Source organism: Tachyglossus aculeatus, unplaced genomic scaffold (assembly GCF_015852505.1).
Source record: "Tachyglossus aculeatus isolate mTacAcu1 unplaced genomic scaffold, mTacAcu1.pri scaffold_12_arrow_ctg1, whole genome shotgun sequence".
Taxonomy (NCBI): domain Eukaryota; kingdom Metazoa; phylum Chordata; class Mammalia; order Monotremata; family Tachyglossidae; genus Tachyglossus; species Tachyglossus aculeatus.
In genome coordinates, this window is record NW_024044858.1 from 689,242 (window position 1) to 812,055 (window position 122,814).

General features: G+C 56.6%; 4 protein-coding genes and 1 long non-coding RNA gene across 12 annotated transcripts; 4 read left to right on the top strand and 1 right to left on the bottom strand.

Annotated features, from left to right (window-relative positions):
• Nucleotides 1–4,286: 4,286 nt before the first annotated feature.
• Nucleotides 4,287–48,520, top strand: TLN1 (talin 1). 4 transcript variants are annotated; one of them, XM_038742540.1, is made up of 58 exons: nt 4,287–4,352; nt 13,494–13,637; nt 13,777–13,874; nt 14,158–14,287; nt 15,324–15,476; nt 15,643–15,785; nt 16,353–16,480; nt 17,218–17,278; nt 17,523–17,627; nt 18,070–18,225; nt 18,638–18,739; nt 18,873–18,949; nt 19,384–19,564; nt 19,800–19,913; nt 20,444–20,552; nt 20,711–20,919; nt 21,171–21,269; nt 21,642–21,692; nt 22,192–22,359; nt 22,478–22,772; nt 22,929–23,095; nt 27,059–27,187; nt 27,450–27,566; nt 27,864–27,977; nt 28,208–28,342; nt 28,779–28,907; nt 29,081–29,183; nt 29,399–29,607; nt 29,978–30,097; nt 30,358–30,561; nt 30,880–31,019; nt 31,264–31,357; nt 31,611–31,700; nt 31,799–31,921; nt 32,426–32,569; nt 33,840–34,001; nt 34,231–34,371; nt 34,518–34,699; nt 34,821–34,953; nt 35,471–35,572; nt 39,890–40,060; nt 40,201–40,350; nt 40,651–40,752; nt 40,911–41,030; nt 41,200–41,346; nt 41,591–41,757; nt 42,241–42,424; nt 42,514–42,639; nt 42,724–42,840; nt 42,971–43,156; nt 43,304–43,411; nt 44,412–44,517; nt 45,053–45,177; nt 45,312–45,437; nt 45,584–45,646; nt 46,037–46,219; nt 47,530–47,658; nt 47,760–48,520. In XM_038742540.1, the coding sequence occupies exons 2-58, from the start codon at nt 13,508–13,510 to the stop codon at nt 47,889–47,891; spliced, it is 7,689 nt and encodes a 2,562-aa protein (XP_038598468.1). In that variant the 5' UTR covers nt 4,287–4,352; nt 13,494–13,507; the 3' UTR covers nt 47,892–48,520. The 4 variants fall into 4 exon arrangements, with proteins under 4 accessions (XP_038598468.1, XP_038598469.1, XP_038598471.1 ...); XM_038742541.1 differs by having other exon boundaries at nt 40,204–40,350; XM_038742543.1 differs by lacking the exon at nt 21,642–21,692 and having other exon boundaries at nt 40,204–40,350.
• A 4,488-nt stretch (nt 48,521–53,008) lies between these two features.
• Nucleotides 53,009–66,221, top strand: TPM2 (tropomyosin 2). 4 transcript variants are annotated; one of them, XM_038742495.1, is made up of 9 exons: nt 53,009–53,621; nt 53,995–54,120; nt 58,653–58,786; nt 58,939–59,056; nt 59,255–59,325; nt 59,534–59,609; nt 60,510–60,572; nt 60,941–61,010; nt 66,101–66,221. In XM_038742495.1, exons 1-9 carry the CDS (start codon nt 53,508–53,510, stop codon nt 66,181–66,183), a joined length of 855 nt encoding a protein of 284 aa, XP_038598423.1. In that variant the 5' UTR covers nt 53,009–53,507; the 3' UTR covers nt 66,184–66,221. The 4 variants fall into 4 exon arrangements, with proteins under 4 accessions (XP_038598423.1, XP_038598424.1, XP_038598426.1 ...); XM_038742496.1 differs by lacking the exon at nt 59,534–59,609 and adding an exon at nt 60,014–60,089; XM_038742498.1 differs by lacking the exon at nt 66,101–66,221 and adding an exon at nt 63,541–64,385.
• Nucleotides 61,946–90,867, bottom strand: LOC119922890. Its single transcript, XR_005448734.1, has 3 exons — nt 90,727–90,867; nt 65,354–65,473; nt 61,946–62,121 (listed from the first exon to the last, which is right to left on the bottom strand). It is a non-coding gene; the product is annotated as an uncharacterized LOC119922890 (long non-coding RNA).
• A 4,580-nt stretch (nt 90,868–95,447) lies between these two features.
• LOC119922879 (protein AMBP-like) lies at nt 95,448–97,828 on the top strand. The gene is made up of 5 exons (XM_038742478.1): nt 95,448–95,625; nt 95,732–95,905; nt 96,121–96,177; nt 96,651–96,729; nt 97,777–97,828. Exons 1-5 carry the CDS (start codon nt 95,526–95,528, stop codon nt 97,826–97,828), a joined length of 462 nt encoding a protein of 153 aa, XP_038598406.1. The 5' UTR covers nt 95,448–95,525.
• A 12,099-nt stretch (nt 97,829–109,927) lies between these two features.
• On the top strand, nt 109,928–120,430 carry ARHGEF39 (Rho guanine nucleotide exchange factor 39). 2 transcript variants are annotated; one of them, XM_038742505.1, is made up of 9 exons: nt 109,928–110,161; nt 115,850–115,944; nt 116,024–116,144; nt 117,654–117,772; nt 118,070–118,140; nt 118,657–118,785; nt 118,993–119,199; nt 119,350–119,438; nt 119,772–120,430. In XM_038742505.1, the coding sequence occupies exons 1-9, from the start codon at nt 110,042–110,044 to the stop codon at nt 119,994–119,996; spliced, it is 1,176 nt and encodes a 391-aa protein (XP_038598433.1). In that variant the 5' UTR covers nt 109,928–110,041; the 3' UTR covers nt 119,997–120,430. The 2 variants fall into 2 exon arrangements, with proteins under 2 accessions (XP_038598433.1, XP_038598434.1); XM_038742506.1 differs by having other exon boundaries at nt 118,973–119,199; nt 119,772–119,864.
• The last annotated feature ends 2,384 nt before the right edge of the window (nt 120,431–122,814 follow it).

Sequence of the window (122,814 nt, forward strand, 5' to 3'; positions counted from 1 at the left end):
ATCGAGTGCTTTAAAGCCAATGGTGAGGAGCTTTAGTTAGCTACAGAGGTGGACGGGCAAACACTGGAGATTTTTGAGGAGGGGGGTGCGATGCCCTGAATGATTTTGTAAAAAGATGATCCGGGCAGTGGCATGAAGTATGGATTGTAGTGGGGAGAGACAGGAGGTAGGGAGGTCAGCAAGCAAGCTCGTGCAGTAATCTAGGCGGGATAGGATGACTGCTTGTATTAAAGTGGTAGCGGTTTTAATGAAGGGGAAAGGATGGATTTTAGCAATGTTGTGAAGGTGGGGCTGACAGGATTTGGTAACGGATTGAATATCTGGGTTGAATGAGAGAGAGGAGTCAAGGATAATGCCAAGGCTCGTGATACGGGAAGGATGGTGGTGCTGTCTACAGTGATGGGAAAGTCAGGGAGAGGACAGAGTTTGGGTGGAAAGATAAGGAGCTCTGTACAGTGCCTGGCACACAGTAAGCTTTTAAGAAATACCAGAGTTATTTATGAGCGACCAAAGGGACAGGAGGAGAACCAGGAGAGGACATTGTCAGTGAAGCCAAGGTTGGATAATGTTTCCAGGAGAAGAGGGTGGTTGACAGTGTCTGAAGGCAGCTGAGAGGTCGAGGAGGATTACGATGCAGTAGAGACCATTGGATACCCCAAGGAGATCATTTGTGACCTTTGAGAGGGCAGTTTCTGTGGAGTGAAGTGGATGGAAGCCAGATTGGAGGGGGTCAAGGAGAGAATTGGGGGAGAGGAACTTGAGACAGAGGGTGTAGACAACTTGCTCAAGGAGTTTGGAGGGGGAGAGGGGGTGATACCTGGAGAGAGCTATGGGGTCAAGGGAGGATTTTTTAGGGTAGGGGAGACTTGGTGATGTTTAATAATAATAATGATGATGATGATGGCATTTGTTGAGCACTGACTACGTGCCAAGCACTGTTCTAAGCGATGGCATAGATATGAGGTAATCAGATTGTCCCACGTGAAGCTCACAAAATCTCCATTTTGCAGACGAGGTAACTGAGGCACAGAGAAGTCAAGTGACTTGCCCAAAGTCACACAGCTGATCAGTGGCAGAGTTGGGATTAGAACCCATGACCTCTGACTCCCAAGCTCGTGCTCTTTCCACTAAGCCACGCTGCTTCTCTTATTTTTGAATGCAGGGGGGAAGAAGCCACTGGAGAGTGAAAGTTGAATGTGGTGGTCAGGGAGGGGAGGAGGGCGAGGACAAGTGTTTTGAAAAGGTGTGAAGGGATGGGGTTGGATGTGCAGGTGGAAGGGATGGATTTTGAGAGAAGGCAGGAGCTCTCCTCTTGAGGTACTGCCGGGGAAAATGGGAGATCGGAAGAAGGGTCAGGAGGAGGGAGGGACTGGAGAAGAGCAAGGGGAGGATTTCAGGGAAATCAAGCCTGATAGTGTCAATTTTCTCAATAAAGTAGGTGGCTGGGTCACTGGGGGCAAGAGACGGGGGAGGTCGGGGGACGGGGGTTTGTGAAAGGAGTGGAATGTCTGGAACAACTGGTGAGGGCGATGGGCATGGGTGTCAATAAGGATGGAGAAATAATTTTGCCGGGCAGAGTATTTAATAATAATTATGGTATTTGTTAAGCACTTACTATGTACTGTACTAAGCGCTGGGGTGATTACAAGCAAATTGGGTTGGACAAAGTCCCTGCCCTACATGGGGCTCACAGTCCCAATCCCCATTTTAAACATGCCCACGTCTCTCCCGTCCTAAAAAAAACCCTCTCTTGACCCCACCTCCCCTTCTAGTTATCGCCCTATCTCCCTCCTACCATTCCTTTCCAAACTCCTTGAACGGGTTGTCTACACGTGCTGCCTAGAATTCCTCAATAACAACTCTCTCCTCGACCCCCTCCAGTCTGGCTTCCGTCCCCTACGTTCCACGGAAACCGCCCTCTCAAAGGTCACCAATGACCTCCTGCTTGCCAAATCCAACGGCTCCTACTCTATCCTAATCCTGCTCGACCTCTCAGCCGCCTTCGACACTGTGGACCACCCCCTTCTCCTCAACACGCTATCTGACCTCGGCTTCACAGACTCCGTCCTCTCCTGGTTCTCCTCTTATCTCTCCGGCCGTTCATTCTCGGTCTCTTTTGCGGGCTCCTCCTCCCCCTCCCATCCCCTTACTGTAGGGATTAATAATCATATCAATCATTCTCACGTTAATAATATATAAATTATAAATGCCACCATCATTATTATTAATAATCATATTACTATATGATTACAAACGCTGTTATTATTCTTAATCATTCTCACGTTAATAATATATAAATTATAAATGCCGCCATCATTATTATTAATAATCATAGCAACCATTCTCACTTAATAATATATAAATTATAAATGCCACCGTCATCATTATCAATAATCATATTACTATATGATTACAAACGCTGTTATTATTCTTAATCATTCTCACGTTCATAATATATAAATTATAAACGTCACCATCATTATTATTAATAATCATAGCAACCATTCTCACTTAATAATATAAAAATTATAAATGCCGTCGTCATTATTATTAATAATCATATTACTATATGATTACAAACGCTGTTATTATTCTTAATCGTTCTCACGTTAATAATATATAAATTATAAACGCCGCCATCATTCTTATTAATAATCATAGCACCATTCTCACTTAATATATAAATTATAAATGCCACCATCATTATTATTAATAATCATATTACTATATGATTACAAACGCTGTTATTATTCTTAATCGTTCTCACGTTAATAATATATAAATTATAAACGCCGCCATCATTCTTATTAATAATCATATCAATCACCCTCACTTAATAATATATAAATTATAAGTGCCATCATTATTATTAATAATCATATTACTATATGATTACAAACGCTGTTATTATTCTTAATCATTCTCACGTTAATAATATATAAATTATAAACGCCGCCATCATTATTATTAATAATCATATCAAGCATTCTCACTCAATAATATATAAATTATAAACGCCACCATCATTATTATCAATAATCATATCAAGCATTCTCACTTAATAATATATAAATTATAAACGCCACCGTCATTATTATCAATAATCACATTACTATATGATTACAAACGCTGTTATTATTCTTAATCATTCTCACGTTAATAATATATAAATTATAAACGCCGCCATCATTATTATTAATAATCATAGCAATCATTCTCACTCAATAATATATAAATTATAAACGCCACCGTCATTATTATCAATAATCATAGCAATCATTCTCACTTAATAATATATAAATTATAAATGCCACCGTCATTATTATCAATAATCATATTACTATATGATTACAAACGCTGTTATTATTCTTAATCGTTCTCACGTTAATAATATATAAATTATAAACGCCGCCATCATTATTATTAATAATCATAGCAATCATTCTCAATAATATATAAATTATAAATGCCACCGTCATTATTATCAATAATCATATTACTATATGATTACAAACGCTGTTATCATTCTTAATCGTTCTCACGTTAATAATATATAAATTATAAACGCCACCATCATTATTATTAATAATCATACCAAACATTCTCACTCAATGATATATAAATTATAAACGCTGCCATCATTATTATCAATAATCATAGCAATCATTCTCACTTAATAACATATAAATTATAAATGCCACCGTCATTATTATCAATAATCATATTACTATATGATTACAAACGCTGTTATTATTCTTAATCGTTCTCACGTTAATAATATATAAATTATAAACGCCACCATCATTATTATTAATAATCATACCAAACATTCTCACTCAATTATATATAAATTATAAACGCCACCATCATTATTATCAATAATCATAGCAATCATTCTCACTTAATAACATATAAATTATAAATGCCACCGTCATTATTATCAATAATCATATTACTATATGATTACAAACGCTGTTATTATTATTATTCATCATATCGATCACCCTCACGTTTTTATTTTTCATAATAATTATTATAATGATCACTTTATTATTAATAATAATAAACACGTGAGAATGAGAAGCGAAGGTGGCCTCGGCCCCGCCCTGGAGCGGCCGTTAGCCCCACGAACGATAGAGCGGGGGGGGGGCGCGCGGGCTAGAGCGTCTCCCGGAGGCTACCGAGACGAGGGAAGCCTCCCCCCGCACGGCGGACGCGGGGTGGGGGCCAGAGCGCCGCCCCCGTCGGGGGAGGGCGCGCGGGGAGACGGGAAGTCAGTCGGCGGGAGGGCGAGGCCGCAGCGGCGGACACCGAGAGACAGAGAGAGAGAGACGCCCCCGGGAGCCGCGGAGGTACCGGGGCAGGCGGGGGGGGGCATCGTCGTGGGGGGGGGGGGAGACCCGCATTTCCGGCCCACACCCTGAGGAGAATTCATTCAGTCATCCGGCCAGTCATTCATTCATTCATTCATTCGGTCCCGTCGACTGCGTGGCCGGGCTGGGCCGCCCCGGGTGGCGGGTTCGAATCCCGCCGCCGAGGCCCGGCGACCCCGTCTGGGAAACGGGGATGGGGATAGGGGGCGTTTATCGGGTGACGGGGCCGTCAGGTTGGCTCACGGCCTTAATAATCATCATAAGGATGGCATTTATGAAGCGCTTACTACGTGCCGGGCACTGTTCTAAGCGCTGGGGAGGTGACAAGGCCATCAGGTGGTCCCATGGAAGGCTCCCAGTCTTCACCCCCGTTTTACAGATGAGGGAACTGAGGCCCAGAGAAGGGAAGTGACTTGCCCAAAGTCACCCAGCTGACAAGTGGCAGAGCCGGGATTTGAACCCATGACCTCCGACTCCCAAGCCCGGGCTCTTTCCACTGAGCCACGCTGCTTTTCCTATGTCGGGGAGGTGACAAGGCCATCAGGTTGTCCCACGGGGGGGGCTCACAGCCTTAATAATAATAATAATAATGGCATTTATTTAGCGCTTACTATGTGCAAAGCACTGTTCTAAGCGCTGGGGAGGTTACAAGGTGATCAGGTTGTCCCATGGAGGGCTCACAGTCTTCACCCCCATTTTACAGATGAGGGAACTGAGGCCCAGAGAAGTGAAGTGGCTTGCCCAGAGTCACACAGCTGACAACTGGCGGAGCCGGGATTTGAACCCCTGACCTCTGACTCCAAAGCCCGGGCTCTTTCCACCGAGCCGCGCTGCTTCTTCTGTGTGCCAAGCGCCGTTCTAAGCGCTGGGGAGGTGACAAGGCCATCAGGTTGTCCCACGGGGGGGCTCACAGCCTTAATAATAATAATGATGGCGTTTATTAATAATAATAATGGCATTTATTAAGCGCTTACTATGTGCAAAGCACTGTTCTAAGCGCTGGGGAGGTTACAAGGTGATCAGGTTGTCCCATGGAGGGCTCACAGTCTTCACCCCCATTTTACAGATGAGGGAACTGAGGCCCAGAGAAGTGAAGTGGCTTGCCCAGAGTCACACAGCTGACAACTGGTGGAGCCGGGATTTGAACCCCTGACCTCTGACTCCAAAGCCCGGGCTTTTTCCACTGAGCCACGCTGCTTCTAAGCGCTTACTATGTGCAAAGCGCCGTTCTAAGTGCTGGGGAGGTGACAAGGCCATCAGGTTGTCCCACGGGGGACTCACAGCCTTACTACTAATAATAATGATGGCATTTATTAAGCGCTTACTATGTGCCAAGCACCGTTCTAAGCGCCGGGGAGGTGACAAGGCCATCAGGTTGTCCCACGGGGGGCCCACAGCCTTACTAATAGTAATAATGATGGCATTTATTAAGCGCTTACTATGTGCAAAGCGCCATTCTAAGCGCCGGGGAGGTGACAAGGCCATCAGGTTGTCCCACGGGGGGCTCACAGCCTTCATCCCCATTTTACAGATGAGGGAACTGAGGCCCAGAGAAGTGAAGCGACTTGCCCAGAGTCACACAGTTGGTGGAGCCGGGACTTGAACCCGTGACCTCTGACCCCAAAGCCCGGGCTCTTTCCACTGAGCCACGCTTTTAGACTGTGAGCCCACTGGTGGGTAGGGACTGTCTCTACATGTTGCCAACTTGTACCTCCCAAGCGCTTAGTACAGTGCTCTACACACAGTAAGCGCTCAATAAATACGATTGATTGATTGATTGATGAAGACTGGGAGCCCCACGTGGGGCAGCCTCCTTACCTTGTCTCCTCCCCAGCGCTTACAACAGTGCTTCGCGCCTAGCAAGCGCTTAGCAAATGCCAGAGAGAAGCAGCGTGGCTCAGTGGAAAGAGCCCGGGCTGTGGAGTCCGAGGTCATGGGTTCAAATTCCGGCGCCGCCAGCTGTCAGCTGGGTGACTGGGGGCAAGTCACTTCCCTTCTGTGGGCCTCAGTGGCCTCATCTGGAAATGGGGATGAAGACTGTGAGCCCCACGTGGGACAACCCGATCGCCTCCCCAGCCCTCAGAACAGTGCTTCGCACCTAGTAAGCGCTTAACAGATGCCATTATTATTATCGAGCGCTTACTGGGTGCAGAGCACTGGACTGAGCGCTTGGGAAGTCCACAATCACCATCATGATCGTGATGGCGTTTGTTAAGCGCTCACCAGGTGCCCAGCGCTGGGGGAGATACAGGGTCATTAGGTTGCCCCACTCGGGGCTCCCAGTCTTCATCCCCGTTTTCCAGATGATGAGGAAACTGAGGCCCAGAGAAGCGACTCGCCCCAAGTCACCCGGGTGACAAGGGATTAGAACCCGCGACCTCCGACTCCCAAGCCCGGGCTCCCGCCACTGAGCCACGCTGCTTCTCCCCAATACCACCGTTATTATCGTTATTCCGATCCCGAGCCACCGAAAAGTCCGGAACCCGTTTCCCGGCCCTCGTCAGCATCGGGGGAGCCTCCGTTTGGCCGGAGCAGGAGGCATTTGGAGTCCGGGTGCGGGGGGCAACGTTAGGAGGGTCAGGGTGGTCCAACCCTCGCCCAAGATGATGATGGGGCGGGGGTTCAGGATCCAGCCCCCTTCCTGTCACAGGCAGAGCCCTGGGCACTATCCAGCCACCGTTTTGGAGACCCATTTGATCAATCCAGTCGTATTTATTGAGCGCTTACTGTGTGCAGAGCACTGTACTGAGCCCAAGTAGCAATAACAACAGTGACGGTCTTCGTTAAAAGCTCACTGTGTGCCAAGCACTGTTCTAGAGCCTACACGGCTGTCGCGAGCCCCAGGGCGGACACCCCTACCCCAACCCCCTGTTGTTGTAGTGTACCCTCCGACACTACAACAGTAGTAAAGCGCCCGATAAACACGACCGGGGGAATAATAACGGTGGCGTTTGCTAAGGTGCTGGGCCGGAGGAGTCGCTTCCATGTGGCATGTGGGGGTGGGGTCCGCATCCTGCGGAACCGACTCAATAATGTTGGGGCCCGGTCCGGTGTGATGGGGTCCAGAGATCAGATTTGCCTGCGGACTGGAGGAGGGGAGGGGAGGCCGCTCTGGACAAGGGCCCAGTTGAGGACGAGAAGGTGAGGAGCCTGGGGAAGATGGCTGAGACCTCTCCCCCAGCCTGAAGCTTTTGTGCTGAGGAGGGGAAGAAGTTGCTGACCAAGTGAAGGATGGGATTTTTGCCCTGCCCCCAAGACACACACACATAGACACACACGCCTCCCCCCAGGCTCAACTCCCCTCTAAGGATTGTTATTTTTCTTTCAATTTCTGGATGTCTCTCGGTCCCTCCGCCCGGGACCTCTGACTTCCTGCTGCCTCACATCCTCCCTTGCGCTTAAACTGCAAGGCCCCAGTGACCACCCTGCCGGTCCCGCGACCCCTTCCCCGGCAACATCCCCCCGCCTAACTGTCCGTATTTCCTCCGTCTCCACTCGCACTCCCCACCCCGCCGCCCCAAAACGGTTAGAACCGGGAAGTTGAACAGTTCCTTCCCCTCGCGTAGTCCAAGTCAGGGTGGGCCTCTTCTCTGGGACTGGAGTAGAGAGCCATGTGAGGGAAGCGGGAAGGGAAAAGGTGTCTTTGGGTGGGGGTGGGAGCCGTGGGGGAAGAACAGAGGTTTTAACCTTCCCAGAAAAGGGGAAGCAGCCCCGGGGTGGACAGAGGAGGAAGTGGTCCTCGCTGACCACACCCCAGCCCCGCTTGCCTCGCCCTGACCTTCGGTGGCCTTCGGTCTGATTCCGCACTCGGATCCGACTTGGCTTTTGTGGCTCCTCTCCCCACTCCCCCATCCCTGGGATTTGACGCCGGCCTCGTCAGATCTCGACCCTCGCGGGTCGGTCCCCCCCGTGAGGCGAAGAGTTGGAGGCCGTTCTGGGGAGGTGGACTCCCCTGGGACCCCCCGGCTCCCCGCTTCTTCCCCAGCTAGGCCCGTGCCCAGCCCCGTCCCTGCCCACACCCGCCTGCGGCAGGATGTGTCAACCCCTCAACCCCTCCCCGCACCCTCAAGCTACAGATTCCGAGACCAAATTTGGTAAAGACTGAGATCGTCACCATCCCCCTGCCTCTCTCCCTTTCACGCTCTCTCTCTCGCTGCATCTCTCTAACTATACATATAGATATAGATATAGCATATACATACATAGACGGACACACAAACACAGGTCTCTGCTTTTCTGTGGGTCTCGCTGTCTCCGCCGGTGGGTTCCGCTAGCGGTGACCCCCATGCATGCATTCCATTCCTTCCCTTGGGGCTGTGACAGCACCCCCCCCCCCCCCCATCTCCTTCATGAGTTGCCCAACTGTTCAGGAATGCAGCTCTGGAATGTCTGGACAGAGTTGGGAGGGGGGTTAGTTTATCCTTGGGATGGAGCTAGGTGGGGGGGGGCAGAGGAGCTATTTCTGGGATCTGAGATCGGGAGCTAGCCCTGGGATGGACTGCCGCCGACTCATACGAGCCCCCTCCCACACTTGCCCCCAAGGCCAGGGAAACTGGTCCATCCCCAGGAAAGAGGCTGGAAAGTGAGGCAGAGCCCAGCCTGCATTCATCATTCATTCATTCAGTCATTTATTGAGCGCTTGCTGTGTGCAGAGCGTCGTACTAAGACAAGGCGGCAACATATACATATTTATTACTCTATTTATTTATTTATTTATTTCACTTGTACATTTCTATCCTATTTATTTTATTTTGTTGGTATGTTTGGTTCTGTTCTCTGTGTCCCCCTTTTAGACTGTGAGCCCACTGTTGGGTAGGGACTGTCTCTATGTGTTGCCAATTTGTACTTCCCAAGCGCTTAGTACAGTGCTCTGCACATAGTAAGCGCTCAATAAATACGATTGATATAGAGACGGTCCCTACTCAGAATGGGCTCACGTTCATTCAATCAGTCAATCAATCGTATTTATTGAGCGCTTACTGTGTGCAGAGCACTGTCGTAAGCGCTTGGGAAGTACAAGTTGGCAACACATAGAGACGGTCCCTACCCAACAGTGGGCTCACAGTCTAGAATCATTCATTCAGTCGTATTTATTGAATGCTTACTGTGTGCAGAACACTGTACTAAGCGCTTGGGAAGTACAGATTGGCAACACATAGAGACGGTCCCTACCCAACAGTGGGCTCACAGTCTAGAATCATTCATTCAGTCGTATTTATTGAATGCTTACTGTGTGCAGAGCACTGTACTAAGCGCTTGGGAAGTACAAGTTGGCAACATATAGAGACGGTCCCTACCCAACAGTGGGCTCACAGTCTAGAATCATTCATTCAGTCATATTTATTGAATGCTTACTGTGTGCAGAACACTGTACTAAGTGCTTGGGAGGTACAGATTGGCAACACATAGAGATGGTCCCTACCCAGCAGTGGGCTCACAGTCTAGAAGGGGGAGACAGGCAACAAGACAAAACATATTAATAAAATAAATAGAATAAATATGTACAAATAAAATCAATAAATAGAGTGATAAATATGTACAAGCATATATACTTATATACAGATGGTGTGGGGAGGGGAAGGAGGTAAGGCGGGGGGATGGGGAGGGGGAGGAGGGGGAGAGGAAGAAGGGGGACTTCTCACAGTCTAGAAGGGGGAGACAGACAACAGAACAAAACATGGAGACAGGTGTCAAAGTCGTCAGAACAAATAGAATTAAAACTAATTGCACATCAACCCCTAGCCCATGAGTGGCCAAAAGAGTGGAACCTGGATGTTCCAAGTAATCTGACACCCCTCGTTTCTTACTTATTGATTCAGTCATATTTATTGAGTGTTTACTGTGTGCGAAGCACTGTACTAAGTGCTACTTTCCCAATGTGTTCTCCACCCTGTCCCCAATCCTGAGAAATAAATTCCCCCCTTCCCCAAGTAGGGTTCTCCCCTGCCCTTGAACTCAACTGTAAAAACTGACCTGGGCAGTGGAAGAGAAGCCTTGGCCTCGAGGTCAGAGGAACTGAGTTCTAATCCCAGCTCTGCCCTTGCCTGCTGTGTGACCTCGGTCAAGTTACTTAGCTTCTCTGTGCCTCAGTTTCTTCATCTGGTAAAATGGGGATCAACCGTGAACCGTTAACCCCATATGGGACAGGGACCGTGTCCAACCTGATTGTCTTGTATCTCTCTCAGGACTTAGAATAGTGCGTGGCACAATAGGAAGTGGTGAACGAAATACTATCATTTGTAATTATTTTTTCCCCGGCTCCTAGAATGCTGATGATGGTGGTGGTTGTATTAAACGCTTACTGTGAACAGGGGTGCTATAATTTGTAATTATTTTTTCCCTGGCTCCTGTAATGATGATGATGGTGGTGTCTGCATTAAGCGCTTACTGTGAACAGAGACCAAATAATCAGATGGGGCACGGTCCTTATCCCACAAGGGACTCCTGCCGGATGGGTCAGGGCCAATCGTGACTTGGCATTCTTTGCTCTTATCTGGGACATCCCAGAGGTTTCCTTGGCCGCAACATGCCCAGATGATGGACAGGGATGTAGGGGGGGGGGATCCTCTGGGCTCCCTCCTGCCCTTGGACTTAGCCTCCCCCACAGTCACTCCCCCTTGCCGTCCTTGGCCGCTTCGTCCTTCTCCCCGATGGGCTCGGCGCTCCTGTCCTAGGATCAGGTCTGTCTGGCCGGGAGGCTGTCGGGGAGGGCGAAGGAGGTGGAGGCGCTCCGGTGATCAGAAGTGAATGCATCAGCAGAGCCCAGGCCCCTTCTGCTTTTCTTAGGGGAGGAGTGCCTTCTGCATCCCAGAACACAGGGAACTGGCCTCCCGAGAATGATTGAGGGGTCTAGAGATCAGGGTGCTGAATGGGGAAAGGAGCTTCAGTCAGATGGCATGCAAATTCGTGACGCGGTCCATATTTTTGTGGTTGGCTAATTTATGGTCTGTCTCCCCCTCTAGACTGTAAGCTTGTTGTGGGCGGGGAATGTCTGTTTATTGTTCTATTGTACTCTCCCAAGCGCTCTGCCCACAGTAAGCGCTCAATAAATACAGTTGACTGACTGAGGACTGGAAGGGTGACGTGGGGCTGGGGCGAGAGAGGGAAAGACTGACATCGATGTGGGGGAAGGGGCAGCAGGTGGGGAGGTAGGGGCTGAAAGGCCTGGGAAAGTGGCTGCGGAGAGGAAAGATGAGGGACTGGGGCAGTGAGTGGACATGAGGTGAGGAGCAGTGGTAGAGAGAAGTGGAGAGAAGTGTGAGGGCCAGGGGAGCGTGCGGACAGGGTCAGAAGTCTGGGGCAGCAGGTAGGCAAGAAGGAGAGGGGCTGGGGAATCAAGCTTTGCGGGGAGCAAGGGGTTGGAAGACCTGGGGGAAGGGGCCGGGGGCAGCAGGGGGAAAATGTTGAGGGACTAGGGGTTGGAGGGACGACAAAAGGCTGGGGGACGGGGAGGGAGGGATAACAAGAGGGTAGGTAGGGGAATCAGCAAGCCGCGAAAAGACCTTCTGCCTTGTTCCCGAGGAATGAGGGAGGAAGGGAACGCCAGGCGGTATTGAGTGTCGGTCCCCAGGTCTTCCCTCTTGCGTGGATTTACAGGGCGTTTGGGATAAAACACCTTAACGGAATCAGGGAGTGCCTCAGGTGACGACCTTCCGTAGGGGTAGAATGCGCCGTGAATTCAGAGGAGAGGGTGGTGTACTTGTGTTAGAAAACAGAGTGTCCCACTACCCTGGATGCCAAGGGAACTCGCAGGACAAGTAGAAGATGAGGCCTGGAAGAGCCAACGGGACTGTTCGGAGAAGTAAAGGGCAGGGGTGTGGAAACGGGGAAAGTACTCATTTATAAAGTGGATGGCACCTTGTGGGTAATAATAATAATAATAATGGCATTTATTAAGCACTTGCTATGTGCAAGGCACTGTTCTAGGCGCTGGGGAGGTTACAAAGTGATCACGTTGTCCCACGGGGCTGGGGGAGGGGACTCACAGTCTTAATCCCCATTTTACAGATGAGGTAACTGAGGCTCAGAGAAGCTAAGTGATTTGCCCAAAGTCACACAGCTGACAGTTGGCGGAGCCGGGATTAGAACCCATGACCTCTGACTCCAAAGCCCACACTCTTTCCACTGAGCCACGCTGCTTCTCACAGTGTGTCTGCCAACTCTATTATATTGCCGTCCCACGAGCGCTTAGTACGGTGCTCTGCGCACAGTGCTCAGTAAATTTCGTCGACTGACGGTAGCAGCAGGACAACAGTTCAGTCAGTCAGGGAAGGCTTCCTGGAGGCGGGGGGAGGGCTTTGAAAGTGATTTGGGGAAAGGAAGAGGTGGGTGACCAGGGGGTAGAGGACCCAGTTGGAAGAGCCTAGTCCATCAGGTGAGATCAGGGTGGCAGGAAGGTGGGGGCAGGGGAGAAAAAGAGGCGTCTCGGTCAGAGGGAGACTAGGGGTCGGGCGCTCCATCCCACCCCCACCCCAGCTGCCATTTTCTTGCCTCTTAAGGCAAGAGGAAGGAGTGACCTTCCGCAGGATTCTCAGAGCAGCCAGTCACTGAATTGAGCTCAGTGACATCACCGGGTGCCAGGCAGACCCCCTTGTGAGTAGCCGCCTGGCAGAACTGGCAGCCCCGCAACAGGGAGTGGTAGAGATGGGAGGTCGGAGGTCGGGTTTGTCCCTGCCGGGATAGTCAAAATGCAAAAGCGGAGGGGACGAGGGCCCAGCAGCCACTGTCCCCTGACCCTCAGGGTCTCCAGCGGCCAACACGATGACGTGGCCTGGATGGGCACGGAGTGGCTGCAGTGCCATCGATCACGGGCTCCTGCCTATCTTGCTCTGTGCTTCCCAGAGCGGCCCCTGGCAGCACCCAAGAATCCCGTTTACCCCTCCGCCGAACGCCCCCGACGCACACCCAGCTGAAAACCGGACCGTCCGGTGCGAAACCGGGGCATGGCCGGCCGACGCGGCGGCGGCGGGCTGGAGGAGGGAGGCCGGGCCAGCAGCCGGGCATCGGGTCCCAGCTTCCGTCAACCTCCGGCTTCCGCCGGAGACCCACTTTTCAGTCCCCTCGCGGGTGAATTGGGACTCCAGTCCCTCCGGTGGTGTACTGATGGTTCTGCCCTGGCAGGTGTAGCCGCCACCATGGTAGCCCTCTCCCTGAAGATCAGCATTGGAAATGTGGTGAAGACGATGCAGTTCGAGCCGTCCACCATGGTGTATGACGCCTGCCGCATCATCCGCGAGCGTGTCCCTGAAGCTCAGACCGGCCCACGTCAGTCGGGGGCACCCCGCGGGGGGCCGGGGGAGGAGCGGGATAGGAGCCCACGAGGGGTTGGAGGTGGGGCTCATCCTGGCGTCAGGGGCCACGGGGGTAATGAGTCCTTGCTGGGACTGACTTGACTCTCTTCCAGCCAACGACTTTGGGCTGTTCCTGTCAGACGAAGACCCCAGAAAGGGCATCTGGCTGGAAGCCGGAAAAGCCCTGGATTACTACATGCTCCGGAATGGGGTGAGTTATCTTTGCATTCATTCATTCATTCAGTCAGTCGTATTTATTGAGCACTTTCTGTGTGCAGAGCACTCTGCTAAGCTTGGGAAGTCCAAGTCGGCAACGTATAGAGAAGGCCCCTACCCAACGACGGGCTCACAGTCTAGAAGGGGGAGTCTCTCACCCACCCCTTCCTTCGCCAGTCTCCACCAAGGCCCTGGGCTTTCATTTTGCGGGAGCCCGGCCGACTCCACCCCACCATTTCCCGAGGGCTCCTCTCACCCCCTCTCCCTCCCGCCCTCAGGACACCATGGAGTATAAGAAGAAGCAGCGGCCCCTGAAGATCCGCATGCTGGATGGTGCCGTGAAGACCATCATGGTGGACGACTCCAAGACTGTCACCGACATGCTCATGACCATCTGTGCCCGCATCGGTGAGTGGGGAGGCTCCAGGATTTTGGAGAGGTTCAAGGGTGACTGCAGTCCCACCCTCTGGCCGGGGTTACTCACTTTAGCCACTTGTAGGATTGGCTGCCCAGGGCCCTAATTCCCTCCAGATTTTGCAGTTGAGGCTGGGATGTTTTTAGGGGCCCACACTGGTGACCGCTTGGTTGTCGACTCGAGTTGCTGCCACCGCCTCATGTCTCTCCAAATCTGCACTTTCCCTCCCTCCCCCAGTTGGCATAGGCAGCATCCGGGTGCCCACCAACCAAGCAGTCAGTCAGTCAGTCAGCATGCTCCTTAAGGGCTGGTCGCTGGGGCTTGGAGGAGTTTCAACTCCTGACTTCCCCCAAAGGATAGCCGGCTCTCAGACGTTCTCATGAGTTCCCCCAACACGGAACGCATGAGCCCCACTCCTAATGAACAGATGACTGGTTTTTTTTCTTATGCAGGGGACGAACAGTAACATTCGTCAGGAAAGAGATCTCAGATCAGATCTGGGATTAATCACCTCTTCCTGATTCTAGTACTCATTCCTCAGATGACCCCGGGGAGGGTGGGGCGGGGGTGGTGGGATCCTCCCTCCGGAGCCACTGCCCTTCCCTGGAAGTAGCTCCTCTGGGAGCAACCGTGCCCGTAGGTCTTCCTGCTGACCACCGACCTCTGGGTGAACCACAGCGGGTCCGCTCATGGAGCCTTTGCTCCCAAGTCCCTTCCATCCTAAAATGGAAGGTGATCTTGGGGTCTCTGGGGAATGCCTGGCCCTGACTGAGCTGAAAATGCCTTTGGAATTTCTTCCCCACCTAGCCAGCCCCTTCCTCCTGTCCTAATTCTTTCTGTCAGTCGGCTCTGGTCTCCTGATGGGAACAGGTGAGAGACTGACATGCTGTGCATGTGAGCTTTCCCTTGGGCCACTGAGGACCGAACAGTTCCCTGCTCTAGAAATTTCTGGGCTTCTCCCCGACTTCTCTAGGTGGGCGGGGAAGGGATGTCCCAGGCTGTGCCAGCCCCTCTGCCACTTCCCTGCAGGCATCACCAACCACGATGAGTATTCTCTGGTGCGTGAGTTGATGGAGGAGAAGAAGGAGGAGGTCACCGGAACCCTGCGCAAGGACAAGACACTTCTGCGGGATGAGAAAAAGATGGAGAAACTCAAGCAGAAACTTCACACAGATGATGAGTGTGAGCGCGGGGTGGGGGCGGGAGGGCAAGGAAGGGGCAGCCTCACCGCTGACTTGTGAGGCTGGGGAGCCGAAGCAGGGGTTTGGGAGCGTGTCTGGGGCAGGGGCTAAGGGGCTTCAGGTCACTTCTGAAGGAGTGCTCAGGGACCCTCGCCCCTACTCCCTAGTGAACTGGCTGGACCATGGACGGACACTGCGAGAGCAGGGGGTGGAGGAGCAGGAGACGTTGCTTCTGCGAAGAAAGTTTTTCTACTCGGACCAAAATGTGGATTCACGGGACCCCGTGCAGTTGAATCTCCTCTACGTGCAGGTGAGGGGGAACCGGCTGGGAAGCGGGGGGCAGGGGAAGGTTGAGATGGGAGCCTGGGGCGGGACTCTGAGCCAAAAAAACCCCAACCAAAAACCTCCTCGTGTGAAGAGGAGGATGTCGGGAGCAGGGAGAGAGTTCGTTGCTTCCTTCCCGCCTGGAGACTTCCCTGGTACAGGGCTCTGTGGCCCAGAGCCTGGCCCAGGACTGACTGGAAGGTGGTCTGGGGTCCCATCGCGTGGATCCATTGGGCGCAGTGTTTACTGGCGTCGCAGGGTCCTACCCTGCCCTGCTGGGGTGACATCAACCATGCAGGCAGGTCCAGAGAGCTACACCTACTCAGTTTCATCTCTGAACGGTGACAGTGCCCTGGCCTGAAGCCTCGGAACTGGGGAACTGGGGAAGCCCGTTGGCTTGATTTGTGTCCGTTCAGCCTGATCTTGCAGGTGCAGGAACTGCAGGCCAGGCCTGGCCACGTAGAAGCTCACCTGTCCTCCTCATACCCACCTCCTCCATTTCCCCCATTCCCTATCCCCTCTTCTCCCCCTCCTCTTCCTTCTCTCCTCTCAGGCAAGAGACGATATCCTGAATGGCTCCCATCCGGTCTCCTTTGACAAGGCCTGTGAGTTTGCGGGCTATCAAAGCCAGATCCAGTTTGGCCCGTACAATGAGCAGAAGCACAAGCCTGGCTTCCTGGAGTGAGTGACTCCCTCTCCCGCCCCAAGCCCCGGAATCCCCCCACCCCACAGGACCTGGGTCCTGGCATTTCGGGGCCCGCCCTGCAGCAAGATAGCTCCGCGCATATGTACAGTTGTCCCTTGGGTTTTTGTGGCCGAAAGCCCCAGAAGTCCATGTGGCTCTCTGTGTGTGTGAAAGCAGCTCACGGGCAGCGGCTCCCTCAGAAGCGACCAGAGCGGACCTGGGCCCAACAGTTTAGGATGTCTTAGAGTGGTTGGGCTGGAGATTTCTAAACCGTACAGAACTCTGCACACTCTCTCTCTCTCTCTCTACTTTGTTCCCTCTCCCCTCTTCCTCTTTCCCCTTTCTTCTCCCCCTTTTCCCCTGCTCTCCACCCTCTGCCCTCCTCTCTCCACGCATCCCCCCTCACCCACTATTTTGTCGTCACCTTTCCTTTCTCTCTCCCCTTCTCTTCTCCTAACGCGACACCCGATTTCCCCTTTAGCACCATCAACTCTTTCACCTCATCTGAGGTTTCCAACCTGAGAGAGACCCGACCGGCCCTGCCCCTTCCCACCTTCTGAAGGCAGTGCCCGGCTCCCAACCTCCTTGCCCCTACCAGCTCTTGGATCCTCCCATCTACCCCCAGTGAGCGAGGGGGGGGGGGGGGGGGAGGTGGCAGGGAAACAGCCGTCCTCCTCTGCCTCTCCTACCCCCGTACCCTCTCTCGGTTTCTGACGCTCGTTTCCTGGTATAGCCTGAAGGACTTCCTGCCCAAGGAATATGTCAAGCAGAAAGGGGAACGCAAAATCTTCCAGGTGAGTGGGGACTGGTTCAGGGACGTGGGAACGGGGGGGGTCCGTCAGTCAGTCGATGGATGGTATTTATTGTACGCAGAGCACTGCATTAAGTGCTAGGGAGGGAACGAGACAGCAGAGTTGGCAGACCCGATCCGTGCCCTCAAGGAGCCTACAGCCCAACTCTGACCCTTCCCGAGCTCTGTTCCCCCTCTGCCTGGGACTCCTTTCCTCCTGTGGCCCCATTAGCCTCTTCCTCCCCCAGGCCCACAAGAACTGTGAGGAGATAAGTGAGATTGAGGCCAAGGTGCGCTATGTGAAGCTGGCCCGTTCCCTCAAGACCTACGGCGTCTCATTCTTCCTGGTCAAGGTGAGCCCTGGACCGTCCCTTGACCCTCCGTCCCACTCCGGCCATCCCTCTGGCCTGTCCTCTGGGCTCCCCCCCTAAACTCTGTGTCCGGCACCCTGCCCACAATTGCACCCTTCCCTGCCTTGTGACCCCACTGGGACCCGTTTCCCAAAGGCCCCCAGCCCGGGTTTCTGTCTCAGGTGTGCCCTCCTCCCCTTGGACGTCCCGCCTCCCCTCCCTCCTCTTCCCTTCCATTCCTCCCTCCCTTCCGTCGCCCCTGCTCCCTTCTCCTCTCCCTCCGCTTCTTCTCTTCCCCTTACTGTTTCTCTTCTCTCTTCTTCCCTTCCCTCTCCCCGCTGGATTGCTCCGTGGTTGAGGAGTAGAGCTGTTCCCAATCCTGGGGACTCCTTTGAAGCTCTGCATCTGTCTGCCCCAACTTTGTCCCCTGCCCTCCCCACTTCAGGAGAAGATGAAGGGGAAGAACAGGCTGGTGCCCCGGCTGCTGGGAATCACCAAGGAATGTGTCATGCGGGTAGACGAGAAGACGAAGGAGGTGATCCAGGAGTGGAATCTTACCAACATCAAGCGCTGGGCGGCCTCCCCCAAGAGCTTCACCCTGGTGAGGAGCGGTCCTGGGGCCGAGGCCACCGAGGGGTCCAGAGGAGCGACAGAAATGCAGAGGATGGGCCGGACCGGACGGGAGAAGGCTGATGGGGAAGAGCCGGCCTGGCTGTCTCTGCAGGGGCTTGTCCGGAGGAAGGAGAGACACCTGAGGGCGGGGCAGAAGAGAACGTGGCTGAGATTTCCGTAGGAGGGGTGGATATTCGGCACCAGGGAGCATTTCTGACCGCTGTGGGAAAGGGGAGGGCTTTCTTTTCTGGACATCTCAATCCAGGGGAGGGAGAGGGGTTGCCCTGCCTTCCCCTAAAGTCCCTTCCCATTCAATCCCAGGATTTCGATCTCTGTCCCTGCCGTTGCTCTCATCAGCCCCAGCTCATACCCAGGTCGCTCTTGTCCCCCTTTGCCCTCAGGACTTTGGGGATTACCAGGATGGTTACTATTCAGTTCAGACCACAGAGGGTGAGCAGATTGCCCAACTCATTGCCGGCTACATCGACATCATCCTCAAGAAGGTGGGGAGTGCGTTCCTCCCCCTGCCCCTCCCCGCCGCGTGACATTCCCTCTATTCAACCCCGATGGCACCACGTTGCCCTCAGAAGAAGGAGCCACCCCCGTCTTTCCCTCTCCTTTTATTTTTTTCTGCAGAAAAAGAGTAAGGACCACTTTGGGCTGGAGGGCGATGAGGAATCCACCATGCTGGAGGACTCGGTCTCTCCCAAGAAGTATGAATTCAAACTGGCTGTCAGGAGTTACTGTCCCTTGAGGGAGGGGGAAATAGAGAAAGACAGACAGGGAGGGAGAGATAGGGATGGAAAGGTGGAGGAAGAGAGCGGGGAGGTGGAGGGAGAATGGTTTAGGGGGTTCAGGTGGGTAAAGGGAGACAGAGAGGGGTGGGGGGTTGAGGGGGAAAGAGAGAGAGCACAGATGTGTGCGCTGTCCCTGCCCAATTGCAGCCATGGTATAACTAGGAATTCATTCCTGCCTCTCTCCCCTCTCCTCTGTCTGCCGTCCCCACTCCTCTGTCTGCCGTCCCCACCCCTCATCCCCGTCGTTTGTTACCGAGGAAGGAGTGGAGCTTCGCCCCGGGAGGGGAAGGGGAGTGACCTTTGGTTCCTGGCTGAGCGGCCACCCCCAACCCTCTCCGCCCCCGCCACAGGTCTACAGTGCTGCAGCAGCAGTATAACCGAGTGGGTAAGGCGGAGCAGAGCTCCTTGGCACTGCCTGCCATCATGCGCACCGGAGCTCCCGGCCCTGAGAACTTCCAGATGGGCAGCATGCCCGCCGCTCAGCAGCAGATCACTAGCGGCCAGATGCACCGGGGGCACATGCCCCCACTGGTAAAGACCTCACCCCCCCTGAGGCCCGGTGGGCTTGCCCTTCCCCCGGCCCACGTCCAGGGGAGGCGGTCCCAGGAATGGGCATGAAGGGCAGGGCCCTGGTCCACGAGGGAGAGCCCGGGGGATTGGTCTTCCCTTCGCTGCTGCCGCCTCTCCCCCTCCATCTTTCCCTTCGTCTCTCTCCCCTTTGTCCCCCCCCCCCCCCCCCCGTATCCTGTCGGACATCACGCCCCAGACCTCAGCTCAACAGGCTCTCACTGGCACCCTGAACTCCAGTATGCAGGCTGTGCAGGCCGCTCAGGCCACTCTGGATGACTTTGACACCCTGCCTCCCCTCGGGCAAGATGCGGTAAGCCCTGGTGTGGGGGGGATGCGTGGAAGTCAGGAAGAGGGAAAGGAATTGAGGGAGGGAGGCGGGGAGCGGCAGCGGAGGAGGAGCTGGCCCAGGAAGGGCAGGGAATCGGGAGGAAAGTCCCTCCTGGGTGGGCCAGGGGTGGTGGGAGTGGGGAAGCTGGGCTCGGGGCAGCCCACCCAACTGTTTCGAGCCTTCGTCGGCCCGAGTGGGAGCAGCTTCAGGAAGGTAGAACTTAGCAGGACTGAGGATCGCAGGAGCGCCCCGGGACTCCTTGTCCTAGCCTCCCTCGGTGACCGTCGCGTTCTAGCCCTCTTCTCACACCACCGTCCCCTCTCTTCTCCCTCCAGTTCCCTCCCCACGGCCTCTCCCTTCCTCTCAGTGTCCATCCACCCTTCTCACCCTTCCCCCAGAGGTGACACCGGACCCCACCCGGCAGGGTCGTGCCCCTAGTTCTGGGATCTGGCCTGTGATTCCCCTCTGAGGAAGGCCAGGGCCTGGGCTGATGCCTTCCGTTGCTTTCGCAGGCCTCCAAGGCTTGGCGTAAGAACAAGATGGATGAGTCGAAGCATGAGATCCACTCCCAGGTGGACGCCATCACTGCGGGCACAGCCTCAGTGGTGAACCTGACAGCAGGTGAAGGGGATGTGTCCTCGTGGGAGGGACTGCGTGAGGGCGTGGCCCGGGCTACCCCCGCCTGCCCCTGCTCTCCAGTCCTCGCGGGGTCATACAGTCCGCTTTCCCGCCCTGCTCCCTCATGCTCCTTCCCTTCCCTCCTCTCCCTCATCACCCAGGGGACCCCGCGGAGACGGATTACACGGCCGTGGGCTGCGCGGTGACCACCATCTCCTCCAACCTGACGGAGATGTCCCGAGGTGTCAAGCTCCTGGCCGCCCTGCTAGAGGATGAGGGCGGGAGCGGGCGGCCCCTGCTGCAGGCAGCGAAAGGCCTGGCGGGGGCCGTGTCCGAGCTGTTGCGGAGTGCCCAGCCAGCCAGCGCCGAGGTCAGAAAATCGGCAGGGAGGAGGGAGGGCAGGATTGGGCAGTTAAGAGGGGCTGCCGGGGTGGGGGAGCTGGGACAGGAGGAAAGGAGGATCGTACCTATCCGTCAGTCACCGTCCTGAGCCTCTCGGGGAGTGCCGCGCAACGGAGTTGGCAGACGCTCCCTCCCCGCAAGGGGTTTACGGTCTACGGGGGGAGGCGGGCGGTGAAACGGATTATGGCCCTCCAGTCAACTGTCTCCCGACTCCCCCAGCCACGTCAGAACCTGCTCCAGGCGGCTGGGAACGTGGGCCAGGCCAGCGGAGAGCTACTCCAGCACATCGGGGAGAGTGACACTGACCCCCATTTCCAGGTAGCTAATCCCGCTCCATTTCCTCTTCCTCCCCTCTTCCCCCCCACCAGCCTCTGCCCCCCCACCAAGCCCTCAGTCCTTGACCCCTGGGAATCATCTGTGATCCACTTCAGGTGGTGCCCTCTGACTCCCAACCCCACCCCCCAGCCAAAAAAAAAAAGGGAATCTACCCTATCAAATGTACCCACCTGTGACCCTCTTCTAAGAGAACTTCTGGTCTCTGTCCAGGTTCGCTTCCTTTCTCCCCCCACCCCTCACTCCCCCAGGAAGCGTGATCCATCTCTCGCTGCCCCTGCCCCATGGCGAGAGGCCTGTTGGCCTCCGGCCCCGTTTTTCCCCCCACTGATGTTTGCTCCTGGATTTCCTATGCAGATGTCTGTACGCAGAGGGTCTGGGGCTCCGTCCCCCCCGACTCCCCCGACGGTAAAGGCCCCTGAGGCTGGGCGCTCTGGGCTCTGGTTGCCCCGAGCCGTATACACTCATTCTGTCCCCCCAAGCCCCAGGGAGGGGTGCGAGGGGTTGGGGAAGGACGGTCGGAGGGTGAGCCAGCCGGTGGTCTCCCCTCCTTCTCCCTGGGGAACTGTCCGCCGGGCTCCTCAGCCCCAGAGCGAAGGACGGTCGGCGGTCAGGAGAATTCACAGATCCCCTCCCGCCAAAGTGAAACTCCCCCTGCCCCTCCGAGTGTATCCGTCTCGTGAGCATTCCTCTCCTTGGTGTGGGGTCTGTCCTGTTGTGGGCTTTTGGGCTTGGGCTGGCGGGGCGGGTCATCGGCCTGGGCTGGGACAGTGAAGCTGGTGGCTCCTCTGCATGCCGCGTCCTCCGATCTGGACGGGAGAACAATCAGCTTCTGCATCGGGGGCCTAGGGGAGATGAGGGGGTAAGGGTGGGGGAGGAGGATCCCGCTGACCATTTTCCCCCGCAGGACATGCTGATGCAGCTGGCCAAGGCGGTAGCCAGTGCTGCGGCGGCGCTGGTGCTCAAAGCCAAGAGCGTGGCCCAACGGACCGAAGACCCTGCGCAGCAGAACCAGGTCATTGCCGCGGCCACACAGTGCGCCCTCTCCACCTCCCAGCTTGTGGCCTGCACCAAAGTGAGTCGTTGCGGTGGTGGTTGCGGGGGGGCTTCCCTCGCCTCTCCCCGGCAACGGGGTCCCGGTCCCAGGCCCTCCGCGCCCTCTCCGCCCTCTGACGCCCACGTTGCGTCCCCAGGTGGTTGCTCCCACGATCAGCTCACCCGTGTGCCAGGAGCAGCTGGTGGAGGCCGGGCGGCTGGTGGCCAAGGCGGTGGAAGGCTGCGTGGCCGCGTCCCAGGCCGCCACGGAGGACGGGACCCTCTTGCGGGGAGTGGGCACGGCAGCCACGGCCGTGACGCAGGCGCTGAACGAGCTGCTGCAGCACGTGCGGGCCCACACCGCCGGGGGGGCCCCGGCCGGCCGCTACGACCAGGCCACGGACACCATCCTCACAGTGACTGAAAACATCTTCAGTTCCATGGGTGATGCCGGTGAGGGTTGCTCGTTTCCCCCGTCCCGCCCACAGGCCCCCGGGATCCCTCGAGGGGTGCGGCATCGCCTCCCAACCCACTGCCCTTGTCTGCCGGGGCTCCGTCCCCCCCCGGCCCCAGCCTCTCACTGTCCCTTCCGCTTCGGTGGCTCTCCAGGGGAGATGGTGCGACAGGCCCGCATACTGGCCCAGGCCACCTCGGACCTGGTCAACGCCATCAAGGCCGATGCCGAGGGGGAGAGCGACCTGGAGAACTCACGTAAACTGCTCAGTGCAGCCAAGATCCTGGCGGATGCCACGGCCAAGATGGTGGAAGCTGCCAAGGTGGGTAGGAGGATGAGGGAGGGAGTGGCTGGAGGGAAGCAGCCCAGCCCTGGGACTCGGAAGACCTGGTGTTCTAACCCCGACTCTACCAAGTGCTTGCCGCATGGGCAAGTCACGTAACTTCCCTGTGCCTCAGTTTCCTCAGCTGTAAGAAGGGGGATTAAATATCTGTTCCCCCTCTTACTTCAGACTGTGAGCCTCATGTGGGGCTGGGACTGTGTCCAACCTGATGAATCTGTATGCACCCCGTTGCTTAGAACAGTGTTTGACACATAGTTAATGCTTAATACCGTATCATCATCATCATCAATCGTATGTATTGAGCGCTTACTATGTGCAGAGCACTGTACTAAGCGCTTGGGAAGTACAAGTTGGCAACATATAGAGACAGTCCCTACCCAACAGTGGGCTCACAGTCTAAAAGGGGGAGACAGAGAACAAAACCAAACATACTAACAAAATAAAATAAATAGAATAGATATGTACAAGTAAAATAAATAAATAAATTAATAGAGTAATAAATATGCACAGACATATATACATATATACATACATATATACATATATATGTATATGTATATATATATATATACACATATATACATACATACATATATATATATATATATGTATATATATATATATATATACCATAAAAAGGGAGACTTGGGAGAGGGAGGGAGCCCTCCCAAACCCCCAATTTTGGAACCACCAAAGTTTAAGGAGGCTCAGCGAGCGCCAGTTGAGCGTGGTCCCTACTCCGCAAATGAGATCAAAATAAGACACCCGTCAGAGTCCGTTTAATTGAAACAGTCAATGACTTGCGGAGCGCTTACTCTGCGCAGAGAATTGTACAAAGCCTTTGGAGTACAATACAGTCAGTAGATATCGTCCCTGCCCTCGGCAAGCATACGCTCTAGCTGGGGTAGACGGACGTTAAAATAAGTTGCAGGGAGGGGGAAGCAGTAGCAAATAAAGATGCCGACGTAAATGGAACGGAGACTGGGGGTAGGGGGGCGGCCGGCCTATGAGTTCTCAAGTGCTTAGGTGATGTAGAAGTGCTGCGGTAGCATTTGGGTGGAAGAGGGTCAGAGGGAGATGGGAGATTAATCAGAGAAGGCCTCTTGGAGGAGAGTTTAGGAGTTTCTACTTACTGCGGAGAGGACCGGGCAACCGTTCGAGGGTTTTGAGGACTGGGGAGACATGTGCAAAGTGGTATTTTAGGAAAATGATCGGGCAGCGGGGTGAAATCTGGACCGGAGAGGGGAAGAGACTGGCGGCAGAGAGGTCCCGCGAGTAGGCTGTGGGAGTAGCCGAGTCAGAATAGGACAAGTGTTTGGGCCAGCTTGGTGGCCGTTTGGATGGCGAAGAAGGGGTGGATTTTGGAGACGTCTGGAGGAAGATCCACCAGGATTTAATGACGCTTCTGTGCCTTGTACTGTGCTACAAGTTCATTCATTCAATCGTATTGAGCGCTTACTGTGTGCAGAGAACAGGGCTCAGCACATGGTAAATGCTCAGTCGATACTGTTGATTGATGGGCAGTCTGAATATGTGGGTTGAAGGAAAGAGGAGTCAAGGGTGATGCCATGATTCCGGGCTTGAGAGGCAGGGAAGAAGATCTCGGTGGTATCAGTTGTGATGGGAAAGGTAGGTGGAGGAGGGAAGCTGAGTTCAGTTTTGGACATACTGAGATGGAAGTGCCAGCGGGACAGGAACGAACAGATGTCCTGGAGGCAGAAGGCGGTGCAGGGTTGCAGAGGAGAGAGGATCATCATCATCATCAATCGTATTTATTGAGCGCTTACTATGTGCAGAGCACTGTACTAAGCGCTGGGAAATACAAATTGGCAACACATAGAGACAGTCCCTACCCAACAGTGGGCTCACAGTCTAAAAGGGGGAGACAGAAAACAAAACCAAACATACCAACAAAGTAAAATAAATAGGATAGATATGTACAAGTAAAATAAATAAATAAATAAATAGAGTAATAAATATGGGGCTAGCAAGGTAGATGTGGGAATCCCCCAGCTAGGCTGAGGGACTCAGGCAGCAGTAGCGCTTAGAACAGTGCTCGGCACATAGTAAGCGCTTAACAAATGCCTTCATCGTTATTATTATTGGAAGAGGAGGAGCCGATCGGGGCGAGCTTAGCCGGGACCCAGTGGTTCAGGTGCCCGGGGACCCTGAGCAGAGTCCAGATTGCCCCGTCAGACTGGGCCGGAGGGCTCCTGCCACTAATAATAATATTAATGATGATGGCATTTATTAAGCACTTACTACGTGCATAGCACTGTTCTAAGCGCTGGGGAGGTTACAAGGTGATCAGGTTGTTCCACGGGGGCTCACGGTTAATCCCCATTTTACAGATGAGGTAACTGAGGCACAGAGAAGTTAAGTGACTTGCCCCAAGCCCCACAGCTGACAAGCGGCGGAGCCGGGATTTGAACCCACGACCTCTGACTCCAAAGCCCCGGGCTCTTTCCACTGAGCCGCGCTGCTTCCAGAGTCCCAGTTGACCCGACCCCACAACCTGTCGACTTAGGTGGCCTCAACCGCCCTCAAAATGGCAGGTGGAGAGGTTGGGGCCTAAAGGGAGAGCAACCCTGAGAGAAGGCATTCATTCAGTCGTATTTATTGAGCGCTTACCATGTGCAGAGCACTGTACTAAGCGCTTGGGAAGTACCAGTTGGCACCATAGAGAGACGGTCCCTACCCAACAGTGGGCTCACAGTCTAGAAGCGGGAGACAAACAAAACAAAACATATTAACAGAATAAAATAAATATAAGGCAGCAGGGACCTCGGAGTGGTTGTACACTGTTCCCTCAGATTACCAGTTCGGTGTGCAACTGTGGCCAAAAAGGCTATCTGAAGGCTGGGCATGCCGAGGAAGAGGGTAGAAAACAAAACACCAGACATACTTTATCCTTAAAGAGAACCATAGCATGCCTCCACCTGGATTACTGGGGAGTGGGTGGGAGGGGCATCCTCGTTGAGCTGGAGAAAGCGGCTAAAACGTTCAATCCTAATAATAGTAATGGTTTTCGTTAAGTGCTTACTGTGGGCCAAGCACTGTTCTAAGCGCTGGGGTAGATACAAGGTAATCAGGTTGTCCCTCGTGGGGCTCACAGTCTTCATCCCCATTTTACAGATGAGGCAACTGAGGTACAGAGAAGCTAAGCGGCTGGCCCAAGGTCACGCAGCAGGTGGCGGAGCGGGATTAGAACCCACGTCCTCCGACTCCCGAGCCCGTGCCCTTTAAGTGCTAGGGAGAATACAGTACAAAAGAGTAGGTGTAGACGATCTCTGCCCACAGGGAGCTTACATACTAGAGGGGGAGACACCGATTAATTGGCATCCATACGAGGGAAGACCGAAAAGGCAGGTGCTCTCAAATCTGGCCGAGAAGGGGATGTGCTTGAAGTGTAGAGGATCATGAAGGAGGTGGATCGGGTAATTGTGGAATCATTATTTGCCAAACTCCACAGCCTACCACAGGAGAAGGGGACACCCACTGAAGCTCGAAGGTGCAAACAAAGGGAAGCATTTTTTTTTCACCCAGAGAGAGGAAAAAAAGAACACTAAAAAAAGGCAGATGGAATCTGTGCCCCCAGGAGATTGGGTAGCCAAAAGTATCCGTAGATTCAGGAAGGGTCTAGCCCAGTCCGAAAGGAGTTGGTGAAGGAAAAGTTAAAGATGTCGGTCCATCCCCGGTCACGAGGCCGCTTGTCCCATGGCTCTGCGTGGGGCCTGACCGTGTTGCCCAGTGGGTGACCTCCCGTTCAGAAGGAGCCGCTCCGCAGCGAATATCTCCCCTCTCCTCCAACTGTACCCCACTTGGTCACCGCCGTTTTGAAGGGCGACTTCAGCTGGGGGGGTTTCCAGGTTATTTCCGCGTGGCCAGGAGCAGATTCCTTGGAGTGTGGGAGTCAGGCCACCCGTCTGTCTGTCCGTCCAGGGGGCGGCCGCTCACCCGGACAGCGAGGAGCAGCAGCAGCGGCTGAGGGAAGCAGCAGAGGGGCTGCGGATGGCGACCAACGCTGCCGCCCAGAACGCCATCAAGAAGAAGCTGGTCCAGCGGCTAGAGGTTGGGCAGGGTGGCCGGGAGGGCGGGGATACAGAATTGGGAGGGGACCCACGGGATTTATTAGGAGAGGAAGCTGGGACTCGTTTCAGTCTTCGAGAAACATCGGGTCCAACACCTAGACTCTTCGGGTTGGCTCGAGGAGAAGAAGACGGGGAGGGGACTGGGACGGCGGGGAGGGTGACTGGCAGTGCTGGGGAGGAAGGAAGGAGGATCGCCTGGGGGGGAAGGGGTCCACCCAGGCCTAACCATCCTCTTCCCGCAGCATGCCGCCAAGCAGGCAGCCGCCTCGGCCACCCAAACCATCGCAGCTGCCCAGCATGCGGCCTCAGCTTCCAAGGTCTCCGCTGGTCCCCAGCCTCAGCTGGTGCAGAGCTGCAAGGTGAGCCCCCGCCCCGGACGGGCGGGATGGCAGGGGGGTTGTGTGGGCACTCAGTGGGGCGCGCTCACCTTGGCTTCTGCCAGGAAGGTGTTGGGGCCATTGGCAGGGAGACCGTGGGGGTCAAGTCAGATCCGGAGCCGGGGCCAGGCTGGAGCCGGCCCCCGCTGGCCTTACCGGCTGTGGCATTCCTGGGATGACCCGCAAGCCGGGTGGGGAGTGGGGTACGTTCTGTCTTGGGGCAGAGAGAGGCACCAGCTGGTGGGGCGTGGGGCGGTGACTTACGGTCCGTTGTTTCAGGCCGTGGCGGAGCAGATCCCGCTGTTGGTGCAAGGCGTCCGGGGGAGCCAGGCCCAACCAGACAGTCCCAGTGCCCAGCTGGCTCTCATTGCCGCCAGCCAGAGCTTCCTGCAGGTCTGAGTACCACCTGGTCTTCTCTCCTGTCCTTTGCTCCCTTGCCCTTCCCCTCCTCCCACCCAGCGTTCCCCATGACACCTCCCAGCACTCTTGAGGAAGCAGACCTGTAGTTCCCAAGATTGTCTCCCTACCTTCCTTCCCCCATCTTTTCTCTTTCTTTTCAGCCCAGGCCTTGCCCATCCGGGCAACTTCATACTTCCTCTCTCTGTCCTCTTCCCTCCCCGCAGCCAGGTGGAAAGATGGTGGCGGCTGCCAAGGCTTCAGTCCCCACGGTGCAGGACCAGGCGTCTGCCATGCAGCTGAGCCAGTGCGCCAAGAACCTGGGCACCGCCCTGGCCGAGCTACGCACCGCTGCCCAGAAGGTTGCGGGCGGCGGGGACTGGGAGTGTTGGGAGATCTCGGGGTGCTGGGGACTTAGAAAGATGGGGGAACGGGGCAGGAGCGTGGGAATCCGGGAGAACTGGGATTAGCGGGGGTTGGGGAAGCTAGGCGCCCAGGAGAATGGAACTGGTGGTGACCAGAGATGCCAAACGCAAGTCTCTGCATGAGGAAACACGCGGCCTCTTCCCCGTCCCATCCTGATTTGACCCTCTTTCAACCTCAGTCACCTTACCCCAGTTCCCGCCAGTACAGTTTTGGGGCCGGAGAAGCCGGGTACACCGGGAGGGCGGGCGGGGAGAGATCGTGTGAGGACGGATGGGAAGAGTGGGATGGGAGGTGCCGGGGTAGGTAGCCCTTGGAGGGGAAGAAGTTTGGAGGCTGTTGCCGTGCTGGCTGACAGGGCTGTGGCCTTTGCAGGCTCAGGAGGCCTGTGGGCCCCTGGAGATGGACTCTGCCCTGAGCCTGGTGCAGAGTTTGGAGCGAGACCTCCAGGAGGTGAAGGCAGCAGCCAGAGATGCCAAACTCAAACCTCTGCCTGGGGAGACGGTGAGCCACTCTCCTTGTCCCCCCTGCCCTTCCACCTTGTGCAGCCTTCCATCACCTCCCGACTCCTGCAGTCCACCAGGAAGTGGAGCCCCCCCCCCCCCCCGTGCCCTAAACCTCTGTCCGAGGAGATGGGGGAACGAGGGAACTAGATCTCGATCTTTCTGTGCCCCCAGATGGAGAAATGTGCCCAGGACCTGGGAAACAGCACCAAAGCCGTGAGCTCTGCCATCGCCCAGCTGCTCGGCGAAGTGGCCCAGGGCAATGAGAACTATGCAGGTAGGGGCGGAGGGGACTGGGCTGGGGAGGGGCATCAGTTGGGGCTGGGATCGGGGCGCGGAACTGGCTGAGGCCAGAGGATCTGGGTGGGGGATCGGCCAGGGTGAAGGGGAAGTCCGGGCCGTCACCGGGGTATACCTTTAGAAGGAAGAGCCAGGCTCGGTAGAGGTGGGGGTGGATCCGGGGGGTGACCCTTGCCTCTCTCCTTTCCTCAGGAATCGCAGCCCGGGATGTGGCAGGAGGCCTGCGGGCACTGGCCCGGGCAGCCCGGGGCGTGGCCGCCTTGACCTCGGACCCCATGGTGCAGGCAGCCGTGCTGGACTGTGCCACTGACGTCCTGGACAAGGCCAGTAGCCTCCTTGAGGAGGCCAAGCGGGCAGCTGGTCGGCCAGGCGACCCTGAGAGCCAACAGCGCCTGGCACAGGTCAGAATTATGGAGCGATTCCAGTGAGCAAGGCCCCCCCACCATAAGGGAGCCTGGCCTTGTCCATCCTCAGCCCGTCGGGCTTGTCCTCCTCCCCTCATCCCTTTCCCTATTTCTCCCCAAGACCAAAGAGGTAGCTGATGTGCCTGAACTGGATTGGGGAGGAGGAAGGAGAGTGGAGGATGGGGTGGGCCGGGGGGAGGGTGTGTGTGTCCCACTCAGAGGGGCCCAGGATCCGTTCGCCCGCCACCAAGCCTCACCCCTACTGCTTCGTCGTCACCCTCTGAAAAGCAGCCGCCGCCACCCGTCCCTCGGCTTTTGGGAGCGGGCCCGGGGTTAGAGTCGCTGCCGTGGTTCTTCCCTGCCACAGGTGGCCAAGGCCGTGACCCAGGCTCTGAGTCGCTGTGTGAGCTGCCTGCCTGGGCAGCGCGATGTGGATGATGCCCTGCGCACCGTTGGGGATGCCAGCAAGCGGCTACTGGGTGACACGGTGAGGGGGGGGGGCGGTGCCAGATGAACCCCCTGACCTGCTCCCCCGGTTCTCCTCCCCCTCTTAGCTCTCCCTGCTCCTCCCGCCCCAGCTTCCCCTTTTTCCTCTCCTTCCTTACCCCCCTCTCTAGCTCTTCCCTACCACCCCCGGGTGCCCCCCTCCGCATCTATTCGCCCCCACCAGCCTCAGCAGGCCTCAGCCGTCCCTGGTGTCTGTCCTTTCTCTTCCTCCCAACACGCATCCCCAACTTGTCTCCGCAGTCTCAGCTTCCCGCCAGCAACAAGACTTTCCAGGAGGCGCAGAGCCAGCTGAACGAGGCAGCCGCGGGACTGAACCAGGCAGCCACGGAGCTGGTGCAGGCTTCGCGGGGCACCCCCCAGGATCTGGCCCGAGCCTCGGGGCGCTTTGGCCACGACTTCAACAACTTCCTAGAGGCCGGCGTGGAGATGGCGAGCCAGGCTCCGGTAAGGGAAGGATGGGTGGAAGTCGGGAGAGCAAGAAGGGAGTGAATCCCGGGGGCGGTCGGGGGGGACGGGTCCAGGTGACGGAGTTCCTAGGGAGACGCGGCCGGGGGGCCAGTTTGGAGGATTCCCCGAGACGGGAGTACCTTGCCTGGCTTCTCTCGCCGTGACGTCCCCCTCTTCAATGCCTTACTTCGGTCCCAGCTGGAGAGAGGACCTCAGGGAAGCTCCCGGGCACCTGGTGGGCTAGCAGGTTGGGCGAGGGCGTGGGGAAGTCCGAAGAGGTGACTTACTCCCCCTTGAGAATCTCCCCTTGGACAGAGCCAAGAGGACCGGGCCCAGGTGGTGTCCAACCTGAAGGGGATCTCCATGTCTTCAAGCAAACTGCTCTTGGCGGCCAAGGCCCTCTCCACGGACCCCGCCGCCCCCAACCTCAAGAGCCAACTGGCTGCCGCGGCCCGGTAAGGAGCCCCACCGCCCCGCCCTGGCCACCGAGGGCTGGGGTGGGGTGCGGGCCGAAAGAGAGCCGAGCCTGGGAATCTTGAGCCTAGGGAGTAGAGTGGGGGGCATAAGAAGAGGAAACCCCAAGCTTGGCCTGGAGGGCTGGTGGAGCAAAGAGAATAAGATCAGGGAATGACCTCTCTTTGCTCTCTTCTCCGTCTTCCTTTCCTTCCTTCCACTTGTCCCCCTCCTGCCTGTCCCCAGAGCCGTCACTGACAGCATCAACCAGCTCATCAGCATGTGCACCCAGCAGGCTCCTGGTCAGAAGGAATGCGACAATGCCCTCCGGGAGCTGGAGGTGACGGGGCCGGGATGGGGATGGGAGAGCTGGAGGGGAATGGGTGGGAGACAGGGGTGCCAGAGGGGAAGGGGAAAGGGAGACCGCGGGGATGGGTGTGGGCCCGGGGGCGGGGGGCAGCTCAGCCGACCCCCCGATGGCCTGCGGTTTGCATTTTGCTGGCTCTCAGGGCGGGCGGGGGGCGGGTAAAGGGGTTCCCTGGGAGCTGGCGAAGAGGAGCCCATCTCCTCCTGTTCCCCCCTGCGTCTCTCAGACAGTGCGGGAGCTGCTGGAGAACCCAGTACAACCCATCAATGACATGTCCTACTTCAACTGCCTGGACAGCGTCATGGAGAACTCCAAGGTGAATGTCGGGGGGAGCCGCGCCCCGGAGGCCAGGGACTCAGAGTTGGCTCCTCGGGGAGGGTCGTCGTCCCCCGCTCAGTTGCTCTGTCCTCCCAGGTGCTGGGTGAGGCCATGACTGGGATCTCCCAAAATGCCAAGAACAGCAACCTGCCTGAGTTCGGAGAAGCCATCAGCACAGCCTCCAAGGCTCTCTGCGGTTTCACCGAGGCCGCCGCCCAGGTGAACTAGCCAAAGTGCCCCTGAGAGAGGCCTCCCCTTACTCCTAAGATAGGCCCCTGGCAGCCCCCAAGGATTTTTCCAAACTCCGCTCCCCAGCCCGATTCCGTCCCCTTCCCCCAGCACCCCCCACAAAGCCCTCTTCGTCTATCACCTACCCCAGCTGACCTGAAGTTGCAAAGCTCTCGGCATCCATCGTCCCCCCCGCCCTTTAAACGCCCCCAGACTCGTGCCCACGGTACAGACACCCTCCTAAATCTGCCCCTAGTCATCAGCAGTAGGATTGCTTGAGATCTACCGTGTGCGGGGGTCGCACTAGGCACGAGGAGGACAGACAGACGGTCGGACCCCACCTCTGCCCCCCGAGCCCACAAGAACCCAACGTAGAAGGGAGGGAAGAGGCTTTTCTTAGACCTAATGCCTGCTATCCTGTAGGCTAGCGAACTCCAACTGAGTAGCGACGCGGTTTTGCTCCCTCTGAACCCACTCTGCCGCCTCTTCCCCCAGGCCGCGTATCTGGTCGGCGTCTCGGACCCCAATAGCCAGGCCGGGCAGCAGGGGCTGGTGGAGCCCACCCAGTTCGCCCGCGCCAACCAGGCGATTCAGATGGCGTGCCAGAGCCTGAGCGAGGCGGGCTGCACTCAGGCCCAGGTAAGCGGCGGGGTTGGGGCGGGGAGGGAGAGCGTGAGCCCACTGGTGGGTAGGGACCGTCTCTATATGTTGCCAACTTGTACTCCCCAAGCGCTTAGTACAGTGCTCTGCACACAGTAAGCGCTTAGTAAATGCGATTGATTGACTGAACTGCTGAAGCCAGGAGCTCCCATAACAAGGAAGTGACCAAGGTGATCTGGAGGAGAGGGAAGCTTCCAAATGAGAAGCCGCGTGGCTCAGGGGCAAATCCCGGCTCCACCAATTGTCAGCTGTGTGACTTTGGGCAAGTCACTTCACTTCTCTGGGCCTCAGTGACCTCATCTGTAAAATGGGGATTAAGACCGTGAGCCCCCCCGTGGGACAACCTGATCGCCTTGTAACCTCCCCAGTGTTTAGAACAGTGCTTTGCACATTGTGAGCGCTTAATAAATGCCATCGTTAAACGAGGACAGATCAAATAGACTGTGAGCCCACTGTTGGGTAAGGGACTGTCTCTATATGTTGCCAATTTGTACTTCCCAAGCGCTTAGTACAGTGCTCTGCACAAAGTAAGCGCTCAATAAATACGATTGATGATGATGATGAAATAGGTTCGGATTCTTCAGTCTGGAAAAAGACACAGGCTGAGAAGGGACAGGAGTGAAATGGACACAGGTTTTGGTTAGGGGGAGTCTGGAATTTTTCCCACCACACGGGAGTGATTGGGCCCCCACTGAAGCTAGAGGTTGGGAGGTTCAGGTAAACGAAAGGAGACAGTTCTCGCCGCGGATGGGAAACACCTAGAATTCAATCCCTCAGGGAGTTTGTGGAGCTGAAAATAGCAGCAGGTTCCAAAGGGACTTGGAATTGATATGTTACCAATTTGTACTTCCCAAGCGCTTAGTACAGTGCTCTGCACATAGTAAGCGCTCAATAAATACGATTGATGATGATGATGATGATAAATTTGTGGACGAATGGACTGAGATGGGTCCCTAGGGGGAAAATTAGGGGTGTTGGATCCCTCGCCCTGCAGACGGATGTCCGGGAGGGCAACCATCACATTGTTCCTCTAAAGCACCTTGGTGCCACCGTCAGACTGGGTCATGGGTCGGATGGGCCACCCGTCTGACACCGCGTGATCTTAGGGTCTAGGATACGGCACCCGAGCTGGAGCCAGGCAGGTGGGTAAGGTCTAGGGGACCCAGGGAGTTCGCAGCCATAGCCCCTCAGCAGTTGTGCCTCCGCTCTGCAGATCTCTGTCTGCCTCAGTCTCTCTCACCCCTTCTAGGTCCTCTCTGCTGCCACCATCGTGGCCAAGCACACCTCAGCCCTGTGTAACAGCTGCCGCCTGGCCTCCGCCCGCACCGCCAACCCAACTGCCAAGCGTCAGTTCGTCCAGTCGGCCAAGGAAGTGGCCAACAGCACTGCCAACCTTGTCAAGACTATCAAGGTCCAGCGTCGTTCAGCCCCTTAGCCCCAATCCTCCTAACCTTTGACTCTCCCAGCCCTCCCCCGATCTTTCTCAAACCACTCCATCTTTCCCATCCTCCCTCCCAGCCATCTGGCTCCTGCTCTCCACCTCTGGTCCAGACCTCATTCCCCTTTTCGTCCTCCAATCCTTAATTCCGTCCTTGACCTCAAAAACCCATCCTCAGTGCCGATCTCTGACCCCGCTCCAGGCCCTGGACGGGGCCTTCACCGAAGAGAACCGAGCTCAGTGCCGAGCAGCTACTGCCCCGCTCCTGGAAGCCGTGGACAATCTGAGCGCCTTTGCTGCCAATCCTGAGTTCTCCAGTGTCCCGGCACAGATCAGCCCCGAGGTAAGAGGTCTTGGACGGCATACGGGATGCGGCGGGCCTGCCCCGAATTTGGGTGGGCCGGGGGGCGGTGGGTAGAAGAGAGGGAGGGCGGTGTTAGCCCTCTGGAAGACTCCCCCTCCCCTGTGTGACTTCACCCACCTCCCCAGGGTCGCGCGGCCATGGAACCCATCGTGGTGTCCGCCAAAACGATGCTGGAGAGTGCAGGGGGACTGATTCAAACGGCCCGGGCGCTGGCAGTCAATCCCCGGGACCCCCCTCGTTGGTCGGTGCTGGCCGGACACTCCCGCACCGTCTCCGACTCCATCAAGAAGCTCATCACCAGCATGAGGTGCGTGTGGGTGGGAGGCAGGCGGACGGCAGAGCCTGGCGTTGGGCCCGAGGGGCTGTGCCCAGGCAGAATTGTGCCCGCAGTGGTGAGCCTTGTAACCTGGGGACTCTGGGGTCCGCAGAGACAAGGCTCCCGGGCAGCGGGAGTGTGAAACGGCCATCGCGGCACTGAACAGCTGCCTGCGCGACCTGGACCAGGCTTCCCTCGCTGCCATCAGCCAGCAACTTGCCCCCCGGGAGGGCATCTCCCAGGAGGTATGGGGGAGAAGAGGGGCCCTGGAGAGGCGGCGGAGGGGGGCACAAGGGTAAACTCCAGACAAATGAGGAGAATGTGTATGTGTGTTAGGGTGCCGGGGGGAGAAGGTAAAACAAGAAGAATGTCCAGAAGGGGAAGCTTCAGAGAGGAGTAGTTGGGGAAGCGGGGTGGGTGGGAGGGGGTTGAAAAAAAGATAGGGGAATTCAGGGGAGGTGGGTGTGATGACAGGAAAGTCCCAGGGCCCGGACTCTTCTAGCCCCAGCATCCAGGAAAGGGAATAGATTGAGGAATGGCAGAAGGAGGGAGGGGGTTGGAGGGAAGCTGTAGGAGAGCGGATGGAGTCCCCACAAGCCTACTTTCTTCTTCTCTAATGCCTAACTCCCCGGAGGAAAGGGCTGTCTATCTGCCTCTCCCCTCCCCTCCCCTCAGGCATCCGCCAGTTCTACCCGCTCCCACCCCGGGGATAGTTGGTCGATATCTTTTCTTCCCCTTCTCTCCCCCGACCCCCTGGGCTAGGCCTTGCATACGCAGATGCTGACCGCCGTGCAGGAAATCTCCCACCTCATCGAACCACTGGCCAGTGCGGCCCGGGCGGAGGCCTCCCAGCTTGGACACAAGGTACTCGACGGGCGCCACTTCCCCTCCAACTTTTTGAGGTAGCTCGTCCCTCAGGCCTCCGACAACGCCGGAAAGCTTTCAGTCAGGGCCCAGTGGACTCCTGGAAATGGCTCGCTGAAGTCCGTCCTTTCCCACTCCCCATCCCTTCTCCAATTCCTGCTCCCTTTTTACCTCTGCACTCGAAACGAAGGGTTGTCGCCTACGACACAGATGCATTTCTGCCCAGGCTAAGGGTAACGTACCGCTCCCCCCAAGCCCAGCAGCCTCCTCGGGCGGGAGGGGTGGCCGGGAGGGAGTGGGAGAGGAAAAAAAGAGGAAGGAAGTGACCCAAGCTGCAGAACTCCGCGGTGCCGTCCGCCTTCAAGAAGGATCCAACTCCGTTGGGGAGCTCATCTGCTCCCAACCACCATCTCTCAAATCTTCCTCTCCAGCCCTGGCCTCTCTTCTTCTCTACAATTTGGCATTTCCTCCTGCCCTCAGGACGTCTGTACTTGAACGTCCTGCCGACACCTCAAACTCAACACGTCCAAAGCGGCACTTGGCTTCCCTCCCAAACTCTCTCCACTCTCCGGCTTTTCCATCACCGTTGACAACGCCACTGTCCTCCCTGCCTCACATGCCCACAACCCTGGCATTACCCTTGACTCATTCATTCCTTAAACTTGTTCTAGTCAGCTCCCAAATCCTTCCAGTCCAGAATCTGCTGCTTCCTCTCCATCCAAACTGTTACCACGCTGGTCCGAGCGTTGTCATATCCCGTCGTCTCTGACCTCCCTGCGTCCACCCACCCCCATGGCCGATCCAGACTTCACTGCGTTGCCTGGATCATTTTTCTGATAGCGCATTCTGTGCACATCTCCCCAACGCCCCAGAAACTTAAAATGGTTGCTGTCCATCTCCACATCAAACAGGAACACCTGACCATCAATCAGTCAGTGGTATTTATTGAGCGCTTACTGTGTGCAGAGCATAGGCTTTAATAGACTCAATCAGCTCTCTGTCCTCTAGCTATCCTCGTTCCTCTCCCACTACATTCATTCATTCATTCAATCGTATTTATTGAGCGCTTACTGTGTGCAGAGCACTGTACTAAGCGCTTGGGAAGTACAAGTTGGCTACATTTCAACCTGCACAGTTTGGTCCCCTAAGAACACCCTACTCATTGTGCCTCGTTCTCATCTCTCTCATTACTTGTTCACACCCTCCCTCCTGCTTACAGCTCCCTCCCCTTTCATGTCTGGCAGATCATCGACAAAGCCCTTTTATTAATTAATCGTATTTATTGCACTCAACTACGTGCAGAGCAATGTACTAAGTGCTTGGGTAAGTACAATACGACAGAATTAGCAGACATGTTCTTTGCCCATAACAATTACAGTCTAGAGGGAAAGACAGACAGTAACACGCCCTTAGAACAGTGTCTGGCCCATAGTAAGTGCTTAACAAGTACCGTCATTATTATTATAGTAAGCGCTTAACAAATACCATCATTAGTTAGTATCAATAACAAGTTGTTGCCAACTTGTACTTCCCAAGCTCTTAGTACAGTGCTCTGCACACAGTAAGCACTCAATAAATATGATTGATTGATTGATCAATAATAATAATGATGGTATTAAGCACTTACTGTGGGCCAGGCACTGTTCTATGGAAGTGTTAATGTTATTATTATCAGTAATAGTAAAGATATTTACACAAGTGCTGTGGGGTTGAGGGTGGGACAAATATCAAATGCCCAAAGGTCACAGATCCAAGCGCACAGATGACTCAGAAAGGAGAGCAAGCTAGGGAAAAGAGGGCTTTAATCGAGGAAGCCCTCTTGGAGGAGATGTGACCTTAACAATGCTTTGAAGGTGGAATGAGTGGTGATCTGGCGTATATGGGCGGGGAAGGATGTGGAAAAGGAGCCGGCAGCGAGATAGACAAGAGCGGGGCACGGTGAGTAAGCTGGAGCTACAGGAGTCGAGTGTGCGGGCCGGGCTGTAGTAGGAGATAAACGAGGGGAGGTAGGATGGGGCAAGCAGATTGAGTGCTTTAAAGCCAATGATAAAGAGTTTCTATTTGATGTGAAGGTGGATGTGCAGTCATTGGAGGTTCTTGAGACATGGGGAGACAGGGACTGAATGTCGTTGATAAATGATTCGTGCAGCAAAGTGAAGAATCGATTTGAGTTGGGAGAGACAGGAGGCCGGGAGGTCAGTGAGGAAGCGGATGCGGTTGTCAAGGTGGAATGGGATAAGTGGTTGGAGCTTGCCAAATCCAACGGCTCCTACTCTATCCTAATCCTCCTCGACCTCTCAGCTGCCTTCGACACTTCTCCCCCGTCTCCTCAACACGCTACCCAACCTCGGCTTCACAGACTCCGTCCTCTCTTGGTTCTCCTCTTATCTCTCCGGCCGTTCATTCTCGGTCTCTTTTGCGGGCTCCTCCTCCCCCTCCCATCCCCTTACTGTAGGGGTTCCTCAAGGTTCAGTGCTTGGTCCCCTTCTGTTCTCGATCTACACTCACTCCCTTGGTGAACTCATTCGCTCCCGCAGCTTCAGCTATCATCTCTACGCTGATGGCACCCAAATCTACATCTCTGCCCCTGCTCTCTCCCCCTCTCTCCAGGCTCGGGTCTCCTCCTGCCTTCAGGACATCTCCATCTGCATGTCTGCCCACCATCTAAAACTCAATATGTCCAAGACTGAACTCCTTATCTTCCCTCCCAAACCCTGCCCTCTCCCTGACTTTCCCGTCACTGTAGACGGCACTACCATCCTTCCCGTCCCACAAGCCCGCAACCTTGGCGTCATCCTTGACTCCGCTCTCTCGTTCACCCCTCAAATCCGATCTGTCACCAAAACCTGCCGGTCTCACCTCCGCAACATCGCCAAGATCCGCCCTTTCCTCTCCATCCATACCGCTACCCTGCTCATTCAAGCTCTCACCCTATCCCGTCTGGACTACTGCATCAGCCTCCTCTCTGATCTCCCATCCTCCTGTCTCTCCCCACTTCAATCCATACTTCACGCTGCTGCCCAGATCATCTTTGTGCAGAAACGCTCTGGGAATGTCACTCCCCTTTTCAAAAATCTCCAGTGGCTACCAGTCAACCTATGCATCAAGCAAAAACTCCTCACTCTCGGCTTCAAGGCTGTCCATCACCTCGCCCCCTCCTACCTCACCTCCCTTCTCTCCTTCTCCAGCCCAGCCTGCACCCTGCGCTCCTCTGCCGCTCACCTCCTCACTGTACCTCGTTCTCACCCGTCCCGCCGTCGATCCCCGGCCCACGTCCTCCCCCTGGCCTGGAATGCCCTCCCTCTGCCCATCCGCCAAACTAGCTCTCTTCCTCCCTTCAAAGCCCTACTGAGAACTCACCTCCTCCAGGAGGCCTTCCCAGACTGAGCCCCCTTTTTCCTCTCCTTCTCCCCATCCCCCCCACCCTACCTCCTTCCCCTCCCCACAGCACCTGTATATATGTTTGTACAAATTACTCTATTTTACTTGTACATATTTACTATTCTATTTATTTTGTTAATGATGTGCATCTAGCTTTACTTCTATTTATTCTGATGACTTGCTTGACACCTGTTCACGTTTTGTTTTGTTGTCTGTCTCCCCCTTCTAGACTGTGAGCCTGTTGTTGGGTAGGGACCGTCTCTATATGTTGCCAACTTGGACTTCCCAAGCGCTTAGTACAGTGCTCTGCACCCAGTAAGCGCTCAATAAATACGATTGAATGAATGAATGGTGGTAGTTTGGATTAGGAGAGGAAGGGCGGATTTTAGCAATGTGGTGAAGGCAGACCCAACAGGATTTGGTGATAGATGGAATATGTGGGTGGAACGAGAGAGATGAGTCGAGGACAAGGCCAAGTTTACAGGCTTGTGAAGTAGGTTGGGTAGTGGTGTTGGGAAAGACACGGGGAGGCCAGGGTTTGGGTGGGAAGATGAGTTTAAAATCACATCTCCAGGAAGCCTTCCCTGACTAATCTCTCATCTTCCCCAGCCTCTTGCCTCATCCACACACTTGGGTCTGTACTCCTAAGTACTTAGGTGTTCGCCCCACCCCACCACCCCGCTGCACTTATGTACGTATCCTTATGCTCTGTAGTTCCCTGTGCCTTGAATTTATTGTTATACCTGCCTCCCCACTAAATTGGAAGCTCCTTGAGGGCAAGAATTGGGTCTGCTTCCTCTGTTGTACTCTCCCGAGCAATCAGTGCGGTGCTTTGTGCAGAATAAGCTCTTAATAAATACCATTGATTGATTGATGCTGTGGGGGCAAACCTCAGTCTGGCCAGGCCGACCTCTGACCCCTGACCTCTTCCTTTAGGTGTCCCAGATGGCTCAGTACTTTGAACCGTTGACCCTGGCAGCTGTGGGGGCGGCCTCCAAGACCCAGAGCCACCCGCAGCAGATGGCATTGCTGGACCAGAGTAAGACCTTGGCCGAGTCTGCCCTGCAGCTGCTCTACACCGCCAAGGAGGCCGGAGGCAACCCCAAGGTGAGGCGAGTTGGGGGCAAGCTAACCAGAGTAAGGGGAGGGGACAGGATGTGGCGGGGAGTTGAGGGAGGGCCGAGGGATTGGGGCAACCCGGAGGCTTCACTCCCTACTCCCTCTCTCTTCGTCTTCCTCCTCGACAGCAGGCCGCCCATACTCAGGAGTCCCTAGAAGAGGCCGTGCAGATGATGACGGACGCCGTGGAGGACCTGACCGCCACACTGAACGAGGCCGCCAGTGCTGCCGGGGTGGTGGGGGGCATGGTGGATTCCATCACCCAGGCCATCAACCAGGTTTGAGGCCAGATACGCGGTGGGGACCCTGACGTGGGGGGAGGTTGGACCCGGAGAAGGAGCGTGGGGGGCCCGAGGGGGCATGGAGTGGACACGAGGCAGGCCCGAACATGGTGGGGCGCCCAGGCTCGATTGGTTCGCGTATTGGAGGAGAGATCTACTGCATCTACCTAATACCCTCCACAGGGTCACGGTGGGAATGGGGTTGGCTTTTGTGTCTCCCTTTCACTGTCACACACACACAAACACACTCATGCACACATGCACGCAACCCACATGCGCATCCCTCTCCCCCTCCAGTTGGACGAAGGGCCAATGGGTGAGCCAGACGGGTGCTTCGTGGACTACCAGACGACGATGGTGCGGACAGCCAAGGCTGTGGCGGTCACTGTGCAGGAGATGGTGAGTGGCGTGAGGACCGCCCTTGGCCCCGGATGCGGTCTCCCGGTGGGGATGTTGGAGAGGGGCGGGGAGCGGTAGGATGGTCGGTGGAAGGGAGAAAGACGTGACCTGTGGCAAGGGATCTCTGACAAGGTCCCTCCCCCCGTCCTCTTCTCCAGGTGACCAAGTCCAGCAGCAATCCTGAGGAGCTGGGCCCTCTGGCCAACCAGCTGACCAGCGACTACGGTTACCTGGCCTCGCAGGCCAAGCCGGCCGCCATGGCCGCCGAGAACGAGGAGGTAACGGTCGCCCAAGGGGCAGCGGTACACGCCGTGGGCTCTCGCCACGTCTTTCGATCCCGTATCCCCCCCCACGTTCCCCTTGTGTGCGGCGTCTTCCCCCGTTTACCTCCCGGAGTCTCCGCTGTTGCCTGCGTGACACTCTTTCCCCCCCTTCCCCTCTGCCCAGATCGGTGCCCACATCAAGCACCGGGTGCAGGAGCTGGGCCACGGCTGCGCTGCTCTGGTCACCAAAGCCGGTGCCCTGCAGTGCAGCCCCAGCGATGCCTACACCAAGAAGGAGCTCATGGAGTGTGCCCGCCGTGTCTCCGAAAAGGTGAGGCCTCCCCGGGGTGCCCTTCGCCCCTCCCTAGGTCACCCGTCCCTCCCGCCCTCTTGCTCGGGGCATTGGTTGCCCAGAAGACCAAGCCCCGGGCCCCCTCTCAGCCCACACACCTCTTCCTGTCGATTCTGCGCTGGGGACCCATCAATTTGTACTTCCCAAGCGCTTAGTCCAGTGCTCTGCGCCCAGTAAGCGCTCAATAAATACGATTGATGATGATGATGATGACACTCCCTAGGTGTCCCACGTCCTGGCGGCGCTCCAGGCCGGGAACCGCGGCACCCAGGCCTGCATCACGGCCGCCAGCGCCGTTTCCGGCATCATCGCCGACCTCGACACCACCATCATGTTCGCCACGGCCGGCACGCTGAATCGCGAAGGCGCGGAAACCTTTGCTGACCACCGGTGCGGGAAGGGCTGGGCGGGGGCGGCTCGGGGAAGGGCTAGGAGAGTGGGGTGCCGTCAGTAGGCCGGTGGCATTTATTGAGCCCTTACGGCGTGCAGAGCGCTTTACCGAGTGCCAGGGAAAGTACGGTATAACCGAGTTGGCGGTCACGGTACCCTGCCCACGGTGGAGTTTACGGTCTAGAGGTGGGGACAGACGTTAAAATAAATCCTGGCCGTGCACCTATGTGCTGTGGGGCGGAGTTGGGGGTGATGAAAGGGTACAAATCCGAAGGGAGGGGAAATCAATCAATCGTATTTATTGAGCGCTTACTGTGTGCAGAGCACTGTACTGAGCGCTTGGGAAGTGCAAGTTGGCAACATATAGAGACGGCCCCTACCCAACAGCGGGCTCACAGTCTAAAAGGGGGAGAAACGGGGGCTTAGTCGGGGAAGGGTACGGGGAGGAAAGGTGCTCTGACCTCCCACCTCCCTCCCTGGCAGGGAAGGTATCCTGAAAACAGCGAAAGCGCTCGTGGAGGACACCAAGGTCCTGGTCCAGAACGCAGCAGCCAGCCAGGAGAAGCTGGCACAGGCTGCCCAGTCGTCAGTGGGGACCATCACCCGCCTGGCTGAGGTTGTCAAGCTGGGTGCCGCCAGCCTGGGGGCTGAGGACCCCGAGACCCAGGTATCCTCTCCCCAGCTGCCCGAGCCCCCGGCGCCAGCCCCGGGAGACCCCAGCCCCGCCCAGACTCTCCTTCCCGCCCCCCCGTCCAGGTTGTCCTGATCAACGCAGTGAAGGATGTGGCCAAAGCGCTCGGCGACCTCATCAGTGCCACCAAAGCCGCAGCCGGGAAAGCGGGGGATGACCCTGCCGTCTGGCAGCTCAAGAACTCCGCCAAGGTAAGGGGGGTGGGGTACGGGGGGAGCGGCGAGAAGGCCAGGCCCCCGCCTTGACTTTCCCGTTCTCCCTCGGCCGCCCTCCAGGTGATGGTGACCAACGTGACGTCGCTCCTGAAGACGGTGAAGGCGGTGGAGGACGAGGCCACCAAGGGCACCCGAGCGCTGGAGGCCACAACGGAGCACATCCGGCAGGAGCTGGCGGTGAGGGAGGGGCTCAGGTTGGCGGGGAAGGGCTCGGGCGTCCGCCGACGGCCCCATGGCCACTGCCCGTCTTAGCCCGTTGATGGCCTAGTGATGGCCCCTTCTTGTCTCGTCACTCCACGGCCCTCAGGTGTTCTGCTCCTCAGAGCCCCCTGCCAAGACCTCCACCCCGGAGGATTTTATTCGCATGACCAAAGGCATCACCATGGCAACGGCCAAGGCCGTCGCTGCCGGTAACTCCTGTCGCCAGGAGGATGTCATCGCCACGGCCAACCTCAGCCGGCGGGCCATCGCGGACATGCTGCGGGCCTGCAAGGTGAGGGCTGGTTTGGGGGGAGTGTGGCGGCGCGGAGGGAGGGGTCCTTTGCTTCAGACGGGGCCCGCAAAAGCGCGGGCGCCCGGGACGGGCAGGGGGGCACGGGCCCCGTGAGACCGGCGGCTAATAATGTGGGGACGGGGACAGGAGGCCGCTTACCATCCTGAGGTGGCTCCTGAGGTGCGACTCCGCGCCCTGCACTACGGTCGGGAGTGCGCCAACGGCTACCTGGAACTGTTGGACCACGTGCTACTGGTGAGTGAAAGGCCCCCCTTCACCCCACTAGGCTCCCCGGCCCCCCCGACCGTCTCCGGCCCAGTCTGCCCCGGGGTCGGTGACCCCAGGCTTTCCCCGGATCCCTCCGACTCGACGGATTCGCTCCCCGACGGTTAGGACCGTTGGCCCCGTAGGCAACCCCTCTCCCCTCCTTGCCGTCTGCCCCTCCCCGGAAAGATCGACTCTGACCCGCCCGAAGTCTTGAGGAGCCATACGTGGTGCTTCTGTGGCCCGGCACCCGACGGGCCCTGGGTAGTTCGAGTCCCCCTTCCCCTCTCCATCGTCATCCTCATTATCGCCAGTCCCTACTGGGAACAGAACAGGAAATGTAGGAAATGTACAGAAGAAGACACGATTCCCCCACCTTCTAGTTCTTGTTACGGCGTTCGTTTCGCGCTCGGTAGGTTCCAAGCATTGTTGCAAGTACTGAGGGGGATACGAGTCAATCAGATCGGACACGGGGCCCGTCCCACGTGGGGGCCCACGGGCTAAATAGGAGGGATACGAAGCCACCGATGCGGGTTGAGATAATATATGTAAAGACGAGGCCCCCGTGAACAAATACGTCGGTAGCAAATCGAAAGATCAGCCGCGAGTGCTGAAGTGGCCGGCGGGCCGGGGAGGTCGGGGGGTAGAGCAAGCAGCGTTTCCTAGAGGGAGGTGGCTCTCCTCCACGCTCCTAGTTTCTCTTTCCCCTTCCCCCTCTCCTCCCTTACTCTTTATCTCCTCTCTTTCCATTTCCCTCGGTCCCCTTCCCTGCCAGCCGGTGAGTGACAGCTCCTGCCCACACGCCGGGGCTGGGTGTGTGGGGGTGTGCGTGTGTGGAGTTTGCGTGTGCGAGCATGCACGTACTTACTTGAGCCGGGAGAGAAGCACGCTGACCGGGTGGAGCTAACCTGGGAAGGGGCCGTCCCGGGGACGGAGCGTCGGGGTGGTTGACCCCGGTCATCCTGAATTCCGGCCCTCTGGACCCCCCCAGACCCTGCAGAAGCCAAGCCCGGAACTGAAGCAGCAGCTGACGGGACACTCAAAGCGTGTAGCGGGCTCCGTCACTGAGCTCATCCAAGCCGCCGAAGCCATGAAGGGTGAGGACGTACGAGGGGAGGCAGAGCGGGACCGAGATGGGCAGGAAGACCCCGGTGGGAAAACGGGACGGTGGGGAAGGAGACGCGGGGGACCCCGGCAGCCTTCGTCACTCACCGTGGTCTCCAACCGAGCGATCCTAGCCGCCTCTGGTTGCCTTCAGTGGCCTCAAGATGGGGGAGACTGTGAGCCCAATGTTGGGTAGGGACTGTCTCTATATGTTGCCAATTTCTACTTCCCAAGCGCTTAGTACAGTGCTCTGCACATAGTAAGCGCTCAATAAATACGATTGATGATGATGATGATGCGGGGGTGGCCGGCTCTGGGTGGCTTGAAGTTTGGCCGGCTCCTCGGCAACTCCATCGGAGCCCGGGCCCGCCCACCCAACCCCATCCGGGTGAAGGAGCTGACCTCCCTCCGGAGGATTCCCTTCAGGTCGCCGACGGGCTCAGCCTCGTGGGCAGACGGGAGCGAGAGGGGGTCTCCGCCCTCGGAGATCCTCCGGGGCGCCTTCACGCGGTCCTGTTCCCGTCCCAGGCACGGAGTGGGTGGACCCCGAGGACCCCACCGTCATCGCCGAGAACGAGCTCCTCGGAGCCGCCGCCGCCATCGAGGCTGCCGCCAAGAAGCTAGAGCAGCTGAAGCCGCGAGCCAAGCCCAAGGTCAGCTCCCGAGGCCCGCCCGCCCGCCGCTCCCGCTTCCCCGGGCCAAGGGCCCGCTCACCCCCGGCCCGGGAGGGCCCTCCTCCCCGTCTCCCCACCGCCCTCAGTCTCCGCCCCCCTTCTTCCCGCCTCAGGAAGCAGACGAGTCCCTGAACTTCGAGGAACAGATCCTGGAGGCGGCCAAGTCCATCGCCGCAGCCACCAGCGCCCTGGTGAAGGCGGCGTCGGCTGCCCAGAGGGAGCTGGTGGCCCAAGGGAAGGTGAGTGAGGGCGCTTAGCTCAGGCCCGCGGGCGTGGGGCCGGGCACCGCGTTCGGGACGGGCCCGCACCCGGGGTTCCCGGATCGGAACCGCGAAGGGGCGGGGACGGGGGCGACCGGCGTCTCAAGCGGCTTCCACCCCAATAGGTCGGCGCCATCCCAGCCAACGCCCTGGATGACGGACAGTGGTCACAAGGCCTCATTTCCGCCGTGCGTATCGGAGCGACTTCTCCCGCCGGGGAGAGGGCTTTGCGTATCGGGGGGCGTCCGTGTGGAAGGGACTGCTCGACTGTCCCTCGGGAAGTATAGAATTCAAAGTCGGGAGCTCAGTCTAATGGGGAAGCCGGGTGCCGGGAAGCGTGAGATGAAAGAATCGACCAAATGAATGCCTCAGAAAATCAACGGACGGTTCCTGGGCACCGACGTGGCCGGTGGGAGGGCGCGATTAGGGGACGGGGATGGCGCTGCCTTTTTGGAAGGGAAGAAGGAGGTGGCTCGGTGCGGCTAAGGATGAGGGTGGTCCTCGGGAGGACCCCGATGGAGTTAGGGCCGGGTCGAATCGAGGGGGTTTGGCCCCCTCAGCCCCCATCTCCCCCCCAGGCCCGGATGGTGGCGGCGGCCACCAACAACCTGTGTGAGGCAGCCAATGCGGCTGTGCAGGGCCACGCCAGCCAGGAGAAGCTCATCTCCTCCGCCAAGCAGGTGGCCGCCTCCACCGCCCAGCTGCTGGTGGCCTGCAAAGTCAAGGCAGACCAGGACTCGGAAGCCATGAAGCGGCTCCAGGTGAGGCCCCGCCCCGTGCCCCCCATCCCCGATAGCCCATCTTCCCCGGCTCCCTCTCCCTCCCGCGCCGTCTCCGCACTCGGATCTGTGACCCTTGGGCGTTCGGTGGTCGCCCCGCCTTCACCCCGCAGCACTTGTGTACCTACTTATAAATCACCGATTATAAATCATCTAGCGTCTCCCCCCCTCCAGACTGTAAGCTCGTGGGTAGAGAACGTGTCTTCAAACTGTTGTACGGGGCTCTCCCAAGCACTTAGTACGGTGCTCTGCACACAGTAATCAATCAATCAATCAATCAGTCGTATTTATTGAGCGCTTACTGTGTGCAGAGCACTGTACTAAGCGCTTGGGGAGTCCAAGTTGGCAACATATAGAGACGGTCCCTACCCAACAGTGGGCTCACAGTCTAGAAGGGGGAGACAGAACAAAACCAAACATGCTAACAAAATAAAATAAATAGAATAGGTAGGTACAAGTAAAATAAATAGAGTAATAAATCTGTACAAACATATATACATATATACAGGTGCTGTGGGGAAGGGAAGGAGGTAAGATGCGGGTGATGGAGAGGGGGACAAAGGGGAGAGGAAGGAAGGGGCTCAGTCTGGGAAGGCCTTCTGGAGGAGGTGAGCTCTCAGTAAGCCCTCAATAAATTCCACTGATTGATTGATTGATTGATTAGCAGTTCCTCTAAGGTGTCTTTCCCCCCCAGAGAAGGACTTGGGAGGCCACCCAGTCCGACTCCCCATCGTCGTCCCCCCGTCCCCTGCAGGGACTCTAGTCGTCAGGCCAGTTCAGCCGGTTCATTCAATCGTATTTACCGAGCGCTTACTGTGCGCAGAGCACCGTGCTAAGCACTTGGGAAGGACAACTCAGCAACGGACGGAGACGGCCCCTACCCAACAGCGGGCTCACGGTCTAGGAGGGGGAGACAGGCAACAAAACACGGAGACGGGTGTCAAAATCGTCAGAACAAATAGAATTAAAGCTGTATCCACATCGTCAACAAAATAAATAGAATAGTAAATATGTACAAATATATACAAGTGCTGTGGGGAGGGGAAGGAGGTAAGGCTGGTGGGGAGGAGAGGAAAAAGGGGGCGCAGTCTGGGAAGGCCTCCTGGAGGAGGTGAGCTCTCAGTAGGGCTTTGAAGGGACGAAGAGGGGTCTCTTCTCCCCAGCCTGCCTCACGTCCCCCCGTCCGCCCCCCAGGAATGATCAGATAAATAGCCTTTCCCCTAAAAGTACCCGCTTTCAGCCCAGCCGTTCCCTCACCCATTCCCGCTTTCTTCGCCCCCCGCCCACCCCAGGTTGCTGGCAACGCGGTGAAGCGAGCCTCGGATAACCTGGTGAAAGCAGCCCAGAAGGCAGCGGCCTTCGAGGACCAGGAGAACGAGACGGTCGTGGTGAAGGAGAAGATGGTTGGGGGCATTGCCCAGGTGAGGACCCCGGGCTAGCCTGGGGGGCTACTCCGCGGGCTTCCTTGCCTCCCTCCCGGGACTGAGCCCGGTTTCCCCCCCCGCAACCCCCGCCCCCCCAGATCATCGCAGCCCAGGAGGAGATGTTGCGGAAGGAGCGGGAGCTGGATGAGGCCCGAAAGAAGCTGGCCCAGATCCGGCAGCAGCAGTACAAGTTCCTACCCTCAGAGCTACGGGATGAGAGTCAGCACTGAGCACAGGCCGCGCTGGGCCACCCCTTCTATTTAATACAGACCCCGATGACGACCAGTGCCCCTCTTGGCTGGCCCCGCTCACCCCCTCCCTCCCGCGCCCTCCCCTCCAAGCGCCCGGAGACATCGACCAAAGCTTTTTGTGCCACAATCTGCTGTTAAGGCCGGGGGACTCGTCCCCCGTATAACCGTGCACAGGCCCCGCGCCTCCCCGAAGTGCCTACCCCCCGGTTTGGGCCCGGCCTCGGCCCCTACTGCACTACTCCCCCCCCCCCCCCCAAGTGCCTTTATGTCCTAGGGCTCAAAGCCCTTTGAGCAAGAGACCCAGTCCCCAAGACCACCCCCCCACCCCAAGTGCCTACCCCCAGAGTATTAACGCGCCCAGAGTATTAACGCTGCTGCAGCTACCTCCGGTTCCTCGGACTCTGGCCAAAGAAGCCTGGAGGCTTTGCTGAAAGGCGAGGAGGGGAGATGGGTGTCCCCCCCTCCCCGCCGCCCCCTTTCCCCCTACTGCCCACCAGCCTTGGCTCTGCTCTGCCCCGTTTTGATACTGTGTTCCCTTGGGATTGTGAATCCACGGGGGATGCTTCTTCTCCCTGAAATCAGTTGTGCCTCATTAAAGGTGTACCCCGACCTGGTTCGTCCTGGTGTCTGCCGCTGTAGCCTTTGCCTCCGGCCGGGCAGGGAATGAGGGAGAAGAGGCGGAACTAGGCTACGGAAGGGACCTGTCTCCGGGCCGTCCCCGTGTCTCCCCACCTCAGGGAGAAGGGGTACAGCAGCCCCCTGAGATCCTGGGCCGGGGGCCGGGCCTGGAGCCTTCCCCTCCCTCCCTCTGACCCGTCGGTCGCCTCCACCGGCTCCAAACAGACCGGGGGGCCGTGGGGCGGGACGGCTGGGTCACTGGGACCCCCTTTGAAACCGCTAAGCAGGCTCACCGTTCCCGCTCCAACCCAGAGCTCCACCAGGAGAAAGGCACTGAGGCATTTCGGAGCCTACGGGTCCCAGGACCAGCTTCCCCTATCCCGCGGGAGGTGTTCCCAGCCCAGGGGACCTCGGCCTCCTCGGGTCCCACGTCCCGTGGCCCGAGACGCTGCTGCCGCCGTTGCCGCTCTCGCATCCCGACCCACCCCAGCCTCACGGCCGCGGCCCCCGGCCCTGCCTGGGCAGCCCTCTCTCGTGCTCCGGATCTGCCCGTTTCTCCCTCCTCGATTATTGCCAAATATGGCCTCTGCGCAGAGCACGGGCTAGACCCCCTCCTGCTAGCTCCAGCTCCATCCCCGCCGGTGGAGATGGCCTTCTGTCCCTCCGGGCCCGTGAGGAAGGACGGGGAGACAGGAGATTGTCCGGGCCGGAGGACGGTCCCCTCCGACAGGCCAGGGAGTTGGATCGCGCTCTAGAGGGATGGGGGAGAGCGCAAGAGGCGAGGGGTTGTAAACTGCAGCCGAGGGACGAGGAACTAGAAAAGCCCGACAAGGGGAAGTGGAAGATGCTGACGAGGAGAAGTGAGAACGGGCCCCGGCGGCAGGAATCTGTGCCCGGGAGCCTAATGGCGATACCTGCCAATGGAAGCGGGCCAGGGCTGGCGAGGCTCCTTATTTTTAGGTAACATCTTTGGCTTGAGGCGGTAGGGCAAGGCAGAGCTTGCAAGAGCGAGCAGGAGGCTGGTGGTTGGGCAGGTCGGCTTAATCCTTTACCCTTCGGTGTCCCCAGCATGGTGGACCCAGAACCCCCACCCCCCCATCCCCTGCCCTGTTCGCGGGTGGGCCTGCGGCCGTGGGGCCGATGACCCACGCCGGGGCTCCTCTTCCTCTCGGCTCTCTCGCCCGCCCCATCCCCTCAAGGCCCGCCTCTCAATCAATCAATCAATCGTATTTATTGAGCGCTTACTGTGTGCGGAGCACTGTACTAAGCGCTTGGGGAGTACAAGTTGGCCTCTCCCAGTCCCAGCTTGTCGGGGTCAGGCAGCCCCCACCTGGGTGGTGAAAGCTCGGCTCCTGGGCAGGGGAGGGGGCTTCCTCGGGGAGGGCCCGGGGTGCTCGTCTGCTGGGCCAGGAACGTCCTCCCAGAATTGCAAGGGAAGAGAGGAAAGGCTTCAGGGGGCAGGTGATTCCAAGGGGAAGGGGGTTCCTAGGGGCAGGGGGCTCCAAGGAGAAGGAAGCTCCAAGGAGAAGGGGGCTTCCAAGGGGCAGAGGGCTCCAAGGAGAAGGGGGCTTCCAAGGGGCAGAGGGCTCCAAGGAGAAGGAGGCTCCAAGGGGAAGAGGGGTCCAGGGGCAGGGGCTCCAAGGGGCAGGGAGCTCCAAGGAGAAGGGGGCTCCTAGGGGAAGAGGGGTCCAAGGGGCAGGGGGCTCAGAGGGGCAGGGGATTCCAAGGGGAAAGGGGTTCCAAGGGGCAGGGGGTTTCAAGGGTCAGGGGGCTCCAAGGAGACGGAGGCTCCAAGGAGAAGGGGGCTTCCAAGGGGCAGAGGGCTCCAAGGAGAAGGGGGCTCCAAGGGGAAGAGGGGTCCAGGGGCAGGGGGCTCCAAGGAGAAGGGGGTTCAAAGGGGCAGGGGGCTCCAAGGAGAAGGGGGCTCAAAGGGGCAGGGGGCTCCAAGGAGAAGAGGGCTCCAAAAGGGGCAGAGGGGTCCAAGGAGAAGGGGGCTCCAAAGGGAAGAGGGGTCCAAGGGGAAAGGGGTTCCAAGGGGCAGGGGGCTCCAAGGAGAAGGAGGCTCCAAGGAGAAGGGGGCTTCCAAGGGGCAGAGGGCTCCAAGGAGAAGGGGGCTCCAAGGAGAAGGGGGCTCAAAGGGGCAGGGGGCTCCAAGGAGAAGAGGGCTCCAAAAGGGGCAGAGGGGTCCAAGGAGAAGGGGCTCCAAAGGGAAGAGGGGTCCAAGGGGAAAGGGGTTCCAAGGGGCAGGGGGCTCCAAGGAGAAGGAGGCTCCAAGGAGAAGGGGGCTTCCAAGGGGCAGAGGGCTCCAAGGAGAAGGGGGCTCCAAGGAGAAGGGGGCTCAAAGGGGCAGGGGGCTCCAAGGAGAAGGGGGCTTCCAAGGGGCAGAGGGGTCCAAGGGGCAGGGGGCTCCAAAGGGAAGAGAGGTCCAAAGGGAAGAGGGGCCCAAGGGGAAGGGGGCTCCAAAGGGAAGGGGGGGTCCAAGGGGAAGGGGGCTCCACGGGGCAGAGGGCTCAGAGGGGCAGGGGGCTCCAAAGGGAAGAGGGGTCCCAGGGGAAGGGGGCTCCCAGGGGCAGGGAGCTCCAAGGAGACGGGAGCTCCAAGGGGAAGCGGGGTCCAAGGGGCAGGGGGCTTCAAAGGGAAGAGGGGTCCAAGGGGCAGGGGGCTCAGAGGGGCAGGGGGCTCCAAAGGGAAGAGGGGTCCAAGGGGAAGGGGGCTCCACGGGGCAGGGGGGTCAGAGGGGCAGGGGGCTCCAAAGGGAAGAGGGGTCCAAGGGGAAGGGGGCTCCACGGGGCAGGGGGGTCAGAGGGGCAGGGGGCTCCAAAGGGAAGAGGGGTCCACGGGGAAGGGGGCTCCAAAGGGGAGAGGGCTCAGAGGGGCAGGGGGCTCCAAAGGGAAGAGGGGTCCAAGGGGCAGGGGGCTCCCGGGGGCAGGGAGTTCTGGGACACACACCGACCTTGGGGGCGGGGGGGGAAGATGGAGGGGGCACCCAGAATCCCAGCCGTTCCCAACTCCGTGAGGCCTCCCTCCCCCACCCCCCACCCCCGGCCCCCCGTGGCGCGGCAGGCCCCTCCTCCATCCCGCCTCCCCGCCAGGAATGCACCCAAAAAAGGGGCGAAAAGACATTTCCGCGCAGACTTGGGTCGGGGCAGGGGCGGGCTGAGAAACGAGGGGCGGGGGGGCGCTGGCCACCGCCCGGGGGAGGACTCCGGGCCTCCTCCTCCTCCTCCGGGAAGGAAGGAGACAGGGAGAGGCCCGGAGGACAGAGCGGTGTCTGATGGCGGGGCCCCCCGAGGAAGGATGATGGATGAAGGAGTTTGTATCGGGGGGAGTGGGGCTGGGGGTCCTCCCTCCGGTTGCGGCCCTGGGGCTTGGGGCTGGGTCCTGGAGGGGGGTGGGAGCACCTGGGGAAACGGAGGCCGGAGAGATGAGCCCCCCGACCCCCGGGGCCCGACCCTCTTTCCCCCTCCCCACCCTGGAGGCGGCCATCCGATCCGCGGAGGGAGGGTTTCACTGGGGAAATCTAAATTAAGGAAGGCGGCTGCCGCTGTCGGGGGGCAGGAAAGGGGGTCTTGCCTCCCAGGGTGCTGGCCCGCCCCCGGCAGCGCCCAGCCAGCTGCTCTGAGCTCACGCCTCGAAAATAACCCCCAGGGCCGGGCCGCAGCTGCCCCCGGTCACTCACCCTGGAGACCCCGGGTCCCGCCCCACGACTAACCCTCCCTCTTGCCCCCAGGGCCTCGACCTCCCCACAGCCCCCTCTGTCCCTCCCTCTTGCCCCCAGGGCCTCGACCTCCCCACAGCCCCCTCTGTCCCTCCCTCTTCCCCCCAGGGCCTCGACCTCCCCACCAAGGCCGGGCCCAACCCCCTCTGCCCCTCCCTCTTTCCCCAAGTGCCTCGACGCCCCCACCGAGGCCGGGCCCAACCCCCTCTGTCCCTCCCTCCCTCTTGCCCCCAGGGCCTCGACCTCCCCACAGCCCCCTCTGTCCCTCCCTCTTCCCCCCAGGGCCTCGACCTCCCCACCGAGGCCGGGCCCAACCCCCTCTGTCCCTCCCTCTTTCCCCCAGTGCCTCGACGCCCCCACCGAGGCCGGGCCCAGCCCTCTCTGTCCCTCCCTCCCTCTTTCCCCCAGGGCCTCGACCTCCCCACCAAGGCCGGGCCCAGCCCCCTCTGTCCCTCCCTCCCTCTTCCCCCCCCATCTGTCCCTCCCTCTTCCCCCCAGTGCCTCGACGTCCCCACCGAGGCCGGGACCAACCCCCTCTGTCCCCTCCCTCTTTCCCCCAGGGCCTCGACGCCCCCACCAAGGCCGGGCCCAACCCCCTCTGTCCCTCCCTCTTTCCCCCAGGGCCTCGACCTCCCCACCAAGGCCGGGCCCAGCCCCCTCTGTCCCTCCCTCCCTCTTCCCCCCCCCCCCCGTCCCTCCCTCTCCCCCCCAGTGCCTCGACGTCCCCACCAAGGCCAGGCCCAACCCCCCCGTCCCTCCCTCTTTCCCCCAGGGCCTCGACGTCCCCACCAAGGCCGGGCCCAACCCCCTCTGTCCCTCCCTCTTTCCCCCAGTGCCTCGACGCCCCCACCAAGGCCGGGCCCAGCCCCCTCTGTCCCTCCCTCCCTGTTCCCCCCAGGGCCTCGACACCCCCACCGAGGCCGGGCCCAGCCCCCTCTGTCCCTCCCTCCCTCCGGGTGGGGGGCCGAGCTGAGATGGGGCAGCAGTTGAGGGTCCGTAAGACGGACCGGGAACCGAGGGGTAGGTAGCCCTGGCTTTGGGCCCCGCAGCCCCTCCCGCCCCCAGCCGTCCCGAGCTTCTGCCCCTACAAGGTTTGGGCCGCGGGCAGGGGAGGGTCCCGGGCCCCCGGCTCCGCCCGCTCCCTCCCGGCCTTTTAGGCCACGGCCCCCGCTGGGACGCCCCAGTCCGTCCCGTCCGTCCCGTCCGGCACCGTCCCGTCCCGTCCCGTCCGGTTGGTCCCTCCACCGCCCGCCGCAGCCATGGACGCCATCAAGAAGAAGATGCAGATGCTGAAGCTGGACAAGGAGAACGCCATCGACCGCGCCGAGCAGGCCGAGGCCGACAAAAAGCAGGCGGAGGACCGCTGCAAGCAGGTGCAACACTCTCTTCGCCCCTCCAGGCCCGGGCCCCGCTCCCACCCACCCTCCCTTATGTCCGGAGTCCGACCCTTAACCTTCCTCCCTCTCGGCCTCGTCTCTTGCGCCGGCACGTCCCCTCCTTCGGCCAACACCCCGCTCTCTCCCAACTTGGGCCTGCCCTGTGGGGAGATCTCCTTCTTCCCTTCCCCTCCACCACCCGTCAGCATCTCCGCCCCAGCTCGCCTGCCTCTCACCTCTAACAGCCCAGGCCTGCACCCCTGCGGACCAGTCGCCACGCTCTCCCTGCCCTTCCCAGAGCCCTCCCCCTGCCCTCCCGGAGCCGCCCGGGTCCCCAGCCCCGGCCTGACGGAGCCCTTGTCTGTCCCAGCTGGAAGAGGAGCAGCAGGGGCTCCAGAAGAAGCTGAAGGGGACGGAGGATGAGGTAGACAAGTACTCCGAGTCGGTGAAGGATGCGCAGGAGAAACTGGAGCAGGCGGAGAAGAAGGCGACAGATGTGAGTATTGCCATGGGGAGCCGTCAGGGAAGAATCGGGGAAGTGGCGGAGTGAGCAAGTAGCAGCTAGGGAGGATGTGGGGGGAGAGGTGGGTGTGAAAGCTAATAATAATAATCGTGGCATTTGTTAAGCGCTTTCTGTGTGCCGAGAACCGTACTAAGCACCGGAGCAGATACAAAATGATCTATGTACGCAAGGAAGTGTGTGTGTGTGTGTGGGGGGAGGCGCTGCCCAAACCCCTCCTGTAGACGGTACCCGGATGGACACAAGGATAACATAGGGGGTGGGGTCACAGAATGGGACGGGAACGGATTTACAGCGGGAGTGGGGCGGGAAAGAGGAGTGTGTGGGAAAGACAAGGGGGTGGAGGAGAGGGGAGGAGGAAAGAAACGAGGGAACACGCGAGGATCGGACCCAAGCTCTGGCGCTTCCGTGATCTCTGGAGGCCGCTGGAAATCCCAGGTCCCGGCCCTTCCAAGGGAGGAGGAGACTGTGAATCTTGGGGCCTGTCTTTCCTTCTGGTCTCAGGCTCGGCAGGGAATTGTTTCAAGCTCTGAGTCCCAGAGCCTCTCCAAAGGCTCCTCCCCCGGTGCCTCCTCCTCGGCGTCAAAGCCCTGAACGTCCCCTTCCCCAGTGACCTGTCCTGATCCCCCCGTTCCCGGCCCCGTCCCAAAGCCCAACCCCACTGTTGTGCCCTGGGCCCCCATTCGACTATCCTCACTCTCCTGCCCTCGGTCTCCTTCCCTCACCCCCTGAGTCCCAACTGGCTTGGGACTCAGGAAGGGGCTGACCTGTAACTGCAAGGCTGGAGGTATGAGGAGGGGAAGAAGCAGCTGTGTCCTCAAGAGGAGTTAACTCCTCAGCCACGCTGAGCATCTGACATCCTATAAATAACCCCGATTCCCTGGGCCGGAATCTCGCCTGGAAACCCAAGGAGACAGGCAGCAGGGGTTGGAGGGGCGGGAGGAGAGAAGGCTGCAGGAGAGGGGTCGGGCAGAAGCCGGAGGCAGAATGCCAGCCCCTCTCCTCACGGAAACCCTCCCCAGATGCGGGCCCGGCACCTGTCTTGCCTCTGCCCCATGCACGGAGTATTCAGGGAAGAGAGAGAGACCCTGGGGAGGAGCCGAACAGAAAATTTCAGGGCCTGATTTGGGCAGAAATCTGACCCTAGGCCGGCAGTCATGGAATGACCTAGGGAATCCTCCCTCCCACCAACGCCCGGCTAGGGGGACACCCATAGATGGATCCCATTAGCCCTCCTTCCCCCTCGGCCCGTCCCCAGTGGCTTTGACAATTAGGGGAAAACAGAGAATGGGTGAGCAGCAGCTAGGGAGGATGTGGGGGGAGAGGTGGGTGCGAAAGCTAATGATAATAATTGCGGCTTTTGTTAAGTGCTTTCTGTGTGCCGAGTAGGAGTAGGTACAAAATGATCAGGTCCCACATGGGGCTCACGTTCTAAGCAGGAGGGAGAACAGATATCGAATCCCCATTCTGCAGATGAGGGAGCTGAGGCACGGAGAAGTGAAGTGACTTGCTCAAAGTCACATAGCAGGTAAGCGGCAGAGCCTGGATTCGAGCTCTCAGGTCTGTGTTCTTTCCACTAGGCTATGCTGCTTCCCTAAGCTATCCCTTATTCCAGCCAAATTTCCAGCTCGGGTTCGGACTGGCTAAGTCTGATGGTTCCCAGTGAGTTTGGCCCTCTTTGGGAGCCGCCCTGGAAGAGTTCAAACTGTCCTGGAGCCAATTTGGTTCTGAAGCTTCAGGAATCCTGGACAGCTCTGACTCTCCCTCCAGGAATCCTGGACAGCCCTGACTCCTCCTGTTCTCCACCCCCTTGGGCAGAGGGAGAGGGCTAGTCATCGCTCGGTGGATCTGGAGGTCCTGGGGCTACTCTGCAGCCCCGGAGAGCCTAGAATTTGTTCTACCTAATCAATCAATCAATCAATCGTATTTATTGAGCGCTTACTGTGTGCAGAGCACTGTACTAAGCGCTTGGGAAGTACAAGTCGGCAACATATAGAGACGGTCCCTACCCAACAGTGGGCTCACAGTCTAGAAGGGGGAGACAGAGAACAAAACAAACATATTACCAAAATAAAATGAATGGAATAGATATGTACCCAAGACCAATCGATCGCTCCATCCGCATTTGGCTCGAGGCCAGCTGGAAAACAGAATGGAGGAGGGAGAGGAAATCGGAGGCAGCGGAGGGGACTGTTCCTCTACGACCTTTTGCCACATGACCAGAGGAAGGGATGTGGGGACAGTCTAGGGTAGAAGTCATCGCTGCTGATGTCAGAGTCACCCTCCTCCTCCTCCTCACTACCATCACCATCAGATAGTGGGATTGAGGCTTGAAGGTAAGGCTCTTGGGCAAAATGCCAGTTGATTAATTTACAGGGGAAAGAAATCTCAACTCCCCAAGTATCTGGACAGTACAGCACCCAAGACGCTGAAATGATCAACCAGTCACAGCAGCCCAAACCCCAACACCTCCACTTAGCATCTTGAAAAAACCCGAAACCCAAATCCGCACCCAATTTCTTTCAAGAATTCTCCTTCCTACTAGGGCCTTACTCTTTTTTGGATGTCGGTCTCTCCGTCTTTCTATTCACTCAGCCTGTTTCGCCACATCCTCATCTTTCGGTCTCTCTAGGCCCTGCCTCCATGTCTCTACCTCCTGGTCTTGTTGGCTTTGTTCCTATTTTTCTCTCAGCATCTCTGTATGCCAGTATCTACGTCTCCTATTTAGTTATCATCATCATCATCAAAAGTATTTATTGAGCGCTTACTATGTGCAGAGCACTGTACTAAGCGCTTGGGAAGTACAAATTGGCAACATAGAGAGACAGTCCCTACCCAACAGTGGGCTCACAGTCTAAAAACAGTGGGCTCACAGTCTAAAAGTATTTAGTTGTACTTTGGGCTCCATCTCTGTCGGCCAGAAGGTGCGTATGGGGACGTGCGTGTGGTACTTGATCTGTTTGCTGGGAAGCTGTTTATGTCGCTGAGGACAAGTGCACCGTTTGGCTGTTCAGTGTCCAAGGGAGGAGAAGAATAATAATGGTATTTGTTAAGTGCTTAACTATGTGCCAGGCACTGTACCAAGTGCTGGTATAATAATAATTCTGGTATTTGAGAAGTGCTTACTATGTGCCAAGCGCTCAGGTAGATACAGGGTAATCAGGTTGTCCCACGTGGGGCTCACAGTCTTAATCCCCGTTTTACAGATGAGGGAACTGAGGCACGGAGAAGTGAAGGGAATTGCCCAAGGTCACACAGCAGACAAGTGGAATGAATCCTCCTGCCCCCGACTCACCCATCTCCGCTCCATCTCCCCCCTCTCCCGCCCCTGCATGGTAGCTCAGATGGAGCTGGGGAGATCTTTACGGGGAGAAGGGTGATGGGAATGGGGTCTTGTCACCTCCCCTAGCTGAAAATGTTCCCCGGGTGGGATCATTCAGGGTCAGTCTCCTATCCCCGACCCGACTCCAGTCCACAGGCTCAACTGCCTTGCGGTATTGGGGCCACTCTAGTTTTATTCCAGACAGTCCAGTTATCAGCTGGTCAGTCCCCTGCCTGATGTGGACACTAGACTGTAAGCTCATTATGGATAGGGACCGTGTCCAATTCTGTTGTTCTGTACTCTCCCGAGCACTTAGTAAAGCAGTCTGCCCGCTCACTAAATACCGTTATTTGAATGACTGATATTAGATCATAAACTGCTTGAGGTGGGATGGCGTCGATCAACTCAAATCTGTTGTGTTCTTCTAACCATACAGTACAGTGCTCTGTTCACAGTAAGCTCTCAAATTCCATTAACTGATTATTTGATTGGTTGATTAGCTCCAGCCCTATCTGGTATTTTCACTTTGAGGACCCAGCCTCTCCTGTCGCTGTTAGAGGCAGTACCTCTGTTCGAAAACACCTGGGAGGGGAATTCATAGGCCCTGGAGCAAGTTGGGTGGGTGGGTTGGGGGGGTGGTCAGGGGCTTCCCCAGAAAAACACCTTAGGTTTGGGCAAACTAATCACACTTCTGCAAAACTGCACATACAGCATCATCCTGTTTCGTTGCATGTACAGCAGGGTGCAAGTGATGTACAGTACGTCGCCGTGTCTGGTGTTTTTGAGGGCAATCAAGTGGCCACTCACTGGTGTGGGGCCCAGCCCTGCAGGAGAACCCGAATGCGTGGCAGGGGGCCAACATGAAGATCTGGATAGAAGTCAGGGCAGGGCTCTTCTCCCCCCCTTCCTGAAAGGGGGCTGGGGGGGCCCCCAAATAGTCCGTCTTATCCCTGAGAAGGGCTGAAGCTCGTGCCGAGGAAGAGGGGTGCCAGAAGCGGTGGCCAGGGTGACTCTGACTCCTCAAGGGGCCATTCTTTTCCCAACGCTGCTGGGTGATGAAGAGACTTTAAGAGAACGCCGCTGTACCGGCCAGGGGGAATGTGGCTTCCCTGGACCCCACCTAACTAGGGCAAGCGTAACTCCCTAACCTTTCATCCCCATCCTCTCCCGTCTCTCCCGCTGGCAGGCAGAAGCAGATGTGGCCTCCCTGAACCGGCGCATCCAGCTAGTAGAGGAAGAGCTGGACAGGGCCCAGGAGCGACTGGCCACGGCGCTGCAGAAGCTGGAGGAGGCAGAGAAGGCAGCTGACGAGAGTGAGAGGTCAGTGGGGGACGAGGTCTCTTCTGGGATGGACGGGGAGCCGGGGGCGGGGAGGTGGTTGGGAGGAGATTGGGGAGGGGTACCTGCTCTAGGGACGTCGGGCTCCGCAGCTCCGAACCTAACGTTGCCCCCCTTCTTCCCCCCACCCTCAGAGGAATGAAGGTGATTGAAAACCGGGCCATGAAAGATGAGGAGAAGATGGAGCTCCAGGAAATGCAGCTCAAGGAGGCCAAGCACATCGCTGAAGAGTCGGACCGCAAATACGAAGAGGTGCTCATCCTTCCGTCACCCTTTCCCCGTCTGGTCGATCCCTCTGGCATCGACGGTCACCCACCTCCACCCCCAGCCGGGCCCTCCCCTTAAGATCCCCTAGGATCCAGCCTGCACCACTGCCCCCGTCGTTGTCTCCTTTCCACCGACCTCCCGCTCCGCCCCACGCCTCCGTGACGGCCCTTCTCCCCGTTCCAGGTGGCCCGGAAACTGGTGATTCTGGAGGGGGAGCTGGAGCGCTCTGAGGAGAGGGCCGAGGTGGCCGAGAGGTGAGGGGGTGACCCGCGGTGACCCGAAGGAGCGTCCGGGTCACGGTACAGGTGGAGGGGAGGGAGGGAGAGATGGAGGTGGCTCCCCAGAGACAGAACGTCTAAGTTCCAGCTGCTGGGTGGGGTGGGCAAGATGACTTCGATTACCACCCCACCCCATACCCCCTGACGAGTCCTATATTCTCTGCCCTCAAACCGGCCCCTCCAGTCGGGCCCGGCAGCTGGAGGAGGAGCTGCGCACCATGGACCAGGCCCTCAAGTCCCTGATGGCCTCCGAGGAAGAGGTAGAGGCCGAGGCCAAGACCCTGGGCTGTCGCTTTCTCTCCTGCCCTCTACATGACTGGCCTCCAGGCTTGCCCATTTTCTGGGTCTCGACCTCTCTACACCTCTCTCTCCTTCCCTCTCCCCCATTTCTTTCCCTCCCTCTGTTTCTTCTCCCCTCTCCTTCTCGCTGGACTCTGGTCTTTGTCTCTCATCTCTGCATCCTGCTCCTGGACTGGGGCGAGGGGCATACGGGAGGGTCGCGGTCGCTTCCGCTTCCCGTTTCACGCTGCTGATACGCTCCCTCATGGCTCTCACTGCACTCTTTCTCTCCCTCCCTCTCCTCTTCTTCCCTCCGCACCTGGATATGCTCACCTCCCCGGCTGCCTCCTCACACCGCTCTGCCCCCCTTTACCGCCGGACACAGTAAATGTGGGGATCTAGAGGAGGAACTGAAAATTGTCACCAACAATCTCAAGTCTCTGGAGGCTCAGGCTGACAAGGTAGAGGGGGAACCAAGTAGGGGCAAGGTCAGAGGAGGAGGTGTGAGGATGGGTGGACAGGTTAAATGGGGCCCTGGGTAATTGAGGGAGTAGGAAGGGGGGATGAAGAGCAGTGTGGGTGGCTGAGGGGGGATAAGTGAAGCGAGGGTAAGGGGGTAGGGAGGGCGGGAGCAGGGGAGAGGTGAATAAAAGCAGGGTGGAGCAGCGGAGAGGGCAGAACGAGGGGTGGGAGGGATTAAGACATGGGGTGGGAGCGGTGAAAGCAGGGTGTCGGGGGTGGACAAGGGACAGGAGAATGATCCTAAGGGAATCCATCCCAGAACCAGGGAGTAGCTGGGGGCCAGCAGGAAGGTGGGAGGGTGGGGAAACAAAGTCTGAGTGTGTCTGAGCTCGTGGGGATCTCTCTTCTCTGCCCCTCAGTACTCCACCAAGGAGGATAAATACGAGGAGGAGATCAAGCTGCTGGGGGACAAGCTGAAGGAGGTGAGAAGATCCCCGCCCTCTCCAAGTCCAGCAGAACCCCCCTTTCCCTTCACATCCAGCTTCCTGTTTCCCACCCCTAACTCCTCCATCCTGAGGGGTTGACTTGGAGAGAGCGTTCTCTTTATGGTGGAGTAGGGAGGGGGTTCATTTTAACGCGCCCCCCGCCACCACCACCTCCCACCATCAACATCATCAATCGTATTTATTGAGCACTTACTGTGTGCAGAGCACTGTACTAAGCACTTGGGAAGTACAAGTTGGCAACATATAGAGACAGTCCCTACCCCACAGTGGGCTCACAGTCTAAAAATATGGCTCACCACCGCATTACTCAACTTTTCTCCTATCACCCTAATCCCCGCCCCTAGGCTGAGACCCGGGCAGAGTTTGCCGAGAGGTCAGTGGCAAAGCTGGAGAAAACCATCGACGACCTGGAAGGTAAAGGTCCCCCAACGCCCTCGGGCGTCCCCGGTTGCTCCCCTCTGCTTTGGTATCTGTCACGATATGTTTCTGTTTGCCTCGCTCTCTCTTCAGGCCTTGGCCTGTTCCGTGTCTGCCTTAGCATGCTCACTGTCCAGACTGAGCCACTGGGGTCTTACCAAGCTTCGAATATAATGGGGGGAATCGGCCAGGCCCAGGTCAGGCAAGAGGATTGTGTTCAGAGATGCCACTGGCACGTCACTACGCAGCAGCAGGAATGGACACGTGAGCTCTGGGTGGGTTGGAGAGGAGGAGCTCTTGGTTACTCTGGCAGGGCTGTCTGGAAGAGGTCTGGGGGCACGAGTGAGGGGCAAAGAGAGCAGAAGGGGTGGTAAAAAAAAAAGGAGAGAGCGAGCAGGAGGAAGAGCTGACACGGTTGGGGGTTCAGCTTGGGACCTGTGTGCAGGACGGGTAGGGCAGGAGCCCTTGAAACATCCTATTGTTGAGGGAAACGCCGAGTGGTTCCCCATACGGCTTGGAGGCTGGGAATACAGCTGGGGAATGGAGGTAGGAAGGAGCAGCGAACGTGGCCATGACCAGGAAATAATAACATTAATAATGATAGCAATAATAATACTATGTTAAGCGCTTACTCTGGGCCAAGCACTGTACAAAGTGCTGGGGTGCACGTAAGACGATCGCGTTGGACCCACTCCCTGTCCCAGCTGCGGCTCACAGCCTAAGCGGGAGGGAGAAGAGGCACTGAATAGCCATTTTGCAGATGAGGAGACTGAGGCACACGGAAGTTGAGTGACTTGCCCAAGGCCACCCAGCAGCAGAATGAGGATTAAAACCCAGGCTCTCCGAATCCCGGGCCTGTGCTCTTTCCACTAGGCCAAGCAGGGAATGAAAGATGATAAAGCACCAGAGATAATAATAATAACGATGGTATTTGTTAATGCTTACTATGTGCCAAGGCTTGGGACCTGGGGCCCTCTTGGGAGGGGGCCGGGGACGAATTTCCAGCTGACCTGATCGGTGCAGTAGACTGGTGGGACTCCGCGGAGAGCTGGAACCGTGGGCACGGGTGATCGGCCAGGGCCCAAGCGGGCAGGAGTGACCAGGGACTCTGAAAGGAAGAGTGAAGATACTGTTCAGGAAGAGGGGAGCCTGAGATGTGAGCACCCCAAAGGGCGTCAGGTTGAAAGGGCCCAGGAAATAAGACAGCTCAGTCCCTCATTCCCCGGTTCTTTAACTCCAGTTGCCTCTCTCTACCTCTGTCTCCAGTCACTCGTGATGGTCTCTGTCTATCCGCCTCCAGCTGACGTTGTTGATCTGTTTCTCTGACTACAGTTGTCACTGTCTCGAGTCTTTGCTAACTTCTGTCTCTGAATCCAGCGGGCGCCGCCTCAATCAATCAGTCGAGTTATTTATTGAGCACTTGCTCTGTGCAGAGCATAGTACTAAGCCCCTGGGGGAGTATAATAAAGTTAGCAGAGGTGATCCCTGCCCTTAGGCAATCCACGAGGGAGACAAACAATAAAATACATTACAGGAAGGAGGAAACAACGGACCGGGGATATGTCCATAGCGCAGGAGGGATGGAGCATTCCCGCCAGGCGGTTAGGTGACACAGAAGTGTTAAAATAGCAGCTACAGGGAGCATGAGGGCCAGCGAGTGAGGATAATAATAATAATGACGGCATTTGTTAAGCGCTTACTATGTGCAAAGCACTGTTCTAACCTGATACACGGTGATCAGGTTGTCCCACGGGGGGTATCACAGTCTTAATCCCCGTTTTACAGATGAGGTAACAGGCTCAGAGAAGTTAAGCCCAAGGTCACACAGCGGGATTCGAACCCGTGGCACCTGACTCCAAAGCCCGTGCTCTTCCCGCTGAGCCACGCTGCAATCGGGGGAGGCCTCCTGAAGGAGATGTGATTTTAGAAGGGTTTTGAAGATGTGGAGATGCCGGATGTGAACTGGGAGGGGACTTCTGGGCCGAAGGGAGGCTGTGAGCAAGGGGTCAGTGGTGAGAGAAGCATGAATGAGACAAGCGAGTAGGCTGGTTTGAGAGGACGGGAGGATGGGAGCTGGAATGGAGTGGGAGAAGAGCGAGGATAAATAGGAGGGAGAGAGCTGATGAAGGGAGCGTCTTAAAGCCGTTTGGGCTTGAGCGGAGGGGAATGGCAACCCCCGGAGGCTTCTGAGCAGCGGGGGGACGTGTTTCTCTAAAACAAACGGGTGAGGCAGCAGGATGAAATGTGGACTGGAGAGGGAAAAGGAAAAGCTGTGAGGAGGCTGATGCCGTCTCCGGTTGCCTCTGGTTTTCATCTCTGGTCACCCGTGACGATGCCTGCAGTCATTTCCGTCTACCGAACCTAGCTGTCGTCGTCTATCTCCGTCTCCCTGCTGCCGGCTCGATCTCGGTCTGTCGGTCTCTCTCACTCTGGTTTTCTCTCTTTCCTCTCCCCACGCTGTCCCTCGCTCCGCCCTTCTTCTCCCTGTCCTCCCTCCCTGTCTCCTCGCGCCTCCCCCTGCCCTCAGACGAGGTCTATGCCCAGAAGATGAAGTACAAGGCGATCAGCGAGGAGCTCGACAACGCGCTCAACGATATCACCTCCCTCTGAGTCTCCTTTCTCCCTTTCTCTGTCCCCCCCCCGCCCCTCCACCTTCCCCCGTACCCTCGGCTCCTGCCTTCTGGACTCTGGGCCCCACTGACTCCTTAGCGCCAGCCTCTCCGGCTCTCGGCACTCTGCCCTCGCTTCCGCCTCCTCGTTTCCGCGGCCGTCGGGCTGGGAGCGGCGCGGGCTGGGAGGGGGAGCCTTCTGGAGATGAAGCTGCTGCCTTTGCACAAGAGGCCGGGCCGGGGTGGGACAGCTCAGCCGGAGCCCCTGGCTCCTCGCTGTCCATCTGTCTGTTGTCCATCTGTCTCTGCTGCTCAATAAACTGTCTCAACTCAACCTGAGGCCAAGTCTCCCTCACCTAAGCATGCCGTAGCACACCCCCCACCCACAGCATCCCCTGCTTTTCCACACCTACCAAGGACCCCCACCTCCAGAACCCATTCTGTCTCCCCACCTAGGACCTCTCCTCGTCTCTTCCGCCCATCGCTTCCTGTCTCCCTCGCCGAACACCACCTGGTTTCCCTTCCCTGAGCATTTTCCTGCCTCCCTCAAACACCCTCTCCCAGTTTCCCCACACAGACATCCCGTTAGCACCTCCCAACACCCCCACTAAACGCCTCCCTCACAGGGTCCGGGCTTGACACCTACGCACCTCCCAAACACCCTGCAAACCTCGTTAATACCTCCACCAGCCCGTCAAAGGAGACGTTAAAGATTTTCCTGCTCTCCCCTCACTTTTTCTTTTCAATGGCCTCTGTTAAGCTGCTATGGGCTCTGGGATAGATACGAGCTGATCGGGTTGGACACATTCCGGGTCCCAAGTGGGGCTTACGGTCTTAATCCCCCTTTTTACAAATGAAGTAACTGAGGCACAGAAAAGTTAAATGACTCGCTCAAGGTCACGCAGCAAACAGACGGCAGAGCCGGAATTAGAACACAGGTAGGCCTCACTGCTTCTTCCTGCCAGAATCGCCACCTTCCATGGCCTTTACCCAGACTTGGCCTCCAAATACCGTCTCTCCGAGAATCCAAGTCACTCCATACCATCTTCTGCTCAGGTTATTACTGCCAGACTTCAGCCAGGCACTTCTTTTTATAGTTCTTCTGAGTGCCAAGCACCTGCTGTCTTCGTCATCCCCCAAAACGCTACAGCTCCCACACTGATCCTGATTCGCTTTCTGACACTGCCCCTCCATGGTCCCACAGTGACTCTCTGCTACTCTTTCCCCTATCACCATGGCCTTCTCTACCTTCTCCAGGGCCCACGTGCCAAGTTCTCCATTGCTTCCACCCAAACTACTCACGGCAGGCTGCATGGCCACGCTCTCTGGATATCTGGGGGCAGTTTTAGCAGTTTTCCTTCAGCTTTCTGCTGCAGGATTGGACTGGGCTAGACTCCACTTTTTCACCAACTCTACCAATGCCTCTGTCTCCCTGTATCACTTTCTCCCTTCAGGGCTTTCTCTTTTCCCCCCCTCCACCAGACTAGGGATCTGAATGACGGTTTTCTCCTCATCAACTCCATACCTCAAGGGCTTGCTGCCCCTTTCGCTACCTCTGACTCTCTCCCATCACACCGTTGGATACATCCTCTTGGGCTGCCCACCTTGTCCAATTCTCGGCCTCTGGCAGTTCTCGCTCCTCCAGTCAGACACCCATGAGCTCATGGTGGGCGAAAGACGAGTATAAAGCCTTCGGCAGCCCTTCCCCTCCATGTGCCCCGCTGTGATTACCTAGTCCGGACGTGTGCCAGGCCCCTCAGCCCCTTTCCTCTCCTTGGCATCCTTGGCATCCTGGGGCCCAGCTGGACAGCAAATTTTTCGGAACAGGCAGAGAGTGGGCCACACTTGGTACTAGAGAGGGGAGAGAGTAGCAGACTAGGAGGGGCACAGGAAATCATACTGTCGCCGCCATCATCTAATTGCTGAGGGATGATCTCCCTCAGTCTTCCAGCACCAATGGGCTCCAGGCTTGGGGAGGGGGAAATGGGATGCCGAGAGTGGGAGAGGTAGATTTTGGAGGGTGCCCCGGCAGGTCGGAGTGGGGAAGGTGTATAGCTGGGCTGGGTTGAGAGGGATTCGGATTGGACTCTTTCCTGACTGAGTTACCTGTGACCCTGGCCCTCATGTCTGATCCCCATGTTGTGTCCCTGTCTTCCCAACGTCCCATGCCTATTTCCCCATGTTCTTCCATATCAACCCTTCCTCTTGGGTCCCTCTTATCTATCCCCTCACTGCCCTATCTCTCCGACATCCCTCCGTCCCCAAACACCTGGCTGCCCTAAAACTCCTCATCTTTCTAATGTCCTCCCTTTTCCCAACCTCCTCTTACCCTGCCAACCTATCTCCCCGCCTCCTGCGGTCCTCACCCCATCTCCTATCTTCACCTATCCCACCCATCTGCTTCCTCCTCCCGCCCTTCCACCGTCCTCCCCCAACCCTTGTCTCTGTACGTTCCCATCCCTCTGGGCCCCATCATAGAAACCCTGGCCACTGCCAAGGAGGAAAACGTGGGGATGCACCAGACTCTGGATCAGACGCTGTTGGAACTCAACAACCTGTGATGGAAGAGGACGTACCCACCCAGGTCCATTAAAGTTATTCTAACTTAGAAGTGTGTTGAGTTTCTCTTTGAAGGGGGAGGGGGCAGGGAGCAGGACCCTGCAGAAAGGTGGGGAGAGAGGTGTGTCCCTCGTTCAGGATTATAAAATGAGCTTTTCACAAGGTAAAGAGGAGGCAGAGTTCAGTCTGAGTCTAGCCTGGCCCAGACCAACTCCTGACTGCCTGCCTAGCCAGGGGAGAGAGAGAGGAGAGGAGAGAGGAAGAGAGCGGAGAGAGACAGGGGTGTGTGTGTGTGTGCCACAGTAATAATAATAATAATAAAAATAATAATAATAATAATAATAAAGTGTTTGTTAAGCTGTGACACGTGCCAAGCACTGTTCTAAGAACTGGGGTAGACACAAGGTTATCAGGCTGGACCCAGTCCCTGTCTCACATGGGGCTCACAGTCTAGGTAGGAGGGAGCTGGATTTAATCCCCATTTTACAGATGAGGGATCTGAAGCACGGAGAAGTTAAGTGACTTCACGAGAAGCAGCGTGGCTCCGTGGAAAGAGCCCGGGCTTTGGAGTCAGAGGTCATGGGTTCAAGTCCCGGCTCTGCCAGTTGTCAGCTGGGTGACTTTGGGCAAGCCACTTCACTTCTCTGGGCCTCGGTGACCTCATCTGTAAAATGGGGATGAAGACTGTGAGCCCCCCGTGGGACCGCCTGATCACCTTGTAACCCCCCCCAGCGCTTAGAACAGTGCTTTGCACATAGTAAGCGGTTAATAAATGCCATCATCTTATTAGTAGTAGTAGTAGTAGTAGTATTCCCCGTGGCCCCGCCCCTCCACCTTTGGCCCCGCCCCCACCTTTGGCCCCGCCCCATCGCGCACGCCATTTTCCCATTGGCCCCGCCCATTCATCCTTGGCCCCGCCCCATCGCGCACGGTGCTCCTTTCCCATTGGGCCAGCCCCGCCGCGCCCCTCCTTTTCCCCCCTTGGCCCCACCCCTCCATCCTTGGCCCCACCCCATCGCGTGCGCTTCTCCTTTCCATTGGCCCCGCCCCATTGCGCGCGCCCCTCCTTTTTCCCTTGGCCCCGCCCCTTCATCCTTGGCCCCGCCCCATCGCGCGCACTGCTCCTTTCCCCTTGGCCCCGCCCCTTCACGCGCGCCTCTCCTTCTCTGTGCCTCAATTCCCTCATCTGTAAAATGGGGATGAAGACTGTGAGCCCCCCGTGGGACCACCTGATCACCTTGTAACCTCCCCAGCGCTTAGAACAGTGCTTTGTACATAGTAAGCGCTTAATAAATGCCATTATTATTATTACTATTCCCCTTGGCCCCGCCCCTTCATCCTTGGCCCCGCCCCATCGCGCGCGCCGCTCCTTTCCATTTGGCCCGGCCCAATCGCGCGCGCCCCGCCTTCCCCCCTTGGCCCCGCCCCTCCACCCTTGGCCCCGCCCCATCGCGCACGTGCTCAATTCCCATTGGCCCCGCCCCACCCCGCCTTCCCCCCTTGGCCCCTCCCCTTCATTCTTGGCCCCGCCCCATCACGCACGCCTCTCCTTTCCCATTGGCCCTGCCATGCTTCCCCCCTTGGCCCCGCCCTTTCATCCTTGGCCCCGCCCCATCGCGCGCGCCTCTCCTTCCCATTGGCCCCACCCCGCCGCGCGCACCTCTCTTTTCCCCGCTTCACGCGCGCCGCTCCTCTGTGCCTCAGTTCCCTCATCTGTGAAATGGAGATTAAGACTGTGAGCCCCCCCCCGTGGGACCACCTGATCACCTTGCAACCTCCCCAGCGCTTAGAACAGTGCTTTTCACATAGTAAGTGCTTAATAAATGCCATCATCATTATAATTATTACTATTCCCCTTGGCCCCGCCCCTCCACCTTTGGCCCCGCCCTATCGCGCGCCTCGCCTTTCCCATTGGCCCCTCCCCTTTATCCTTGGCCCCGCCCCGCCGCGCGCGCCCCTCCTGTCCCCCTTGGCCCCGCCCCTTCATCCTTGGCCCCGCCCCTTCACGCGCAAAGCTCCTTCTCTGTGCCTCAGTTCCCTCCTCTGTAAAATGGGGATTAAGACTGTGAGCCCCCCGTGGGACCACCTGATCACCTTGTAACCTCCCCAGTTCTTAGAACAGTGCTTTGCACATAGTAAGCGCTTAATAAATACCATTATTATTATTATTATTACTATTTCCCTTGGCCCCGCCCCTCCACCTTTGGCCCCGCCCCATCGCGCGCACCTCTGCTTTCCCCCTTGGCCCCGCCCCATCGCGCGCGCCGCTCCTTTCCAATGGCCCCACCCCACCAAGCGCGCCCCTCTTTTCCCCCCCTTGGCCCCGCCCCTCCATCCTTAGCCCCGCCCCATCGCTCGCCCCCCTCTTCCCCCCTTGGCTCCGCCCCTTCACGCGTGCCGCTCCTTCTCTGTGCCTCAGTTCCCTCCTCTGTATAATGGGGATTAAGACTGTGAGCCCCCCGTGGGACCACCTGATCACCTTGTAACCTCCCCAGCGCTTAGAACGGTGCTTTGCACATAGTAAGCGCTTAATAAATGTCATCATTATTATTATAATTTTTACTACTATTCCCCTTGGCCCCGCCCCTCCACTTTTGGCCCCGCCCCATCGCGCGCGCCGCTCCTTTCCCATTGTCCCCGCCCCTCCATCCTTGGCCCCGCCCCCTCGCGCGCGCCGCTCCTTTCCCCTTGGCCCCGCCCCTCCATCCTTGGCCCCGCCCCATCGCGCGCACTGCTCCTTCTCTGTGCCTCAGTTCCCTCATCTGTAAAATGGGGATTAAGACTGTGAGCCCCCCGTGGGACCACCTGATCACCTTGTAACCTCCCCAGCGCTTAGAACAGTGCTTTGCACATAGTAAGCGCTTAATAAATGCCATTATTATTATTATTATTATTATTACTATTCCCCTTGGCCCCGCCCCTTCATCCTTGGCCCCGCCCCGTCACGCACTCCGCTCCTTTCCCATTGGCCCCGCCCCGCCTTTCCCCCTTGGCCCCGCCCCTTCACCCTTGGCCCCGCCCCATCGCGCGCCCCCCTCCTTCCCCCCTTGGCCCCGCCCCTTCACGCGCACCGCTCCTTCTCTGTGCCTCAATTCCCTCCTCTGTAAAATGGGGATTAAGACTGTGAGCCCCCCGTGGGACCACCTGATCACCTTGTAACCTCCCCAGCGCTTAGAACGGTGCTTTGCACATAGTAAGTGCTTAATAAATGTCATCATTATTATTATTATTACTACTATTCCCCTTGGCCCCGCCCCTCCACTTTTGGCCCCGCCCCATCGCGCGCGCCGCTCCTTTCCCATTGTCCCCGCCCCTTCATCCTTGGCCCCGCCCCCTCGCACGCGCCGCTCCTTTCCCCTTGGCCCCGCCCCTCCATCCTTGGCCCCGCCCCATCGCTCGCGCCGCTCCTTCTCTGTGCCTCAATTCCCTCATCTGTAAAATGGGGATTAAGGCTGTGAGCCCCCCGTGGGACCACCTGATCACCTTGTAACCTCCCCAGCGCTTAGAACAGTGCTTTGCACATAGTAAGCGCTTAATAAATGCCATTATCATTATCATTATTATTACTACTACTCCCCTTGGCCCCGCCCCTCCACCTTAGGCCCCGCCCCATCGCGTGCTCCGCTCCTCTCCCCTTGGCCCCGCCCCATCGCGCCCGCCCCTCTTTTCCCCCCTTGGCCCCGCCCCTCTCCCCCTCTTGGCCCCGCCCCTTCATCCTTGGCCCCGCCCCATCACGCACCCCACTCTGTTCCCATTGGCCCCGCCCCGCCGCTCGCGCCCCTCCTTCCCCCTCTTGGCCCCTCCCCTTGTCCTTGCCCCGCCCCACTGCGCACGCCGCTCCTTTCCCATTATCCCCGCCCCGCCCCTCCTTTCCCCTCCTTGGCCCCTCCCCTTCGTCCTTGGCCCCGCCCCATCACGCGTGCCCCTCCTTTCCATTGGCCCCACCCCACCGCGCCCCTCCTTCCCCCCTTGGCCCCGCCCCTTCACGCTCGCCGCTCCTTCTCTGTGCCTCAGTTCCCTCATCTGTAAAATGGGGATTAAGGCTGTGAGCCCCCCGTGGGACCACCTGATCACCTTGTAACCCCCCCAGTGCTTAGAACAGGGCTTTGCACATAGTAAGCGCTTAATAAATGCCATCATCATTATTATTATTATTACTATTCCCCTTGGCCCCGCCCCTCCACCTTTGGCCCCACCCTATCGCGTGCGCCCCTCCTTTCCCTTTGGCCCCGCCCCTCCATCCTTGGCCCCGCCCCATCGCGCGCGCCGCTTCTTTCCCCTTGGCCCCGCCCCTTCACGCACGCCTCTCATCATCATCATCATCATCAATCGTATTTATTGAGCGCTTACTATGTGCAGAGCACTGTACTAAACGCTTGGGAAGTACAAATTGGCAACACATAGAGACAGTCCCTACCCAACAGTGGGCTCACAGTCTAAAAGGGGGAGACAGAGAAAAAAAAACCAAACATACTAACAAAATAAATAGGATAGATATGTACAAAAAATAAATAAATAAATAGAGTAATAAATATGTACAAACATATATACATATATACAGGTGCTGTGGGGAAGGGAAGGAGGTAAGATGGGGGGATGGAGAGGGGGACGAGGGGGAGAGGAAGGAAGGGGCTCAGTCTCTGTGCCTCAGTCCCCTCCTCTGTAAAATGGGGATTAAGACTGTGAGCCCCCCGTGGGACCATCTGATCACCTTGTAACCTCCCCAGTGCTTAGAATGGTGCTTTGCACATAGTAAGCGCTTAATAAATCCCATTATTATTATTACTATGCCCCTTGGCCCCGCCTCTCCACCTTTGGCCCCGCCCCATCGCGCGCGCCCCTCCTTTCCCCTTGGCCCCGCCCTTCCATCCTTGGCCCCGCCCCATCGCGCGCGCCGCTCCTTTCCCCTTGGCCCCGCCTCTTCATCCTTGGCCCCGCCCCACCGCCTGCGCCCCTCCTTCCCCCCCTTGGCCCCTCCCCTCCATCCTTGGCCCCGCCCCATCGCGCGAGCCGCTCCTTTCCCCCCTTGGCACCGCCCCTTCATCCTTGGCCGTGCCCCATTGCGCGAGCGTCGCCTTTCCCCTTGGCCCCGCCCCTCCACCTTTGGCCCCGCCCCATCACACGTGCCTCTCCTTTCAATAGGCCCCGCCCCATCGCGCGCGCCCCTCCCTTCCCCCTTGGCCCCGCCCCTTTATTCTTGGCCCCGCCCCATTGTGCGCGCCTCGCCTTTCCCCTTGGCCCCGCCCCTCCATCTTTGGCCCCGCCCCATCGCACGTGCCGCTCCTTTCAATAGGCCCCGCCCCATCGCGCGAGCCGCTCCTTTACCATTGGCCCCGCCTCTTCATCCTTGGCCCCGCCCCACCGCGCACGCCCCCCTTCCCCCTTGGCCCCGCCCCTTCATTATTGGCCCCGCCCCATCGCACCTGCCGCTCCTTTCAATAGGCCCCGCCCCATCGCGCGCGCCCCTTGGCCCCGCCCCTCCATCCTTGGCCCCGCCCCATCGCGCGCGCCGCTTCTTTCCCCTTGGCCCCGCCCCTTCACGCGTGCCACCCCTTCACGCGTGCCGCTCCTTCTCTGTGCCTCAGTTCCCTCCTCTGTAAAATGGGGATTAAGACTGTGAGCCCCCCGTGGGACCATCTGATCACCTTGTAACCTCCCCAGCGCTTAGAACAGTGCTTTACACATAGTAACCGCTTAATAAATGCCATTATTATTATTACTATTCCCCTTGACCCCCTCCTTTCCATCCTTGGCCCCGCCCCATCGCGCACGCCGCTCCTTTCCCTCTGGGCCCCGCCCCTTCACGCGCACCACTCCGTCTCTGTGCCTCAATTCCCTCATCTGTAAAATGGGAATGAAAATGGACCACCTGATCACCTTGTAACCTCCCCAGCGCTTAGAACAGTGCTTTGCACATAGTAAGCGCTTAATAAAATGCTATTATTATTATTATTACTATTCTCCTTGGCCCCGTCCCTCCACCTTTGGCCCCGCCCCATCGCGCGTGCCCCTCCTTTCCCCCTTGGCCCCGCCCCATCGCGCGCGCCGCTCCTTTCCCCCCTTGGCCCCGCCCCTTCACTACCGCCGCTCCTTCTCTGTGCCTCAATTCCCTCACCTGTAAAATGGGGATTAAGGCTGTGAGCCCCCCGTGGGACCACCTTGTAACCTCCCCAGTGTTTAGAACAGTGCTTTGCACATAGTAAACGCTTAATAAATGTCATTATTATTAGTAGTAGTATTAGTATTACTATTCCCCTTGGCCACGCCCCTCCACCTTTGGCCACGACCCATCGCGCGCGCCGCTCCTTTCCCCTTGGCCCCGCCCCTCCATCCTTGGCCCCGCCCCTTCACGCGCCCCGCTCCTTCTCTGTGCCTCAGTTCCCTCATCTGTAAAATGGGGATTAAGACTGTGAGCCCCCCGTGGGACCACCTGATCACCTTGTAACCTCCCCAGCGCTTAGAACAGTGCTTTGCACATAGTAAGCGCTTTATAAATGCCATCTTCATTATTACTACTATTCCCCTTGGCCCCGCCCCTCCACCTTTGGCCCCGCCCTATCGCGCGCGCCCCTCCTTCCCCATTGGCCCCGCCCCTTCATCCTTGGCCCCGCCCCTACATCCTTAGCCCCGCCCCATCGCACGCGCCGCTCCTTTCCCCTTGGCCCGGCCCAATCGCACGCGCCCCTCCTTTCCCCCCTTGGCCCCGCCCCTACATCCTTGGCCCCGCCCCACCGCGCGCGCCGCTCCTTTCCCATTGGCCCCGCCCCGCCTCCCCCTTTGGCCCCGCCCCTTCATTCTTGGCCCCGCCCCATCGCGCACGTCTCTCCTTTCCCATTTGCCCTGCCATGCCTTCCCCCCCTTGGCCCTGCCCTTTTATCCTTGGCCCCCCCATCGCGCGCCCCTCTCCTTTCCATTGGCCCCACCCCGCCGCGCGCGCCGTTCTTTCCCCCCTTGGCCCCGCCCCTTCGCGCACGCCGCTCCTCTGTGCCTCAGTTCCCTAATCTGTAAAATGGAGATTAAGACTGGGAGCCCCCCCGTGGGACCACCTGATCACCTTGCACCCTCCCCAGCGCTTAGAACAGTGCTTTGCACATAGTAAGCGCTTAATAAATGCCATCATCATTATTATTATTATTACTATTCCCCTTGGCCCCGCCCCTCGATCCTTGGCCCCGCCCCGTCGCGCTTCGCTTCTTTCCCCCTTGGCCCCGCCCCTTCACGCGCGCCGCTCCTTCTCTGTGCCTCAGTTCCCTCCTGTGTAGAATGGGGATGAAGACTGTGAGCCCCCCCGTGGGACCACCTGATCACCTTGTAACCTCCCCAGCGCTTAGAACGGTGCTTTGCACAAAGTAAGCGCTTAATAAATGCCATTATTATTATTACTATTCCCCTTGGCCCCGCCCCTCCACCTTTGGCCCCGCCCAATCGCGCGCGCCGCTCCTTTCCCCTTGGCCCCGCCCCATCGCGCGCGCCGCTCTTTTCCCCCCTTGGCCCCGCCCCATCGCGCGCGCCTCTCCTTCTCTGTGCCTCAGTTCCCTCATCTGTAAAATGGGGTTTAAGACTGTGAGCTACCCCTTGGGAACACCTGATCACCTTGTAACCTCCCCAGCGCTTAGAACAGTGCTTTGCACATAGTAAGCGCTTATAAATGCCATCATTATTATTATGATTATTAGTATTCCCCTTGGTCCCGCCCCCCACCTTTGGCCCCGCCCCATCGCGTGCGCCGCTCTTTTCCCCTTGGCCCCGCCCCTTCACCCTTGGCCCCGCCCCATCTCGCGCCCTGCTCCTTACCCATTGGCCCCGCCCTGCCACGTGCATCCCTCCTTTCCCCCTTGGCCCCGCCCCTTAAACCTTGGCCCCGCCCCATCGCGCGCCGCTCCTCCCCCCTTGGCCCCGCCCCTTCACGCGCGCCGCTCCTTCTCTGTGCTCAGTTCCCTCATCTCTAAAATGGGGATTAAGACTGTGAGCCCCCCGTGGGACCACCTGATCACCTTGTAACCTCCCCAGCGCTTAGAACAGTGCTTTGCACATAGTAAGCGCTTAATAAATGCTATTATCATTATTATTATTATTACTATTCCCCTTGGCCCGCCCCTCCACCTTTGGCCCCGCCCCATCGCGCGCCGCTCCTTTTCCCCTTGGCCCCGCCCCTTCATCCTTGGCCCCGCCCCATCGCGCGCGCCTCTCCTTCCCTGTGCCTCAGTTCCCTCATCTGTAAAATGGGGTTTAAGACTGTGAGCTCCCCGTGGGACCACCTGATCACCTTGTAATCTCTCCAGCGCTTAGAACAGTGCTGTGCACATAGTAAGCAGTTATAAATGCCATTATTATTATTATGATTATTACTATTCCCCTTGGCCCCATCCCTCCACCTTTGGCCCCGTCCCGTCGCGCGTGCCGCTCCTTTCCCATTGGCCCCACCCCTTCGTCCGTGGCCCCGCCCCATCGCGCGCGCCTCTCCTTTCCCATTGGCCCCGCCCCACCACGTGTGCCAATCCTTTCCCCCTTGGCCCCGCCCCTTCATTATTGGCCCCGCCCCATCGCGCGCGCTGCTCATCCTCCCTTGGCCCCGCCCTTTCATCCTTGGCCCCGCCCCATCACGCGCGCACTCCTTTCCCCTTGGCCCCGCCCCTTCACCCGAGCCTCTCCTTCTCTGTGCCTCAGTTCCCTCATCTGTAAAATGGGGTTTAAGACTGTGAGCTCCTCGTGGGACCATCTGATCACCTTGTAACCTCCCCAGCGCCTAGAACAGTGCTTTGCACATAGTAAGCGCTTAATAAATGCCATCATCATTATTATGATTATTATTATTAGTATTCCCCTTGGCCCCGCCCCTCCAACTTTGGCCCCGCCCCGTCGCGCGCGCCGCTCCTTCCCCCCTTGGCCCCGCCCCTTCGTCCTTGGCCCCGCCCCGTCGCGCGCGCCGCTCCTTTCCCATTGGCCCCGCCCCATCGCGAGCGCCTCTCTCCCCCCCTTGGCCCCGCCCCTCCATCCTTGGCCCCGCCCCATCGCGCGCCGCTCCTTTCCCCTTGGCCCCGCCCCTTCATGCGCGCCGCTCCTCTGTGCCTCAGTTCCCTCATCTGTAAAATGGGGATTAAGACTGTGAGCACCCCTGTGGGACCACCTGATCACCTTGCAACCTCCCCAGCTCTTAGAACAGTGCTTTGGACATAGTAAGCACTTAATAAATGCCATCATCATTATTATTATTATTATTACTATTCCCCTTGGCCCCGCCCCTCCACCTTTGGCCCCGCCCTATCGCTTGCCTCTCCTTTCCCCTTGGCCCCGCCCCACCATCCTTGGCCCCGCCCCATCGCTCGCGCCGCTCCTTTCCCCTCTTGGCCCCGCCCCTTCACTCGCGCCGCTCCTTCTCTGTGCCTCAATTCCCTCATCTGTAAAATGGGGATTAAGACTGTTAGCCCCCCGTGGGACCACCTGATCACCTTGTAATCTCCCCAGCCCTTAGAACAGCGCTTTGCACATAGTAAGCGCTTAATAAATGCCATTATTATTATTATCACTATTCCTCTTGGCCCCGCCCCTTCATCCTTGGCCCCGCCCCATCGCGCACGCCGCTCCTTTCCCTTTGGCCCCGCCCCTTCACTCGAGCCGCTCCTTCTCTGTGCCTCAATTCCCTCATCTGTAAAATGGGGATGAAGACTGTGAGCCCCCCGTGGGACCACCTGATCACCTTGTAACCTCCCCAGCGCTTAGAACAGTGCTTTGTACATAGTAAGCGCTTAATAAATGCCATTATTATTATTATTACTATTCCCCTTGGCCCCGCCCCTTCATCCATGGCCCCGCCCCATCGCACGAGCCGCTCCTTTCCCCTTGGCCCGGCCCAATCGCGCGCGCCCCTCCTGTCCCCCCCTTGGCCCCGCCCCTCCACCTTTGGCCCCGCCCCTTCATCCTTGGCCTCGCCCCATCGCGCGCGCCGCTCCTTTCCCCTTGGCCCCGCCCCATCGCGCACACCCCTCCCTCCCCCCTTGGCCCCGCCCCTTCATCCTTGGCCCCGCCCCATCGCTTACGCCGCTCCTTTCCCGTGGGACCCGCCCCACCCACCCCTCCTTTCGCCGCAAGGCCCCGCCCCTTCATTCTTGGCCCCGCCCCATCGCGCACTCCGCTCCTTTCCCATTGGCCCCGCCATGCCTCCCCCCCTTGGCCCCGCCCCTTCATCCTTCGCCGTGCCCCATCGCGCGCGCCTCTCCTTTCCATTGGCCCCACCCCACCGCGAGCGCCGTTCTTTTCCCCTTGGCCCCGCCCTTTCATCCTTGGCCCCGCCCCATCGCGCTCTCCTTTCCCCTTGGCCCCGCCCCTTAACGCACACCGCTCCTCTGTGCCTCAGTTCCCTCATCTGTAAAATGGGGATTAAGACTGTGAGCCCCCCCGTGGGACCACCTGATCACCTTGCAACCTCCCCAGCGCTTAAAACAGTGCTTTGCACATAGTAAGCGCTTAATAAATGCCATCATCATTATTATTATTATTATTATTATTACTTTGCCCCTTGGCCCCGCCCCTCCACCTTTGGCCCCGCCCTATCGCGCGCCTCTCCTTTCCCATTGGCCCCCGCCCCTTCATCCTTGGCCCCGCCCCATCTCGCACCCCTCTCTTTCTCTGTGCCTCAGTTCCCTCCTCTGTAAAATGGGGATGAAGACTGTGAGCCCCCCGTGGGACCACCTGATCACCTTGTAACCTCCCCAGCGCTTAGAACAGTGCTTGGCATATAGTAAGCACGTAATAAATGCCATTATTATTATTATTATTATTACTATTCCCCTGGGCCCCGCCCCTTCATCCTTGGCCCCGCCCCATCTCGCACCCCTCTCTTTATCTGTGCCTCAGTTCCCTCCTCTAAAATGGGGATGAAGACTGTGAGCTCCCCGTGGGACCACCTGATCACCTTGTAACTTCCCCAGCGCTTAGAACAGTGCTTGGCACATAGTAAGCGCTTAATAAATGCCATTATTATTATTATTACTATTCCCCTGGGCCCCGCCCCTTCATCCTTGGCCCCACCCCATCTCGCACCCTGCTCCTTTCCCCTTGGCCCCGCCCCGCCGCTCGCGCCCCGCCTTTCCCCCCTTGGCCCCGCCCCTCCATCCTTGGCCCCGCCCCATCGCGCGCGCCGCTCCTTTCCCCCCTTGGCCCCACCCCTTCACGCGCCCCGCTCCTTCCCTTTGCCTCAGTTCCCTCCTCTGTAAAATGGGGTTTAAGACTGTGAGCTCGCCGTGAGACCATCTGATCACCTTGTAACCTCCCCAGCGCTTAGAACAGGGCTTTGCCCATAGTAAGCGCTTATAAATGCCATCATTATTATTATAATTATTACTATTCCCCTTGGCCCCGCCCCTCCACCTTTGGCCCCGCCCCATCGCGCGTGCCGATTTCCCCTTGGCCCCGCCCCTCCATCCTTGGCCCCGCCCCATCGCGCGCGCCGCTCCTTTCCCCTTGGCCCCGCCCCTTCATGCGAGCCGCTCCTTCTCTGTGCCTCAGTCCCCTCCTCTGTAAAATGGGGATTAAGACTGTGAGCCCCCCGTGGGACAACCTGATCACCTTGTAACCTCCCCAGCGCTTAGAACAGGGCTTTGCACATAGTAAGCGCTTAATAAATGCCATTATTATTATTATTATTACTATTCCCCTTGGCCCCCGCCCCTCCACCTTTGGCCCCGCCCCGTCGCGCGCGCCGCTCCTCCCCCCCTTGGCCCCGCCCCTTCGTCCTTGGCCCCGCCCGGTCACGCACGCCGCTCCTTTCCCATTGGCCCCGCCCCACCGCGCGCGCCCCTCCTTTCCCCTTTGGCCCCGCCCCTCCATCCTTGGCCCCGCCCCATCGCGCGCCGCTCCTTTCCCCTTGGCCCCGCCCCTTCACGCGCTCTGCCCCTCTGTGCCTCAGTTCCCTCATCTGTAAAATGGGGATTAAGAGTGTGAGCACCCACGTGGGACCACCTGATCACCTTGCAACCTCCCTAGCGCTTAGAACAGTGCTTTGCACATAGTAAGCGCTTAATAAATGCCATCATCATTGTTATTATTATTATTACTATTCCCCTTGGCCCCGCCCCTCCACCTTTGGCCCCGCCCTATCTCACGCCTCTCTTTCCCCTTGGCCCCGCCCCTTCATCCTTGTTCCCACCCCACCGCGCGCGCCCCTCCTTTTCCCCTTGGCCCCGCCCCTTCATCCTTGGTCCCGCCCCATCGCGCGCCGCTCCTTCTCTGTGCCTCAGTTCCCTCCTCTGTATAATGGAAATTAAGACTGTGAGCCCCCCGTGGGACCATCTGATCACCTTGTAACCTCCCCAGCGCTTAGAACAGTGCTTTGCACATAGTAAGTGCTTAATAAATGCCATCATCATTATTATTATCATTCCCCTTGGCCCCGCCCCTCCACCATTGGCCCCGCCCCACCACACGCGCCGCTCCTTTCCCATAGGCCCCGCCTCTTCATCCTTGGCCCCGCCCCATCGCGCGCCCCCCTCCTTTCCATTGGCCCCACCCCACCGCGCCCCTCCTTCCCCCTTTGCCCCGCCCCTCCATCCTTGGCCCCGCCCCTTCACGCAAGCCGCTCCTTCTCTGTGCCTCAGTTCCCTCATCTCTAAAATGGGGATTAAGACTGTGAGCCCCCCGTGGGACCACCTGATCACCTTGTAACCTCCCCGGCGCTTAGAACAGTGCTTTGCACGTAGCAAGCGCTTAGTAAATGCCATTATCATTATTATTATTATTACTATTCCCCTTGGCCCGCCCCTCCATCCTTGGCCCCGCCCCATCGCGCGCGCCGCTCCTTCTCTGTGCCTCAGTTCCGTCATCTCTAAAATGGGGTTTAAGACTGTGAGCCCCCCGTGGGACCACCTGATCACCTTGTAACCTCACAGCGCTTAGAACAGTGCTTTGCACATAGTAAACGCTTAATAAATGCCATTATCATTATTATTATTGTTACTATTCCCCTTGGCCCGCCCCTCCACCTTTGGCCCCGCCCCACTGCGCGCCGCTCCTTCCCCCCCTTGGCCCCGCCCCTTCACTCGCGCCGCTCCTTCTCTGTGCCTCAGTTCCCTCCTCTGTAAAATGGGGATTAAGACTGTGAATCCCCCGTGGGACCACCAGATCACCTTGTAACCTCCCCAGCGCTTAGAACAGTGCTGTGCACATAGTAAGCGCTTACAAATGCCATCATTATTATCATGACTAATAGTATTCCCCTTGGCCCCGCCCCTCCACCATTGGCCCCGCCCCATCGCGCGCCGCTCATTTCTCCCTTGGCCCCGCCCCTTCATCATTGGCCCCGCCCCACCGTGCGCCGCTCTGTTCCCTTGGCCCCGCCCCTCATCCTTGGCCCCGCCCCATCGCGCTCCGCTCCTTTCCCTTTGGCCCCGCCCCCTCATCCTTGGCCCCGCCCCATCGCAAGCTTCTCCTTTCCCATTGGCCCCGCCCCATCGCGGGCGCCGCTCCTTTTCCCCCTTGGCTTTGCCTCTTCACGCGCGCCGCTCCTTCTCTGTGCTCAGTTCCCTCATCTCTAAAATGGGGATTAAGACTGTGAGCCCCCCGTGGGACCACCTGATCACCTTGTAACCTCCCCAGCGCTTAGAACAGGGCTTTGCACATAGTAAGCGCTTAATAAATGTCATTATTAGTAGTAGTAGTATGGGTATTACTATTCCCCTTGGCCCCGCCCCTCCACCTTTGGCCCCGCCCCATCGCGTGCCGCTCCTTTTCTATTGGCCCCGCCCCTTCACCCTTGGCCCCGCCCCATCGCGCGCCCCTCTCCTTCTCTGTGCCTCAGTTCCCTCCTCTGTAAAATGGGGATGAAGACTGTGAGCCCCCCGTGGGACCACCTGATCACCTTGTAACCTCCCCAGCGCTTAGAACAGTGTTTTGCACATAATAAGCGCTTAATAAATGCCATTATCATTATTACTATTCCCCTTGGCCACGCCCCTCCACCTTTGGCCCCGCCCCATCGCGCGCCGCTCCTTTCCCATTGGCCCCGCCCCACCGCGCACGCCGCTCCTTCCCCCCCTTGGCCCCGTCCCTTCACGCGCGCCGCTCCTTCTCTGTGGCTCAGTTCCCTCATCTGTAAAATGGGGATTAAGACTGTGAGCCCCCCGTGGGACCACCTGATCACCTTGTAACCTTCCCAGCGCTTAGAACGGTGCTTGGCACACAGCAAGCACTTAATAAATTTCATCATTATCATTATTATTATTACTATTCCCCTTGGCCCCGCCCCTCCACCTTTGGCTCCGCCCCATCGCGCACGCCGCTCCTTTCCCATTGGCCCGTCCCTTCATCCTTGGCCCCGCCCCATCGCGCGCGCCGCTCCCTTCCCCTTGGCCCCGCCCCTTCATCCTTGGCCCCGCCCCATCGCCCGTGTCTCTCCTTTCCATTGGCCCCGCCCCTTCATCCTTGGCCCCGCCCCATCGCGCTCGCCTCTCCTCCCCCCTGGCTACGCCCCTTCACGCGAGCCGCTCCTTCTCTGTGCCTCAGTTCCCTCCTCTGTAAAATGGGGATGAAGACTGTGAGCCCCCCCATGGGACCACCTGATCACCTTGTAACCTCCCCAGCGCTTAGAACGGTGCTTGGCACATAGTAAGCGCTTAATAAATGCCATTATTATTATTACTATTCCCCTTGGCCCCGCCCCTCCACCTTTGGCCCCGCCCCATCGCGCGCGTCTCTCCTTTCCCATTGGCCCCCGCCCCGTCGCGCGAGCCACTTCTTTTCCCCTTGGCCCAGCCCCTTCATCCCTGGCCCCGCCCCATCGCGCGTGCTGCTCCCTTCCCATTGGCCCCGCCCTTTCGTTCTTGGCCCCGCCCCGTCGCGCGCACCCCTCCTTTCCCCTTGGCCCCGCCCCGCCGCGCGCGCCCCTCCTTTTCCCCCTTGGCCCCGCCCCTTCATCCTTGGCCCCGCCCCATAGCGCACCGCTCCTTCTCTGTGCCTCAATTCCCTCACCTGTAAAATGGGGATTAAGGCTGTGATCCCCCCGTGGGACTACCTGATCACCTTGTAACCTCCCCAGCGCTTAGAACGGTGCTTTGCACATAGTAAGCGCTTAATAAATGTCATTATTATTATTATTATTAGTAGTAGTAGTAGTATTACTATTCCCCTTGGCCCCGCCCCCTCCACCTTTGGCCCCGCCCCATCGCGCGCGCTGCTCCTTTCCCCTTGGCCCCGCCCCTCCATCCTTGGTCCCGCCCCTTCACGAGCGCCACTCCTTCTCTGTGCCTCAGTTCCCTCCTCTGTAAAATGGGGATGAAGACTGTGAGCACTCCCGTGGGACCACCTGATCACCTTGTAACCTCCCCAGCGCTTAGAACAGTGCTTTGCACATAGTAAGCGCTTAATAAATGCCATCATCATTATTATTATTACTATTCCCCTTGGCCCCGCCCCTTCATCATTGGCCCCGCCCATCGTGCGCGCCCCTCCTTTCCCCTTGGCCCCGCCCCTTCACGCACACCGCTCCATCTCTGTGCCTCAGTCCCCTCCTCTGTAAAATGGGGATGAAGACTGTGAGCCCCCCGTGGGAATATTTGATCACCTTGTAACCTCCCCAGCGCCCCAGCGCTTAGAACGGTGCTTTGCACATAGTAAGTGCTTAATAAATGCCATCATCATTATTATTATTATTATTCCCCTTGGCCCCGCCCCACCGCACGCGCCCCTCCTTTCCCCCCTTGGCCCCGCCCTTCCATCCTTGGCCCCACCCCATCGCGCGCGCCGCTCCTTTCCCCCCTTGGCCCCGCCCCTTCACGCGCGCCGCTCCTTCTCTGTGGCTCAGTTCCCTCCTCTGTAAAATGGGGATGAAGACTGTGAGCCCTCCGTGGGACTACCTGATCACCTTGTAACCTCCCCAGCGCTTAGAACAGTGCTTTGCACATAGTAAGCGCTTAATAAATGTCATCATTATTATTATTATTACTACTATTCCCCTTGGCCCCGCCCCTTCATCCTTGGCCCCGCCCCATCGCACGCACTGCTACTTTCCATTGGCCCCCGCCCCATCGCGCGCGCCTCTCCTGTCCATTGGCCCCGCCCCTTCATCCTTGGCCCCGCCCCATCGCGCGCGCCACTGCTTTCCCCCTTGGCCCCGTCCCTTCACGCGTGCCTCTCCTTCTCTGTGCCTCAGTTCCCTCCTCTGTAAAATGGGGATGAAGACTGTTAGCCTCCCGTAGGACCACCTGATCACCTTGTAACCTCCCCAGCGCTTAGAACAGTGCTTGGCACATAGTAAGCGCTTAATAAATGCCATTATTATTATTACTATTCCCCATTGCCCCGCCCCTCCACCTTTGGCCCCGCCCCATTGCGCACTCCGCTCCTTTCCCATTGGCCCCGCCCCACCGCGCGCGCCGCTCCTCCCCCCCTTGGCCCCGCCCCTCCATCCTTAGCCCCGCCCCATCGCACGCGCCGCTTCTTCCCCCCCTTTGCCCCGCCCCTTCACGCGCGCCGCTCCTTCTGTGTGCCTCTGTTCCCTCATCTGTAAAATGGGGATGAAGACGGTGAGCAGCCCCGTGGGACCACCTGATCACCTTGCAACCTCCCCAGCGCTTAGAACAGTGCTTTGCACATAGTAAGCGCTTAATAAATGCCATCATCATTATTATTATTATTACTATTCCCCTTGGCCCCGCCCCTCCACCTTTGGCCCCACCCTATCGCACGCCTCTTTCCCATTGGCCCCACACCTTCATCCTTGGCCCCGCCCCACCGCGCGCGCCGCTCCTTTCCCACTTGGCCCCCGCCCCTCCATCCTTGGCCCCTCCCCATCGCGCGCCGCTCCTTTCCCCTTGGCCCCGCCCCTTCACGCGCGCCGCTCCTTCTCTGTGCCTCAGTTCCCTCCTCTGTATAATGGGGATTAAGACTGTGAGCCCCCCCCGTGGGACCACCTGATCACCTTGCAACCTCCCCAGCGCTTAGAACAGTGCTTTGCACATAGTAAGGGCTTAATAAATGCCATTATTATTATTACTATTCCACTTGGCCCCGCCCCTCCACCTTTGGCCCCGCCCCATCGCGCTCCCCTCTCCTTTCCATTGGCCCCACCCCACCGCGCCCCTCCTTCCCCCCTTTGCCCCGCCCCTCCATCCTTGGCCCCGCCCCTTCACGGGCGCCGTTACTTCTCTGTTCCTCAGTTCCCTCCTCTGTAAAATGGGGATGAAGACTGTGAGCCCCCCGTGGGACCACCTGATCACCTTGTAACCTCCCCAGCGCTTAGAACAGTGCTTTGCACATAGTAAGCGCTTAATAAATGCCATTATCATTATTATGATTATTACTATTCCCCTTGGCCCGCCCCTCCACCTTTGGCCCCGCCCCATCGCGCGCCGCTCCTTTCTCCCTTGGCCCCGCCCCTTCATCCTTGGCCCCGCCCCATCGCGCGCACCTCTCCTTCCCTGTGCCTCAGTTCCCTCATCTGTAAAATGGGGTTTAAGACTGTGAGCTCCCCGTGGGACCACCTGATCACCTTGTAATCTCTCCAGCGCTTAGAACAGTGCTGTGCACATAGTAAGCGGTTATAAATGCCATTATTATTATTATGATTATTTGTATTCCCCTTGGCCCCATCCCTCCACCTTTGGCCCCGCCCCACGCGTGCTCCGCTCCTTTCCCATTGGCCCCACCCCTTCGTCCTTGCCCCGCCCCGTCGCGCGCGCCGCTCCTTTCCCATTGGCCCCGCCCCACCGTGCGTGCCAATCCTTTCCCCCTTGGCCCCGCCCCTTCCTTATTGGCCCCCGCCCCATCGCGCGCGCCGCTCCTCCCCCCTTGGCCCCGCCCTTTCATCCTTGGCCCCGCCCCATCACGCGCGCCGCTCCTTTCCCCTTGGCCCCGCCCCTTCACCCAAGCCTCTCCTTCTCTGTGCCTCAGTTCCCTCATCTGTAAAATGGGGTTTAAGACTGTAAGCTCCTCGTGGGACCACCTGATCACCTTGTAACCTCCCCAGCGCTTAGAACAGTGCTTTACACATAGTAAGCCCTTAATAAATGCCATCATTATTATTATGATTATTATTAGTAGTATTCCCCTTGGCCCCGCCCCTTCCTCCTTGGCCCCGCCCCATCGTGAGTCTCTTCTTTCCCATTGGCCCCGCCCCATCACCTGCGTCACTCCTTTCCCCTTGACCCCGCCCCTTCACGGGCTCCGCTCCTTTCCCCTTGGCCCCGCCCCTTAATCCTTGGCCCCGCCCCATCGCGCACCGCTCCTTTCCCCCTTGGCCCCGCCCCTTCACGCGCACCACTCCTCTGTGCCTCAGTTCCTTCCTCTGTAAAATGGGGATGAAGACTCCGAGCCGCCCCGTGGGACCACCTGATCACCTTGTAACCTTCCCAGCGCTTAGAACAGTGCTTTGCACATAGTAAGCGCTTAATAAATGCCATCATTATTATTATTATTATTATTCCCCTTGGCCCCGCCCCTCCACCTTTGGCCCCGCCCCATCGCGCGCGCCGCTCCTTTCCCCTTGGCCCCGCCCCTTCACGCGACCGCTCCTTCCTCTTGGCCCCGCCCCTGCATCCTTGGCCCCGTCCCATCGGGCACGAAGCTGCTTCCCATTGGCCCCACCCCATCGCGTGCGCCGCTCCTTTTCCATTGGCCCCGCCCCATCGCGCGCCCCTCCTTCCTCCCTTGGCCCCGCCCCTCCCCCTTGGCCCCGCCCCATCGCGCGCGCTGCTTCTTTCGCCCCTTGGCCTCGCCCCTTCACGCGTGCCGCTCCTTCTCTGTGCCTCAGTTCCCTCCTCTGTAAAATGGGGATGAAGACTGTGAGACGCCGTGGGACCACCCGATCACCTTGTAACCTCCCCAGCGCTTAGAACAGTGGTTTGCACATAGTAAGAGCTTAATAAATGCCATCATTATCATTATTATTATTATCAGTATTCTCCTTGGCCCCGCCCCTTCACCTTTGGCCCCACCCCGTCGCTCGCGCCATCCTTTCCCCTTGGCCCCGCCCCCTTCATCCTTGGCCCCGCCCCATCGCGCGCCTCTCCTTTCCCCTTGGCCCCGCCCCACTGCGCACGCCGCTCCTTCTCTGCGCCTCAGTTCCCTCATTTGTAAAATGGGGATTAAGACTGTAAGCCTCCCATGGGGCCATCTGATCACCTTGTAACCTTCCCAGCACTTAGAACGGTGCTTTGCACATAGTAAGCGCTTAATAAATGCCATCATCATTATTAGTAGTAGTAGTAGTATTCCCCTTGGTCCCGCCCCTCCACCTTAGGCCCCGCCCCATCGCGCGCCTCCTCCTTTCCATTGGCCCCGCCCCTTCACCCTTGGCCCCTCCCCATTGCCTGCGCCGCTCCTTTCCCATTGGCCCCGCCCCTTCACGCACGCCGCTCCTTTCCCATTGGCCCTTGCCCCATGCGCGCCTCTCCTTTCCATTGGCCCCGCCCCATCGCGTGTGCCGCTTCTTTCCCCTTGGCCCCGCCCCTTCACGCACGCCGCTCCTTCTTTGTGCCTCAGTTCCCTCCTCTGTAAAATGGGGATTAAGACTCTGAGTCCCCAGTGGGACCATCTGATCACCTTGTAACCTCCCCAGCGCTTAGAACGGTGCTTTGCACATAGTAAGCGCTTAATAAAGGCCATCATTATTATTATTATTATTCCCCTTGGCCCCGCCCCTCCACCTTTGACCCCGCCCCATCGCGCGCCTCTTCTTTCCATTGGCCCCGCCCCTCCACCATTGGCCCCGCCCCATCGCGCGCGCCGCTCCTTTCCCCCCTTGGCCCCGCCCCTTCACGCTCGCCGCTCCTTCTCTGTGCCTCAGTTCCCTCCTCTGTAAAATGGGGATGAAGACTCCGAGCCCGCCAGTGGGACCATCTGATCACCTTGTAACCTCCCCAGCGCTTAGAACAGTGCTTTGCACATAGTAAGCGCTTAATAAATGCCATCATCATTATTATTAGTAGTATTACTATTCCCCTTGGCTGCGCCCCTCCACCTTTGGCCCCGCCCCTTTACGCGAACCGCTCCTCCCCCCTTGGCCCCGCCCCGTCATCCTTGGCCCCGCCCCACATCACAAGCCTCTCCTTTCCATCGGCCCCGCCCCATCACGCGCGCCGCTCCTTCCCCACCTTGGCCCCGCCCCTTCATCCTCGGCCCCGCCCCTCGCATGCGCTGCTCCTGTCCATTGGCCCCGCCCCATGGCACCCCTCCTTCTCCACTTGGCCCCACCCCTTCATCCTTGGCCCCGCCCCATCGCGCTCGCCACTCCTTTCCCATTGGCCCCGCCTCACTCCCCCCCTTGGCCTCGCCCCTTCATCATTGGCCCCGCCCATCGCGCGCCTTCCCCTTCCATTGGCCCCACCCTGCCAAGCGCGCCGTTCGTTTCCCCCTTGGCCCCGCCCCTTCATCCTTGGCCCCGCCCCATCGCGCGCGCCGCTCCTTTCCCCCCTTGGCCCTGCCCCTTCACGCGCGCCACTCCTTCTCTGTGCCTCAGTTCCCTCCTCTGTAAAATGGGGATGAAGACTGTGAGCCCCCCGTGGGACAACCTGATCACCATGTAACCTCCCCAGCGCTTATAACAGTGCTTTGCACATAAGTGCTTAATAAATGCCATCATCATTATTATTATTATTACTATTCCCCTTGTCCCCGCCCCTCCACCTTTGTCCCCGCCCAATCGCGCGCGCCGCTCCTTTCCCCTTGGCCCCGCCCCTCCATGCTTGGCCCCGCCCCATGGCGCGCGCCGCTCCTTTCTCATTGGCCCCGCCCACCGCGCGCAGCTCCTTCCCCCCTTGGCCCCGCCCCATCGCGCGCGCCGCTCAGACCCCCTTGGCCCCGCCCCTCCATTCTTAGCCCCGCCCCATTGCGCGCGCTGCTCCTTTCCCCCCTTGGCCCCGCCCTTTCCCGCTTGCCACTCCTCTGTGCCTCAGTAAAATGGGGATGAAGACTCCGAGCCCCCCCGTGGGACCATCTGATCACCTTGTAACCTCCCCAGCGCTTAGAACAGTGCTTTGCACATAGTAAGCGCTTAATAAACGCCGTCATTATAGTTATTACTATTCCCCTTGGCCCCGCCCCTCCACCTTTGGCCCCGCCCCATCGCGCTCGCCTCTCCTTTCCCATTGGCCCCGCCCCTTCATCCTTGGCCCCGCCCCTTCACGCGCACCGCTCCTTCTCTGTGTCTCAGTTCCCTCACCTGTAAAATGGGGATGAGGACTGTGAGCCCCCGTGGGACCACCTGATCACCTTGTAACCTCCTCAGCGCTTAGAACGGTGCTTGGCACATAGTAAGCGCTTAATAAACGCCATCCTTATTATTATTATTATTCCCCTTGGCCCCACCCCTCCATCCTTGGCCCCGTTCCATCACGCGCACCGCTCCTTTCCCCCTTGGCCCCGCCCCTTCATCCCTGGCCCCGCCCCATCGCGCGCGCCGCTCTTTCCCATTGGCCCCGCCCCGCCGCGCGCGCCCCTCCTTTCCCCTTGGCCCCGCCCCTCAAACCTCGGCCCCGCCCCACCTCACGCACCGCCTCCTTCTCCCTTGGCCCCTCCCCATGGCGCGAGCTCCGCTCCTTTGGAGAAGCTGCGTGGCTCAGTGGAAAGAGCCCGGGCTTTGGAGTCCGAGGTCATGGGTTCTAATCCCGACTCTTTATTACTCTATTTATTTATTTTACTTGTACATATTTATTCTATTTATTTTATTTTGTTAATATGTTTGGTTTTGTTGTCTGTCTCCCCCTTCTAGACTGTGAACCCGCTGTTGGGTAGGGACTGTCTTTAGATGTTGCCAACTTGGACTTCCCAAGCGCTTAGTACGGTACTCGGCACACAGTAAGCGCTCAATAAATACGATTGAATGAATGAATGAATGAATGACTCCACCGATTGTCAGCTGTGTGACTTTGGGCAAGAAACAACTTCTCTGGGCCTCAGTTCCCTCATCTGGAAAATGAGGATCAATCAATCAATCGTATTTATTGAGCGCTTACTGTGTGCAGAGCACTGGACTAAGCGCTTGGGAAGTCCAAGTTGGCAACATATAGAGACAGTCCCTACCCAACAGTGGGCTCACAGTCTAGAAGGGGGAGACAGAGAACAAAACCAAACATACTAACAAAGTAAAATAAATAGAATAGATAGGTACAAGCAAAATAAATAAGTAAATATGTACATACATATATACAGGTGTTGTGGGGAAGGGAAGGAGGTAAGATGGGGGGGGGGATGGAGAGGGGGACGAGGGGGGAGAGGAAGGAAGGGGCACCCGTGGGGCAACCTGATCACCATGTAGCCTCCCCCGAGCTTAGAACAGTGCTTTGTGCATAGTAAGTGCTTGATAAATGCCATCATTATTATTATTATTATTTTCCTCTTGGCCCCGCCCCTCCATCCTTGGCCCCCTTGCGCGCGCCGCTCCTTTCCCCTAGGCCCCGCCCCCAGAGCACCGCCCCTTTCCGTCTTGGCCCCGCCCCTCCACCTTTGGCCCTGCCCCATCACACACGTCGTTCCGTTCCCCTCGGCCCCGCCCCTCAAGCCTTGGCCACGCCCATCGCGCACTGCTCCTTTCCCCTTGGCCCCGCCCCCGCGGCTCGAGCTCCGCCCCTTTCCCTCTTGACCCCGCCCCATTACGCACACCGTTCGTTCCCTGGCCACGCCCCTCCATCATTGGGCCCGCCCCCTCGGCGCGAGCACCGCCCCTTTCCCTCTTGGCCCCGCCCCATTGCGCACGCCGCTCCTTTCCCCTTGGCCCCGCCCCTCTCCCCTCCATCTTTGACCCCGCCCCTCCACTTGTGGCCGTTGTTGCGCAGGCGCAGTGGCGGCTCGGCCGGGAGCGCGCCACCTTGTGGTCATCGCCTGAGGGGGGGAGGGCAGGACCGGGAGGAAGGAAGAGACGCAACCATAATAATCATCGCATTTATTAAGCGTTTACTATGTGCAAAGCACTGTTCTAAGCGCTGGATCCCACCCTTTGGCCCAGTTTATTTTATTTTATTAATATGTTTTGTCTTGGTGTCTGTCTCCCCCTTCTAGACTGTGGGCCCGCTGTTGGGTAGGGACTGTCTCTAGATGTCGCCAACTTGGACTTCCCAAGTGCTCTGCACACAGTAAGTGCTCAATAAATACGATTGAATGAGTGAATGAATGAATAATGGTATTTGTTAACCGTTTACTATGTGCCAAGCACTGTTCTAAGTGCTGGGTGGGATACAAGGTAATCAGGTTGCCCCACGGGGGGCTCACAGTCTTCATCCCCATTTTACAGATGAAGGAACTGAGGCCCAGAGAAGTGAAGTGACTTGCCCAAAGTCACCCAGCTGACAAGTGGTGGAGCTGGGATTAGAACCCATGACCTCTGACTCCCAAGCCCGGGCTCTTTCCACTATAAAGCGCTTACTATGTGCCAAGCACTGTTCTAAGTGCTGGGGGAGATACAAGGTAACCAGGTTGTCCCACGTGGGGGGGGGGGGGGGTCACAGTCTTCATCCCCATTTTACAGATGAAGGAACTGAGGCCCAGGGAAGTGAAGTGACTTGCCCAAAGTCCCACAGCTGACAAGTGGCGGGGTCCGCATTTGAACCCATGACCTCTGACTCCCAAACCCAGGCTCTTTCCACTATTTGTTAAGCGCTTACTATGTGCCAAGCACTGTTCTAAGCGCTGGGGGGGATACAAGGTAATCAGGTTGCCCCACGGGGGGCTCACAGTCTTCATCCCCATTTTACAGATGAAGCAGCTGAGGCCCAGAGAAGTGAAGTGACTTGCCCAAAGTCACCCAACTGAAAAGTGCCGGAGCAGGGATTAGAACCCATGACCTCTGCTTCCCAAGCCCGGGCTCTTTCCACTATTTGTTAAGCGCTTACTATGTGCCAAGCACTGTTCTAAGCGCTGGGGGGGGGATACAAGGTAATCAGGTTGTCCCATGGGGGGGGCTCACAGTCTTCATCCCCATTTTACAGATGAAGGAACTGAGGCCCAGAGAAGTGAAGTGACTTGCCCAAAGTCTCACAGCTGACAAGTGGCGGAGCCGGGATTTGAACCCGTGACCTCTGACTCCCAAACCCGGGCTCTTTCCGCTATTCGTTAAGCGCTTACTATGTGCCAGGCACCGTACTGAGCGCTGGGGCGGAGACATCCAAATCGGGTTGGACCCAGCCCCCGTCCCACGCGAGGCTCAGAGTCTCCATCTTCCAGATGAGGTAACTGGGGCCCAGTGAAGTGATTCGCCCAAGGTCACACAGTAGACAAGGGGCAGAACAAGGATTAGAACCCATGACCTTCTGAGTCCCAGGCCTGTGCTGTACCCACTAAACTTCTCCCCCATCCCTTCTGTGGTCGTTACTTGATTAGAACTAGCAGGACGGGGGGATTGCACCATTTTTCCCCCAAAGGAGACGGGATCTAGCTTGTTCTGACCCGATCTACCCGCTCTGGAGGCATTGGGAGTGGGCGTGGAGGTGGGGGGGGGGGGCAGGGCTATAGATTGGACACCCTTGGCGGCCCAGCTGTGATGGGGCTGAGGGAGCAGGTGTTGGGAGCCTCCTTTAGGGACCCCAGAAGCAAGGACCACCAGGGCTGGGAGGGGGCCCACCGACCTCCAGGAGAGTTCCCTGCAGGGGGATGCTCTCCCATCTCCTTTGAGTGCGATGAACCATCTTCACCTTTGAGCGCCAGAAGCAGCGTGGCTCAGTGGAAAGAGCCTGGGCTTGGGAGTCGGAGGTCACGGGGGTCTAATCCCGGCTCCGTCACTTGTCAGCTGTGTAACTTCGGGCAAGTCACTTCACTTCTCCGTGCCTCGGTTACCTCATCTGTAAAAAGGGGATGAAGACTATGAACCCCATGTGGGACGACCTGATGACCTCGTATTCCCCCCCGGCGCTTGGAACAGTGCTCGGCATATTGTAAGCGCTTAACAAATACCGACATTATTATTATTATCATCTTCATAGTTGGAGGGCAACTATTCCCCTTCTAGACTGTGAGCCCACTGTTGGGTAGGGACCGTCTCTGTATGTTGCCAACTTGTACTTCCCAAGCGCTTGGTACAGTGCTCTGCACACAGTAAGCGCTCGATGAATACGGTTGAATGAATGAGGCGTCCCCGTGGCTAGCGGCGGGGCACCCTAACTGAGGATCTTGGGGGTCAGACCTGCCCCCGTGGCTGGGTAGGTCCTCAGGGCTGGGTGGAACTCCCTTTCCAGGTTTATCTTTTTTCCCAGATGGCTGTCGGCAGATGAATCTTCCCCCCCGGGCGTCTCCCCCTCAAATCCAGTTGCTCACCCCTCTCTACTGTGTCCCTTGGGTCCAGGTGAGCCCTGGAGGTAGCTCGGGGCTGCGAGCCACAGCAGCAGCAGTGGGGGCTACCAGGGGGCAAGGGCTGGGGGGTAAGTAAGTGCCAAGGCAGAGAGAGGAGCGGCGAGGTATCCCGCGGAGCCCGCCTTTTTATAGGGATGAAGCCAAAGTTCCGGCTGCCCAGACCGGGAAAAGGGGAGGCAGCCTAACAGGAACGCGCGTTGTGGGAGTTGGGGTGAAAGGAGGGCATTCAGGATTCACTTAGTCGTTCAATCGTATCTACTGAGCGCTTTCTGTGTGCACAGCACTGCACTAAGCGCTTGGGAAGTTCGAGTCGGCAACATCTAGAGACGGTCCCTACCCAACAACGGGCTCACAGTTTAGAAGGGGGAGACAGACGACAAAACAAAACACGTAGACAGGTGTCAAAATAGAACAATTAGAATTAAAGCTATATTACATCATTAACAAAATAAATAGTAAATATGTACAAGTAAAATAGTGTGATAAATCTGTACAAAGTGCTCGCTCCCCTTTCCCTTCGCCGCTCTCGTACCACTAACCCACAGCCCTGGATCACTGCCACTGTCCGCCTCCTTCGCTCTTATGCTCGAGCTGCCGAACTCTGCTAGCGAAAGTCTAAACACCTTGCCAACCTCGTTCACTTCAAGTTTATCCTTTCCTGCCTTAACTCTGCCCTCTCCTCTGCCAGGCAAAACTATTTCTCCTCCCTTATTGACACCCATGCCCATCATCCCCGTCAGCCCTTCCATACATTCAACTCCTTTCTCAGGCCCCCGGTTCCTCCCCCTCCTCCTTCCCTCACCCTCAACGATCTGGCCTCCTAATTCATTAATAAAATTAAATCCATCAGGTCTGAGCTCCCCAAAGTCACTCCCCTCCCCCTTCTCCAACCCCCCGGCTCTCCACTACTCTCCCATCCTTCCCAGCAGTATCCGCAGAGGAGCTCTCCTCTCTCCTCTCAAGTGCTACTCCGGCCACCTGTGCTTCTGACCCCATTCCCTCTCATCTTATGAAATCTCTCGCTCCGTCCCTTATCCCCTCCTTAACTTCCATCTCCAACCGCTCACTCTCCACTGGTTCCTTCCCCTCTGCCCTCAAACATGCCCATGTCTCTCCCATCCTAAAAAACCCCTCTCTTGACCCCACCTCACCTTCTAGTTATCGCCCTATCTCCCTCCTACCATTCCTTTCCAAACTCCTTGAACGAGTCATCTACATGCGCTGCCTCGAATTCCTCGATGCCAACTCTCTCCTCGACCCCCTCCAATCTGGCTTCCGTCCTCTACGTTCCACGGAAACTGCCAATGACCTCCTGCTTGCCAAATCCAGCGGCTCCTACTCTATCCTAATCCTCCTTGACCTCTCAGCTGCCTTCGACACTGTGGTCCACCCCCTTCTCCTCAACACGCTATCCAACCTTGGCTTCACAGACTCCGTCCTCTCTTGGTTCTCCTCGTATCTCTCCGGCCGTTCATTCTCGGTCTCTTTTGCAGGCTCCTCCTCCCCCTCCCATCCCCTTACTGTGGGGGTTCCCCAAGGTTCAGTGCTTGGTCCCCTTCTGTTCTCCATCTACACGCACTCCCTTGGTGACCTCATTCGCTCCCACGGCTTCAACTATCATCTCTACGCTGATGACACCCAAATCTACATCTCTGCCCCTGCTCACTCCCCCTCCCTCCAGGCTTGCGTCTCCTCCTGCCTTCAAGACATCTCCATCTGGATGTCTGCCCGCCATCTAAAACTCAATATGTCCAAGATTGAACTCCTTGTCTTCCCTCCCCAACCCTGCCCTCTCCCTGTCTTTCCCATCACTGTTGACGGCATTACCATCCTTCCCGTCTCACAAGCCTGCAACCTTGGTGTCATCCTCAACTCCGCTCTCTCGTTCACCCCTCACACGCAATCCGTCACCGAAACCTACCGGTCTCAGCTCCGCAACATTGCCAAGATCCGCCCTTTCCTCTCCATCCAAACCGCTACCCTGCTCGTTCAAGCTCTCACCCTATCCCATCTGGATTACTGCATCAGCCTCCTCTCTGATCTCCCATCCTCCTGTCTCTCCCCACTTCAATCCATACTTCACGCTGCTGCCCGGATCGTCTTTGTCCAGAAATGCTCTGGGCATGTTACTCCCCTCCTCAAAAATCTCCAGTGGCTACCCATCAACCTACACATCAGACAAAAACTCCTCACCCTGGGCTTCAAGGCTGTCCATTGCCTCACCCCCTCCTCCCTCACTTCCCTTCTCTCCTTCTCCAGCACAGCCCGCACCCTCCGCCCCTCTGCCGCTAATCTCCTCACGGTGCCTCATTCTTGCCCGTCCCGCCGTCGACCCCCAGCCCATGTCATCCCCCGGGCCTGGAATGCCCTCCCTCTGCCCATCCGCCAAGCTAGCTCTCTTCCTCCCTTCAAAGCCCTACTGAGAGCTCACCTCCTCCAGGAGGCCTTCCCAGACTGAGCCCCTTCCTTCCTCTCCCCCTCCATCCCCCCATCTTACCTCCTTCCGTTCCCCACAGCACCTGTATATATGTTTATATGTCTGTACATATTTATTACTCTATTTATTCATTTTACTTGTACCTATCTATTCTATTTATTTTATTTTGTTCGTATGTTTGGTTTTGTACCTACCCAACAGTGGGCTCACAGTCTAGAAGGGGGAGACAGAGAACAAAACAAATTAACAAAATAAAATAAATACAATAGATATGTACAAGTAAAATAAATGGAGTAATAAATATGTACAAACATATATACAGGTGCTGTGAGGAAGGGAAGGAGCTAAGGCTGGGGGGATGGAGAGGGGGAGGAGGGGGAGGAGGGGGAGAGGAAGGAGGGGGCTCAGTCTGGGAAGGCCTTACTACTAATAATAATTGTGGTATTTGTTAAGCACCGGGGTAGATACAAGATGATCGGGTTGGTTATAGGCCCTATCGCATGTGGGGCTCACAGTCTTCACCCCCAATTTACAGATCAGATAGCTGAGGCACAGGGAAGGTTAGCAACTTGCCCAAGGCCACACAGCAAGACAAACGGCAGGGCTGAGATTAGAACCCAGGTCCTCCGACTCGCAGGACCGTTACCCCACCTCACCTATTACTCCCTCCTCATCGATCCTCCTCGACTGTCCTGAAAATTTCTTCCCTTCCTCTGCCTCTTCTCTCCATTCTTGGGCAGCACGGGCTTTATATAGGCCTTCCCCTCCTCTCCCTCCCTCCTGCCGAAAAGGGACCGTTCAGAGCAGAGGGCAACAGGTGTTCCCCTCTGCTCTCGCTCCCAGTAGTCTCAAATTCAAATCAATCAATCATATTTATTGAGCGCTATGTGCAGAGCACTGTACTAAGCGCTTGGGAAGTACAAATTGGCCACATAGGGAGACGGTCCCTACCCAACACTGGGCTCACAGTCTAAGAGGGGGAGACAGAGAACAAAACCAAACGTACTAACAAAATAAAATAAATAAAATCCCCACTCCACCCGCTTCGGCAGACTAATGGTTAGAGCTGCAGCCAGCTCTCCGGTGTCTGCACCCAGCGCTCGGGCCCTGGGAACGAGGGGTTCCTCCCTGCCTCGTCTCCCCGACCCCCCTACTCGCCTTCCCACCCCAACATCACCGCCCTGGAACTCACCAACCTTATCAGCACAAACTGAAACCTGAAACATCAATTGTATTTATTGAGCGCTTACTGTGTGCAGAGCACTGGACTGAGCGCTTGGGAAGTACAAGTCGGCAACGGATGGAGACGGTCCCTACCCGCCAACGGTATGCCCACCAGGGAGGTGGGGGGGCTGGAGGGAGTTCGATGGGGACGTAAACTTTGGGGCACCAGTGAGTGGGGACGGGGTGGGGGCACCCCATCCAGGAGAGGTTGGGTCAGGTGCCCAGGCTGACTTGAGGGGGGGCGCGGAACGGAGAAAATCACCTTCCTCCTTTGAAAGATGGGGGAACGGGCTCTGGTTCCGCCGGCCGTTTCTTTCTTCCTCCTCTCCTCCCAGGTCCTGAGTGCGAAGACGCAGTGGGGCAGGCCCGGGGTCAAGGGGCGTTGCATTGGACGTACAACCGGCCTGCAGCCTCTTCATGCCGCTCCCGGGCAGCTCCGGCGGCAACGCCTTCAGCTCGGAGATGGAGGGTCTGAGTCGCTGCTCCCCCCGCTACCAGGAACTGTACCCTAAGGGGGGTGAGTGAAGGGGTCACGGAAGGAGCCTCCTCTCCCGGGGTTCCCGGGGGCTGAGTTGAGGGTGGCGGCGGGAATAATCTGACCTCTGACCATCCCCGTTCTACAGCGAGTGCGTGCCGCTTGCCCGTGGAGCGGGGCCCGTGCCGGGCGCCGATCCTGAGTTGGCGCTACGACCCCCAGCACCAGGCCTTTGACTCCTTCTTCTACGGCGGCTGCGGTGGAAATGGGAACCGCTTCTCTTCCCCCAGCCTCTGCATCCAGACCTGCGTGACCGAGAAAGGTGGGGGCCGGAGACCGCTGGCGGGAGGGCGGGGGCTACGGGCGGGCCCAGTGGGCGAGTGGACACCCATGATGGGTGGTCCCCAGGCCGACGGAGACACGAAGGGCTAGGACACCTAGCAACCGGCCTCGGGTTCGGGGAGGATGGACCTGGCAGAGGACGGGGGCAGGTGGTTGAGGAGAAGGGTGCCCGCCTGACACTTGGTATCCCCTTAGGGAAGTCAGGGGCCCAACCGGACAGGAATGAGAAAGTGGTGTCTGACGTGGATGAAGGTGACAACCAATTCCACCCCCTTCTCTTCACGCCCATTCCTTTAGCCCCCACCATACCGCATCCCTGTCCCCCACGCCTGCATCCACTCTCTTCTCCATCCCTCGCTCGTCGCCCCGGTAGCCGTTCTCTACCTGCTGCTCCGGATCCCGCTTCTGGTGGGGATACCAGCGTGTGCCGGGGAGGAGCCCTGAGCCACTGCACAGAGGGGGAGCTGGGAGGGCCCGGAGGGTACATTTGGTCTCAGATACAAGCAAGACGCTCCTCCCTGACGCAGGAACAGGTTGAACAGTCCGGGGGGAGCGGCATCTGGGGCTGAATCCAAGAGAATCAAGAATCTGGGTTCAAGCTGTCCACCCTCACCTGATCCGGCTAAGTGTGACGGGGTAAAAGGGAAAGGAGAAGTTGCGGTGGGATCTGTTGGCGTTCTAGAACCGATTTCCCGCACCCTGCCGACCTCCCTGTCCCCTGCCAGGTTTTATCACTGCCATCTTCTGCAGCTGCCCGTTTGCTGTTGCCTCCGTCATCGGCCTCACCCTCTTCTTCCTCCAGAAGTGAGTGACGGGAGTGGGGTCATCATCATCGATCGTATTTATCGAGCACTTACTGTGTGCAGAGCGCTTGGGAAGTACAAGTTGGTAACATATAGAGACAGTCCCTACCCAGCAGTGGGCTCACAGTCTAAAAGATGTGATGACGAAAAAACCGTTAGCAAGGCTGGCAAGGTTGAGAAGCAGTGTGGCTTAGCGGAGAGAGCCCGGGCCTGGTCGTGGGTTCTAATCCCAGCTCCGCCACTTGTCAGCTGTGTGACACTGGGCAAGTCACTCAGCTTCTCTATGCCTCAGTTACCTCATCTAGAAAATGGGGATTAAGGCTGTAAGCCCCACGTGGGACAACCTGCTTACCTTATATCTACCCCAGAGCTTAGAGCAGTGCTTACAGCAGTCCTTCTCCTCCTCCTGACACACACACTCAATCAATCAATCGTATTTATTAAGCGTTTACTGTGTGCAGAGCACTGCACTAAGCGCCTGGGAAGTACAAGTCGGCAACACATAGAGACAGTCCCTACCCAACAGCGGGCTCACAGTCTAGAAGGGGGACTAGACTAGACACCCCACCCCTCCGCTTGGCACATTAACAAAAATCATAATTATCATTATTATTATTATTACGGATTTTGGCAGGACAGGTTGTTGTGGAGAAAACACGGCCATAGAGTCGCTATGACTCGGAAAGGACTCGACGGCACTTGATAATGATAATAAGGTGATAATAATAATAATAATAATAATAGTAATGATGATGTGGCTGGCCCTTTTTATGGGGTCTCCCCTCACGCAACCCCCTTAGCTCATTTTGGCCTCCTCTTTGCTTCTTCTCTGGCCTGTTCTCGTCCCGATCTCTCCTCATCTTTCCCACTGCTAACTCCAACCCCACCTTATCCAGGGCTCCAGGAGCTCGGAGGAAGAAGGGCACGTGGGGAAATCAATGCAGCGGACTTGGTTGGAGGGAAAGTGGAAGACGTTGAATTTCCCTCACCCTGGGTCTACCCCGTCCCCATCTTCCCAACACCTGGCTGTGCCCTCTGATCGCTGCAGGAAGAAGCAGAAGTCCGGGGAGTCTCGGGGCAAAGAGTTGGAGTTGGAGTGAATGCAGGGAACGGGCTCCTTGCCCACACTCCGACTGCTGAAATCCCACCCTGCCCAATAGATTTGCATCGATCACAGAGAAGGATCCAGATAATAAAGTGGCATACTTCAGGAGAACGACTGTGTCCCTTTGTGGCTATCCTGGGGGGAGAAGGGGCCTCCCTCTCACAGCAACGGCAAGATTGGGTCAAGAACTGCCCCCTCCCCTGCCCCTCTTTTTCCCACCCCAAGTCCCTCCCCTCTGAGCTTCCGTTGCCAGGCATCCAGGATGGGTCCCCACCTAAGCGAGCCTCATCCCCCCCGTCGTTTCAATCGATCAATCCGTGGCATTTACTGAGCGCCTGCTGTTTGCGGAACACCGTACTAGGCCCTCGGTGGATCGTGTCCTCTCCTGTCTTTCTGCCACTTGGTAAAACCTGTCGGTCGGGAGAGCAGGGGCGGGAGGCCTGAGAAGGGTAGGACGATGATGCCCTTCATCTGCCCGGAGGCCCGGGGCTCCCACGCGACCCCGGCCCGGCCCCGCTCAGTCACCCTGCTCGGGGACAGTGCCAAGTCCCGGCCTTCCGGGCCACGGTTCCCAGTCCGGCTCCGATCGCCGTTGGTCCCGTAGCTCCCGGGTCCCCATTCGGGGACCACCTCCCGCTTCCCAGCTGGATCCAGATTTGTAGGTGGCCTCGCAAATTTGCTTTCCATCTGGACCCGACGTCCAATCAATCAATCGTATTTATTGAGCGCTTACTATGTGCAGAGCACTGTACTAAGCGCTTGGGAAGTACAAATTGGCATCACATAGAGACAGTCCCTACCCAACAGTGGGCTCACAGTCTAAAAGGGGGAGACAGAGAACAGAACCAAACATACCAACAAAATAAAATAAGTAGGATAGAAATGTACAAGTAAAATAAATAAATAGAGTAATAAATATGTACAACCATATATACATATATACAGGTGCTGGGGGGAAGGGAAGGAGGTAAGACGGGGGGATGGAGAGGGGGACGAGGGGGAGAGGAAAGAAGGGGCTCAGTCTGGGAAGGCCTCCTGGAGGAGGTGAGCTCTCAGCAGGGCCTTGAAGGGAGGAAGAGAGCTAGCTTGGCGGATGGGCAGAGGGAGGGCATTCCAGGCACGGGGGATGACATGGTCCAGGGGTCGATGGCGGGACAGGCGAGAGCGAGGTACGGTGAGGAGATTAGCGGCAGAGGAGCGGAGGGTGCGGGCTGGGCAGTAGAAGGAGAGAAGGGAGGTGAGGTAGGAGGGGGCGAGGTGTTGGAGAGCCTTGAAGCCCAGGGGGAGGAGTTTCTGCCTGATGCGCAGATTGATCGGTAGCCATTGGAGGTTTTTGAGGAGGGGAGTAATATGTCCAGAGCGTTTCTGGACAAAGATAATCCGGGCAGCAGCATGAAGTCCAGAGAGCTAGGTGACGCTTACGGGCACAGGCCCGGACCCGGGCACCCGCAGCCATCTTCTCTTTACTGTTTGCCCAGAGGGTGAGGCCGGGCCCGTCACGGGTAATCTCTCCCCAAGGACACCAGCCCTGCAGCTCCGGCCCCCTGGACGCCCTCACGCTATCCTCAGCCCCCTCCCCGCCCCGGGCAACCAGGGTCCCGAGATTCCCGGGGCCGGGGCTCCCCAGGACACGGGCCGTGGGAAGGGCCCCAGCTGCCTCGTGGGAACCGAACACCTGCCAGTCCGCGTGGAGCGCAGTGGCCGCACGAAGCCCGGCCAGACCCTCGGTCTCGGGGCAGAACCGAGTCACGATGGAGCCCGTGCGGTCGCCGCTGCCCCTGCTCCTGGTGGCGCTGGCCCTGGGGCCTGGCACGGGGGAGGTCGTGCCCGGCTTCTCCCAGGTCCCGGCCTGTGCCCACTTCTTCTTCCAGGCTCGGGAACCCGAGGGCTTCGCGGCGGCGAATGTCACCCACCTGTGTCAGCGCTTGCGGGGCAGGTACTTCTACGCCACGCTCTACGCGCTCACCCTGCGCCTGCCCCTCTACTCTGCCTACATCTTGGAGAATTCAACCACCTCGCGGCCCAACATCAACTCACGCAACTGGTTCCTGGAGCCCATGGTACGGTCCAGCCCCCTTCCCCACTCTCCCACCCAAACCTGCTTCTTCCTTCCCTCCTACTCCCATCCCCCCTAACTGAACGCCTGATACAGCCCCCCAACCTTCCCGGGAAGCAGCGTGGCCTACTGGGATAGAGCATGGCCCGGAAATCGGAAGGACCTAATCCTGGATCCGCCACTTGTCTGCCGTGTGACCTTGGGAAAGTCACTTCGCTTCCTCTGTAAACTGGGGATTAATACTGCGTCCAACCCGGTTATCTTGTATATACCCCGGTGCTTAGAACAGCGCCTGACCCGAAGTAAGCGCTTAATATCATCATCGTCGTCATTACTATTCATTCATTCACCCTCATCATCGTCATTATTATTACCCCGGAGGCAGTGTGGCCTAGTGGAAACAGCCCGGGTCTAGTTGTCAAGAAGACCTGGGTTCTAATCCTAACTTTGCCATTTGCCTGCCATGGGACTTTGGAAAGTCACCTAACTTCTCTGTGCCTCAGTTTCCTCTTCCACAGGGGCCGTCTCTATACGTTGCCGACTCGTACTTCCCAAGCGCTTAGTACAGTGCTCTGCACACAGTAAGCGCTCAATAAATACGATTGAATGAATGAGTGAATGGGAATCCAATACCCGTTCTCCCTCCTACTTAGACGTTGAGTCCCATGTAACCTGAACCTGATATATGTTGCCAATTTGTACTTCCCAAGCGCTTAGTCCAGTGCTCTGCACACAGTAAGCGCTCCATAAATACGATTGAATGAATGAGTGAATGGGAATCCAATACCCGTCCTCCCTCCTACTTAGACGTTGAGTCCCATGTAACCTGAACCTGATATATGTTGCCAATTTGTACTTCCCAAGCGCTTAGTCCAGTGCTCTGCACATAGTAAGCGCTCAATAAATACGATTGATGATGATGATGATGATTACCGTGTACCCCCGTACTTAGTACAGCCCTTGGGGCATATTAAGCGGTTATTGAGCCCACTGCTGGGTAGGGACTGTCTCTATATGTTGCCAACTTGTACTTCCCAAGCGCTTAGTACAGTGCCCTGCACACAGTAAGCGCTCAATAAATACGATTGATTGATGAATTCGCTTGGCGCTTAGAACAGCGCTGTGCACATAGGAAGCGCTTAATAAATGCCATCATTATTATTAATTCATTGCCCTCACCCACCGAACCCAAAGGAGTCCCCGCCCCGGCCCGGTGACACCTAGACCGTCCTCTAGCCTGCAAGCTCACTGCGGGCAGGGAATGTCACTGTTTATTCTTGTACTGTACTCTCCCAAGCGCTTAGTACAGTGTTCTGCACACAGTAAGCGCTTAAGAAATACGACTGGGTGATCGAATGAATACCCGCCGCCTCCTCAAAGCGCTGTCTGTTGCAGTAGCAGAAGTGGTGGTGATAGCGTCGATTAAGCGCTTACAGCGGGCAGGGCGCGGTACTGAGTGCTGGGAAGGGCCACGCGGCTGAGAAACTGCCACGGTCCCTGCACTGCCCTTCCCTTTCTAGGAATCTCTTCCCTCTCTAGGGAAGCAGCACGGCTCACTGGTGAGAGCCCGGGCTTTGGAGTCGGGGGTCACAGGTTCAAATCCCGACTCCGCCAACTGTCAGCTGTGGGACTTGGGGCGAGTCGCTTCACTTCTCTGGGCCTCAGTTCCCTCACCTGCAAAATGGGGATGAAGACGGTGAGCCCCCCATGGGACCGCCTGACCACCTTGTAACCTCCCCAGCGCTTAGAACGGTGCGTTGCAGGCCCCGCTGAGAGCTCCCCTCCTCCAGGAGGCCTTCCCAGACTGAGCCCCTTCCTTCCTCTCCCCCTCGCCCCCCTCTCCATCGCCCCCCATCTTACCTCCTTCCCTTCCCCACAGCACCTGTATATATTTATGACTCTGTACACATCTATTCTATTTAATTTTGTTAGTATGCTTGGTTTCGTTCTCCGTCTCCCCCTTTTAGACAGTGAGCCCACCGTTGGGTAGGGACCGTCTCTATACGTTGCCAATTTGTACCTCCCAAGCGCTTCGTCCAGTGCTCTGCACATAGTAAGCGCTTAAGAAATACGATCGATCGATGATGATGATGACCTCTCCCCCTTCGGTCCACCCTTCCCTGGCCCTCACCCGTCCACCGTCCTCAGTTAGCAGGGCTGCCGCTGCCGGACATGGAATCGCCGTCATCCCCGCGGCTCCAGGGGCAGCTGGGCCCGCTGGAACGGAGCCAGGCGGTGGACGGGGACTTCCGCGGCTCGGGCCTGTCCCGCGGCCACCTGAACCCGAGCGGCCACCACGGCGGCGAGGCCCAGCTTGCCACCTTCGCCTACAGCAACGTGGCCCCGCAGGACGAGAAGTTCAACGGCGGCCCGTGGGCCCGCTACGAGGCCTGGCTGCGGGACGCGCTCCTGCCGGCCTGCGCCGTGGCCCACGTGCTGACGGGGGTGATGCCTTCCGGGGCCCGGCCCGGGGAAGGCGCCTGGCTCCGGGACCGGGTCAACGTGCCCTCGGTCTTCTGGAGCGCCGTGTGCTGCTCCTCGCCCGCCGGCGGGGCTCGATCCCACGCCCGCTTGGCAGCCAACTCGCCGGCGGCCCAGGTCCACGCGGTCCCTCTGCCCGAGCTCGAGCACCGCCTGGCTCGGGCTTTCGGGGAGCCCGTGCGCCTCTTCCCCGCCGGCTGCCCGGACCCCGACGGGCCCCTGCCGCCCCAATAAAGCCCATCCCGAGGCTCGGACTCCGTCTGCCTGCCTGCCCGCCCGGAGGGCACCGGGGAGGGCGAGGGTGGGCGGGCACCGAACCTCCGCGGGGTCCTCCAGCCCGACGCGCCGAGGGCCCGGGCTCGGGTTCTCATCCCGGCTCCGCCGCGCGACCCACTTCACCGACTGCGGGGCTCGCGGTCCTCATCCCCATTTTACAGGCGGAACTGAGGCCCGGAGATGTGAGGTGGCTCGCCCAAGGTCCCACAGCTCGCAGGCGGTGGAGTCGGGATTTGACCGCGGACTCCAAAGCCCGAGCTCTTGCCGCTGAACCACACTGCTCCTCTAGACTGTACTATGCTATACTGTGATATACGACATACTATCCCGTTCCCAAGCGCTTGGCGCAGTGCTCTACGCACTGTAAGCGCTCAATAAATGCGATTGATGATGATGAATAAAAAAATATGATTGAATGAACGATACAGTCCCCAAAGCTATGGGGGCAACCTGATCGCCTTGTAACCCCCCAGCGCTTAGAACAGTGCTTTGCACATAGTAAGCGCTTAATAAATGCCATTATTATTACTCTCTGGGCCTCAGTTCCCTCGTCTGTCAAATGGGGATGAGGACCGTGAGCCCCACGTGGGACATCCTGCTTACCCTGTCTCTCCCCCAGCGCTTAGAACGGTGCTTGGCACCTAGTAAACACTTCACAAGTACCATAATAATAATAATTATTATTATTCTCTGGGCCTCAGTTCCCTCGTCTGGAAAATGGGGATGAGGACCGTGAGCCCCACGTGGGACATCCTGCTTACCCTGTCTCTCCCCCAGCGCTTAGAACGGTGCTTGGCACCTAGTAAGCGCTTCACAAGTACCATAATAATAATTATTATTATTCTCTGGGCCTCAGTTCCCTCGTCTGTCAAATGGGGATGAGGACCGTAAGCCCCTCGTGGGACAACCTGCTTACCTTGTATCTCCCCCAGCGCTTAGAACAGTGCTTGGCACTTAGTAAGCGCCTCACAAGTACCATAATAATAATAATAATTATTCTCTGGGCCTCAGTTCCCTCGTCTGTCAAATGGGGATGAGGACCGTGAGCACCACGTGGGACAACCTGCTTACCTTGTATCTCCCCCAGCGCTTAGAACAGTGCTTGGCACATACCAAGCACTTAATAATAATAATAATGGCATTTATTAAGCACTTACTATGTGCCCAGCACTGTTCTAGGCGCTGGGGAGGTTACAAGGCGATCAGGTGGTCCCACGGGGGGCTCACAGTCTTCATCCCCATTTTACAGGCGAGGGAACTGAGGCCCAGAGAAGTGAAGTGACTTGCCCAGAGTCACACAGCTGACAATGGTCGGAGCCGGGATTTGAACCCATGATCTCTGACTCCAAAGCCCGGGCTCTTCCCGCTGAGCCACGCTGCTTAACGAATGCCATCATTATTAAAGCAGCGTGGCTCAGTGGAAAGAGCCCGGGCTTGGGACTCAGAGGGCGCGGGTTCTAATCCCGACTCCACCGCTTGTCTGCTGTGTGACTTTGGGCAAGTCGCTTCACTTCTCTGGGCCTCAGTGACCTCATCTGGAAAATGGGGATGAAGACTGGGAGCCCCACGTGGGACAACCTAATCACCCCGTCTCCTCTTCAGCGCTCAGAACAGTGCTTTGCACATAGTAAGCGCTTAATACGAGAAGCAGCGTGGCTCGGTGGAAAGAGCACAGGCTTTGGAGTCAGAGGTCATGGGTACAAATCCTGTCTCCGACCATTACCAGCTGTGTGACTTTGGGCAAGTCACTTCATTCTTTCAATCGTATTTATTGAGCGCTTACTGTGTGCACAGCACTGTATTAAGCGCTTGGGAAGTACAAGTTGACAACATACAGAGACGGTCCCTACCCAACAACGGGCTCACAGTCTAAAAGGGGGGAAACAGACGACAAAACATGTGGACAGGAGTCAAGTGGGCCTCAGTTCCCTCATCTGTCAAATGGGGATGAAGACTGTGAGCCCCCTGTGGGACAACCTGATCACCTTGTAACCTCCCCAGCGCTTAGAACAGAGAAGCAGCGTGGCTCAGTGGAAAGAGCACAGGTTTTGGAGTCACAGGTCATGGGTTCAAATCCCGGCTCTGCTAATTGTCAGCTGTGTGACTTTGGGCAAGTCACTTAATTTCTCTGGGCCTCAGCTACCTCATCTGTAAAATGGGGATTAAAACTGTGAGCCCCCCATGGGACAACCAGATCACCTTGTAACCTCCCCAGCGCTTAGAACAGTGCTTTGCACATAGTAAGTGCTTAACAAATACCATTATTATTATTATTATTATTATTAGTAGTAGTAGTAGTAAGCACTTATGAGAAGCAGCGTGGCTCAGTCAAAAGAGCCCGGGCTTTGCAGTCAGAAGTCATGGGTTCAAATCCCAGCTCCACCACTTGCCAGCTGTGTGACTTTGGGCAAGTCACTTCACTTCTCTGGGCCTCAGTTCCCTCATCTGTAAGATGGGGATTAAGACTGTGAGCCCCCCGTGGGACAACCTGATCACCTTGTAACCTTCCCAGTGCATAGAACAGTGCTTTGCACATAGTAAGCGCTTAACAAATACCATTATTATTATTATTAGTAGTAGTAAGCACTTATGAGAAGCAGCGTGGCTCAGTGGAAAGAGCCCGGGCTTTGGAGTCAGAAGTCATGGGTTCGAATCCCAGCTCCGCCAATTGTCAGCTGTGTGACTTGGGACACACCACTTCACTTCTCTGGGCCTCAGTTCCCTCATCTGTAAAATGGGGATGAAGACTGTGAGCCCCTCATGGGACAACCTGATCGCCTTGTAACCACCCCAGCGCATAGAACGGTGCTTTGCACATAGTAAGCGCTTAACAAATACCATTATTATTATTAGTAGTAAGCACTTATGAAAAGCAGCGTGGCTCAGTGGAAAGAGCCCGGGCTTTGGAGTCAGAAGTCATGGGTTCGAATCCCAGCTCCGCCAATTGTCAGCTGTGTGACTTGGGACACACCACTTCACTTCTCTGGGCCTCAGTTCCCTCATCTGTAAAATGGGGATGAAGACTGTGAGCCCCTCATGGGACAACCTGATCGCCTTGTAACCTCCCCAGCGCATAGAACGGTGCTTTGCACATAGTAAGCGCTTAACAAATACCATTATTATTATTATTAGTAGTAAGCACTTATGAGAAGTAGCGTGGCTCAGTGGAAAGAGCCCGGGCTTTGGAGTCAGAGGTCATGGGTTCAAATCCCAGCTCCACCACTTGCCAGCTGTGTGACTTTGGGCAAGTCACTTCACTTCTCTGGGCCTCAGTTCCCTCATCTGTAAAATGGGGATGAATACTGTGAGCCCCCCGTGGGACAACCTGATCACCTTGTAACCTCCCCAGCGCACAGAACAGTGCTTTGCACCTAGTAAGCGCTTAACAAATACCATTATTATTATTATTATTAGTAGTAGTAAGCACTTATGAGAAGCAGCGTGGCTCAGTCAAAAGAGCCCGGGCTTTGGAGTCAGAAGTCATGGGTTCAAATCCCAGCTCCACCACTTGCCAGCTGTGTGACTTTGGGCAAGTCACTTCACTGGGCCTCAGTTCCCTCATCTGTAAAATGGGGATGAAGACTGTGAGCCCCCCGTGGGACAACCTGATCGCCTTGTAACCTCCCCAGTGCATAGAACAGTGCTTGGTACATAGTAAGCGCTTAACAAATACCATTATTATTAGTAGTAGTAGTAAGTAGTAAGTAGTAGTGGTAGTAAGCACTTATGAGAAGCAGCATGGCTCAGTGGAAAGAGCCCGGGCTTTGGAGTCAGAGGTCATGGGTTCAAATCCCAGCTCCACCACTTGCCAGCTGTGTGACTTTGGGCAAGTCACTTCACTGGGCCTCAGTTCCCTCATCTGTAAAATGGGGATGAATACTGTGAGCCCCCCGTGGGACAACCTGATCACCTTGTAACCTCCCCAGCGCACAGAACAGTGCTTTGCACCTAGTAAGCGCTTAACAAATACCATTATTATTATTATTAGTAGTAGTAGTAAGCACTTATGAGAAGCAGCGTGGCTCAGTCAAAAGAGCCCGGGCTTTGGAGTCAGAAGTCATGGGTTCAAATCCCAGCTCCACCACTTGCCAGCTGTGTGACTTTGGGCAAGTCACTTCACTGGGCCTCAGTTCCCTCATCTGTAAAATGGGGATGAAGACTGTGAGCCCCCCGTGGGACAACCTGATCGCCTTGTAACCTCCCCAGTGCATAGAACAGTGCTTGGTACATAGTAAGCGCTTAACAAATACCATTATTATTAGTAGTAGTAGTAAGTAGTAAGTAGTAGTGGTAGTAAGCACTTATGAGAAGCAGCATGGCTCAGTGGAAAGAGCCCGGGCTTTGGAGTCAGAGGTCATGGGTTCAAATCCCAGCTCCACCACTTGCCAGCTGTGTGACTTTGGGCAAGTCACTTCACTGGGCCTCAGTTCCCTCATCTGTAAAATGGGGATGAAGATTGTGAGCCCCCCGTGGGACAACCTGATCGCCTTGTAACCTCTCCAGTGCACAGAACAGTGCTTTGCACATAGTAAGCGCTTAACAAATACCATTATTATTATTAGTAGCAGTAGTAGTAAGCACTTATGAGAAGCAGCGTGGCTCAGTGGAAAGAGCCCGGGCTTTGGAGTCAGAGGTCAGGGGTTCAAACCCCGGCTCTGCCAACTGTCAGCTGTGTGACTTTGGGAAAATCACTTCACTTCTCTGGGCCTCAGTTACCTCATCTGTAAAATGGGGATTAGTGGGACAACCTGATCACCTTGTAACCTCCCCAGTGCTTAGAACAGCGCTTTACACATACCATACCATACACATACACATACCAGCGCTTAACAAATACCATTATTATTATTAGCAGCAATAATAACGATGGCATTTATTAAGCAGTAGTAAGCACTTATGAGAAGCAGCGTGGCTCAGTGGAAAGAGCCCGGGCTTTGGAGTCAGAAGTCATGGGTTCGAATCCCGGCTCCGCCAACTGTCAGCTGTGTGACTTGGGGCAAATCACTTCACTTCCCTGGGCCTCAGTGACCTCATCTGTAAAATGGGGATTAGTGGGACAACCTGATCACCTTGTAACCTCCCCAGCGCATAGAACAGTGCTTTGCACAGAGTAAGCGCTTAACAAATACCATTATTATTATTAGCAGTAATAATAACGATGGCATTTATTAAGCAGTAGTAGTAAGCACTTATGAGAAGCAGCGTGGCTCAGTGGAAAGAGCCCGGGCTTTGGAGTCAGAGGTCATGGGTCAAGTCCCGGCTCCGCCAACTGTCAGCTGTGTGACTTGGGGCAAATCACTTCACTTCTCTGGGCCTCAGTTCCCTCATCTGTAAAATGGGGATGAAGACTGTGAGCCCCCCGTGGGACAACCCGATCCCCCTGTAACCTCCCCAGCGCATAGAACAGTGCTTTGCACAGAGTAAGCGCTTAACAAATACCATTATTATTATTATTAGTAGTAGTAGTAGTAAGCACTTATGAGAAGCAGTGTGGCTCAGTGGAAAGAGCCCGGGCTTTGGAGTCAGAAGTCATGGGTTCGAATCCCGGCTCCGCCAACTGTCAGCTGTGTGACTTGGGGCAAATCACTTCACTTCACTGGGCCTCAGTTACCTCATCTGTAAAATGGGGATTAGTGGGACAACCTGATCACCTTGTAACCTCCCCAGTGCTTAGAACAGCGCTTTACACATACCATACACATACACATACCAGCGCTTAACAAATACCATTATTATTATTAGCAGCAATAATAACGATGGCATTTATTAAGCAGTAGTAAGCACTTATGAGAAGCAGCGTGGCTCAGTGGAAAGAGCCCGGGCTTTGGAGTCAGAAGTCATGGGTTCAAACCCCGGCTCCGCCACTTGTCAGCTGTGTGACTTGGGGCAAACCACTTCACTTCTCTGGGCCTCAGTTACCTCATCTGTAAAATGGGGATTAGTGGGACAACCTGATCACCTTGTAACCTCCCCAGCACTTAGAACAGTGCTTTGCACAGAGTAAGCGCTTAACAAATACCGTTATTATTATTAGCAGTAATAATAACGATGGCATTTATTAAGCAGTAGTAAGCACTTATGAGAAGCAGCGTGGCTCAGTGGAAAGAGCCCGGGCTTTGGAGTCAGAAGTCATGGGTTCGAATCCCGGCTCCGCCAACTGTCAGCTGTGTGACTTGGGGCAAATCACTTCACTTCACTGGGCCTCAGTTACCTCATCTGTAAAATGGGGATTAGTGGGACAAACTGATCACCCTGTAACCTCCCCAGCACTTAGAACAGTGCTTGGCACCTAGTAGGCGCTTAACAAATACCATTATTATTATTATTATTAGTAGTAGTAAGCACTTACCAACTGCCATCATTACTATTACCTCAGCTCCTGAGGGAAGAGGATTCTTGCACATACGCCTGAGGGGGAGACGCTTTTGCGCATGCGCCTGAGGGGGAAACGCTTCTGCGCATGTACCTAAGCGGGGAGGGGGAAGAGACGCTTCTGCACATGCGCCTGAGGGGGGCGCCTCTGCGCATGTGCCTAAGGCGGGACGCTTCTGCGAATCATCATCATCATCAATCGTATTTATTGAGCGCTTACTATGTGCAGAGCACTGTACTAAGCGCTTGGGAAGTACAAATTGGCAACATATAGAGACAGTCCCTACCCAATAGTGGGCTCACAGTCTAAAAGGGGAAGACAGAGAACAAAACCAAACATACTAACAAAATAAAATAAATAGAATAGATATGTACAAGTAAAATAAATAAATAAATAGAGTAATAAATATGTACAAACATATATACATATATACAGTAAGCATGAGCCTAAGAGAAGGGGACGCTTTCTACGCATGCGCCTGAGGGGGGGGGGCGCTTCAGTGCATAGGCCTGAGGGAGACGCTTCTGCGCATGTACCTAAGGGGGTGGGGGGTGGGGGGGAGACGCTTCTGCACATGTGCCTAAGGGGGACGCTTCTGCGCATGCGCCTAAGAGAAGGGGACGCTTTCTACGCATGCGCCTGAGGGGAGGGGGGAGCTTCTGCGCATAGGCCTGAGGGAGACGCTTCTGCGCATGTACCTAAGGGGGCGGGGGGGGGGGGGGGGAGACGCTTCTGCGCATGCGCCTGAGGGGAGACCTTCTGCGCATGTACCCAAGGAGGGGAAAGAGACGCTTCCGCGCATGCGCCTGAGGGAAGGGGACGCTTTCTACGCACGCGCCTGAGGGGGGCGCTTCTGCGCATGCCCCTGGACCGGCCCGCTGTCGCGGCGCGCCGTAACCATGGAGACCGGCCCCATCATCCCCGGGCCGGCCGTTTGAATTCAAATTTCTGGGCGGGGCATCATCATCATCCATCGTATTTACTGAGCGCCTACCGTGGGCAGAGCACCGTACTGAGCGCTCATGTCGGGGGACCCGGTGCGGGAGCAGCGGGCCCGGTGGGAACGGAAACGCGGCCGCGCGGCCCGGGAGCTGCTGGAGACGGAGATGCGCTATCTGCAGCAGCTGCACGGGGTGGACACGGTGCGGGGCCTTCGGGAGGGAAAGGGCAAGGAAAAAACTCTTTATTTTATTTGGACCTATCTATTCTATTTATTTTATTTTGTTAATATGTTTTATTTGGTTGTCTGTCTCCCCCTTCTAGCCTGTGAGCCCGCTGTTGGGTCGAGACCATCTCTATATGTTGCCAACTTGGACTTCCCAAGCGCTTAGTCCAGTGCTCTGCACACAGTAAGCGCTCAATAAATACGACTGAATGAAATGAATGAATGTATATATGTTTGTACCTGTTTATTACTCTTTTATTTGTACATATTTATTCTATTTCTTTTATTTTGTTGATATGTTTTGTTCTGTTCTCTGTCTCCCCCTTCTAGACTGTGAGCCCGCTGTTGGGTAGGGCCCGTCTCTAGATGTTGCCAACTTGGACTTCCCAAGCGCTTTTTACATCATCATCATCATCCATCGTATTTATTGAGCGCTTACTATGTGCAGAGCACTGGACTAAGCGCTTGGGAAGCACAAATTGGCAATATACTACGGTGCTCTGCACACAGTAAGCGCTCAATAAATACGACTGAATGAAATGAATGAGTGTATATGTGTTTGTGCCTATTTATTACTCTTTTATTTGTACATATTTATTCTATTTCTTTTATTTTGTTGATATGTTTTGTTCTGTTGTCTGTCTCCCCCTTCTAGACTGTGAGCCTGCTGTTGTGTAGGGACCGTCTCTATATGTTGCCAACTTGTACTTGCCAAGCGCTTAGTCCAGTGCTCTGCACGCAGTAAGCGCTCAATAGATACGATTGAATGAAATGAATGAATGTATATATGTTTGTACCTGTTTATTACTCTTTTATTTGTACATATTTATTCTATTTCTTTTATTTTGTTGATATGTTTTGTTCTGTTCTCTGTCTCCCCCTTCTAGACTGTGAGCCCGCTGTTGGGTAGGGCCCGTCTCTAGATGTTGCCAACTTGGACTTCCCAAGCGCTTTTTACATCATCATCATCATCCATCGTATTGAGCGCTTACTATGTGCAGAGCACTGGGCTAAGCGCTTGGGAAGCACAAACTGGCAATATATTACGGTGCTCTGCACACAGTAAGCGCTCAGTAAATACGATTGAATGAAATGAATGACTGTATATATGTTTGCACCTATTTATTACTCTTTATTTATTCTATTTGTACATATTTATTCTACTTATTTTGTTGATATGTTTTGTTTAGTTGTCTGTCTCCCCCTTCTAGACTGTGAGCCCGCTGTTGGGTCGAGACCATCTCTATATGTTGCCAACTTGGACTTCCCAAGCGCTTAGTCCAGTGCTCTGCACGCAGTAAGCGCTCAATAGATACGATTGAATGAAATGAATGAATGTATATATGTTTGTACCTGTTTATTACTCTTTTATTTGTACATATTTATTCTATTTATTTTATTTTGTTAGTATGTTTCGTTCTGTTGTCTGTCTCCCCCTTCTAGCCTGGGAGCCCGCTGTTGGGTCGGGACCGTCTCTAGATGTTGCCAACTTGGACTTCCCAAGCGCTTTTTACATCATCATCATCATCATCAGTCGTATTTATTGAGCGCTTACTATGTGCAGAGCACTGGACTAAGCGCTTGGGAAGCACAAATTGGCAATATAGTACAGTGCTCTGCACACAGTAAGCGCTCAATAAATACGATTGAATGAAATGAATGACTGTATATATGTTTGCACCTATTTATTACTCTTTATTTATTCTATTTGTACATCTTTATTCTACTTATTTTGTTAATGTGTTTCGTTCTGTTCTCTGTCTCCCCCTTCTAGACTGTGAGCCCGCTTTTGAGTAGAGACCATCTCTATATGTTGCCAACTTGTACTTCCCAAGCGCTTTTTACAGTGCTCTGCACGCAGTAAGCGCTCAGTAAATACGATTGAATGAAATGAATGAATGTATATATGTTTGCACCTATTTATTACTCTTTATTTATTTTACTTGTACATATCTATTCTATTTATTTTATTTTGTTAATATGTTTGGTTTTGTTCTCTGTCTCCCCCTTCTAGACTGTGAGCCCGCTTTTGAGTAGAGACCATCTCTATATGTTGCCAACTTGTCCTTCCCAAGCGCTTTTTACAGTGCTCTGCACGCAGTAAGCGCTCAATAAATACGATTGAATGAAATGAGTGAATGTATATATGTTTGCACCTATTTATTACTCTTTATTTATTTTATTTCTACATATTTATTCTATTTATTTTATTTTGTTAATATGTTTCATTTGGTTGTCTGTCTCCCCCTTCTAGCCTGTGAGCCCGCTGTTGGGTCGGGACCATCTCTAGATGTTGCCAACTTGGACTTCCCAAGCGCTTTTTACATCATCATCATCATCCATCATATTTATTGAGCGCTTACTATGTGCAGAGCACTGGACTAAGCGCTTGGGAAGCACAAACTGGCAATATATTACAGTGCTCTGCACACAGTAAGCGCTCAATAAATACGATTGAATGAAATGAATGACTGTATATATGTTTGCACCTATTTATTACTCTTTAGTTATTCTATTTGTTAATTTATTCTACTTATTTTGTTGATATGTTTTGTTTTGTTGTCTGTCTCCCCTTTCTAGACTGTGAGCCCGCTGTTGGGTAGGGACCGTCTCTGTATGTTGCCAACTTGGACTTCCCAAGCGCTTAGTCCAGTGCTCTGCACACAGTAAGCGCTCAATAAATACGATTGAATGAAATGAATGAATGTATATATGTTTGTACCTATTTATTACTCTTTATTTATTTATTTTATTTGGACATATTTATTCTATTTCTTTTATTTTGTTGATATGTTTTGTTCTGTTGTCTGTCTCCCCCTTCTAGACTGTGAGCCTGCTGTTGGGTAGGGACCGTCTCTATATGTTGCCAACTGGACTTCCCAAGTGCTTAGTCCAGTGCTCTGCACCCAGTAATTGCTCAATAAATATGATTGAATGAAATGAATGAATGTATATATGTTTGTACCTATTTATTACTCTTTATTTTATTTGGACATATTTATTCTATTTATTTTATTTTGTTAGTATGTTTGGTTTTGTTCTCTGTCTCCCCCTTCTAGACTGTGAGCCCGCTGTTGGGCAGGGACCGTCTCTATATGTTGCCAACTTGGACTTCCCAAGTGCTTAGTACAGTGCTCTGCACACAGTAAGCGCTCAATAAAGACGATTGAATGAATGGATGAAAAGGCCAGGCCGGGCCGGGCCGGGCGGGCCCTACTGACCAATCCTGGATCTGCCGTGTGTCATCTGCTGTGTGACCTTGGGCAAGTCACTTCAGAGCACGGGCTTATGAGTTCAAATCCCGACTCCAACAATTCGTTCATTCAGTTGTATTTATTGAGCACCTACTGTGCGCAGAGCACTGTACTAAGCACTTGGGAAGGACAAGTTGGTAACATATAGAGACGGTCCCTACCCAATAGCGGGCTCACAGTCTAGAAGGGGGAGACAGACAACAAAACAACATATATTAACAAAATAAAATAAATAGAATAGTAAATATGTACAAATAGAGTAATAAATCTGTACAAACATATATACAGGTGCTGTGGGGAGGGGAAGGAGGTAGGGCGGGGGGGAGGAGGGGGAGAGTAAGGTGGGGGCTCAGTCTGGGAAGGCCTCCTGGAGGAGGTGAGCTCTCAGTAGGGCTTTGAAGGGAGGAAGATTGGCGGATGTGCAGAGGGAGGGCATTCCGGGCCAGGGGGAGGATGTGGGCCGAGGGTCGACGGCGGGATGGGTGAGAACGAGGCCCAGTGAAGAGGTTAGCGGCAGAGGAGCGGAGGGTGCGGGGTGGGCTGGAGAAGGAGAGAAGGGAGGTGAGGTGGAAGGGGGCGAGGTGATGGACAGCCTTGAAGCCGAGAGTGAGGAGTTCTTGCCTGATGCGTAGGTTGACTGGTAGCCGCTGGAGATTTTTGAGGAGGGGAGTGACATACCCAGAGCGTTTCTGCACAAAGACGATGCGGGCAGCGGCGTGAAGTATAGATTGAAGTGAGGAGAGACAGGAGGATGGGCGATCAGAGAGGAGACTGATGCAGTAATCCAGTTGGGATACGATGAGAGATTGTACCGGCAGGGTAGCTGTCTGGATGGAGAGGAAAGGGCGGATCTTGGCGATGTTGCGGAGGTGAGACCGGCAGGTTCTGGTGACGGATCGGATGTGAGGGGTGAACGAGAGAGCGGAGTCGAGGATGACACCAAGGTTGCGGGCTTTTGAGACGGGAAGGATGGTAGTGCCGTCAACAGTGATGGGAAAGTCAGGGAGAGGGCAGGGTTTGGGAGGGAAGATAAGGAGTTCAGTCTTGGACATGTTGAGTTTTAGATGGCGGGCGGACATCCAGATGGAGATGTCTTGAAGGCGGGAGGAGACCTGAGCCTGAAGGGAGGGAGAGAGAGCAGGGGCAGAGATGTAGATTTGGGTGTCATCAGCGTAGAGATGATAGTTGAAGCCGTGGGAGCAAGTGAGTTCACCAAGGGAGTGAGTGTAGATAGAGAACAGAAGGGGACCGAGAACTGACCCTTGAGGAAGCCCTACAGTAAGGGGATGGGAGGGGGAGGAGGAGCCCGCAAAAGAGACTGAGAATGAACGGCCGGAGAGATAAGAGGAGAACCAGGAGAGGACGGAGTCTGTGAAGCCGAGGTAGGGTAGCGTGTTGAGGAGAAGGGGGTGGTCCACAGTGTCGAAGGCGGCTGAGAGGTCGAGCAGGATTAGGATAGAGTAGGAGCCGTTGGATTTGGCAAGCAGGAGGTCATTGGTGACCTTTGAGAGGGCAGTTTCCGTGGAACGTAGGGGACGGAAGCCAGACTGGAGGGGGTCGAGGAGAGAGTTGGCGTTGAGGAATTCGAGGCAGCACGTGTAGACGACTTGTTCAAGGAGTTTGGAAAGGAATGGTAGGAGGGAGAATGGGCGATAACTAGAAGGGGAGGTGGGGTCAAGAGAGGGTTTCTTTAGGATGGGGAGACGTGGGCATGTTTGAAGGCAGAGGGGAAGGAACCAGTGGCGAGTGAGCAGTTGAAGATGGAAGTTAAGGAGGGGAGGAGGGATGGAGCGAGAGATATGTTGCCAACTTGCACTTCCCAAGTGCTTAGTACAGTGCTCTGCACACAGTAAGTGCTCAATAAATACGATTGAATGAATGAATGAATCAGGTTGTCCTACGGGGGGCTCATAGTCTCCATCCCTATTTTACAGATGAGGGAGCTGAAGCCCTGAGAAGTCAAGTAACTTGCCCAAAGTCACACAGCTGACAATTGGCAGAGCTGGGATTTCAATCAATCAATCAATCAATCAATCGTATTTATTGAGCGCTTACTGTGTGCAGAGCACTGTACTAAGCGCTTGGGAAGTCCAAGTTGGCAACATATAGAGACAGTCCCTACCCAACAGTGGGCTCACGGTCTAGAAGGGGAGACAGAGAACAAAACCAAACATATTAACAAAATAAAATAATTAGAATAGATATGTACAAGTAAAATAAATAGAGTAATAAATATGTACACACACATATGCAGGTGCTGTGGGGAAGGGAAGGAGGTAAGACGGGGGGATGGAGGGGGCTCAGTCTGGGAAGGCCTCTGCTTGTATCCGCCCCGGTGCCCAGTACAGTGGCTGGCACCGAGTAAACGCTTAACAAGTACCGTAATTATTCTTCTTCTTATTTCCACCCAGTTCTTCGTGGCCATCCTGCGGGCCAAGGGCACGCTGAAACCGGCCCAGCTCCAGGCTGTGTTTGGGCCCTGGGGGGCCATCTGCTCGGCCAGCCAGTGAGTTGAGGAGGGGCTGGGGAGGGGGTGGGAAGGAGCCTGCGGGAACAGGTGCCAAGCTCCCCGTCTTTTTTCCCAGGGCGTTGCTGCCCCACTTGGAGCGGGGCCACTGGGGAGCAGGGCTGCAGGGTTTCTGCCCTCATCTACCACTCTACATCAGTTACGCTGCCAACGGGGAGCAGGCCAGGACCACCCTGCAGGTGACCGCAGCCCCCCGGGAGCCCCTTCCCCCACCTAGGAGCACCGTCCGCCCCTCACTTCTCTGCCCCTCTGTTCGTTCATGCAGTCGTATTTACCGAGGGCTTACGATGTACGAAGCACCGGGCTAATCGCTTGGGAGAGTACACTATAACAAACAGACCCATTCCCTTTCCATGAGTGTACAGTCCAGTGGGGGAGGCAGACTTTAATATAAATAAATAATTAGATATGTACACTATGATAATTAATAATAATGATGGTATTTGTTAAGCGCTTTGTATGTGCCAAGCACTGTTATAAGCTCTGGGGTAGATACACTATGATAATAATAATGATGGTATTAAGTGCTTACTATGTGCCAAGCACTGCTCTAAGCTCTGGGGTAGATGCACTATGATAATTAATAATAATGATGGTATTTGTTAAGCGCTTACTGTGTGCCAAGCATTGTTATAAGCTCTGGGGTGGATACACTAGGATAATTAATAATAATGATGGTATTTGTTAAGCGCTTTCTATGTGCCAAGCACTGTTATAAGCTCTGGGGTGGCTACACTAGGATAATTAATAATAATGATGGTATTTGTAAAGCGCTTTCTATGTGCCAAGCACTGTTATAAGCTCTGAGGTAGATGCACTGTGATAATTAATAATAATGATGGTATTTGTTAAGCGCTTTCTATGTGCCAAGCACTGTTATAAGCTCTGAGGTAGATGCACTGTGATAATTAATAATAATGATGGTATTTGTTAAGCGCTTACTGTGTGCCAAGCACTGTTCTAAGCTCTGGGGTAGATGCACTAGGATAATTAATAATAATGATGATGGTATTTGTTAAGCGCTTTCTATGTGCCAAGCACTGTTCTAAGCTCTGGGGTGGATACACTAGGATAATTAATAATAATGATGGTATTTGGTAAGCGCTTTCTATGTGCCAAGCACTGTTATAAGCTCTGGGGTAGATGCACTATGATAATAACAATGATGGTATTTGTTAAGCGCTTTGTATGTGCCAAGCACTGTTCTAAGCTCTGGGGTAGATACACTAGGATAATTAATAATAATGATGGTATTTGGTAAGCACTTTCTATGTGCCAAGCACTGTTATAAGCTCTGGGGTAGATGCACTATGATAATAACAATGATGGTATTTGTTAAGCGCTTTGTATGTGCCAAGCACTGTTATAAGCTCTGGGGTAGATGCACTAGGATAATTAATAATAACGGTGGTATTTGTTAAGCGCTTTCTATGTGCCAAGCACCGTTCTAAGCTCTGGGGTCATCAGGTGGGGCTCACAGTCTTAATGCCCATTTTATCGATGAGGTAACTGAGGCGCAGAGAAGTTAAGTGGCTTGCCCAAGGTCGACAAGAGGCGGAGCAGGAATTAGAACCCACATCCTCCGACTCCCAAGCCCACTAGGCCGTGCTGCCAGTATGTTCCCGTCCCCTCTCTCTCCCCTCCCCTCGCCCTGAGATATCTTTAGACTTTCTGATTGTCGTTCCCAGGAGAGACTGCAGAAGAGCAAGCAATTCCGGCGCTTTGTGAAGCTCCAGGAGGGCCGGCCTGAGTTCGGGGGTCTGCGGCTGGAGGAGCTGCTGCTTCTGCCCCTGCAGCGGCTCCAGCGGTGAGATTCCCACATCCTCATCATCATCAATCGTATTTATTGAGCACTTACTGTGTGCAGGGCACTGGACTAAGCGCTTGGGAAGTACAAATTGGCAACATATCGAGACGGCCCCTACCCAACAGTGGGCTCACAAAAAGGGGGAGACCGAGAACAAAACCGAACATCTTCCCGTGTTGCTCCTCTCAATCCCCTGTTCCCCTGCAGCCCCGTCGCCCGACCTCAGCGTTACCGCAGCTCAGCCCCGTTCGGGAGGCTAAAAAAAAACAAATCTCATTTTTTACCCCGGCGCTTCAGGTATGAGACCCTGACGGAGGCTTTGGCGGAAAACACCAGTCCCAGCAGCCCCGACTACCAGCAGCTCTTACGTACGGTACCCAGCTCCGCTCTCCCGGCCACCCCGGCCGGTTTTTCGGTCTGTGTACAGCATCCGCCGTTGACGGAGCTCCCTCCTTCAAAGCCACTCGGCGTGGTTACCCCTTCCTAAGAGTTGGCCTTCGGCTCCAGATCCACCCTAGTGCCTTCTTCCGGAGAGAAGGTGGCCCCAGGGAGGAAGGCGTGGGGGTTGTTGTTGGCTCCCAGGTACGTTTCAGAGAAAATGACGTGGTGTGTGCTGGGGCGGGGGCGGGAATAATAATAATAATAATGGCATTTATTAAGCACTTACTATGTTCTAAGCGCTGGGGAGGTTACAGGGTGATCAGGCGGTCCCACGGGGGGCTCCCGGTCTTCATCCCCATTTTCCAGATGAGGTCACCGAGGCCCGGAGAAGTGACTTGCCCAAAGTCACCCAGCTGACGGTTGGCGGAGCCGGGACTTGAACCCACGCCCTCTGACTCCAAAGCCCGGGCTCTTCCCACTGAGCCACGCTGCTTCTCTTCCAGGGGCTGCACGGTCAGTGGGCGAGGCCACCCAGCGGGTGCGGGCCATTACCGGGGAGCAGGAGAACAACCAGGAGCTGCGGCGCATTCGGGGCCTGCTCAGCGGTCGCAGGGCCAAAGGGTTGACCGCCGGTAGGGCCCTCGCTTGGAAAACAGGCGTGGGGGTCGGGGTAGAGGAAGGGAGGAGGATCGTGCTTTGGCGGCGGGGGAGAGGAGACTCACGTTGGGAAGGGCAAGGTAGGAGGAGGAGGCAGTGGGAAGGGCGGGGAGGAGGAGGACTCCTCTCCCGGGAAGAGCTAAGAGGGTCCCCTCCCCACAGGGCGCTGGTTCTTGCGGCAGGGCTGGCTCCTGGAGGTCCCTCCCCGGGGGGAGCCGCGACCCCGGCTGTTCCTCCTGTTCTCCGACGCCCTGCTGATGGCCAAGCCCCGCTCCCCGCTGCACCCGCTGCACGCGGGCACCTTCTCGTGCCGAGCCCTCTACCCGCTGGCCCAGTGCCGCCTCGACAGGGTCTTTGGCCACGCGGGGGGCTGCGGGGGGCTGCTCAGCGTGAGTTGCCCGCGTCACCGGGGGAGGAGGAATGCTTCGGGAGCGTTGCGGCGGGGGGAAGGCGGAGCGGGGGTCGAGCGACCGACCCGGTGACCGTTCGGCTCTGGGAAGTGGGGCGGGAAACGAGCTCCAGGCGTTCCCTCCTTCCAGCTCTCCTTCCCCCACGAGAAACTGCTGCTCATGTCCACCGATCCCAAGGAGCTGGCCCAGTGGTACCAGAGCCTGGCGGCAGTCACCAGGTAGACACCTACTAATAATAACGATGGCTCTTATTAAGCGCTTACTACGCGCCAAGCACCGTTCTAAGCGCGGGGGCGGTTACAAGGTGATCGGGTTGGCCCACGGGGGGCTCACGGTTTTAATCCCCGTTTTCCAGATGAGGTAACCGAGGCCCAGAGAAGTTACGTGAGTTGCCCAGTCACACAGCTGACGGTTGGCGGAGCCGGGATTTGAACCCATGACCTCTGACTCCAAAGCCCGGGCTCTTTCCACTGAGCCACGCTGCTTCTCTCCTCCGGTGGGGTTTCGCGGTCCCTGCCCTCAGGCTGAGGCTACCGCTTTTTTCTCCACAGCCCCAGCTGACGGGAGCTCCCCAAACTCCGCAGGGGGTCCGGGAACAAAGAGTTCCCGGGAGAAATTCCCTGCGCTGGCACAGAAGCGGCCCCCCTCCGTCTACTCACAACCAGCAGCCGAGCTCCCGGGGCCCGCCGCGGGACAGCGAGAGATTACCGGGTCCATCGTGCTGCCTTGCCCTGTCTCTCTCACCCTTTCCATTTCCCCGTTCCCACCTTATATGAGCAATAAGCAGCCCGTTTGGACCGTGGAGCTGGATCTGCCCCTTGGTGTGTGCCTGGAGCACAGAGCGGAGCTGGATCTCGGGACTTGGTGGAGGTTATTTTACTGTCTCAGAATAAACTATTACTCAGCTGCCTGGTAAGTTCGGCGGGACAGGGCCAGCCCCAGTCCCTGCCCCGCGTTCAAATCCTTTCTTCAGGGTGAGTCCAAAGCGCGGCGACCTCCTCCAAGAGACAGCAGGAGGGAGCTGGGTACGGAGACCCACCCGTCCTTGGTTCTCCCCTCTCCTCCTCAGCCCCCACATATCCCTGCCTGTTCCTCGTTCTGGAAGTCAATCCTTCACCTTCTGGGTATTAGGTTCTGGTCTCTGCCCGCCCCAAATCGGGAGCCCAGGTCTTTCCCTCAGCTCCATCTTCTTCCAGACTCCAGGGCCAGATTCCACTACTGACAGTCTGTTCCTCAGCAGGGGTGGGGAAAATGGATCATGAACGTCTGAACTCTGTCCTTTTCCCCTCTCCCTCTTGATTCTCCCCGCCGCCCTCGTCCACTATCCCACTTGATTCTCCCTGACCTCCTCCATTATCCCGCTTGATTCTCCCCGACCTCCTCCATTATCCCACTTAATTCTCCCTGCCCTCTTCCACTATCCCACTTGGTTTTCCATGCCCTGTACACCTCTTAGTCCTGCAAAACTGTTAAGGTGGAGAAAGTGTTGAGCCACCTTCACTGGTCAGATTATTGGCTCTCACTGCTTCACTAACCGGTTGTATCCACCCGTGCGGGAAACATCTCACCTCTACCAACCACGTCCCCCATCCCTTCTCAGGAACGCTTCTCAGAATAACCATGCTGGTTAAATGGGTCTCGGACGGCTTCGGGGCCCAGCCCATCACTCTGTGTATCCAACCAAGCCGCTGCAGGTCACAGGTTTGTTCAGGCTGGGTTCCTTAGGAGGTCTTAGGAGTGGAAGGGGGAACTAGTCAGACAGGCTCATGTTTCGGGTACCAGTCCTATGAGAAACGAGAGCCCAGGTGGGACAAGCCTGTAGAGTGACAGTGAAAGGGGAGATGGAGCCCTCTGCTCAACAACTTGGCATCTGGTAGTTACGGGGTGAAAGGCACTAAAAAAAAAAAGGCAGGAAAAAGGCTTGTGGCCTCTGGGGTTGTCAGCTGCCGCCCACCGGCATGGACTTAAAGAAGTCCCTAGGCTATGGCAGACTAGAAGCTTGGTAGGAAAGACAGGGCCTGCTCTCAGACCAGGAGACGGTTAGCATTAGTAACAGAGATCAAAACAAATCGCCAGGAAATCAATCAAGGGTATCACTGAAGGAAAACAGTCTGATTAATCAAATAATAGCACGATTTCTTAAATTACAGCCACAGCCTGGCAGATAACGGGGCAGTAGTAAGTTTCCTTGTAGCAAGATCTATTAAAAATGATATATACCCACTCAAAGTTATGTTTGACAAGTTTGGGTGTACCTTTAAGACCTGGTATAGGTAATTTGTTCTCAGAGATGTACTTCCCAAGTGCTCAGTACAGTGCTCTGCACACAATAAACGCTCAATAAATACTATTGAATGAATGAATGAATGAGCTAATCAAGGAGTTACCGTATGCCTTTTGAAACCTGTATTTATACCGTGCAAATCCAGCAGTAAAGTGAGCATTTGCAGCTAAAGGTGGGCTTCCAATCAATACTTTTTTTTTAATTGAACATCCACCTATTGTGTGCAGACCACTGCACAGAGTACTTGGGAAAATACAATATAATTAGTAAATACACTCACTTTCTTTCCTTTTCCATCCCTACCCTGAACTGTGGGAATTAAAACAGCGTGACCTACTAGAAAGAGCACCGGCCTGGGAGCCGTAACACCTGCGTTCTAGTCCCAGCTCTGTCACTCGCTTGCTATGTGACCTTGGGTAAGACACTTAATTTCTCTGGGTCTCAGCTTCCTCAAGCGTATCTGGTCTCCCTCCCACATGGACTGCGAGCACCAGATAGGACGGGAACTGTGTCTGACCCGATTGACGTGTGCTCCAGTCCGTGGTACAGTGGTTGGCACGTAGTAAGCGCCTAGATGCAATTCAATTGTTAATATCCTTATTCAATAACCAGGTGGACGTTCCTAATGATCTGAAAACCTAGTCCTCTCCCTCAACTCTTCTGACCTCCTGCTTCACCCTATTTCACCCACACGGCAATTTGCTACTGCTACAAATACTGCTAATTGCCGTACGATCTCTAACTTCCCCGACCCTGAAATCCCACTCTCCAGCCGCAATCTCATCAGCCTTCTCTCCCACATGCCTCCTCCTCCCCACCAAAAGGTCCCGTTTCCCCAAAGACCTCCGATCTCTTGACCCCCTCATTAATTCCCGGTCATCGCGCCCCATTTGGACTCCTACCAAACCTCTTCCTCTTGTTGCACAAATCCACACCCTTCACTCCGCCTGCTCCACTGAACTCAACTCCCTTGCATCTATTTTCCCGAGAAGCAGCGTGGATTTGTGGAACGAGCACAGGCTTGGGAGTCAGAGGTCATGGGTTTGAATCCCGAATCCACCACTTGTCCGCTGTGTGACCTCGGGCGAGTTACTTAACTTCTCTGTGCCTCAGTTCCTTCATCTGTAGAACGGGGATTAAGACGGTGAGCCTCATGTGGGACAGCCCGATTACCTTGCGTCTACCCCAGTGCTTAGAACAGCGCTCGGCACATGGCGCTTAACAAATGCCATCATTATTATCTTGCATCACCAACTCCCAGCCCTGGATCACCTCCACAGTATGCTTCCCCAGCTCGTGTGCTTCCCCAA

Coding starts and splice junctions, on each gene's coding strand:
- TLN1 (XM_038742540.1), top strand. CDS start 13,508: ATGGTAGCCCTCTCCCTGAAGATCAGCATTGGAAATGTGGTGAAGACG. Junction 13,638..13,776: donor TGAAGCTCAGACCGGCCCAC/GTCAGTCGGGGG, acceptor ACTCTCTTCCAG/CCAACGACTTTGGGCTGTTC. Junction 42,841..42,970: donor ACATCCGGCAGGAGCTGGCG/GTGAGGGAGGGG, acceptor CACGGCCCTCAG/GTGTTCTGCTCCTCAGAGCC.
- TPM2 (XM_038742495.1), top strand. CDS start 53,508: ATGGACGCCATCAAGAAGAAGATGCAGATGCTGAAGCTGGACAAGGAG. Junction 54,121..58,652: donor CGGAGAAGAAGGCGACAGAT/GTGAGTATTGCC, acceptor TCCCGCTGGCAG/GCAGAAGCAGATGTGGCCTC. Junction 59,326..59,533: donor AGGGCCGAGGTGGCCGAGAG/GTGAGGGGGTGA, acceptor CGGCCCCTCCAG/TCGGGCCCGGCAGCTGGAGG.
- LOC119922879 (XM_038742478.1), top strand. CDS start 95,526: ATGCCGCTCCCGGGCAGCTCCGGCGGCAACGCCTTCAGCTCGGAGATG. Junction 95,626..95,731: donor GGAACTGTACCCTAAGGGGG/GTGAGTGAAGGG, acceptor CCCGTTCTACAG/CGAGTGCGTGCCGCTTGCCC. Junction 95,906..96,120: donor GACCTGCGTGACCGAGAAAG/GTGGGGGCCGGA, acceptor GTATCCCCTTAG/GGAAGTCAGGGGCCCAACCG.
- ARHGEF39 (XM_038742505.1), top strand. CDS start 110,042: ATGTCGGGGGACCCGGTGCGGGAGCAGCGGGCCCGGTGGGAACGGAAA. Junction 117,773..118,069: donor CCCCTGCAGCGGCTCCAGCG/GTGAGATTCCCA, acceptor CCGGCGCTTCAG/GTATGAGACCCTGACGGAGG. Junction 119,200..119,349: donor GCTGCGGGGGGCTGCTCAGC/GTGAGTTGCCCG, acceptor CCCTCCTTCCAG/CTCTCCTTCCCCCACGAGAA.